The 141983-nt window shown below is 26.1% G+C and overlaps 6 protein-coding genes across 8 annotated transcripts; 1 reads left to right on the top strand and 5 right to left on the bottom strand.

The window, feature by feature from the left end:
• Nucleotides 1–11287: 11287 nt before the first annotated feature.
• LOC145842941 (cocaine esterase-like) lies at nucleotides 11288–17782 on the bottom strand. The gene is made up of 9 exons (XM_082950415.1): nucleotides 17625–17782; nucleotides 16292–16487; nucleotides 15814–16013; nucleotides 15105–15268; nucleotides 14658–14809; nucleotides 13608–13823; nucleotides 13205–13370; nucleotides 11862–12111; nucleotides 11288–11453 (listed from the first exon to the last, which is right to left on the bottom strand). The coding sequence occupies exons 1-9, from the start codon at nucleotides 17780–17782 to the stop codon at nucleotides 11288–11290; spliced, it is 1668 nt and encodes a 555-aa protein (XP_082806541.1).
• Nucleotides 17783–24063: 6281 nt separating this feature from the next.
• LOC145842942 (claudin-4-like) lies at nucleotides 24064–25796 on the bottom strand. Its single transcript, XM_082950416.1, has 3 exons — nucleotides 25577–25796; nucleotides 25267–25413; nucleotides 24064–24335 (listed from the first exon to the last, which is right to left on the bottom strand). Exons 1-3 carry the CDS (start codon nucleotides 25794–25796, stop codon nucleotides 24064–24066), a joined length of 639 nt encoding a protein of 212 aa, XP_082806542.1.
• Nucleotides 25797–29140: 3344 nt separating this feature from the next.
• Nucleotides 29141–52414, bottom strand: LOC145842759 (cytoplasmic FMR1-interacting protein 1-like). Of its 3 annotated transcripts, none has more exons than XM_082950237.1 (25): nucleotides 52201–52414; nucleotides 51632–51811; nucleotides 48982–49163; nucleotides 48204–48322; nucleotides 47633–47739; nucleotides 46492–46602; nucleotides 46090–46299; nucleotides 45348–45423; nucleotides 44082–44251; nucleotides 43379–43545; nucleotides 42772–42919; nucleotides 40604–40757; nucleotides 38956–39112; nucleotides 37093–37252; nucleotides 36343–36456; nucleotides 35815–35934; nucleotides 33755–33954; nucleotides 32776–32894; nucleotides 32160–32272; nucleotides 31718–31939; nucleotides 31266–31433; nucleotides 30906–31025; nucleotides 30560–30678; nucleotides 29987–30134; nucleotides 29141–29811 (listed from the first exon to the last, which is right to left on the bottom strand). In XM_082950237.1, exons 1-25 carry the CDS (start codon nucleotides 52408–52410, stop codon nucleotides 29638–29640), a joined length of 3768 nt encoding a protein of 1255 aa, XP_082806363.1. In that variant the 5' UTR covers nucleotides 52411–52414; the 3' UTR covers nucleotides 29141–29637. The 3 variants fall into 3 exon arrangements, with proteins under 3 accessions (XP_082806363.1, XP_082806362.1, XP_082806364.1); XM_082950236.1 differs by lacking the exon at nucleotides 48982–49163 and adding an exon at nucleotides 49460–49647; XM_082950238.1 differs by lacking the exons at nucleotides 40604–40757; nucleotides 48982–49163 and adding exons at nucleotides 42182–42320; nucleotides 49460–49647.
• Nucleotides 52415–72117: 19703 nt separating this feature from the next.
• On the bottom strand, nucleotides 72118–91153 carry LOC145842943 (uncharacterized). Its single transcript, XM_082950417.1, has 15 exons — nucleotides 90376–91153; nucleotides 88279–88459; nucleotides 87365–87461; nucleotides 83881–84037; nucleotides 82133–82301; nucleotides 81295–81496; nucleotides 80329–80512; nucleotides 78453–78508; nucleotides 78141–78294; nucleotides 77607–77758; nucleotides 76871–76987; nucleotides 76522–76605; nucleotides 75663–75763; nucleotides 73343–73507; nucleotides 72118–72864 (listed from the first exon to the last, which is right to left on the bottom strand). Exons 1-15 carry the CDS (start codon nucleotides 91151–91153, stop codon nucleotides 72495–72497), a joined length of 2967 nt encoding a protein of 988 aa, XP_082806543.1. The 3' UTR covers nucleotides 72118–72494.
• An 8529-nt stretch (nucleotides 91154–99682) lies between these two features.
• LOC145842670 (cysteine--tRNA ligase, cytoplasmic-like) lies at nucleotides 99683–110514 on the bottom strand. Its single transcript, XM_082950144.1, has 9 exons — nucleotides 110367–110514; nucleotides 104199–105250; nucleotides 102916–103086; nucleotides 102605–102738; nucleotides 101776–101947; nucleotides 101216–101416; nucleotides 100863–101069; nucleotides 100447–100587; nucleotides 99683–100096 (listed from the first exon to the last, which is right to left on the bottom strand). The coding sequence occupies exons 1-9, from the start codon at nucleotides 110512–110514 to the stop codon at nucleotides 99977–99979; spliced, it is 2346 nt and encodes a 781-aa protein (XP_082806270.1). The 3' UTR covers nucleotides 99683–99976.
• Nucleotides 110515–128616: 18102 nt separating this feature from the next.
• LOC145842945 (uncharacterized) lies at nucleotides 128617–131072 on the top strand. Its single transcript, XM_082950418.1, has 4 exons — nucleotides 128617–128696; nucleotides 128983–129029; nucleotides 129329–130932; nucleotides 130974–131072. The coding sequence occupies exons 1-4, from the start codon at nucleotides 128620–128622 to the stop codon at nucleotides 131070–131072; spliced, it is 1827 nt and encodes a 608-aa protein (XP_082806544.1). The 5' UTR covers nucleotides 128617–128619.
• Nucleotides 131073–141983: the final 10911 nt, after the last annotated feature.

Here is a 141983-nt window from a genome sequence, read left to right on the forward strand (position 1 = left end):
GAAAACCTACATACTTTTCAAAAAAATATTTGTCTTAAATTCTCAATGATACATAATATACGGGTGGACAAACAAGTTTGAAAACCATGGGCAATGAAAATTAGTCGAAAATTTCAAAACAATACTTTTTCTTGCAACTCTGGTTAACACTGTTGAAGACCAAAATCGTCGTAAAGAACTTTCCCGCAAATTTTAAATGCGCTTCAGCGCCAAGGAACTCATTTCTAGCATATTTTTTAAGCTATTAATCAGTAATAAGTAAATCAAACATTTTAAATTGTATACAGTTGAACTATCGTTTCTTTAAAACATAGGTTTTTTTGTAAGTGAAGTTTGAAATAATTTAAAAACATATATACTATGGTAGTAAACGATTTTTTTGTAATCTATTTAACCTATATAATTTTCATAATTAAATAAACTAAAAAAGAAAATCAAAATATTTCAATAAATATTTAGTTATTTAAAACAAGAATTTTATACAGTTATTGAAAATAATTTAAAATATTATAAAATAACAAGGAGTTACTAGTTTATCCATAACTTTGTAAAAGTTATCGTTTTATATAATCTTTTTTACTAGTTCTAGACACCTTAAAAGTTTCACTTTATCATAATAGTTCACCTTAATCTAAATTTTAAATATATTTTAATTTAAAAAAAATATTTTGACTTACGAAACCTAATAATTCATCTACGTGAAACTATAATCTATTTTATTACATTTAAAAATATCTTAACTGTTATAACTTTTGACGAGAAATATACTAAATGTTTTTTTATATATTAATAAAGTTTTTAAAATTTTTTATATTTACAGAACAGAAAAATGAAACATACCTTTGGACAGTTCACAAGTTCAAAATAGTTTAAAATTATGATTAACTTCACTTCATTTACTAAGTAAGGAATGTTTTTTTTTATAAAATTTAAATTTTTTGTTTATATTAATTAGAAATTAATACTGAACACTAACAAAAGAATTTAAAGCTTTTTTAATGTAAAAATAGAAAATTAAAATTATACTAATAAATAAATTTCTTACATCAACATCATAAACACTAGTATTCTTAAAATCTTATCATCTACTAGGTCCTTTAGTATTTATATACTCAAATCATAAACAAAAGTAATACTGTCAACAAAAACAAAAATAAATAAAAGTTTTTTTATTCAAAGAATGATGACGAAAAAAAGCGAACATGACTAAAAATTTAATCTTATAACTTATATATATATAATAGAATAACAATGCGTTACTTTTTATAAGAAAATGAAACAAAAGTTTTCTTATTAAAACTTCAGGAACTTTTAACAAGAATTTTTGACATGTTGTTTGTTCAAAATTAACAGTTAATTTTAGTTTTTAATTATTTAATGAGCCATTAACTTAAAAATATAAATTATGATAAAAAGATAAAACAATCGCATTTAAAACATTGACTTTATTAAACAAAAAGTTTATACAAAATACTTAGTTCTATTGTGCAAGATAAAAAAATAGTATAAAAAATATTGTTTAAAAAATACAATAATCACAATTAAAAAAAGCTTATGGCTATTTTTTGAGAACACTTAACGTATTTTTGTAGTATTCAATGGGTAAACTTTGCGTTTAAAGTATTAAAAACATAAAATAGTTGTTGGAAACTTTTTGCCGAGATTTAAAAAAATATCCGCCTTAAATAATAAAGCTTAACTAAAAACAATTAAAATAGCGAAAGTTCTAAAACAGACAACGACCGAATTCGTCGTGCTCTTTTGCGCATCAAGTGACAAGAAATAGATTTAATAATTAGAAAAGGAAACGAGTGATAATGATGTTGTTATGTCGGCATGTGTTTCCATCTGCACCACGCTACTTGGTATAATCACCATTTTTCTCCTCTACACAACTCTTACGTCTTCGCAATGGCTAACTGTGAGTTGTGCTCAGTTTTGTTTGTTACTGATTTTTTACTATTGGCTCAAGTACTTTACAATATCTAATTAAGTTCAAGATTTTTTTGATTTAAGAGACACAGGTACTTAAATGAATTATATAAATTGCGATTCTTTTATTGAAAACAAATAAAAATGTTATGAAAACTATTTTTATATAGTGTTAACTACTATAAAAACTATTTTATTTTTGTGTATTGTTAAGGAAAAAAACACGTTGTTTATGCTTAAAGGCTGTTGAATATAAAAAAAAAACATTGTTTATTGAACTACTGACTCATTAAAAAAGTATAAGTTATTAAAACAAAATAAATATTTGAAATTAAAAACAAATATAAAATATATTTTTAAACTTTTTAAATAAAAAGTTTTACGTAAAAAGATATCAAACTTTAACTGTTTATACTTAAAGTACTTATATGTTTTAACATTAATTAAACAAACTTCTAGACTATCGTTGTTTTTTTTCTGTTTGTACAGAAAAAAATTGCGAGAATTAAAATAAAGTAATAAAAAAGTTATTTTTAGTTGTAAAAGAGCAAAATTTATCAAACGTACATTTTTTTATTTAAACTTAGTGAACAACGCATGTGTACTTTAAAAAACTTAGTTTTTGAAAAAGGAAACAAACTTATAACTTAATTGCTTATTTTCATAAACGATTTTTTAATGTAGTTGAACATCATGTATAAATCTATAGCGGTTGAATGTTTACTTTTTTTTCAACTAATATAAAACAAGGATAAACTTTAAACATAGTATTCTAAAATCGGTATTTGTTTTACAAAAATTTTTTGAGTTTTTGGTAGTTGCTTTAAAAATTTGATCATTTACTTCAAAGAAAATTGTTTACAACTATTTTGTTCAGAAAAATATAATTATTAATTTAAAACTGAAAAATACTTAGTCTTAAATGTTTTTATGTGCTCAAGTTATTGTGTTATAAAATAGCGCTTTAATAATAAAAAATGTTTTGCATTATGAGTTTTTGTATAGAAATTAAGGTAAGCATAAACATTATAGATTGATAGTTAATATTAGATCAACCTATGTTATATAAACCGACTGTTATAAATTAAGAAAAAGGAGTAAAAAAAGTATAAACTCCTAATTTAGAAAGCTTTAAACACCTTTAAACGCAATTAAATGATAATGTATAATAATTTGCAATAGTGCAATTTATAAATTAATATAATATGTTTAAACTTAATTATATATTTAATTATATTTATATGTTTATAAATAGATACTTATTGATATACTCCTTTTTTTCTAACGTTATAGCAGCTGAGGTATATTTCATATATTGTATCTAATATTAACTATACTTATTATTCTTATATTTAGTAAATACACATATTCACTTACTTTATCTTCTATTCTTTTCTTGCAGCACTCATTACTTTTTACAGAGAACCGTTAAGGTCTGCTAAGTCGTTTAACACACAGAAACGTATTTCACTCAGATAAAGAAAAAATGTGCAAATTGTTTTTATCATATGTTCCAGCAAACTTGCTTCGCTTGAATCTTTATTTACAAACGATTAGCTTGAAATTTTAAATTTATTCATATATAAAAATTCATACCTACCGTATGCTCAAAGCTCATTGTACACACGTGTTTAATACAAAATCTAATTATAGAACTGATAACTATCAGTTGTAACTAAAATTTTGTTTTCTAAAAAAACTAAGAAAATACAAGTTAAATACAATAAAAATATAAATAGTGAAATTTACATAACCTCTACTTAAAAGTCAGAAGTTTTTTAACATAGAAAAAAACCTAAACTTTACGTGTCTCATAAAGTTTTGACACTTAAAATGATAAAACTTATTATACAACATGTAAACCAAGTTAAAAAATTACTGAAAGTTGGTTTTTAGCTTTAATTATAAAATAAATATGACTAGATAAATAATATTAGGACTATCTTTGTACTGAAAAAGTTCAAGATAAAGGTAAAAAAAAAACAGATTAAAATGGACCCGAATTTTTTGGATAGCATGATTTCGGTTTATCTACCCTCACACGACGTCACCACGTTTTATGACGTAACAAAATACGGCATGTCGATAAATTACGGAATGCAAACTATGACAGTGTCGTTGGCACTAACTTCACACAAATATCACAATGTAGGTTAGTGGTTAAAATGTTTATATAAGAAAAAGTAAAATTCTAAATAAGTTATGTTTTTGTCAATGAAATAATGCTATTAAAGTTTCCATGATGTCAAAAAGAATTAAAGAAATCGTGAAAAAGATATGTAACATAAGTTATATTAATAAATTCTTTACTAGTATTTATAATTTTTTTAGAATTTTTGCTAGCTGCCTGTAAGATAAAATCGTTTATGATAAATTAAAAAAATTCAAATGAAAATATTTAAACTAGAAAAAAAAAATTAAACAATAAATTTTAAGATTAATATAAAACATTGTTTAATGGTATTATTATTAGTTTTTATTTTTATATAATAAAAAGAGTAGAGTAATAAATTATAAGACAAGCATGTCAAATAAGTTAAGACAAAATAGCTAATGTGTTAAACTAAACACAAGTTAAAGTTTTAAATGAATAAGAAAGAAATTAACCTACTAAATCAATTAAATATTTAATTACTTGGCATGACTGTACATGATCCTTTTGAATAAATTTTCAACCTGTGTTAAAAAACAAACTTCCTGTATCAAAACGGTTTAGTAGATTTGCAATTAAAAATGTGGTTGAAAATGATATTATTGACTTTCTTTTGTAGGTTAAAAAGCCAAAGCATTACAGTTTGCTAACTTTTCATTTTTTCTCAATTAGAAAGACTTTTTCAGCAGCAGTCTTTAATAAACATAAATGTAAATAAAACACGACTTCACTAGAAAAATCATTAAACAAAGGTTAATCAGATACTTAATTATACTCTAAAAAATTCTTGTCAAGTTTTAAAATTAGATTGGTGTAGGCTTGAATAAATTTATTTCATTAAAAAAGTATACAGAAGTATACAAAAATATAAAAGTAAGATTCAGGTTTTATATAAAACAGTTATAGTATTCAAAAAAATTTAAGAGATAATATTCGAGATATTGTGTTTTATAATTTGTAGCAACATTTTTATCACCAAAATAGATAATCATTTACAAAACACCTTGTATTATAACTAAGAAAAAAACTTTTTTTTAATAAAATGTTAAATTAGAAGCTGTATTAACGTATAAAAAGTAAAACATATATATGGTATCTTTAAAGTTATAGATTAATAGTTTTATGTAGAAATAGTTTTCATATATTTCAAAATATATTAGTACTTAAAATTTGAACTAACATATTTTGGTCAAACTTTTGAATACATTTTGTTTTAGCTAAAACTTATCTGTAAATATAACAAAGTCTTAAACTTAAAACAGCTGATTTTTTTTTTACAACTAATAAAATGTTGGTAAACTTTAAAATTTATTAAACGACAAAAATGATTAAAAAAACGTTCAAAATATTTGGTCCTAAGACCTGGTGCACGAAGAAGTTTACGGTTTAACAGGTTATTACAACTGAACACTATTTATTAGAAATATTTTTTTGAAGTACAAAAAGAAACTTTTTTAGTTAATTAGGAAAATGTCTTAATCGTTTACTATTTTAATTAATAACTTATCTTAATACTATGCGAACATATATGATCAAATAAATAAATTATGATTCGCTAAAATTTGATACGTCCGTAAAAACTTGACTAGAAAAGTATTAACCTGAAATAAATAATAACTAATTTAATCGTCATTACTAGATTTTTTCCACCATTAGCTAGTCTAGTAAACTATATGTAGACTACTTTATTTATTGTTGTTTCATGTTCGACGATGACAATAATTACTTAAGTTACAGAATATAAAATCTAAACAGTAGCTATACTTGTGCTATTGTTTATAATAAAAAATATTTATAAAAAATTCTAATACAAAAAGTTAGTTTTTCCAATAGTATATTGCTTTTGCAGTGCTTAAACTAATAAGTAGCTGAAATACTTCACTTTTTTTTATAACAACATCTATAAAGAAAAGTTTAAAAAAAGTAGTACGCAACTAAACTTTTTATAAATAAAAATACCTTCAAAGTAAACTTAAAATTTTTATGCTGAACGTACAACTAACTATTTTTTATGAGTACAGGTTTTACTAAAACAAATTATAAAAAAAGTACAAGTTGTAATCAAATATGTTGTCTGACAAAAACTTGGATTAATAGCATCATTTATAACATATAGGTTAAATATGGCTTTCAATGGTTCAAGTAAATTTTTATTAATGATTTTTTTTTTGACTAATAATCATTTACATAGTTGTTGAAATTGTTTTTTGTACTTTCTTGTTTGAATATAATGTAATACTACAGTTTTATTTTATTGTGCATAAAATTAAATGCTCAACGACTTTATTTCTGTTATTAGTGACACTGGAAGGTGCATTTTTAATTGGCGGTGTTTCTATTTTCATCATTGGAGAACTTCTTATGATGACGTCGAATATTATGACCAATGGTGAAGACATAACATTGAGCAGTCCCGTATGCAAATTTATGGCCAGTTCAAGTTCAATCTTTTTGAGGGTCGGAGGTAAGCTTAGAATTTTTAAATCAATTTGTGTAAGTAGTACTACTTTATAAAGTTTACCATTTGAAGGCTTAAATTTACTTGAGTTGAAGTACATAAAATTGCAACATAAAGTTTTTTACTAGAAATTAATTTTTAACTGTGTTAATTTCGGAAAATAAAGTAAAGTTATATTGGTAACTTATAAAATAAAATGCAAACAAGAAAATCTAACACTTATCTTTACTCATGCAGCAAAAAAGATTAATTATTAAGTAGATTTCAACCGTTTTAAAGCCATATATCCACTTTAATTATTTTCTGTGTGTTTATGAGTTTTATTTATAGTAAAATGTTGTTTATGAATAAAATATATTTGTTTTCATTTTTACAAAAGTTGTAAGCTTGAAAAAAATTGATTATTAAATATTTTTAAATTTTCAAAAAAAGTTACAATCAGTTTGTAGCAATAAAATTTTAAATTTTTTCTTCAAATTTTTCAAATGTACTAATGTATTTAAATAAATATCTCTATAAAATTTTTTGTTTTTATTCTAGTTATTGAAAATAGTATTAAATTTTTAGGGAAAACAGCAAGTTATAAAAAAATTTCACGTACAAAACAATAAACTTTAATTTACAACTTTACAAAAATACATAATAATACGCTGATAAAACGAAAATTTCTTTTTAATTTAGTTTGCAGACGAAACAAAATTAAACATTGTTATAAAATTATATAACTTAGTAAATAAGATAGCTAATTTAAAAGCCTTAGTGGACAGTCTATAAAACGGTTGATTTCCATTATACTTAGTTCAAAGGTGATGAACCTTTTATTTAGTGTGACGCCAATATAGCAAGATTACTCAGCGGCAGTATAAATAGATTTGTAACTAACAAAGTTATTCTTACTCGTTTATTTTCAGATTAAAAATAAAACAATGACACACTAATTAAATATAATGAATTCGTCATAAAAAGGATAAGTTTAGAATTAAAAACAAGTTAATTTTCTGACAAATAAGTATAAAGTTAAACTACACATAATATATAATAGTTAGATTATACACTTTGATGTTTTAATGAATCAAAAATAATACATACTTATAGTATACTAATAATTTTGATATTACAATGTTTTAAAAACTCTGATAATAACTTTATAAGTTCAAGTTTCAAATACGTTTTTTAATAAAAAATATGATACTTAGAAATATTTACCAGTATAAGTATATGCGGATTTTTATAAGAAGTACTCTTAAAAAAAACCAAAAAAAATATTTTTTTATTTTTTAAATCTTACGTTTTGTTTAATATTTTCTTAACATTTCAACCTATAGCAGGAATTTTGTTGGCTGGAATCGTGACCTTTACAATAAACAATGTTAAAAAGTTGGACTTAAATCGTAATCACAATCAGTTCATGCTGGAAACCGTAGAAAAAATACAAAGAGTGCTCCACCTTCCAAACTTCAAGCAAACAGTTGTGAAAAATGACGCTGTTGTTGCTAAATTTCTTCTTTTGCCAGTTAATTTTGGTTGGTGCTTTTACTTAACATGGGCAGCTTCTTTACTAGCCCTGGTTACAAGTATTCTAAGCTGGGTAATGGCTGAGCAAATGGTCAGAATTGTAACTGAATGAGCTTTTGTTTTAAGATGTTTAAACATTTGGTGAAATAAATGAGTTGTTTATTGTAAAAACAACTTTAGCTAATTGTTGTGGTTATTATTATTTTTAATAAAATTTTATTACAAACATTTCTGAGCTTTAGATTATTAAACATAATTTGAGCATAAAAAAAAGTACAAACTATAATGTCTATTGCTAAATCATAACTATATGAATTGTAAAAAGAAGTTATTATTAATAGTTGAGTACTTAATTACAATAAAAAATTATATGTTACATTTTACATTTATAAAACCAACTATCGAGCATTATAAGATATAAAAAACAAACATTTTGCTTTTATAGCCAAAAAAAAGTTATTTTCTTAGATAAAATAATTTTAAATTCAAGAGTATAAAGCTTTGATATCTTTAAATTATTTGAATATTTGTGCATTATTATATAATACTTGGTGCAAAAATTTTATATAAAGTTATGTTAAAATTAGAGCTGAAATATAAACGCTACTTTACACGGTAGAAGCGATATAAACTAGTTTTTTAGCAGTGTAGAAATTTTAGCCATTATATTCTTATAATTAGGGTGTTTGAATGACATTTTTTCCAAAAAAAAAATATATAAATATATAAAAACAAACTATACAGCAATCTTCCTTTATTGTACCAACATTTGTTTCTGTGTGTTAACGAATGTTTATTTGTTGGTACAATAAAGGAAGATTGCTGTATAATTTGTTTTTATTTATATTCCAATGAACTTGTTTCACTAAGATCTTTAGCAAACGATTAAATCCATATTATGAACAGTTAAAATAAAAATATATATTTTCAAAGACAAACTATATTCTACATTTATAAGAAGTAATCTGAAAAATTATATTGTTAGCTAATTACATTTACAACTTTTACCCATTAGTTCTTAATATTTTGTAGTTTTCTTTGTTATTATATTTATAATTACTGGTAGTAACAAAATAATATCAGACTAATCTGTACAAAAAAGTTGTTGTGTTTTATACATTCATAATATATTGTAATTTAATAGAATACATTTTTCATTTAGTTATATTACAAAAGAAGTATAATTAAGTATGATTAGGTTTTGCTGAAGAATATAATTGTTACATTTGATAGTTAAAGTAAAAAGTTATATTTCAAGTTTAACCGTCGAAATATATATACGTAGGCTGTAAGTAAAAATGCTTTACAAAATATCATCCTGTTAACAACTTTAACTTTGCTTTTATATACTAGTAGTCCAACTCAGGGGCGTGTTTTGACTGGTTTCCTGTGAACCCCCTGAAAAAAGAAAGAAAAAAAGAAGAAAAAGATTCTTAGAATATCACCAAAAACGTTGTTTATTGACTTTGTTTTGGTTATTTGATAAACTTTGAATAATAAATGTTCAATTTATAACACTGATAGATTATAAGTTTCCGTAACAAAAATGCTCATTTTTGCCCAGCTGAAATAGATTTCAAATAAAATTTAAGTTGTGACGTGATAATAGGTGAAAGTTTTAAAGTTGCATTTTTTTTCTGGGAAACTTTTTACTAAGATGCCCTTAGTTCCCATTATAATTTGTTACTTAGTGTAAATAACTTTCGATTATGTATTGTTTTTCAACTAGTAAGTAGAACTTTACTGTCCAATGTAATCTAAAAGTCCAATATAATCCAATAAAGTTTTATTTTACTTAGTTGGTTGTATTTAAGAATGTTTTGTAAAGCTTTTGTAATTTAAAATCTATATTTTTTGTTTATGTGTCAACCAAACCAACTGGGTTTAACCCTTGAAAAGTTCAATTCAGAGAGTTTTCAAAATTATCTTTAGACCACTACAGAACCTGGAAATTTATTCTTCTATCATTTAATGGTATTTTAATATTTTTATTTATATTTATTTTTGTATATCTGTTGGCCACAAAGTTGATTCTTGCTTTTTTGAAATTTTCAACTCAATCATTAGAGATTTCAAAATCATCATTAGAATCCCTGTACCATCAGGCAAACATTTATTACAATTTAAAGATATTTTAATTTAATTGTATAAGTCTAAACATTTTTTTTAGTGAAATTTCAATTTTTATAGATTAGGTTACATAAAAAAATATTTTAATTATATTTATATTTATAAATTTTAAGCGTTTAAAATTTAAAAGAAAAAAAAATTAAATAAACTGTATGTAATATGTTTGCTTTAAAAAACGGATTTAAATTTTGATATACAATTACAACATAACTTTTTTCTGGTTCTTTTAGTTTCAAGTTATCTAAATTTAATACAGTAATATAAATAAAAAATATAATATTTTTCTTTTACTACTTATATGTTTTTTTATTTCTAAGCAGAAAAAAACATTTTAAGCACAGAGTTTTTTGGCTAATTATTGCGTACTTAACTGGCAGTGCATACCTAAGAAATGCGTACTTAAGCGGCAAATTAAGAACAAAAAAAAAAGTAAACTCCTTTGAAAAATGTCTAGACACGCCCCTGGTCCACCTAAACATCTTTACGGCAATAATGTGATAAAAAAATTTCAACCGGCAAAGTTTTTATAGTTTTTAAGACTAAACGTAGTTTTCTAAAACTTTATATAGTTAGTCATTACACATTTGTAATAAAATTTTCTTTTAAAAGAGCTGATTGAAATACACAAAGTATGTTTAAATTGAGACCTATCTACATTAAAAAAAAAATATTAATTAATAAATTTTTTCTTTTATAGTTTAATTAAAATTTTGTCAGTTTTATTTAAAAACTTTTTTTGTATATGTAGTTTATTTAATTTAGATTGAAAAAAACATTTACGTCAAAAGAGTTTTTTATTAAACAAGTTTTGAAATGACTTGTTAGTCTCTTTTATAGTTGAACTAATTAAGTTTTCTTTTTCTAATAAAACTACGAAAACAACTATAAAGCTTTATTTGAAAACATATTTCAATTATGTTTACGAAAAAAGTAAAAGAATATAAAAAAAATACTTGTTTTTCTTTTAAATATAAAACTAGACGTTTGTAAACAACTAAAACAAAACTAAACATGAAAAAGGGTAGCTTTAAGTTAAATATATCATTATTTTGCTTTGATGAGATTTAAAAAAGATATATGTTTTGAACCGATGAAATACTTTAGTTGTTAAGCAAAGAAGGAAACGTTTTAGTCCAAAACTCAAGTCGATCTGCATAAACATTTTGTTTCACTTGTGGGTTGCAGTGAGCTTCTAGATAGTTTCTATTTGTACCTTCCCAAGCAGGCCATTGAACATCAATTTTGTACGGTCCTTCATTCGGATTTCTGTTTTTTTTTAGTTCATTACTTGCAAATGTAAATGGTATTTTTTAAATTCGTAGCTCATTTTGTTAAAATTTTGAGTTTTGTTGTGAACTTTAATGATTTTAAAACATTTTAAGGTATAAATGTTGTAGCAATCAGAAAAAAAAAATCAGCAGAAAAATTTTATGTACTGCATTTATTTATTTTTTAAGTTAAATTCATAAAAAATATAAGATAACAATCAAAGTTTAACCTTACAATTAAAAAAAAAAAAACTATTAATATGCTGGAAGATGCACTTAAACATGTTAATATAAAGCTAGAAATTTTTAAATGTAAATTGAAAATTAGTGAAAAATAATTTGATCCAAAAAAACATAACAAAAAGAACTTACAGAACTTAAAAAATATTTAAAGCAATTGTCATACCCCGAAGTGGCAAAGTTAACCAAAAACTTCATCCACTGCTCGCTAAACAGTTTTTCTTCCTGTGTGAAGGAGGCATCAATGATAAGTTTTGCAGAAGTTAGTGGAACTCCGAACGTAAAAATCAGGTCGTCTCCGTGGTCACATTCGCACAGTGAAGACTTTATATGAGGCTTTTCTTCTTTGTTGTACTCCTTTGAGTGGTTGTACTTCAAGTCTTGGGTCATCATGTAGAAATACGCAGGCGCTTTAGCTGTTAAAAAACGTTTTGATTCAAAATGTAAATGCTGTAGAGAGCTTGAAGATACTTTATACTTACATTTTTCATACATTTACTATAATTGTGCTATTGATTTTAATTCTAAAAGTTTACTAGAATTATAAAACTTACAAAAATACTTTATGAAGTATACTAAAGCGTTTGGATTTTTCTAAAATTGAAAACACAAATTTATTTACTTAACTTCAAAATTAGTTGTCAATAATTAAGAACAGTTAAGACTTTATTGCAGGGTAGAGGAAAAGTTCTACTTAAAATCTATCATTAAAAGGAGCTTAGAAAAAGAATATGGGTACTACTTAAGTTTTATTTTTTATCTTTTAAGTTTTTTACGACATATACTAGTACAAGTTTGTATTTAAACTTGTTAATAAGTATACCACAAAATAATTTAATCTAGAATTATAGTACTTTGATAAAAGTGTAAGTATATAATATGTGTTTATATTTTTATTAAAAAGAGTAACCTTTTTTTTCTATTTTATCATTAATCGTATTTGCTAAATCGTAATAACTAAAAACTTTATTGATAGTTTTCAAGTTTGCATCTCTTGTTCATTCATCAAGTACGTTATTAATTATTAAAATATACTAGTATTAACAGTTTTAAGTACTCTTGTAAGTTTTATAACTGTGCTAATCTTCTTTAGGCTTAATCAATTTATCTCGAGCACTAAATTTGGTTGTGGGTTGAATAAACTAAACTACATCTAAAAAAATTGAGTTAAAGTGATCAATTTAGAAAGTTAAAAAAAATGTTTGTAACTAATCATATGTAAAATTTTATCGTCTTTTACAAGCTTTCTTCAATAGTTAAATATATAAAACAAATGTAACCACAAACTATTTAAATAAAACTTTACTGAATATGAAATAATGCTCCAAAATATAAATATGTTTTAGTTGTTTAAGTTTATAAGTTTTATTTATGGTTTAATTATCGTCGCTCCAGAAAACTTTAATTTTTTTATTGTATAAGTATAATTGAAAAAAAAAACTTTAAAACTTGCTGTTCGATAAATCTTGTGTATTTTTTTTCAACTAAGACAATGGTTATAACAAAAACCTGCGTGAGAAGTTGCTCTCATAATACTTGGCACAACAAAAGTTGAGTCACCATTCAAATGTCCCAACATTTTGGTCCAAAACATCGGGTCTTTTTTTATGTCAAAATGTTTGCTGTACTCATCAATAAGCGCTTTTTCTAAGGTAGCATGCTTATCTGGCTTCGTCTGGATATTTTTTATTCAAAATGAAAAAAAAAAGTTCTTTAATGTATTAATGCTACATAACACCATAAGTTTAAAATCTTAAAATACAGTCCACTTAGAAATATTTGAAAACAAGTTTCAAAAATGTAACGCCTTTGTTTATACCATATGAAAGCTAACACTCATTTTCATTAATTTTGTAACTTGAGTTATTGAATAACACTTTTGAACAAGTTAAAAGTTAAAAAAAAAACGAACCGGAGCAGCCATTTGTACAAATTGTTTGAGAAAAAGTTTTCCGTCTTCCTCACTCAACCCATCGTTAAAGCCCTTGGTTTGGTACAAAGTAGAAAGAATACCGAAACTTTCAGTGTTGTTCGCTCCGAATATTTGCGGTACTTTATCAAATGAATTTTCTAGACCTGATGGAAAAAAGGAAGGATCCTGGTTTACTGGAGTGAAGTATCCGAACGCCTGTATTTACGGTTAACAAAAGTAAAAATAATTGGTTCCCTTGACACAGTATGAACTATAACATAGATACTTTCACAAAGGTTTTCTTAAGTTTTTATTATCTATATACTTTGATAAGAATGCTTAACTTCTATAACAGTTATTTAAATTTTAACTGTTTAAGAACTTAAAGTAAAATCCCAACTTATTGTATCAATAACTCTAATCGCTCGTAGGGTTTTGCTTACTAAAAAGATTATCAAAAAAAGAGTTTGTGATTGAAATAATAATATTTTGTAAATAAAAAAACATCTAAACTTTGAGACTTTTATAAATTTTTAAACATTTGATAACTTTTTGTTAGTTATGTAATGAAACAGACGTATATATAACAAAACTATTTTGAATTTTTATAAGATAAATAATAATTTGTTGGTAAATCTAAAAAATATTTTGAACAATAAAATAGTTACCATAAGATATCAAAATAAAAAAACAGGTAATGATAGTGATATATTTGTAAAATAAAAAAAGTAATTGTAGCATATTAGTTAATTCTAGTTTCCTTTATTTAAATGCTTTTATAGCCATCATTACTTTTAAAATACTTTAGTAAGCTTTAAAAGTATTTTTGAATCAACACTTTAAACAGTTTAGTGGGTAAAAATAAACAGCTATTAGTAAATTACATCTCTAAATATTGTTTTTGATATTTGAGTTTTGTAAAAAGTATATAGTTTACTAATAGTTTTACAAAAAAAAGCCTATAAAAAGTCAGCTTTACAATCAAAAGGAAAAAACAATTTTTTTTTAAACTTGTTCAGATTTTTTCAAAACTAATAGTTTAAAACTAACTTTAGTCATTTTGAAAGCAAAATCTGCAAGCTCTTTTGCAGGAACTTTCTTTAATTTAGCAAGCTGATCCTTTGGATCCTTATCTTCGATATTAAAGTTTTTCAACAACTGTTCTGTCGCTGTTTGGTTATCAGCTGCACTTCTTAGTAACACTGGCAATGTTGAAATAAATTAAGAACTAGTACTTTTAATTATATAACAACTTTCTTTTCTTTTAAAAGAAGTGTATAGTACTTTTTTTTGATTGATATTTTACGTTTACAATGTAAAAAACTTTATTTCACTGTACAATTACAGGATTATTTTTAATGATTCAAAAAAAACTAAAAAAAGCTTATTTAAAAAAAAACTTTAATTTGTTCTTAAAAATATAATTAGTAGCTCTTATACAGTTGTATTAATTTTAAGAATAACTTTTTTATTTAAACACATTGATGAAATACTTACTTGGGAAAATGCTGACCCCACTGTGGCAGATAGCTTTGTGGTAAAGTCCACTAGATAAGGGTGAATGAACATGCAAGTCTACTGAAATTGAACCAGCACTCTCGCCAAATAAGGTTATATTGTCTGGATTTCCGCCAAAACTAGCTACATTTTCCTTGCACCATCTTAAAAATATGTTATCTCAGAACTTATTTTTCAAAAGCATATGAAGTACTTATATTTACTTTTTGATAAAGTTTTACAACGAACAAAGATGAATAAACTATAGATTGTTACTCGCTTCATTTATTCAAACTTACCTAGGTTTTATTTTCAAAGCGTAAAAATAACTAAATTATAAAATTTTTGATGAACTTCGTACAGTAATACAAATACGAGTAACTTATTTATAAATATTATCTTTTTTTATCTTTTGAGAGTTTTTATTCAAAACAAAAAACTTAAAAAGTTTAAACACAATTTTGAAAATTGCAACTACATGCTAGTTTATAAAACAAATTTCCAAATTATAGAGTAAAATTAAATTTTTGAACTTTAAAAACTTCACTAAGTTTTATGGTTGAAACTAAACTCAAACTAACCAAACTAACACAAAACTAAAATTTCAGACCTAAAACTTTAAGTTTAATTGTTTTAGATGTTTATACTATATTTTTTATTATCAAATAAAAAATAGATCTGAACTTAAGTTGTAAATTATAATACTAACTGTAGCGCCATATTTTGATCCAAGAGTCCCATGTTACCAGTGCAAGGAGAATTTTCACCTGTAAAGCTCAAAAATCCGAAACAAGAAACTCTGTAATTGGGAATAACAACAACAACGTCATGCAAGGAAGCTAGAACGTTACCATCGTAACTAATTTGTCCCCCAATCTGAAATCCTCCTCCATATATCCAGAACAAAACCTAAACAAAAATAAACAGTTCAGTAAATAATCAAAAGTTGAAATTAATTCAAAGTATTAAATTATTTTTGTTAGTTTCTTCATATAAATCGTTTGTTATATAGTGTTTGTTATTAAAGCTTGTACGTGTTAAGCTATAAGAATTATGTAAAAGAATAAAAAGTTCAGTCCAAAAATTAGTAAGAAGGACAACTAGGTAACTTATAATCAAACCGTTTCCTGCACTTTTGTGCTTAAAGTAAAACCTATATTTTAGTATAGCAAATAGTAAAGACTCACCGGTAACTTGTCACTAGATGTCGTAGATGGTGTGTAAACGTTCAAATACAAACAGTCTTCACTAAGATCCTCGATTTGTTCTTCAAACTCATTGGGTAAAGCCATCACATTCATCAAAGGAACGGCCATTTCAAGCGGCTGCATCGGTCCTGGTGCCTGCTTAGTTCCGTCTAAAACGCCGTCCCATGGTCCCGATCTTAAGATTTATTTTTTATTCAATATTTTTTAAACTTTGAAAATATTTATAATCCATGTTTTATTTCAAATTGGACATACGTAGCTTTAAGATTACACTACTTTTTATTATTTCTCCTAAAACAACCTTTGAATCTTCTAAGGTACGTATATAAAGTTAAACTAAATTTAGATATTCTGAAGTTTACATGGTTTGCTCATACTAATTCGATCATCAAACCACAAGCTTACGGTAGGCTGAGACCGGTTTCGTCCTGATAAAGACTTGTTAGTCAGTCACAAGCGAAAAGCGCGCGAACTCCAATATACAAAAGATTTATAAATGCAAGCAATAAGCAACCATTTGCCGGCAATGATCAAAGACGTCAGCATTGTCTTTTCCCGTGCAACGTTCAATACATTGTCCACTAGGCAAGACATCTGGTATGCTCGTTTTGAATACGATCAAAAAATCATTGGCGAAAGTCTACAGAGTCGTAGGTCTACAGAATTACTTGAACTTTCATGTATCGTGAGACAAGCTCAAGTTTACAAGGTTTGATCATACCAATTCGATTATCAGACTACATGTTGTAAATACATCTTAACACGGTAAATACGTTATTCAAAAATAAAACTAAAGTCTAGTTTAACTTCCAAAACGCTTTTTGTGTTATCCTTTGTAATATTACTTTTTAAACATTTCATTAAACTACTAATAAAAATGTTGTGCATTGAATAACAACATTGTACCGAAAAAAATAAACTGAGAATACCAATTTCGAATCTTTTTTTAATATTTTTAATTTATTTGTTATAATGTTTTAATGTTTTGAAAAAAATGTAGTAACTTTTATTTTTTAAAGAGTTTTAAATAAAAATAAAGTAGTTTATTAAATTAAGTTAAACAATTAAAGTTTGTATTTTTTAACGTATTTATAATTTTTACTAATAGTTAAGTGCCAATACACATTTAAACTTTTTGTTTGTTACGTTTAAAAAGGACAACGCATATTATTTGAAAATAGTCTTTAATTAAACTGTTGTTTATAGCAGTTAGCTTAAAAAATTAAAGTTATTAAACTGAATGACAATAAAAAGATAACTCTAACTGAGACTACACACTTAAATTAAAAAAAAAGTATATATAAAAACAAACTTTTGTGGAGGTTCAAATCTTAGTTCTCCAACTGGCGGCTGGGCAAATGGAATTTTAGCAAATCTGTACACCTGTTTTGCATTTTCAACTTTCGGCTTTGCACACTTACGCCCTTTTACACTACCCATGGGAGTATTTACTACAGGATACTCACTCATATTTCATTTACTGTATAATTACCAACAAGTACTACCTAAGTAACTTAATAATTGTAACACTTTAATAATTTTAATTAAAAAATATAAATTTTTTAGAATCATGTTCATGCTAAAAAGCATACATTATTGCTTATTTTTACTTACCAGTATCATTTTATTACTTTAAGTTCGAAATAATTAAAAAAAATTTTTTTAGTTATTCAAAAATTATAAGTCGTTTATTGAATTATTATAAAGTTGATTAAAAAAAAAAACTTAAGCTACAAACTTCAGTTTATTTTATATTGCATTGTAGTTTAATTATATTGAAAAATTAAATAACTGGTATATATTTTCAGTTTAACAAAAATGTAAGATAAATAGTTTGTTGGAAACTTTCAATTAAAAATTAAAGTAGTACTAACAATTGTTTAGAAAAAAAAATTGAATAATTTAATAAAACTTATAGTTTAGCACCTACATTATCTTTATACATACATGTGAAAAATATTGTACAAAAACATTTTAAATATAAACTTTTAACATCAAGGTCAGTAAGTTAACTTTCTAGAAGCTTGGTTTAAGCTATAGCGAAAAGTTGACTGAAATTAAAACTTAATATTGTACTTGTTGAATAAGAAAACTAGTGTTAAATAGATACTTTTACGTTCATGAAACTAAAACGGATAGTTTTTACACCTTAAAAAAATTTCTTAAAAAAACTAGTTATTTTTATTTGCATATACTTAAAAAAAATTATAAACAAAATGCTGCTGAAAAACATAAACCCAAAGTTACTAAAAAATCATAAAAACACTCAAAATAGACAGAAAACTCATAGAATCAAACAATGATACTTTATGAATCATGTGTTTATATGAAAATGATTAATTTTACTCTTAATCATATATAAAAACATTAACACATCATTTCCTTTTAATAAACAGTGACAGTTTAAAAAAAAAAATTTACCAAAAAAGGGATATTATCAATAATTAGATGTTATTAAAAGATTTAAGTTTAAAAAAAAATAATTTATGATAAATTAATGTACTTAAATACTAAATTTTTAGTTTATAATATAAATTAAATATATAAAACTCTAGTCTACTCTCAAATGCTTTTTATAGCGTTTTAAATATTCTTAACACTCCTTCGTAATTTTGTTTTTATGTAATTTAATATATAGTAGTTAAAAAGTTAATGTTTAACTATCTAAAATAAATAAAGCAAAAATATTTTGATTAATTAGGTGACATTTAAAACTTAAGCGTTGAAATTTAAGTTTGAACAAACCTTATTTTGTTCCTAACAATAAAAATTTAAACCTTTAGTAAAATCTAGTACAAATATATTAACCTAGTGGTTTCAAATAGTTTACTTGTACTTATAATGAAGTATTAGTATTAGTCACTCACTACAAAAAAAAAGACGAATAAATCACTTTAACCTAAAACGATTAACAACTTAATTTTTAATATGAATATTGCCTCGCAGGTATAAAAAATAAATTTATTTATTTTTCAAATTTTGATTTAAAAATAACAAACATTCAAACTTATAACTAAGTTTTAGTAAGTCACAAAAAAATATTCAAATGCTTAAAATCTCTTTTTTTTTTCAACAAATAAAAGGTTTTTTAATTGTTATAAAACAATTGAATAGTTTTACGGAAATGGTTACTTAATTAAAGTGAAGACATAAAAAACTAATACTGAACTGCATAACTTTTTTTTCTCTGTAATCAAAAAATACAGGTTATTAATGATAAGCAATGACATTTCAAATAAGTGTTACGTATAACACTCTACTAAGCTATCTCAAAAACCAGGTAAAGCTAGATTGCTAGAAGGTAATACATAAAGTGACTGTTCTAAAATCGAAATGTCCTTTAAAAAAATACTTTTTAAAAAATATATAATACTGTTATATGATAACGATGCTGTAAAAATAGAACTATGATTTTTTGTTAAATATAGGCAAATAACTTAGAAGAAGCTTATATTTTGTTTGTAAAGTTTTTTGTTTAATACTAAAAGAGCGTTTTTTAATTATTGCCTAATGTAATTGATTACAACAAAAAACATATATAAAAGTTTTATAATAAAAGTAAAAGGTATTTTTCTATTTATAGCTGCTTCAACTATTTTATGTATTAAATAATATTTTTTAGCCTGGAAATGTTTTTTCATTTTATAGGCTATAATAAAATATTTCAAATCAACAATTAAAGCTGTTAGTTTTTTATAATTCTTTTTGCTTTGAATTTTTGTTTTGTGTTTCTAGTTTAACTTAATAACAATTTTGATTTTTTAATTGACATTTAATTGACGATCAAAAACTGCAAAAAAAGAAACTTACTGAAACAGCTTATTCATGAGAAACATTTAATACAATTTTAAAGCTATTTTTTTATTACTATCAATTTAAAAAAACATTTTTCTTGTATAACAAGTGTTTAAAATATTTGAAGCTTACAAAAGTTTATTTTAAAGTCCTAAATAAAAGTCTTCCTAAAAATATTTGAATAAAAATTACAAATTGCCATGTATTTCGTTTTACTTTTTATATTTATTCTTAAATTTTTAAGTTAGTAAATATAAACTGAAATAGAAATAAATAAGTACGTAAAAACTAGGTGGTCGGCAAACTGCAGCTTCCAAAGCGAAAATGTGGTCAGCGATGTATTTTTCAGGTTAAAACATTCAATTAATAAATTTCAAATAATAAAAACTAGTTGGTATTAAAAACTAAATTTTAATAAAAACTTACAGTTATGCTTTTAATTTTTAATTAAAAAGTTTAAACATAACTGACTCATTTTCGAAAAAAAGTTTATTGATTAATTTCGTTTAGCTCTCTTCGGAATAACATTGCTAAAAACTATGAATATTGTAGAGTAATTTTAGTTATATATAATGAATTTGAAAAGTCTAAGAAAAAATAGTTACGTCATAAAGTATAAAAGTCTGTTTTAAAAAAGTTTAAAAATAGAATAGAGCTGTACTGAACTAACTTGAAGTAATTTATAAGACAAAATTGCTAAAACAAAAACATTTGAAATAGTAGAAATTTTTACCTTAAACTAAATTAAATAAAAAGCACATTAAAAATACGACAATAACGACAACAAAAATAATACTACTAAAGACCCTATTTGTAAAGTTTTAAATTGTAAAAATCTCTTTGTTTGCAAATTTTTGGCTCGCGAGGTCTAATAAACAAAGATTCTAGAACTGAAAGAATTTTATATTATTATTTATATTTATATACTACTTTAATTTTATAGTTAGTAATTATTAGTGCATTTTTGTTTCAAATCATTTTTTTTATTGATTACTCTAATTGTTTTGAATAACTGCAGCCTGTTGGAAGACTTTTTTAATACAGTATTACCTGCAAACAACTTACGAAATTGTCCCGTTTCTTATAAAAAACTGCAGAATCCTAGTTTACAGTAGGATGCTTTTTACGAAATAAATAGTTATGTAAACTAATTCAATAGTAAGTGATATGAAATATTGTACAATAATACAGTATGTATAAAACGATCATTGTTAGTACATAATTTTTTCTCATTCTTATAAAACTTTTTTCTTCTTAAGTTATTTTCAGTTTAAGTGTTAAGCTAAATAAGACCAGCTTTAGAATGAGTTTGACACATTACAAGACGAGTAGTATAATTATTTCAACATTATAGTAAAATATTAACTTAAAAAAAAAACTATTAATAGCTTATGAATGATGCTTAATCACTTAACTGTGAAAAATTTACTATAAAAAACACGTTAGATAATAAAAATAACAAACATTTAATATAAAAGCATAACTTAAATAAATAAATTTGGTAATGCTTTTTGACAACATATTTGTTTATTGTATTGCAAAAATAAGCACATAGTTATGTAATGCTTATAAACAAAATCTATAAATAAAAATTTCTCATGTTTAAGATGTTTTTATTTTACTTTAAGCTAACAAGTTTTTAAAAGATTTTTTTTGCTGTCGTTTATAACAGTCAATTCCTTAATTCTTTTAAAGATACGTATCTACCCATTATACTTTAATAAAACAATTTGCACCAAAAAAGAATATTTTAAAAATTAAACTGCTTTTAAATATTTAAAAAACAAAAAAAGTAGACTTTTGTTGAATTTAACACTTTTTGAATTATAAAGTGATAAAATTTGTTTTTAAAAATTTGTTAAAAATTTTTAGATTAAATTTTCTAAATGTGTAACCACCACTTTATAATATCAAAGTTTTTATTTTTTCTTACTTTTAAGATAAGCTGTTTTATATATTTAGTCGTCTACTAATAAAAAAACTATACACTTAAACACTATTAAAAAGTTTAAACATAACTGACTCATTTTCGAAAAAAGTTTATTTATTAATTTCGTTTAGCTCTCTTCAGAATAACATTGCTAAAAACTATGAATATTGTAGAGTAATTTTAGTTATATATAATGAATTTGAAAAGTCTAACAAAAAATAGTTACGTCATAAAGTATAAAAGTCTGTTTAGAAAAAGTTTGAAAAATAGAATAGAGCTGTACTGAACTAACTTAAAGTAATTTATAAGACAAAATTGCTAAAACAAAAACATTTAAAATAGTAGAAATTTTTACCTTAAACTAAATTAAATAAAAAGCACATTAAAAATACGACAATAACGACAACAAAAAATAATACTACTAAAGACCCTATTTGTAAAGTTTTAAATTGTAAAAATCTCTTTGTTTGCAAATTTTTGGCTCGCGAGATCTAATAAATAGAGATTCTAGAACTGAAAGATGGTAGGTGTTTCTAGCTCGGGATAGGATTTCGAACCTATTATCCAGGTAGTTCTCGGCACAAACAGGGTTGTTGAGGAGGTGCTGATGAATAGATGACTGTTCACCTTTAGGCTTCACGTCGTCATTAAAAATAAACCTTTTAAGCTTTTTCGTGACATGCTGCTCTCGCCTGACGTGGAAACGTTGAGATGTACGACCTACGTAGTCATTTCCGCAATGACATTTAAATATGTAAACTACATTACTCAAATCATGGGTAGGTGTGGCATCTTTTACGATTCCGTTAAGTGGGCGGTTGGTGTTGTACACGACGTGAAGCCTAAAGGTGAACAGTCATCTATTCATCAGCACCTCCTCAACAACCCTGTTTGTGCCGAGAACTACCTGGATAATAGGTTCGAAATCCTATCCCGAGCTAGAAACACCTACCATCTTTCAGTTCTAGAATCTCTATTTATTAGATCTCGCGAGCCAAAAATTTGCAAACAAAGAGATTTTTACAATTTAAAACTTTACAAATAGGGTCTTTAGTAGTATTATTTTTTGTTGTCGTTATTGTCGTATTTTTAATGTGCTTTTTATTTAATTTAGTTTAAGGTAAAAATTTCTACTATTTTAAATGTTTTTGTTTTAGCAATTTTGTCTTATAAATTACTTTAAGTTAGTTCAGTACAGCTCTATTCTATTTTTCAAACTTTTTCTAAACAGACTTTTATACTTCATGACGTAACTATTTTTTGTTAGACTTTTCAAATTCATTATATATAACTAAAATTACTCTACAATATTCATAGTTTTTAGCAATGTTATTCTGAAGAGAGCTAAACGAAATTAATAAATAAACTTTTTTCGAAAATGAGTCAGTTATGTTTAAACTTTTTAATTAAAACCAGTACCAAAACCAAACTATTTAAACACTATTAAAAAAACTATGGATGATGGTTTTGTTTAATATAATTTAAAATGAATATTTAGACATAAAAAATTTACAAGTACTGTATTAGGCGAATTTTAGTAAATTTACATATAAGTCTAAAACTTAGTTCTATAACAAAATCTAAAAAGTTTTATACAAGCTTTTAAAAGTTTTTTTTCATTAAAACTTTTAGACTTTTTAACACAAGTTTTTTAAACAAATCTATATTTCAGAAAAAAGTTTGTGTACTGTTGGATTTACTTTTGTAACAAAAATTTTCTTATTTCATTAAATTATGTTCAAAAATATTATTATTATTATAAATAATAATATTAAAGTTTTAAAGTTTAACAATTACAATTATAAAAAAAAATTCGTTATCAATTTAGTTTATATTTAGTCTTTTACCTTGTTACTGAGAAAACTTTATTTGATGATATAAAAAAAAATATTCATAAAGTATTAATTTTCAAGAAAAATATAATGGTGTTGTACAAAATATTATTTATAACGTTATTGTTCGACTCAAAGGTTAATTTGTATCACTAACACTAAAAGCTATCAATTTCAAAAGTAAAAATTACAAATTAAACATATTCCTGCTTAACAAAGTTTGACCTCCTTCTATCATTTTCTACCTGGTACTGGTAATGATGCTGGAATCTATCAACATTTTCACTCTGAGGCGGAAAGCAGCAGCAAGTAAACGACGACACCCAGAGGATAAATGAAGTGACGAATCCGAGGTAAACTGCAGCACCGATTTCGTAACGAAGGACATCATTGTAGTTTGATGGATCATTATAGCGAGCTATTGAGGAGCAAGTTGACCAAATACAAGAGGCTAGAACCAGACAACCTTATAAAAGCAATTATTTTATTGAACAAGTTATCTATTTTTTTAAGATTTAGGTTTCAAGTAAAAATAAACTTTTTATATAAATAGCATATAAAATAACATATTTTTCACAAAGGTAAGTATGTTACATTTTAAATAGGTAGTATATAAAAAAAATTTAAGTTTAAATGAAAATTGTTTTTATGCCTTAACTTTAAGAAAAATAATCTTATAGTCGTTTTGTCAGTACGGATGAGCTTAAAACAAATTTTTCATTTAATAAAAATTTATAAATAATCTGTTATAAGTGTAACTAATAAAAAAGAATTTATACTTTGGAGGGATTTAATTATAAAGTTTTTTAGAATTATAGTTTACGTGATGAACTAAATTAACTTACGCTTTTCAAATATTAGACTTCAAGGTTTAATTTAATTGAAAAGCATAGTAATTTGTATCAACTTATGGTTTAATTAAAAAACATCCATAAAAACAAACTAGTTGAAAATAAAAGTTTTTTTATGTGTAATGAAACAAAATAAAAAAGGTAAAAAAACTTTTTAGTTTTAAATTCTTAAATTTTTATAAATTTAAATTCAAATTAATTCAAAATATTTTTGTACTTTATTTTATTTTTTATCTAATAACACGATACTCATGGTTAAATAAAAAATATATTGTATATAGTTTAAAAAATCACTAAAAAGAGTAACTTTAAAATACATTTAAAACTTACATTAATAAGTTTAGAAAATATTAAAACGACTTTTATCCGAATAAGATATAAGCAAGTACTAAAATCAAAAATAAAAATTTCAACACAAACAATTTTTTACTGTAAATCGTTTTAAAGACTTTAACTATTACACATATTTCGTAAAAAAACGTTAAAACTGTATTTGAATAAACAATTAAAGGCTTTTTGTAAATACGGCATATTAAAATAACTAACCTGAAGTAGCAATCAAGCAGGCAGCAATGTTGTTTAATGTTTTGTTGTGATGCGAGTTGTTTGATGCAGTGAAGATGAGGAGTGCGATACTTGCTACGGAACACACTATTGCTGTGCACATCAGGCACCTCAGTGCCAAAATAATCGCTGTTTTTATTATTAAACATTAGTAATATAAGCATAGAAATTAAATAAAGAATAAAGACATTCAGTCTTATTGAAATGATTATCATATAAAAAAAGACATATGGAAAAAAATCTACAACCTAATAACTTTTTACAAAAATCAACATTATTATCAGCAACCAACGGTAAATTGACATTGTTTCCATTCCCATTGCGTTGCACTGGTACTGCCCACTAGAAAGCTGCATACAGTCCTCCCAAAGACCCCTGAACGCCCAAGTAGATCCCAATAAATTGCTACTTGAGTTGCCAGATACTTCCCACTGGTTCCAGATGCAAGCGGCAAATGTAAGTACACAGGAAACAGCAGAAATAGAAATAGGAATTATTTGGTGTTTAGCCATATTTAAGCTTTGGGCAAAAACTAAAAACAATGAACATTAATAAATTTATACGATTTGTATTCAAAAAAAGTTACATAGCATCGTTGCAAAATAAAGTTTAAAAGAATTAAGAACTTAGTGTTTGATTAGGTAGAAACTAAAAACTTATATATGTGGAATGTTTAGACTAACATGTAAGGATTACTTTTTTTAACCTTTTAAAAACCAAAAACATATTATTATTGTTTAATTCATTTAATTATACAAGCATAGGAAATAAAAATATTTCACCTTATATTTTAAAAATTCTGAAAATTAAAACAATTTTTTCTATAAACTACTTAGTATTTTATTTAAAATAAAAAAATCAATAATCTTAAAACTTTATTTACTTGTTATAAAGATAAACAAAGTGCTAAATTTATATATATATATATATATATATATATATATCGGGGTATATTTTTTTTCACTTTTACTATGATTTATTAAATTATATTATTCGTTCAGATTGTTGTAATTAAATTTAATTAAATTGAAAATTATGAAGTCAAAATATTTGAATTTAAAACAAAATAAAAAACATTAAAGGTTAGATATAAGTTAAAAATTATAAAAAAAAAGGTTTTAAAACATAAACTTTGTTGTTTTAAAGTAAGTTAGTTACTGAAATCTAATTAAAAAAAGTTTACATCAACAATTAAGTTTAAAAAAATTAATGCAATGTTATTATGATTAGTAGATATTTTTTTTTTTAGTAGACTTATTTAGATCAATGGTAACAATAATGAATAAATATGTAGTAAATAAAAACAGCGTATTTTATCAAAACCTGTTTTATTGAATTAACAATTCATTAATATAGTCAACAGGAAAATAAAATTAGTTATTATTATTTTTAACAGTTTTAAATCATAACACTAGTAAGTTTTATAAGTAAAAAATTGTACAAATGTTTGTAGCAAACAAAGTGTACATTAAAAATAACTTATTTATGCTGCTGTTACTACTAAAATTTATTTATTTAAAGATTTAAATCGCATGTATATAGTACCCTGTGTTAGATTATTCAAGTATTTATTGTCAGAGAACATTGGTTGTGCTATATATTTATTACATTAATTCAAAAATTCTTTAAAAAGGTTCAAAAAAATTCACATTATTTATAAATTAAAGTATTTTTTACATCTTTTTTTTTATAAAATTAAACTTCTTTATACTAAAATTTTATATAACCTTTTTACAATACTTAATAAAAAGTATAAATCTAATTATACTTTAAAAAGTAGGTTTTGAAACTTTAACTACAATTCTTTTTAATATTATGAACAAAAACTGAAGTTTTTTAGGTATAAAGTATGATTTGAAAATTTAATTATTTGAAGAGCAAAAATCTAACTAATGATAAAAATAAATTTTTGCAACAATAAAAATTAATTTATTTAGTTTTTAAGTAAATTACATTATTTTAGTTTTAAAGAATTCAATTGCTGAAACTTTGAATTGTTTCAATGTTAGTTGCAACAATAATCCACTATTTGAAGAAAGCATCAAAAAAGTTTGAGTATTACATATTAACTTAATTTCATTGTTACAACTATTTTTCAAAGCTTTACAATAAAACTACCTTTATAATTAAATCAATATAAAAAGACCAATAAAATATTTTTTTAAATAACTACTTAGAACTTTTTGATGGGAATCGTAATTAAAGTATTGAAACTAATTTTTAAACTGTTGAAAGTTAGTGTACCTGAAATCTTATATTTACTCTAAAATTAAGATTTTGTAAACTGAAGGTTTTTTAAACAAGTAAAGAAATATTTAAAAACTATTTATATATGTTGAAATACTTTTATTTAAAAAAAAAAAAAAATTAATTGTAATAAATGTTATAAAAGCAAAATATTACTTTAGGATCATGTACGTTACAACTTCATAACAGTAATTTTAAATTGTTTCATAAGAAATGTATTTGTTTCTAGCGCTTAAAACCATATGTATTTTGTAAACAGAAAAACAATAATTGATTTTAAACATTTATAAGAAAACTAGGCTGATACGTTTTAATTATCTGTTTTGTTAAACTTAATTTGTATTTTCAGAAAATTATTGTGTTTGTATAAGTTAATAGCAGTACTTTTTACATAGCTCTAAAGAAATAGACTATCTATATTTATTAAAAACTGTATTTCCTGCATCAACATTTTTTTAGACTATTAAGCTGTTTAAAAGGTTTCGAAAAAGAACATATTAAGTTTTGTACAGTAAATTATTATTATTCTACTGTAGATTCTAAACAGTTAAAAAAAAACTTGGTAGGTAAATGTACTAAACAAAACAAAAAAAGAATTACTCTTTTATAAATTATTATAAAGTCTACTAAAAAACGAACTAACTGATCATAACACACATCAAACTAATAAGAAAACTGTATATTTTACTTAAATAACTTAAAGTACCAATATTTTAGAATAAGCTTAATAGTATGTTATAGTATGATTAACTGAAGCAATAGTTTTTATTTAGTAAACATATTCTTCTTTGAATGTAAGACTTAGTGAACTAAATAAACTAAATTATTAATGTCGAATAACATTAAAGTTTTCATAAATAAGTTTCTCACAATTAAAAAAAATACTATATAGCTGTACTTATATTTCTCTCAAAAAGTATGTCATAAGATTTTATTTTTTAATATTATTCAAAAATTTCTTACTTTAGTTTACTGCTTATAACAAAAAACTACTTTTCAAAACGTGTACTTTATATATTGTAAGTTTTTTATGGAACATTTCTAAAAAATATTTGTATAATACCTCAAAGCAACAACTAAAACTTATGATTTAAAAAAGGCAAACAACATGTTTTTTTTCAAATACATGTTTTTATGTTTATTTATACAGTGTTAACATGTTAATGACTTTACATCTTCTCTCAACTTGGAAGAATTTCATTCGATCTATGTTGTTCGTTTTTGAAAATAATAAAAAATAACAAACATAATAAGTGCTTTATTTGTTGTTTTAGTTGAACAAGAATTATAAACTTGCAAACGTCTAATAATAACTTTAAAAATAATAGTTTTTCAAGAGGTTAAAAAAAACAATACTACTTAGTTTGTACCATTCAATAATTGTTTTGAGTAAAAAAAAAAAAAAACTTGTCAATGTAACATGTATTTTTTTTTATAAAACCGACTAAATTAAAAAAAAAATTGTGCTCTCTTAAAAAATAAACGAGTAACATCCAATGTGTTCAGTAATTTTGAAACAACAAGCAAAAAATTATACAATTTACAGCGGTTAAAACTTTAAATATGTATATATTTCAAACTTTAAAAGTTTATAATTAAAAAACTCATTTTATAATAATTATGAAGTAAAAATTTTTGTTAAAGTAGATTACAAAAATGCTTCTAAAAAAGTAGAATACAAACAATAAAAAATATTAAAAAGGAAGTGGAAATTGTAGTAGTAAGTATAAAACTAACTCAAAGTTTTTTTTACTTGAAAAAATTTAAAAAACAGTAAAAAACTAGAAGTAGTAAAAAAAAAAAATTAAACTCAGCCTTTATTTTGTTCTAATTTAAAAGATATTTAAGACTTTATAATGTAATTTTCTTGTGTATCAAAATTATAGATGAAGCTGCAACTGAGAAATGCCAACATTAGGCGCAAACAATTAAAATCAATAATTATTACACAAAATATTGCATGATATTCGTAATGGAAGCATATCAAAAAGATGAAAAAAAACTTTACGCACAATTAATGGGCAAGTAATTCTTTGGTGAAAAATTCAACTTGTCATAGTGAGAAATTTTACATGAAACGTTTCTTAAGAAATACTCAATGTCCAATCATCTGGGATTGTAAATGGGAGGTTGGAAGCAACGCACGTCTTCCATGGGTTTCGATTCGTCCTGCGGGTCGTTGTCACTGGACGGCGGGTTCAGGTATCTGGACAGAATGCTGAATATTTCGCTGTTCAGCACCTGGAACAGTCGCACCCTTTCCACAAACTTCTTTAGGGGCTGTTCACAAAAAAATGTTTATTACTTTTTTTTCTAATTAAATGAATTCACAAAAAAAAATCACTAATAAACATGAGTTGCAATCACTTGGTATAAAAAGCTATAAAAAGGTTTTGCTTAACAATTAAAATAAATCGCAACTTCTTTTTTAAATTAGTTTTTGAGTATGACTTACCACTTGTTTAATGACTTCATCTTTGTTGTCGTAACGTTGAACCTTCATGACGTGGTAACTGAAGTCGAAAGCTTCAAATCTGTTGTGCTGGCCGAGAAGCATCATGATTGAACAGGCCGCCCAGTGAAGACCGTCGCCAAAAAGTTGCCTATCAATGAAAAAATATTGTTCCGGTTTGCAGTTCTTGAAAACTGTTTACACCTTATCTTAAACCTTTTAATTAACTTTGATAAAAAGTATTATATAGTTATTTGCCTTAACTAAAAAAGAATGCTCAATTTACTAAGATGTAAAGAGCTTATTTAAATAGCTCTATGGAAATTTTATATTTTATTCGCGATCGGTTTCGGTGGCAAGAGATTGCGACCTTTTCAAGCAAAAAATAAAATATGAAACTAAAAGTATTAAAAAAAATAAATAAAAAAGTATTAAAAACTATAAGTAATGCAAGTTTTCTTAAGTAAGTATTACTTATTTTGAATAATTAAAATTTAAAACAAGTAACAATTTCAATTAAGCCTATTAACTTGATTCTTTATTTTGATGTTTCTAATAAAAAAAAATGATTCTAACTCAGTAGTGAATTCGTTCTGCCTAACGGGGATACAGTACACGAACTGGATGGCGCTCCACAAGCGATGAAATTCCAAACATTCGTCGACATGAATCACCCCATTGCTAGGTGCTGGACCCTGTTATATATTATTATATTCATTTTAAAGTTATAAAAGGTTTTCCATAGGCTAAATTTTATCAAAACCATTAAACCAATACCGATGGAAAAATAGCTTGAAACACACTTTTTAGTTATATACATCTATAATAAAACTATACTTTTAACTACATTATATCAAGCTACTTGGGAATAAGGCTTTATGCTACTTACTAATAAAATAGAATACAATTCAATTAAACAAACCGTCCATATAGGATCAGTGAGGAAGGATTTAATTTTTGATAACACAACATCGAACATGGACAGGCCACAACAAAGTCGCTCCCTTGTAAGTAGATCACCTTGCCTCACTATTTCTATTTGCTGTTTGAGTATTGAAAAAATTAAAGATTGAAAAGTAAGTATCAATATAATATAGTCTTACTTTCACTGTTTCTAGTGTAAAAGTAAATGATTAATCACTTTTAAATAATAGAACTGTATTTCGTAACAAAGCAAACTTATACTAGTCTAAAATTATTAAATGCTAATACTAAACTGAACTTAAAAAAAAAAAAAGTATAATTTTTTAAGATCAAATGATTATACTGAGTGCATTTTTACCTGAGGAGTGCCGAACTTTTCCACCATAGGAACGAGGTTCAGTGAAAAGTAACGATTTTTGAGCTTTTTCAACTTCGCTTCGTGTTTCTCACCTTCTTTTAAGAACGGGCGAGGAATGACGTTTTGAAATGGGGCAGCGTGCAACAGGTCGCATATTTCCTCCATTTGCTATCAAAATTTTTGAGTAAAATGTAGTAATAAATTCTACGACAAGAAGAAAAAAATTTCTTTTTTAAGGAGTAATATCTTCGTATGATTATTTTGTCTACACAGTGATATCAACTTGAAAACTTATACAGTTAAGAGGTCTAAATTTATATGTAACTAAAGTTAAAACAAAAATTAAATTCCTATATATTCATTTTACTTTGACACGAACAAGTCATATCAAAGCAAAAATTTAATTTTAAATACTAAACATACGACAAAACATCTTTTAAAACACAACTTACCACGTTCTGTTCGATCATGAGGCAGAACAGAATCGCGTTGCCCACCTCCTTGAAGTTCTGAAACACGAGAGTCTTCAGCTCGGCGTACTCGATGATGTCCTTCAGCTGGTGCTGGTAATACTCCAGAACTCCCGGCGATCCGTAATCGAACCTGGGCAGCTTGCAGATCTGCGGCATGACGTCGAGCAGTGTCTGCACGTACTGGAGAATCGTTCCTTGCAGCTGTTGAAAGTTTTTATGACGTCACAGAGATAACAACAAAAGACACATTTAAATTTGTTTCTTTTTTATGAGCAAGGTAGTATTTCAGTGAGGTAATAGTTGATACTTAAAAAATTGTGCTGAAATTATAAGAAAATGTTTATAATACGTCAGAAAAAGATTTTTTTAATTTACTAGTTGTTGAAAGCTGCTAGTTTTATATACTGTATAATTCGCTTACCAGACCCTTGACTACTTCAAGTAGTTCTGATATGATCACTGCGATTCCTTGGTATCCTACTAAACGCCCGATAGTTGCAAAATGTTGTGGTCCTACAAAACCACCTAACAAACCTAAAAATATTAAAAAATATATAAATGTTGGGCATTTTTTGTAAAATATTTAGTTAGGAACATTTAAATAAAATTCTACATATTTAGTGTACTATTTTATAACTATTTTAAATTTACATACTAAAACAAAAAATTGGATACCAAAAAATTAATGAATGCAATTTAAATACTCATACCTCGTATTCAAAACTAGAATATATGTCAGTTCATAACTGAAAAAACTATATACAAAAAGGGTATTCCATATGAAACTGTTCATTCATATCCAAGAATGAAGTATAAAATAAATTTAAAGACATAATAAGAGTGTTTATTATTTTTTTAAAGTTATTTTTTTTTGTTTATATTTATTAGAAATATTTCATTTTCACAAAAAGGTCTATATTTTACTACTTACTTTCAGATAAAATTTATTTAAAAGTTTTTTTTTTTAAAGTAGTCCCATAAATGCAAATTCAAGCGGCATGCTTTTGTACTTGACTAAACAAAAAAAATCATCAAACCAGTTATTTCTCTGAATGCAAGATTGAGATTTTTGCTGCCGAACATATAATAATGCTGCAGGTTAGGCGGTTTGTCTCGCTGCATTTCCTGGGTAAATGTCATCTCTGTTCTGACAAATCTGTTGTGTGACAGTTACTATTATGAAAAAACAAAATTAAATATGACTAAAATGTTGTCATGTAGTACAAACTAAATTTATCTTAAATAAGTCAACATCAAAGAGATTTGTGCATTAAGGGCATAGGGGGGTCCACCTTGATTTTTACAAGTTGATCTTATTTTATAGAGTTTTATCTGAGCTATTAGACATTTTCAACCGCTCTTAAAATTCAAAGTCATTTTTGAGATATAAGCGATCAAAGTCGGTGACCTCAATAGGTTCCTAATGAAAGGCGCAACTCAAAGACGCGAAAAAAGACTATTTAATTAAAAAATTAACTAAACCTTCATTTTTTAACCAACCTTTTTAAAAATCACAGAAAGTTCATTATTAAATTTAATAAAGATTAAAGGTAGGATTTTTTTAACTTTGAAAATGAGAATTTTTATTTAAAAAATCAACTATATTTTTGTTTTTTTATCTGAAAATTTTATTTAATAACATTTTAAAAATCGCAACATTAAAAATCGTTTAAACTATAAAAGGAACGTTTCCTGAAAGTTTGAGGTCTCTAGTTCAAAAAATGAAGGAGAAGATATATTTTTAGCGATTTTTAAATTTCCGAGAAAATTGACCCTGAAAAACTTGCGGTCCATACGTTTGTATCAGAAACTGTTTACAAAAATTGCAATATCACAAAAGTTAAATAAGATTTTAATTCTATAAAAACTAACTTGTAGTTTTTATTCAAGCTTTCATATAAGAGCCAATGTTATTTTTTCTAAAACTTTATTTAGTTTTTTAGGTACCTAATGAATTTTACAAACAGTCATTTTATCGAAACTCAACTACTTTAAATACATGCAATATATCTTAACCGGTTGGTGGAGCTGTTGTAGCAGTAGTTGGGGAGAAAATCGTGGTTGAGTTCCCAGAACGTGTGCAGGGTGATTCTTCCGTACGGAGCTGAAACATTGTGGTTGGCTTCCCTGAAAATCGACTCGAACGTGTCAAGTTGGAGCTGTTTGGACAGCAACTTGTGGGTTTGCTTGTTCACTTCAAGCAACATGTCCAATTCCTGCCGCGTTGTAAAATGTTTATATTTTACAATTTAAACGTTTATATAAAGTTAATTTTGAAATACATTTTGCACTTCTTCTAAAGTATTTAGCATACTTTCTTTTTTTTTTATGATATAAAAAAAAAGTTAAAACTTAATTAGCTCGCTAATTAAGTCTGAATTGAAAAAAAGCTGAATTTACAGAGCTAAAAATAAAAAAAAAATATGGTATTTTAAATAAAAAAACACTGTTATAGTATATAAATAAATCTGTGCAAAATTCTTAATTTAACTATTTTAAAGTCTTTCATATTTTTTGAAATTAAAAATAAATATGAAATAGTAAGTACTAATTATTACCGAAGTATAACAAAAGATCCGAACATACAAGTTCGTCAAAGTTAAATATTTAAATGATATATTTTACGAATTAAAAATACGTTATCAAGATTTATTATAAATAACAGTTTTAAATGTAACTTAAACATATTGGAAAACAAATAAATCACATAAAACTTATAACTCAAGTAGTCGCCGTGTGTTGTGGTATAACTAATGACGTTACTGTTCTAGTATTAACATAAAAGTATGAAAAGAGTTTTTAAAGGTATATATAAATACATTTAAGTGGGTACACACTATACAGCCTTTCAAGTTCTGATAATTTTTAGTGATTGTTAATTGTTATTTTGCTAAATTAACAATCATTAACGTATGTTAGTTGCAGCTAAAGAAAAAAAGTTACTTGATAAAAGAACTTAATATAAAACAATATTTGTCGAAGAAATGTGTACGCAACCGTAGGTTCTTCTTCGATAACACCTTTTTTGCCTATTCAGTTTATATATACACACCCATAATTCAAGTAAAATTATTTACTTATTTAAATGTACTTATTGTACATTATCTTACTTTAATGCATAGGTTTTCTATTTCCTTACTGACTCGTCTATCACTTTGTTCTTTTTTATTTGTTACGTTTTATAAATTTTAATTATACTCAAGCTTGTACTCATGCAACAGTTTTTCTTATCTATTTTTTGTTTTTCTCGCAGATAAAACAACATAACATTTTTTTTTGGCTTTACAAAACAAATAATAAATCTAGTTATATCACATTTACAAATAAGTAATAAACAACTATAATACAGTTTAACAAGTAAAAATATTTAGTTATAAAATTGCGTTAACCTCGAGTAATATAAAACTATAAGGTAATATTTGGTTTTAGAATAATTAGTTTCCATAAACTTTTAATTTAATCTAGTAACCATTTATTTAATAAATTATTACGAATACATGTAATTTTATTAGATTTTTTTTAATTATGACTATGTTATTATAGATTTTACTCACTTAAACTGTTTTATATATTTTAAATAATGATAAATATCTAAATGATGTATGTCCTTGTTTATAATATATGCATCTATGAAACTGCTTTTTTAGTTGTTTATAAAAAAAACATGTAAAAATAATTATAAGTTTTGATCTTTACATCTTAGTTTTTATGATTTCATACTTTATATGAGTGAAATATTAGTACTAAATAACATTATGTATATATAAATTGCATAAATTTGTTTTTATGGTTATAAAACACACATCTATACATAACTTCTTAAAGTCTTCTACTTGTTAAGATACTTATATTTTTCAGAAATCCGTTTAACTATGGTATCATTTTAACATAGAGAAGCATTGTCAATTTAATAACTAAGTACTTTCAAAACTATTGTGAAATAAAACATCATTAGTTTCAATTATTAAAATTTATTATTTCTACTATGGACAATACACAGTATAAATTTACGGAAGTATAAAATAAATTAAAAACTGAAATACAATCAACACATTTTTATAAATAACAATACTCACAATAATTCCGGTGATGTTTCCGCTTTCAAACTTTCCAATTGCAAATCCAACGCTCCTGTGGAGGTAGACCTGCACTCTTTGCGTTATCAGTCGGTTCAAATCTATTGTTCTTCCTAACAACTGTGAAACAAAAAGTTTTAAATGATCACTCCATAATTTATGCGTTTTTTTTGCTAAAATTTGTTTAGATTTTTGTAAAGATTTATAATAAAGTAATGGTATTAACTTTTTTTTCTTTTCTTTAAACTTAATAAAAGTATGTTTTAGAACTGTCACATTAAAAAACAAGTTGTCTATTTTTAGTAAGGCTTTGAATAATCAAACAAAATCTTTAGGTTTTGTGATGATTTGAAAAAAAAACATCATTTTTATTGTTATATTTAAATACTACTTTGAAATGGAAAGCTTGAAAACAAGTATTTAATGAAATAACCTCATACAATCTAAAGCAACGTAAAGTTTAATTATTTTAATAAAATATTTTTAGATTTGGCTAAAAACTTTTTATTTTAAAATTTTTCAACTAACTTGCACATGTCGTTGCTTGAGAAGTGTGTCGTACTTGTTAGCTGTCGGGTAGGGTATCTTCTCGCTCATTGATCCTCTGAATTGCTGATCAAGTAACATCGACGCGGCAAGATGCTATTTTATAATGTTATTTGGGTTATATAAGCTTTTATACATAGAAAAATTATATAAATTTAATATATTGATAGTTTTTTCAAAATTTTTGGTCAATAGTGCTTAACAAGTTAAATTGGAGCTAAATATTTACTTTTTTATATAATAAACAACAGTAAAATACAGCTGTTTCGTATATGAGATGTTCCAATCTCATATATTCTTCAGTAAAGCTTAAGTTTACTAAACATATTTTGCAGAAATTTATAATCTAAAATTTGTATAAATATTATGGTGTAGTACAGCACAAAAAGTTTCTTACTGCATAAAAACCTTTATTATTTTGACGTCATAACATTTATAAAACTTTTTAATTCTATATTTCTGCAAAACATGCTTTATAAACTAAAGCTTTACTGAGGAATATTTGAGATAAAAGTATCTCATATACGAAACAGCTGTATGAAACTGTTGTTTATTATATAACTAAATAATTTTAATATATGTACAAACTTTTGTACTGACGAAAACCAATATATCAGTGTCTAAACTTAAAAAAATTCATCTAGTTTAAAAAAAAACAATTAATATATTTTAATACGACAAAGTCAAGAAGAAAGAAATAATTTTATAAAATTTAACTTTTATATAACGAACCTTGTAATAAGAGAACACTTGTTCAGATAACTTGTAGACAAACTGATCAAAACACAAATTAACTTCTGCTTCAACTTCATCATACAAAAACTGTTTCTTGAACTTAGTAAGCGCGTAGTGAGCACTATCGCTGTACAAATCCAATGGGTACAAAACAAACCTGTTTTAATTTTAACTTTATTATTTTCTTGGTATGCATTTTTTAATATTTATTTCCAATAAAAAAATCAGAACAGTTTCAAAAATAAACTTAACATTTAAATACAAAATTCTGTTGCAGACATTAAACTTTTTTCATATAATTAAACACAATATCTACAGTTTTGTATTGCACAATTTAGATTTTCCAATTGTTAAAGGAGAATACACTTTAAACCACACTGTATTCAAATCCTATCTTAATAAGGCAGCAAATCCCTAAAGTGAGTATAAAAAGTTGTTTTATAATAGTTTTATAAGTTTTATGTAGTTTTCAGTGAGCATAAAATTATTTTAGGTTATAAATTAAAAACATGTTTTATTTAGTATAAAGTGTAAAACTTAAATATTTATTCTATTTTAGGTAAGAATAAAGGAATAACATGTTAATAAACTAACAAAAATATTGTTAACTAATTTAGATATTATAAACTAACTTAAAATATTTTATTAAGTACAATTAACGTACATCAACTTTAACTAAAAACAGGAAATTTGAAAAATTAGAGAGGCAAAAGAAACTTTGTATTGGTTATAAAATTTCTTTCATAGAAATATCTAAATATTTTATGATTGCTCTTATGATTGCATTAGGTTAAACACTCAATATACTGCTTCAGTAAATCATTTATTTTAAATTTCCTTAGCAATATTTATGGTAAGCTTTTTTAATGTACCTTTTATAATAAAAAAAACTAATAAAAAAGTCTAGTAAATGATGACAGAAATTATTTTATACTTCTTAAATCAAAATTTTAACAAATTTTAAATAGTCAGGGTTGCCACAGATTTTTGGAAAATTTTCTCTAGGTTTTTAAAATTTTTTCCAGGTTTTTGAAAAAACAAGTTTTTGGGTAAATTTTAAGTTTAAAATTAAGTGTAAGGTAAAAAACTGTGTTAAATAGTATAACAACATTAGTAAAAAATACTGTTAAGCTAATTCAAATATGTGTTTTAATAAAGAGAAAAACTGATGATGACAAAAATCTTTTATCTATATGATAGATTTTTTGTGTCGTATCGAAATTTCATTACTTAGTATGTGAAAAATATTTAAAACTCCAGATTTTTCAGTAACTTTTGTTCAAAACTACAGGTTTTTCCAGGTTTTATTTTTCAAAATTTCTCAAATTCCAGATTTTTCTAGGTTTTTTAGCCTAAATATTCAAACTCAAGTTTTTTCCAGGATTCAAGGTTTTGTGGCAACACTGAATAGTATACATTTCCTTACTTAAATTCAGTATGCTTCAAGTAAATATATTTATTAATTTGTTTAGAAACATAAAAATAGTTACTGGAATTGTTTCTAATATTGTTAACTAAGTTATAAACAAACATAGTTTATCAAGAACGAAAGAAGAATTTTACACCTATTTGAAATGTAGTTCCAAATTATGTTAACTAATTTATAGACAGTTCTTTAGACTTTTAGGTTTTAATTTCTTGGAAACTTAATATGTTTTCATAAATATTTATGTTGTAATAAATATCTCAAATAAATTAAACGCTTTTTGTTTTAAAAACACATTTTACTCTTTAAAAACAAAGGTATTATGTACTTAACTTTTTTAAACTTAAATTAATTTTAATCATATAAACCATTCATCGAATTAAATATATTTAAATTTAAAAGCAAAATAATTATAATTATTTTATGTTACTTACTCCATCATAGAAGGTTCCTTGGTAACAAGAATATGGTCAGTAAGTATCCATGGTAACGACATCTCGATGGGAAACTGAATTCTCTTACCCATTGTGAGTTCTAAATAAAACTCCCTATACCACAACTGCGATAAATCACAGCATTCTTGCAATGTTTCTGTTGAAATTGTAAGTAAGAAAATATTTAGTAGCGATATCTAATTACTTACACGGGTTTAATTAATAAATAAAACATTTCAAAAATTTATTCAGTATTACAATAAAAAAATGAATACGATTTTCTCTTAAGGTAAAGAATTGTATTAAAAAAAATAATAAATTGAAAAGTGAATAAAAAGTATTACAGCTTATAAAACCAAACAGTTTTAAAAATTGTGTTAAAAAAAAACTTATTCAGAAAAAGATTTAACTTTTATACATTTTTATTTCATAAACAAAATATTACAAAAATGACTTAATATCAAATAAAAAAGCACACTAATTAGTATACAGAATTCTACTTAAACCATGCAATCACTTTTGATTTGTAACATGCGACAAATACTTATTTATTCAAGAGTACAGCTTCACACAATTTATTATTACTATAATTTTCAGAAGTAAGTTGTTTTTACATATGTTTTTAATTATTCATGCTCTTTTAAATTTTTGAACAAAAAAAAATGTTTGTGTATATTTAACAAAATTATTAAATTAGTTCATTTGCAATCAATGTTTTTAAAAAGTGTATACAAATACTTTACTTTATATGAAATATGATCTTTGTACATTTCTAGTAACTATAATTTTTTTTCATTCTAGGCATGCTTTAAAAAACAAATAATATAAATATAAACTATTTTGAAGTATAAAATAAAGCTTAACATATTAATACTTTCAAATCAAGACAAATCATGATAATTTTTTCTATTAAAATATAAAGTTGATCTAAAACTATAAGGTTATTCTAATAATGTTTTTTTATTATGACCTAAAAACTAAACACGAGACGTTGAAATAAATATCAAATTAAATACGTTAGATGTAAACTTAGATGTAAATCGTATGAACTTTAGATAATTTTAAAATAAATTGTAATAAAAAAGTAGAAAAATTAGTTTGTGTACAAAAGTAAAGTATTTCCTAGAGTGCGCACAGTATTACAGGTTATAGAGATTTTTCTACTAAGCAAAGATGATTTTGACCTTTAGCAAAAACAAATAAATTCATTTCGTATTTTATTTTAAATGTGTAAACTTTGATATTTTTTATCTATTTCTAATACAACCCACTAACTAAGACAAACTAACTAATTATACAAAGTAGTTTTTATATAAGTAAGCATGTGATTACTAATCTAACATATTTTCTAAAAAGAAATTTGTTGTGCACAATTTATAAAGACTTTGGAAATTAGTGATACCTTTATACCCTTGGTATAATGCTTTCCTTTGAAAATATTACAAAACTTAAGCACTAGTTCTTTATGAAACTTAAAAAAAAACTAAACATAAGTCAAAAAAATAAAGAGAAACATAACATCAAATACGACTGTTAGTGACCAGCGTGCAAAAACTGAAAGAAATCACACTAAATGATGAAGAAAATAATCAAACGACACAGTTAAATGAATGGGTGAAAAATAAAGAAACAGCTGATTGTAAAGTACCGCAAAATTCAAGCATGGGTTCGTAAAAAAACGAGTCCTTGTGAAATCTCTCGATGTTTTCAACCGAAGTGCTGTCTATCGAGTTCCTCAGAGCTTTTTTCGACCCGCTCTTGTCTGCCACTAGCGACTCCAACATCGTTCTCACCATGTACAGCTATTATGACGTAATAAGGTAAGAAGAGTACAAAACAAGATAACAATTTTATTGAACAAACAGGTAAACTTTTAAACTCTGTACTTTCAATAAAAGCTGTTCTTGTATAATTTTCTATATTTTGTCGTGATAACTTTTATGGAACTCTTTATTAAAATTGAATATAAAGCTTTCAAAAACAAAACTCAATAAAAAACTGACAGACAAATTTTAATATTTTTGTCAGTGCGTCTCACCTAAAAAACTTGATTTAATACATTTTTTCTTTAATTACAGTTTATATTAGAGTTTCCAAAGTGGGTGATTTGGGCTATTAGTGGGTCACAACTAGAAATGAGAGAAAAAATAATTACGTCATTACTAGTAAATGGACATAGTCTAATAAAGATAGCAATTACTTTCTTTATTTTTGCTAAGTTCGCAAATATGAAAATGAGTTTGAGAAACCCTAGTTTAAACTTTTTTAAACAATTTAAAACTGAATCACAATTGTATGTAAATACGATTATGCTGAAATTAATTTCAGAAACAATTTTAAATACAAAAACCTAGTTTCATTTCAAAAAATGATTTTTTTTGTTAACAATAAATTGAGACTAATTTAAAATGTGAAATCAAAGAATACAAAAATCCAAGTCATTACCTTAATTTGTGCATATAAATACATTAGTACTAATAACATTCTTTAAATAATATGCACTGCACAAACTATAAAAATATCTATAAACAATTTCAATAAACAGTTTCACATATTTTAACACCAAACAATAAAAAAGACTCTGTTTATGATTATAAATGCAAAACAAAAGCTGACTTAGTAGTAAATATCGCAGCGTAGTAAAAACAATTTTTTTATAGGCAATATTCATTATTTTTCTTAATAACCTTAATAAGTCTTAATAGATTGTTAACTAAATACTATCCTAAAAATAAGAGCCTTACAAGGGCGTATCAAAAGTAACAAAAGTGTAAGAAAGAACAAACTATTAAGTGCCTAGAAAACTTACAACAGTATACGTAAAAAAGTAAACAATATAAAATACCGTTATAAGATAACAAAACATATTATTTTTAAAACTTAATAATTCAACTTCAGTTATCCATTTGAAAAACATGCACAAGAATATTCTGAATTAAATAAGCAGCATCATTTCAATATTCTAATTACTAACAATTATTTGCTGGAGCTGTAATTGTTAAGATAACTATCAATTTTCTAATTTCATAACCAGTGTGTTTAATCAGTTTTAACAATGAAAAACAGTTAGAACCATTGTAACAAACCCAACCTGGCGTTGATTTGTATCATCACAAATAAGATACAAAAAGCATACTACATACAATCTTATTAAAATTAAGCCGTGGCACCGCATTTATTTTCATGTGAAAATCAAAAAAGATGCGGAGTTTTTTATTTGGCTCACCCTCGAAATTTATCATGACAGAGAAGAGGTAGGATTGGTTGTGGAACTGCTTCAGCACCTCGACGTCGTTGTCCTTCAGTGTTTTCTTCATTTGGGGGGATTTGAACAGCTGCTCCGTCATGGATCGCACCAAGTATAACTACAACGCCGAGTTCGTGGAAATTTCAGAACATTATTTCAAGAAGAGTACAAAAAAATTATTTTAGTTTTTGATTAATTGTATATTTGCGTTGTAGATGTTTAAAGTCGCACTTATGTTTAATTAGTTTATATATAAAATCTAGTGATAATTAAAAGTTTGTAGTTCAATAAAAACTAAAACTTATTTTTTATCACAACTTCTTGTTTCTTTTTTGCTGTTATCTTAATTTTACAACTGATAATTATAAACAAATAAATTTTTTTTAAACAGGTTTAGTGATGCTTTTCCTTGCTTTTATGACTTCGCTTAAACTTTAATCGTTAATTGCGTCAAATTTAATTATACTTTAATGTATTGACAGACTAAAATGTTTAGATATAAAAAACAAGTTATTTTAGTAGATTCCAAAATAAAACTTTTATTTATTTTTTATTTTTAAACATATTACCTGAGTGCTAGAAGGTCCTACGTTTCGTCTAGGAACTTTTATGTGAAATCCAGTTTTAGGGTCTTTTTCTCCTTTCAATGCCGGATCATTTGGTGGTTCAAATCCTTGAATCCAATCAGCACACGTCTCACGCACCGATGCTATTATGCTGCATTATCAAACTTTTTAAAAATACTTTGTGCCAATACTGTGCATCAGTATATACATTTTGAGAAGCTTCAAAAATCATAAACCAATTTAAGCTTTTCAAAAATCTCAAACATATTTAAATTAGTCAAAAAAAGTGGTAAACCTGCAAATTGAGTTCTAAAAAAGTATTAAAATTTACCTGCATAAGTGCAAATTTATATTTCTAACTTAATACACACAATGTATTTCTTTAAATAAATCATTACATAGTTGAGTAACAAGCGAATATTAAAACTACACTTGAAAGTTTATTAACTTAAGAAGCTTATAATTTAATTTCATAATATTACAAAAGTACCAATAAATTTTTTGAGTTCAACCACTAGTGTATATCAACGAAAAACAAGTAATATATTAGTTGACTGTAAAAGCATTAAAAAAATTTAAGTTCAGATAAAATGCTTGAAGTTAAAGAAACCTTCTAATGTGATTTTTCTTCTTTTTTATTGATTGTCGAAGGGGATCTCTAACTTTGAGCTGAACAAAATCCTGCAGTTTAGCGTATATGTGGCACCTTATAGCCGTGTTAAATACAGACTCCATTCTTCCCATCAAAACTTGCAATCCCTTGATCATAGCAATGACCTACGTTGTAAAAAAATGTGTTTTTATTCACAAGCAGAATTCATACTTTATAACCTATATGTTAATTACACAATGTACACCGATTTTTGTGCTTTGTGCAAACTTTTTTTTTGTCAAATTAATCTTATGAAAAAAGAATAAAAATTAATTCAACCAAAATTTATTTCATAAACATGACATTTACTAAGTTTAAAATTTTAACATTACTTAATTGCATTGTTTGTAAATTAAACTTTTGCTCCTACTAAAAATGTTTTTAAAGTTAATGAAGACCAACTGACTACGACATAAACTTTATACTAAAACAAACAGAAAAAAAAAAAGTTCTCAAAACAGTCCAGGACACAGTCAATTTTTTACTTGTGATTTTTCTTCAAAATCAGTAATTATTTCTTCAAGATCAATAGTTAGAAAAAATCAAACGATGGTTTGAAAAATCTACAAACTTATTTAACACTAGTTTAGTTCAAAACACTTTCAGAGAAAAGGCCGTCTTCAGTGAACTTATGAAAAATGCTAAGACAAAAACATCATACCTCAACAAGGGCAAATTTTTCCTCACTGGAATAGTTGTACCTGGTGACTCGTTCATATTCTTCCGCTGTTGGAGGACATTCCGGATTCGAGTGCTTGTCCGTGGGGTGCATCAGTTTCCAGCTGTAAACTTCCATGACGTGTGAAGACCACAATGACAACAGTTGCAGACCTGTTTGTTAAAATGTTACCACTGACCAACTCAAGTTTTCATTATCTATTTCAAACTCCTTATATACCTAATGAAAAAAAAAAAAATTATTTACAAGTGAGTCATTAAGCTAAATTAGTTTGGCACTCATAAACTAACTAGATATACTGAAATATAGATATGATTAGATATAAACCACAGTAGTTTAAAATTAAGGAAAAAAAAAATATAATACTACTGATTTTTAGTACTTTAATTATATTCAGGGTTGCCACTGGCTTTTGAGAAATTTCTTTTAGGTTTTTGAAAGTAGACGTTTTTGGGTCTATTTTTAGTTTAAAATTAAATTTAAGTTTAAAACTGTGTTAAGTAGTATAACGACATTGAGAAGATACTGTAAAGCTACTTTAAATGTGTTTTTTAATAAAAAAAGTTTATGAAGACAATAAAAAAAATTATCTTTATGATAGATTTTTCGTGTCAAATCAAAAATTTACTACTTAAAATGTAAAAACTATTTAAAACTCCAGGTTTTTTAGTAATTTTTGTTCAAAGTTTTTCAAATTCCAAGTTTTTCCAAGATTCCAGGTTTTGTGGCAACAATGTATATATTAATTTAAAGCGTATAAAAATTTTGATATTTATAAGTAGTTAATTAAATACTTATTTGAAATTTTATACATATTATGCAACATATAACATTATTATGCAAGTATATTAGGTACTTCATAACCATAATAATGAACAAAAAAACAAAGATTTTAAATATAGTAAAACTTTAATTAAGTTAAAACAAAAACTTAAAGGTAATCTAGATGAAAATATTTAAAAACAGCTCATTAATAAACCCAATGTACAAGTTAAGCACTTTTTTTTCCTTAATCCTCATAATGTTTATACAAAAACAATTTTTTTTACAGTAGTCAATAAAATTGATTGTTAAACTTTGAAGTTAAGATAATTAAACAATACCCATACGTATAAATTAGTACTTTGTTTTTCTTAAATTTTATTATTTTACTACATGCATTGCTTTTTTTTAACTTATTGCTTTTTGTTTGTAACTTTCAAATCATATTAAGCTGTCTAAAATTCCAAATACGCAAAACTAATTAACCTTTAAGAGCAATATCGTAAAGTTCCTTGTTTTCTTCGTCGGTTCTCGGCTGATCCCTTTGTGCAGTGGTGACGACCTGATAAATTTAAAACTTGGAGATAAGATTTTATATAACTTATAAATAGGCCGTAACATTGAACCATATTGACCTCGAAAAATTTGCCGTCTATACGTTTGTATCGGAAACTTTTTATAAACATTACAATATCTCAAAAGTTATATAAAATTTTTAAATTCTACAAAAACTGACTTGTAGTTTGTACTTATAGCTTTCATATAAGAGACAATGTTCTATGTTTTGATTTTTCGAAAACTTACAAAAAGATCTCAACTTCTAGCGGAGAAATTATATTCATTAAATTCTTTCAAGATATTTTAAAGCAGACTCAGTTTCGGTCAAAAACCTCTTCAGTCTTATTTAAGTCATATATATTTCTAGATTTTTTTAAATAAGCACTGAAGAGGTCTTTGACCGAAACTGAGCCTGCTTTAAAATGTCTTGAAAGAATTTAATAAATATAGGAGTCAATGATAGTTTTGTAAAAAGAAATGTTGGACCCCCAAATGCCCTTAAATCAAAAAACAATTAAATTTAAAAAAAAGTAAGAACACATTTATAAATTAACATATTATTCAAGTACCAAAGTCACCCATTCAAACATCAAGCTGAATAGATACACTTTTACAATTTAACACAATATTAAACAGATTATGTTCAAAAACTTTTTCACTAAGTTTTTACCTCGTTGTTGGAATGCTTGGCCAGCTGACTGGTGTACCTGATGTGTTCCTCCCTGATTTGCACCAGTCTCTCCATCAAGTTGTACTGCGAGCTGTTTGTTGCCGAGCAGCACGACCACCTCCCCTTGTTCTCCTCGAAATCGCTCATGTTCTGAATGTAGCTTGCCAGCGGTATTTGCATGTCGCCGAACAGCGGCACCACTTGGAGGTGCTGTTCAGAAGTAAATAAATTAAAATAATAAGTGTTATGAAACATTAGTAATGACTATCAAACATTTAAAAATTAACTGCAAAAAAAAGTTAGTAGTTTATGAAGTATTCTATTTTTTCATTGGTTTATACAAATTTTTTAAAGTCTAAACTTTTATATATAAGTATAATATATGTTTAGAAACGAACATACTTTGAAAAACTTGTCAATTTTGTTGAGATTAAGTTTCTTTTTGTCATGCAACTTATAAATACTTAAAGATGATGAGCTATTGTCAAGAAGATAAAGTCCAAATCCCATTACCTGTATATATTAAATCTTATAACAAACTTTTATATACCTATACTATATATTTATACATCTAACTATATATCTAAAAGCAAGATGAATACGTTTATTAGCAAACATGAGATTAAATCAATTTATAGAAAATTTCAAAACGAAACTTATTTAATTTAAAGTCTTTATTAATTTTACGAATAAATATGATTAACACTTTGTGGTTGCAAATAACATAATTAGTTTATAACATTTTGTGAAAAATTGTGAAAAAAAAATAAATTTTCATACTAAATTAAAATACTTTAAATTTTTAGCAATTTTTGCATTATCCAAGTCTACTTTTTATAACTCGATGAATTTATATAATAAACTTTGTTGTAAAACTGTTAGTTGAAAACTATATTCGAAACGATCGTAAAAACATAGTTTGTTTTTAATTTATACTATATTTGTATACAGAATCATATACAAAAACAAACATTATTTTTTACATAGAAGTTGTAAAACTCCTAAAAAGTTCTAAAATTATACTAACTCCAATAAAAAATAATAAAATATTTAAGCCTACAATAAGTAACAGTCTAAAAGTTCTAAAATATAAATCTGAAATTACTTTTAAAACAGTTCTTACAAACACAATAAATTGATAAAAAGTAGCAAAAATATTCGATTTCAGTATTTTAAACCAGCTGCAAAATACACTTAAAGTTTTGATGCAAAAAAAGGGGTTTCAAAATAATTGAAACAGTTAAAGTCTAAATTGAAATTAAATTTTAGTGTGTTAGCATTTAAAAAATACTTTTACTGCATTCGATAAAAAATTTCATAGATAATTTTGTTTGTCATTTTCTATACGAAAAACACTAATCCAATCATTACTATAAACTTACAAGTAAAGTTCATAAAGTGTAAGCTATACCGACAAAAATATGATGATAGCATAACTTCCGTTAGTAAAAATTTACATCATATTAAAACTGTTTAGCTTTGATTTGAGCAAATAAAAGTAAAAACGTTTAAACGACTCGGTCGTAATACTACAAGAGCTTACTTTTAGCAGCATGTGTTTTTCTGACGGTAGGATGTACATTTTGTTTTCATAGTAGTTCATTGAAATGTTCACTATGTCGCATATAAGTTCTTCATATCCGTTGATGCCTGTCATATGTTTTGCATTTAAAAGTTTATCCAAACCGGTACAATTAAGCGGAAAACAAAAACAAACGTAATGCAGAGTGAACAACTTACTTTACTTTAATCTGTTATTTTTAACGTTTAAATGATTAGATAAACTTTTGGAAAATTGTTGAAATGCATGAACCAAATTTAAACTTTTTATCATACAAATCTAAAAATACTAAGACAATATTGTATATATACACACTTGAAAATAATTATTTTAGACTTACAACAGCTAAAAATGCCTACCATAAAAATGAAAATTAATACATTTTTAAACATTTTAATGCAATAGTTTCAACTAAACATACATAGAGAAGATTATATCATAAAGTAACTATTAAAAAAAAACTATGATTTAATTATTTTACGCAAAAAATCATATAAAGTTATAAAATAATTAAAAACAAAGCAAACTTAAAAACGTATATTTAATATATTACCCATAAGAGCCATTTTCAGTGAAGTGGTTATTTTGTCGTGGTTTGCTAGAAACATTGAGAGATTCTGTGACTCCTGCAGTGACTGAGAATCAGACATCTTTTTTAAAAACTGGGCAGCTCTGTATTAATTATTAGAACTTTTCCAGCTTTTTAAATAAATTTATTTAGAAATGTTGTAGATGTGATTATACTTTCGGGTGACAAAAATGCAACATAACAGTATTAAATTTAAATCTTGATAACTTTAACATTATAATAATTAGTCAAAAAACTTTAAACAAGCTCACTTTAATTTGAGGTATCTATATATGTATATATATATTCATTTATTTAAAGATTAGTTTTTATTACTAACATATTAAAACTTTAAATTGTTACAGTACGATAAATGAAATAAGTTGCAATTTTGATAACGAAATAAACAAAAAGAAACAAATAACATCGCAAAGCTTTTAAGCAGAACTAAATCAATTCAAAAAAAATAAAAATTACATTTAAAATTCTTAAATTATAATACAATCATGTATAAATTTTTGAAATGTTTTTAAAGTATAGTAAGGTTTTGTTTCTAACCGTAAATTAAACAGTATTTTAAACTATTCCCAAAAAATAATCATTAAATTTTGAATAAAGCATATCTTTATTTCAACTAAAATGATTAAATATTTTCTTAGAAAAAAATAGTTAGTACAGTCAATATAACTACTAGTATTGTTGTTATTTTTGACTACCTCCACGAAAAGGCAAGAACTAACTTATTAAGAAAATATAGCATTACCTCCTGTAAGCGGAATAGTCGTTTTTAACAGAACTTTTCATGTTTTTAAGGGCGTCGAGCACAGCGAACATGTTGATGAACTTGCCGAGTGTGAGCAGGTAGGCTTCCGACACGAAGTCCTTTCTCCTCTCCTGGTGCGACAACCGCTTCACTTCCGACACGAACCTCTCGACGGCCTTTTTCTAAAATCACGGCAAATATTCATCAAAATACGACCTTTGGTATCACATTGTCGCCGCAGCAAAATACTTAGCGCCGTAGTTCGAAAAGTGGATAAACTTAAACATGCTACCATAAAATAAAAGATGACAGCTCATAGTAAACAAAATATGTATATAAAAATCAATATGTTTTAAAACCAAAATAATAAGTTTAAAACAATAAGTTCACAGCTGAGTCAATTCTCAATTCTGATCAAATAAATAATTTTCAAACAAATCAGCATTCATATGGAAATAATAGGCATGATTATTGGCACCTTCTGTAGCAACTGAGGTCGTTGCTGCACGAAGACCTCATGTTTTTCAACGCGTCCAAAACCGCCATCATGTTGAGGAATTCCCCTATTTTGAGAAAATACTGCGCAGAAGGCTTGGAGTTGGGTTTGTTTCTGTTCGAGCTGCAGTACTTACGGGCCTCGTGATAAAACGCCTCCACTGCTTTTTTCTATTACGTCATAAAAAAACATGCGTATTTTTCAATTATTTTAATACAAATCACCAATATGCAAAAGTAAGCACCATAGTACAACACTAGCCCTACTAAAACTACCAGCTGTATAAAAACTTCATGATAAAATGCATACAAAGTTTTGCTGTTTAAAAAAATATTGAACATCCAACTTAACTATTTTTGGGTTGGTACTGTTTAAATCATAATAAAAATTGAGTTACTAAAAACTAGTCTGAGCATATTGGTTTTGAAGTAAATTTTTGTTTCTTTGCAATATTTATTTTTATCGTGTATCTTAAAACATTTTTTTATGTTATCACGTTAGACTAAATTTGCAAATAAGTAAAAAAACATTTTTCTAAAAAAATAAAACCTTTACTACATAAAAAATTTGGTTTTCGAATTTATGAAATTCCAGTGAGTGAAGAAAACATTCTATTGCTACCTTTTATAAAAAACAATTATTTTATTTTTATAATTAACTTTATGTTTCTTTGTTAACTAATTAAAAAAATTGAGCAAAAGACCACTTAAAACAACAAGCAAATTTTATTTAATATATCACTTTGAAATATTTAGTGAAATTAAATCTTAAAAACTTGGTACATTTTTACATAAGTAGTGGTAGTTGCAAAATTAAACTTTCAACTTATAATTTAGATAGAGTTGTATAAAATTAATAAATACTAATCGAAGGGACTAAAGATAAATTTAAAAAAATAAAATGTTTAATAAAAAATATACTCAATGAAACTGTGCTAAATGTAAAATTACTTACATTAAAACTCTTACAAAAAATAATAAATGTTGCTGTGAAAATAATCAGAACTATATCAAGATTTATATTATGTTTGTGTCTTTTAAAAGAGATAATAAAAATTAACACAAAAAAGTCTTGTAGAAAAATGCACCTGGTTTATAAACTGAACTTCAATTTCTAATAATTAAATAACTACAACTTTATATTTTTGTTTAGATAGAAATATAATTAAACACAAGTAAAAACTATGGCTAACATTTGGTATTAAAACAGTCATTATGTACATAGCTTTTATGAACTTTAATCTTATCTTTGATAAAATACTTAATTATATCATTTAAATTAACTTTTACATATTCAATATAAATAAAACATGTTGCTAAAGACTAGTCGACCATAGCTCACTATCGTCAATTATAACTATCTATACAACTTAGTAAAAACTCATTTTTTCTTTTATTTTCGGTTAAAACAAGAATTTTCTATCAAGAAAATAAAAACCTACAAACATGCAATTTTTATACCATTAAAAGTGTTTCATAAGAAATTTCAAAAATACAGAACTAATTTTCACCATTTTAAAACTATACACAACAGAAAGTTTTAGTAGCAAAAATAAGTTGATTTTGTTAAACCTGGTTTTAAAATTAAAAGTCTGCACTTATGCTTAGTCATTTTTTATTACAATTATATAGTATATTGTACAACAAACACTACAAATGTATAGTATAAAAACTGTATAATGACTCATTAATGCAGGTTCTTTAATTTAGTTATAGTTTAAAAAAAAAACTTTTGAAAATAGAAATACAATTTAGAATTTTCATAATCATACTTTTATTGTAATCACAACAAATTGTGTAGCTTAGTAATCCTTAAATACTTTATAGCTCATTAAAATTTACTGTTTACTATAAATAACTCGAAAATATTTTTCACAAATTAAGTAAGGCACACCATACAAATTAAGCACAAATAAGAGACAAGCTTTTAATAAATTATTCACTTTTGAAAGATAAGATTAACTTTCATATCATTACTTTTATTTAATAGACTGCGTAGAAACTGGTATACAATACAAAGTTTTAAAAAATAGATTAATAACTCTATAATTTTCAAATTCAATTGAAAAACGTTTTATACTTAGTTAATAGTTTTTTTTATTTTATTTTCAGGTCAGCAAAAATAATCTGTACTAAGATTTATTTTAAAAAATACCTGAAAATGCATAAAGCTCATCAGTTTTTGAACTTCAGGTTCTAACACTTGCACTGTGTTCTCGTAAATGTCCAACCTGTTGGCTTGTTCGTTTGATTTAACCTGAGGGATGGCGCGTGAACATGACCTCCAAGTGTACAGCATCACCGCGTATGTTTGACCCTCTTCAAGCATAGTGTTCTGTTCGTTTTGCAACTTTATCAAAGAAAATACATGTGCAATAGTTATCTTAACTACTAAAACTTTGCAATTTGTTTTAAAAATGTTAGTAGTAACAACCTTTGTGAAAAATTTGAGTATTTACTTTTTTTTTTAAGTTAGAAGTTGTAAAATAGAGTTCAATTTTATCATCAATGTTATTTATATTTCAATGGAAATAAACAATTAGCATATTTATTATAAAAAAAAAGTCTTTTAAAGCTTCTATAAGTAAAATTTACACTTTTATAAATTACTGATATCTCTTTTTTGAACCGTATAAAAAAAAACATTGTTAATATTTTTAAATAAAACATATTAAAACTAAATAAACTACATGTATAGTTTGAAATATTAGATCAAAATCAAACCATAGTAGAATGTACAGTGGCTTCTTCAATATACTTTGCAACACCCGTTACAAAAGCATTTCTATCTTCAAAATTTGTATTAAAATTAGCCTGATAAACAAGAGATGAGGGTAATGGTTCAATACATGGTTGTTGGTCTGGTAAGGGAAGCTCTTCCAACAAATCCACATTTGATAAAGCGTCTTCTAGCAATACTACATTACTTGCCATTATTTATTCTGCAAATATTTATAAGTTCACAGCTTTCCTTTTCAAAGTACAATTTATGTTAAAAAACAAATTTTACTCATGTCAACACTTAAGTTGATTCAGAAGAAACAAATAAAAATAATTTAAATTAGATACTTAATGACTTGAAATCTAACTGATAAGTGAGTTAATAAGAATTAAAAAAACTATAAGGTTTTTTTTTTAGAAATTAATTATTAGTTATACAACTACTTTAAAAAAGCTTGTTATTAATGCATTATTTAAGTAAACCACTCCAGTTTAAAGAAAACAGCCCAAAATATAATTACAAATGTTTACAATAAAAAATAATAATTTTTGAATACTGTTCTAAATTAAATTTATAAACTAAGTATAAAACACATCAAACTAAATGTTAATTATAGAACAATATAAGAAATAGATTTTTTTAACTAGAAAACACTTTTGTGTAAAACAATGTAGACTTTTATAACAAAATAGATTTTTTTCGAAAATATACAGACAACTGAAAATATAAGTTAGTTTAACAAAAGACAGTAATTAAAGTTAAAATTACTATAATCAAATATTAAAGTACTTTTATTAGACGGAATAGCTTTAACTATTTTAATAATAAATTACATTCAGGTTTTTAAAAAGACTTTACATGCTGATTCAATTGTTTTTAATAGATATATGTAAAAATGAGTTTACTTTTTTTAATTTCATCAATTTTAAAAAATCAGATTTCTTAATGTAAATAACAGACAAAGTTAAAAAATAACATTATTGTTTAAAATCCAAACTATAAGTAACTATTTACAAAATGTATAAAAAGGCCATAGGGGGGTTACAATGTTTTTTACAAGAAGATCTTATTTTATAGAGCTTTTTCTAAGCTTCAAGATGCTTTTTATTGTTTTAAAAAATTCGAATTATTTTTTGAGATATGACCAGTCAAAGTCAGGCTGCATTATAGGTTACCTATGGGAAGCAAAAACTAAAACAGCAAAAAAAAAAATTTTATTTAAAATCCATCTCTTACATTTTTCAAGCAATCTTCTTCAAACTTTCGCAGTCTAACCTTTATACAGTAACAAAAAATGTTACTTTGAACTTGAAAAAAAAACTGTAAAAATTGTTTTTTTTTTATTACTTTTTTTGAATATTTTTGAGATAAAATTTTTATTTTAATAAATTATTAAAATTCATAAGTAACGTTTTATTCTTTTAATATAAGGAACCTTTCCTGAAAATTTGAAGAATATTGCTTGAAAAATGAAGGAGGAGACAGATTTTTAGTGAATTTTAAAACTTCTGAGAAAATTGACTCCAAAAAATTTGTGGTCCATACGTTTATATCGAAAACTTTTCACAAAAAATATAATATTAAAAGTTAAGTGATTTTTTTGAATTCTAAGCTTTCATATAAAAGCCAAAGTTAATTTATGTAAATAAAAGTGTTTTAGAAAATAGCTGTTTATCACTAGAACCTTTTATATTCTTACAATTACAGATCAATTAAGGTGAAAGAAAAAACTATTAATCCAATATTTTTTTTTATTTATTTAATAAAAAGTTTAAACTTTAAAAAGTTTAGCTAGAGTTCCAACAACAAAGAGATCTGAATACAAAATAAATATGTCTTTATTTTATTTTAAACTTTCATGTTTAAGCAATTGTGTGAAGATTTATTAATAGTAATCTGGCAACTAAGCTTTTAATTATTTCTTTAGAACCTTGTAAACTAGAAAGCACAAACTCTTGTTTTTTGACTAAAACAGATTAAATCGTTTCATTTTGAACATATTTCATATTATATGAATTTTTAATTTTTTTATTTTCTTTTAAATGACAGCCTAAGATATTGAAATATTCAACGGTATAATATAGGGGTGGGCAACGTAAGGTTTGCGTAAGCATCCTGCCTACACAGTGAAAATTACAGGCTGCCATTAATTATAAAGTTTTAGTAGAATCTAAAAAAAAGTAACAACTTCTTCTACTTACCAATTAAATCTGGCCCACTAAACCAAATATTGAAATTTAAACTAGATATTCTGGGATTAGAAATGAAGAACAAACAAAAGTTCTTAGGTAGAAATTACTGAATATTTGAAACTAACACAAGAAAAAGTAAATGAAAGGTCACATAGAACTTGTATTATATGGATAAATGACTTATTTTTAGTGAACTAAATGAAATGCTTTGGCCTACCAAGGTCTAAATCAAGGTTTCCCAAACTCATTTATTAAATCGCCCCCTTTTCAGAAATTTGAAAAATAATCGCCCCCCAACCCCACGATTTTACAAAGTAGATTTTCTCTTGAGTACAAACTTTTGAGCCAAAAAAGTTGTGTTTGAAATGTAATTTAGTCTAGTATTTCTTATGCAAGCATTTTTGTGGCTGTTTTCAAAGTAGTTTACAGGGCTTGAGAAAATAAGTTACAGTTGTTTTCTTATACGCCCAGTAAAGTGTATTAAAATACTTGATTATTAAAAAGCCTTGTGTTATCTGTAATCAATCCTAATTAAATATGAATTGTTTTGAAACTAATTAAACGTTTAGGGTAGTGGTGGACAACTTTTGTAACCAGCAATTCATATTTCCTTAAAAATCTTTTCTAGTTTCAACTCGTTAAAAAAATGTTATTGCGGTTGAATAATTTAATAAAATAACATATAAGAAAATCAAAACATTCGATCAAAATTGTAATAAAATGATTTAGTATTATTGTGATCTAGGAAATACTATAATGATCTGAAAACCAAGTTGAAAGTGTATTTCAAAATGTTAAGTATCAAAAAAATTTTTTTTTTGCACAAGTAGTTTTCAAGTTGTTTAGCGGTACGAAATTTGACTTGATCTTAACCGTACGTTACCGATCTGAAATCTTAACTGAAACCTGAAATTTTCATAATCTCTCATATAAAGAATTTCGGACATTTAAAAGTTAATACTAAGTAACTTATTTAAGCCGTTAGTTATAAGCCTTTAATAATTTACCAGAAGTAGTGAAAAACCAAAAGCTAGTGTTGAACTATTAAAATAAACAACACATTCTAATTGTTAATATATTAAAAATTAAGATAAAACAAAAAACAGTTTTATTAACAGTTTAAAATTCCTTAATATATTGATTTTTTAACAATAATAAATCAAGTTAGAAAATAAAATTGAGTTTAAGAATCTTTTAAATGAAAAATTTGAAGTCATTTCAAATAGATACTTCAAATCTATACTCTTTTAAACTAAAAAAAAATTTGAAATAAAAATCTAATGATTATGAAGATTTTTTTATTTGTACAGATTAAACAAGTTATAACAAAAATATGTCAAATATATTTCTTTCAAACAAATACTTTTATCACTACGCTATAAAACCTTTTAGTGTAATATAAAACGACAAATATAAACTACAAAATTAACCAGGTCAAAATAAAACTATTAACAGATTTAAACCATCTGCCGTTTAATAAATACAGTAGACTTCCGCTTGAAATCGAACTTTGAACAAAATAAAAAAGTGCAAACTCAAAAATTATTAACATTTTTATTAACAAAATGATAAAATTAAATATGTTATATGCAAAAGATTTATGAATAAACATGAAATCAACTAAAACCTAAAAAGAACATTCATTAAAAAAAAAAACTATATAAGATATCAAATATTATGTATTTTTTGTTTTATCAATACTTAGTTAGTAAAATACTTTATTTAAATTAAATTTAATAAAATATAAATTTGCATTTTTTTTTTTGGGTAAAAAGTGCGAACTCAAGAGGAAGTCTACCGTAATTAACATTTATTAGGCATTATTCAAACCTGTTGTAGAATACTTAACTTGATATTTTTTTTTATTATAAAAAGACTTTTAAAATACATTACAAACCAGGTTAAATAAGAAGTATTTTAAAAGATCAAATAAAATAAATAAAATTTCATAAAATAATGTCTGCTACTTAAGTCTAATATAATGTAAAGGATGAGCTTCATGACTGCATGCAAGTTTTTTTAATCTAGTTCTTAATCAGTAAAAAAAAGCCTCCTTTACAAATATCTAGATTAGATCTTTTGCTTAAGATGTTGATAATGAACTGAAAGTTTTTTCAACAACATAGCTAGAAGGAAAAACTATAAACAACAGTCTAAATTCCTCTAAAATGATTGGATACTTTTGCCTTATTTTATGTTTATTCCAAAGGCTTTCATATCGTTCTTTGGAAAAATTTACTTTAAGTTCAAGGTTAGTTTGTAAGTCTGAGAAGGTTTCCTGTAAGTCGTTTACTTCAAAAAGATCTGTCTCAAAGGGATCCATATTTTAATCTGTATGATAGCTTTTTGTGTCAAATCAGAATTTTACTATATAATATGTTGAAATTAATAATAATTCCAGATTTTTTACGGTTTTTTTTTTGCCTAAATTGTCAAATTCCAGGTTTTTCCATGTTTCTAGGTAAATTGGTAACCCTGTATAGTTTTATTTCTCAGTCTAACTTAGTGACTTTTCAAAAAACAATTGAAAATATCATGAAGTGATAGATGATAATAGATAACATCGATTTTTACAAACCATTTATGATCTCAAATAACATATATGTCAGGTTATAAAGTGGTGAGAGGGATTCCGATCGTCCATGATCTATGTAATTGTCAAATAAGAAAACATATAAATGAAAATATGTAATTTACTTGAAAGTAGGAGTCATAAGTACTTTATTTTTTTCTCTATATTTTACATAAAAAAAATAAACTTTTTTGTTTAAGTTTTATCTCAGGGTCAAATATTTGATAGCAAGCTAAAACTAGTAACATAGCAAGAAAAAAAGTAAAAACTTTATGACAGCCCAAAATTTTAAAATCGCCCCCTTTTCGCCCCCTTACTAGTTATCGCCCACCCTTTCGCCCCCTTACTAATTATCGCCCCCCGACTTACTAAAATCGCCCCCAGGGGGGCGATATCGCCCACTTTGGGAAACCCTGGTCTAAATCTTTCACATCTGGCCTGCTGACCAAATAGTTGCCCATCCCTAGCATAAAAGCACCCTGTGTTGTACAATTACCACCTAAACCAAAATTTAACATCTAGTTTTTGAAAGCAGATATAAATCTGAAATGAGTTTAAAAAAGTATAATTGACATGGCATTATATAACACTGACATGGTGATCACAAGTATTTTTTTCTATCTTTACTAAGAAGTTAATATTTTAGTCAGATAGAAAAGTAATAAATTTAAAAACTTTTTTAGGTATGATACTACACTATTAGTTTTGTATTAGCTGTATAATAGTTTATTGAACAACAAAACAGACGCTCAAAATATTAGGTCCTACAACCTGGTGCACAAAAAAAACTTTTTGTTATCAAGTTGCACACCACAGATACCTTTTAATGTTTTGTCCAGAACTGTAGTGTACACGTTGTAACAACTAATTTTCATCACTACAAAATATTACAGGTTTGCCAAAATTTTTGGTAAATTTCTTCAAGGTTTTTAAAAAACAAGTTTTTTTTTTTAATTTGTGGTATAAAATCAAACTTAAGGTAATAAAACTGTCTTTTATAATATAACATCATTGAAAAGATACTTTAAAGCTACATAAAACATGTTTTTTTTTTTAATAATGACATCAAATAAAATTTTATTGTTATGATAGATTTTTCGTAACTTATTGAATTTTTTTAATTTTCAAGCAGAAAAAAAATTAAAATTCCATGGTTTTTCAGGTTTTTATGTAATTTAGTTCAAAATGCCAGGTTTTTTCAGATTTTCTCAAATTCCAAGTTTTATCAGTTTTTTTCTTGCCTAAATTGTCAAATTTCAAGTTTTTCCAAGATTCCAGGTTTATTGGCAACCCTGATATTATTAATGAAAAATTGAACATTTACAACCATGGTCAATGGACTAGACCTAGTGTGCAGAAAGGCCTTTTGGTCATTGAGCAACACATCACACAGTATGTCTATACAAAAAATAGATAATGTTTTAATCAGTGTAAAATATATTATAAAAAATTAGAATATGATTGTATAGCATAATATAGTTTTGTTTGGGTTTTTAAAAACCAATTAAATTTAAAAGCCTTTTTTAAAGGGTTGTTTCAAAAAACTACAACTATTAATCATTAAAACTAATAGTATTATGGGAAAAAAACTATTCCAGTAAAATAAACTGATGATGCTAAACAAAAACAATCTGAACTGAAAAACAACAATATATAACAAACAAAACTCATAAAACAATTTATATATACATAATTAGAGTAAAAGTTATTTAATAAATATACTTCAGTAATCATTCACTTACAAACACAAAATATGGGGCAATATTTAAGTCCAAAAACCCTAAGTCCTAGTTAACAAAAAAGTAACACTAACAAAACAAAAAAAATATTTAAAAAAAAAAAGTCAATACTTTCTATAAACATTATAAAATTTGCAGGAAAATTTTAATCTTAGAAAAACCATTACAAAACAACAGCTATGATACTTTGAATGTGAATTTATTCAATACTAGTTTTAATGAATAGAATTTATAATATTTTTTTCAAAACGCCCCTTGCCTGAAAATAGAAAGTATAAAACACTAAAACGTTTTAATTAGTGTAAGAGTAAAAGAAAACACTTGTCACATGCAGCGCTGCTGTCCTGTAACAATTTATTCAATTTTTAAATTCAGGACTTTTTTAGGCTTTTTTTTTGAGTTTGATATTAAATAAATTACTTTAAACCTAGCATAAACACATTTGTCTTTTTTATTTTATTTATTTTTACTTAAAAGGAAAGCACTTATATACTTAAAAAACTAAGATTTAAAATTTTACATTAGTTGTCAAAAAGATGGTTTCTTAACTTAAATTAGTTTAAAAAAAACTGATAAGTGTTTCAAATTTTTAGTAACTTTGTTATTGCTAAAAGATTTTTTTTTGATTTTACAAAAAAAAACATTTTTCACTAATTTTATGTAATATTTATCAGTAACATTCTTTTGTTAAAAAATTATGAGTTTTAAAAAGGAACTAAATATAAAAACTACAATTTTTTAAATTTTAACTTAAGTGAATACTAAATATTTTAAAAAGAGTTAACGCCTATTTATATATTTAAAGACTTTTTTTAATATCTGATTATCATTTTCGTAAACCTATTTAAAAGCATATATTTTTATTTGTCAATTCGATAGTCTTAAAACTATTTACAAGAAACATTCGTTCGTAGCAATTCAAAACAAACAAACGTAAGTATTATATTCTTTCACATAGCAAAATTAAAATATTGGTAACTCTGATATGCATTAAGATTACTAAATGGACGATTAGTATATACTAATGATTAGTCAAGTATCATTTATTAAGGATTACAAGGCAATAGTAAATACTGTACATAGAAGATTTAAAACTTAATTTCTATCTGCAGTTAAGATCTACGCTAAAAATCAAAAACATACGTCTTCGCAAATTTACGATGCTTAATATAACAAATAGTAGTTTGCACTTTTGTACCTTTTCACCTAACCTAAAAAAGACTTCATTAACTTTTATTTTAGTTTTAAACATATGTTAACTTCTAATTTTTTTCTACAAAAAGACGTTAAATTTTTATAAACTACTCAAAATGTTAGCACAATTTTTTTATAAACTTTGTAACAAAATAAAAAGTTTTATACAAGGTTATGAGGATTATTTGTGCAGTTAAATAAACTAATCTATATTAAGAATTTTAATAATTTTTTTTAGAATTTGTGTGATTAACTTTTATACTTCCTTAAAATAGATACAAGTTTAAACATTTTTTTTTTGAATAAAAACTGTTTGTAAAACTACTTGTAATTTCTTTAAATAAGATTTTGGTAATTATTATCGATAGATATTAAAGCATTTTTATAGTAGTAATAAGGTCATAAACTATATAGTTCAAAATAAATGATCTTATTAACTCCAGTAAGGGTTTGTACTGACTACACTTTAAAGTTAGCTTTTTTTTTTTATCTGTAAAAATTTTAAACATTGGAAAAACAACAGTTTTTTATTTTGGATTATTATTTTTTCTATTAATTTATAACTTGAAAGTTTTGTAATTTTTCGTAATATAGAAAGTGTTGTATTGTTTTAGTAATCATTGTCTTTTTTTATAAATTTCAATTGAACAGTTATAACTAATAGCAATATTTCGGCTATCTTCAGCAAAACTGAGATTGTAGATTATCTCGGAAGCTGTGGTTGTTGCAGTAGCTTTTTTTTAACTTTCTCTAGCTTTAATGTTTTATAAATATAGTTTTATGATTAAATATACACAATACTTTTTGCTCTGTTTATTTTTAAATTTCAGGAAAAAGTACAGTTCTGTAAAAAATAACAATGTGCGATTTATCTTCTTGTAGCTGCCGACTAACTTTTTGTAGACGTAATGCATAAAAAAATGGTTTATTATAGTTGAGTTTTATATTTTTGAAGAAGAGTATTTAAAGAGCCGAAGTTTGCCAATCAGTATAACAATAACATTTTTAATTGCCAAAAACTCGTTGTTCTAAATTAAAAAGTCTTAAGTATCTACTGTAAATATTGAATATGGTTTAAATACATAGTTTATAATTTTAATTTTACATTAAGTACAAGATTTAATAAATTATTTCGTCTTCACTTTTATTAAGATAATTTTTTTTAAAATAAACTTATCTTGTAAAATGATTGAAAAATTACTTTTACAAAATATTAGTTTTGTTTCGTTGGCAACAAGCCTAATTTTAGTATAATAGCCTTTTATGACGTTTCTTATTTTATCTACTCTAAACTTTTAATAATTTAATTTTGTATAAAAATTTATTTTACTGCTTGAATCAGTAAATCATTTCGCACCAAAAATTATTTTTGTAAGAAATATGAATTCTAGTATTAGCATTGTCATCGAATTGGAGAATAGAATTAAAGTTCTTGAGGTTTGTTAGCTAATTTATAAAATTGAAGAAAGCATTAAACAGTTATTTTACGAAATTGTCTATGAAAAACACTCTAACTGTTTTTTAAAGTTAAATATTATGAATAAGAATCAAAACAAGGCTAAAATGAAAACATATACTTGAGAATGAGTATCTTAAACATTAGATAAAGTTTTATCTCATAGAAATGTTATATAACACTTATAAATAAATACTATTTAGCTACAATTTTTAGATTGAATTTTATAAACTTCTTGTTGTTTAGAAGCGTCTGCAAAGCTAATAATAATAAAGACACAAGTCTTAAAACAAAATAAATGCTTGTTTATAAGTATGATTTTTGTGCGTCTATTAGTTAAATAATTTTTATACAAAACTTTCTTTGCGAAATAAATTCACGGTGACAAACATTTTAACTTAAAAAATATTATTTTTGTTCAACGTGATCAAGAACTTTATATTTTATAATTCATTTGACATAGTATTAAAATATTTTATTGGAATTTTTAAAGTTATAGAATAGCATGAAACACCAACTATCTTTTTTTAGAGCACAGTTGACAGCTAAAACTTTATGTGCACAACTGGTTACTAAGTTTAAACTTATACAAAAAACAAAAATCATGTAACATCTTAGTGTACAGGTGCTTGTTTTGATAAACACTGGCTCAAAGCATTTTAAAACCATTAGTTTGTATATATTTCATTTTGACAATTATTTTATAAAAAGTTTTTTATTTTTTATTTTTAGGCGAATGTTGTCAAAGTAAATCAAGAAAATAAAAGAAAAGAGAGCATCATAAATAAGCTCCATCTTGAAAAGAATGTACTGAAAAAAAAGCTAAGAAGTTATGGGGATAGAAAGAAAAGGGAAGGAAACAAATACAAAGAGCTGAAGATGGTAAATAAGAGATTAACAATGAAAGTTAGAAAGCTTGAAAAAAATGGAACCGAAAGGGATGTTGGTAAATGTAGAAATGCTACTTCGAAAGGTAAGGAAAAAGCGAACATGTCGATGGAAAAATTCGAGGTATTGATTAACGAGAAAGAAATATTGTTGAAAAAGTTTTGTGAAAGCAAAAAGGCATTTGAGGCAAGAGAAGAAAGATTGAAAACAGAAATCAGCCGCAAGGAAGCAATTATATCCAAGCTACATGCAGAAAAGAACTTGACTAGAAAAGAGGCACAAGTAGCAGAAGCAAGAAAAGAGAAGGAAGTAAGTATTGTGGAAGGTTTGAAAAAAGAAAACTCTGTCTTGAAGAAAGAGACTAAAGATTTAAAAAACGAAAACAATAAGCTTAAAGAAGAGATGAAAGGGTTGGAAATCGAATGTAAAAGATCAGAGAGTGAAAGAAAAGAAGTTAACGAAGAGATTAAAAGACTCAAAGACGAAAAGGCCGGGTTTAAAAAGCTTGCTTCAAAACAAAAAGATGAAACTGAAATTTTGAAGCAAAAGTTTGATGCTTATAAAAAGGATATGTCGAATGAAAATATTCTTTTAAAAAATGAAAAAGAGTTGCTAAGCTCTAAAGTTGAAAGTATGAAAACAAGTCGCAGCGAGCTGAACTTAACAGCTGAAATGCCTGTGAAAAAACTTAAAAAGAAAAGAAAAATTAAGTTTTTTTGTTTTTAAAAGTTTCCAGTTTTCTAAGAGACACAGGCCTATATACTTATTTATGTTGCAAAGTTAAAGAAAAAAATTGGAAGTTCTCCTAAATTCTAAAGCTAGTAGTTTTTTTATCAAAACTTGTACTTTTTTTTGTGTTACCTGTGGTCTCCAAAAGAATAAAAGAAATTTGTACTTTTAAACTTAAAATAATATCTTTTTTTAGGTGTGTTAAGGTTTTGTCAAAGTTAATGCAAAACATTTCAGTTGTAGAATTTAAACTTTACTTGGATTTTTTAAAGTAAGCATTTTTTTGTTTATCAGCTTGATGTATATATCGCTTATGTCTTTGAAGCTTTGGCTTTCTTTATTGTGTTCTGTATTTATTGAAAATATCTCTCTGTTCATTATTGATTTAAGTTTATGCACTTCTTTTTGATTAGAATTTTGTCTAAAGCTGTCACACTTAAAAAGGTACTTGTGTACATTAAAACTGTTTTAACCTCTTGCTACAGATGAATTGAAATTGCAGATAAACGAAAAAGAACTGGAAGCTAAACAAGAAACAATATTAAAAATTTTATTTACAAAAAATAAAGTAAACTAGATGTAAAAGTATTGTGTTGTTTTTTAACAAAACTACTTACAAATATATAAGACTTATTAAGCTTTCAATTAATTCAAAAAAAATCTTATATTAAAAAAAAAATTTAATACCAAACTAAATTAACAAAACTATAAAGCTTATATGACTATTCAAAATACAGATTTAAGTGTTTGTTAACAAAAGATCCTGGTGAAACAAGTTCACTGGAATATAAATAAAAACAAATTATACAGTAGTCTTTCTTTATTGTACCAACATATGTTTCTGTGTGTTAACGAATTAACACACTTCGACTGAATTTCTAAATTACTGCGATCGCTAAATTTTTTTTAACTATTTAGCCCCGAAATTATTTTTAACGAATCTGAGCCAGCAACTTGACCATTTGACCGTCCACACCTTTACTAGGCTTTGAAACTACTTTAATTTTAAAGTAAACATAATAGCTTGCTGATAATTATTAGATTATTAGTTTGTTCATAAAGTTTTAATAATATTTAAAACATTAGTATTGTTATCGTTTATTGTTCAAACGCATCTTGTATATAAAGCGAAAACAACATATTGTTATATATTTTTTACTTGTATCTTTATAAAATCATCATATCATATATATCAGCAGCTTCCATACGTAAAAAACACTTTAAATTTTTGCCAAAAAACTTTGTACAAAAAAAAAACTATTATGATTTAGAATCCAAGCGATTTTTATCAAAAAACTAACATTTGTTTATAAATAAATGCTTTATGCAAAAGTTATAAGTCTAAAACAGGGTTTCTTAAAGTGGTCCGTATAGGGCCGTGACTAGTAAAGTGACCACAGGGGGGTCATAAGGCCAATGTTTGAAACATATCCTTGATATTCTAGAGTTGATGATGAGAAACAAAAAAAAAACTCTTAAACGTATTTAAGTGTAGTTTTGAAACTTACACTAGATATTAAGCGAATATTTTAATTTTGTATTAGACCAGGGCTTCCCAAAGGGTGCCATTCAAAAAGTTAGGGTATCCATAAGGTCATAACTTGAAACTTACTAAGGAGCTTAAACTTCAACGGGGACCTTATCAAAAAAGTTTGGAAAACCATAATTTAGATAAATTCCTTAAAATCTTTAAAAATTCTAATAAGTATAAAATGAATTAAGAGTTCCTTTACAAACTGTTCTGAGTTATCCTGAGTATATTAAGTATGTGGAAACCCTATACTGTAGTGTTATATGAACTAACTAACATAGAATAAATAAACTTATTTTCGATAAAGTAATTTTTGCTAGGATACTTTCGTAGGTCCTTTTTAAAGAAACATTATTACCTCTACTCTTTAATGTTTTAATAAGTCAATAATAATAGTAAGTTTTGCTCTATATCGTTATTTAATAATTTTAACAAGGGGGTCTTTTTTTTTTGTTTTTTAAAGTTAGCTTTATTTTGTAGACTTAAATCCAAGCTAAAGGTTTCATTTTATAGCTATTTAAAAAGAAAGCTTAATCTTTAAAATATGAATAACCAAATTTTGTAATTATGAGCCATTTTGTTCAATTCGACATTCAACCAAATAAATTCACTTGCACTGCACGAAAGGAGGTTGCAACTCTTTACTTCAGAAAAATTAAAGTTTGTATATCTTCTAGGAGAAGATTGGTTTTTAGTAAAGTAGTCTTTTTTTATCTTTTAGTTTGCTTCTACTATAAGAAGCCAATGAAATTACAAATTTGGTTATGCATATTTTAAAGATTAAGCTTTTTTTAAATAACTATAAAATGAAACCTATAGCTTGGATTGAATTCTACAAAATAAAGCTAACTTTAAAAAACAAAAAAAAAGACCCCCTTGTTAAACTTATAAAATAACGATATAGAGCAAAACTTACGAAAGTGTTTTGCTCTAACAGTCTTATAGCTAGGAAGCTTTTTTTTGCTGTCTATTTATGTTATCTCCACGTAAAAAATGTGCTAAGCGAAATTCTAAGATCGGGCAACAAATACACTTAAACAGACATGGCAGTGATATAATATCAGGATCTCGAAATCTTTTTAAGGCTAAAATGTTTTCTAATACTTATTTTATGATTTAGTCATGTATAAGTTGTGATTATATTATATATTATATAGGTTTCCCAAAGTTGGCCATAAGCTGCAAAGGGGCCAAAAGGGCAGCCGTGAATAAAAAAAGGGTCATATTACCATAATTTTAAGTTTTCACTAGACATTCTGGAAGTGATAATGTAGAGAAAAAAAAGATCAAAGGCGTAATTAAGATTAGTTTTTTGAGAAATATTTTTGGAGGAGTAATAGCCTTTTTAGTTTCTTGAAAGAAGACCATATAAAAAAATCTTAGGGAGACCCTGGTTTAAACGGTATTTTACATTACTCACTAAACTCGTTTTTGGATCAGAAACTTTACATATATTAATTTATTTTTACTTGTTTTTTCTTTTTTTTTTTTTAAATAATGAATTTACAAAATGTAAACACCAGATAAGAAATAGAAAAATATAAAATGAAAACCTTGAAAACAGGTGTAACTAATTTTAAACTACAAACCAACTTTGATGTAACAATAAATTTAAGTTAATGAGAACGTATTTAAAAACGGAAACCCTTCATAAGTTTTCTAAACTTTATCAACCGAAAATACCAGTACATATAATCAAGACGATAAGTATAACAATCTTAGTCCTGCTATCAGCGAAATCGGCCATGCGTATTGTCCATATAATGAAAAAATTTACAGAATAAACTTATAAGAATCTATTTTAAAACAAATATAAACACAGTGATGCAAAAAATAATAAATAAAACAAAGATATATAGTAAATATTAAATTAATTTAGATTTTCATTTCTTTGTTTGCTTCGGTTTTATAACGTATTGTTTTTCGTTTTTTTCAGTTTTTTGTGTATAATAGATCGCTATTTGACGCGGTAATTTACAAGCAACTCCCACTCATCAGTTATTATGTTGAAGCTTTTTAGGTAGCGCTTGCATACGTCCTTAAAACTTAGTTTTAGACAATCTCGGTTGCTTTGCCGAAAACTAACTCCCTATACAACAGTGATTTAGGGGTTTGCTCTTCACCCGTTCCTTTGAACGATGAATTTCTTTCAAACTAGATATTGCAACTTTACTTAGAAATTTTCAATGCTATGTTATTAATGTTGTACTACACTTACTTCCTTGTTGTAGACATATTTACGTGCACTTATATAGTGTTAAACTTTTTTATAAATAAATTACACTTAAATTTGAAACATATAAATGAAAATTTATAACCAAAATTAATATGATTAATAGAATACTTTTAATATTATCGAAATTTAGTTATGCTGATATTATAGAAAACAAAGTCTATAAGTAAACAGTAACATTCGCTTTCTTTAATAAAAAGTCTTATTAAAAGCAACTAGGTGCTTTTTTCTTTAAAAAATTATACCTGTGCTACACCTGTTTACAAAACTTACTTAGAGCAACCCAGAGGCATGTTTTGACTGGTTTCTTGTATCCTGGGCGACCTCTAAAAAAAGTAAAAGTAAATAACATAATATTATTCACTTAAAATGTTAAATGTATATTTGGTTTTGCTTATTTGCTAAACTTTCAAATAATGAATGTTGAATTAAATACATAAAAAGGTTAGAGTTAGAATTTTTCTCTTTCAACTTGGGCATCTGCTCAAGTCAGCTGAATTAAGTTTTAGGTTGAAATTTAATGGTGATGTCATAAAGAATTAATACTCTAAAGCAGGGGTCGGCAAACTGCGGCCCGCGGGCCAAATGCGGCCCTCGAAGGGTAAATCTGCGGCCCGCGAGCACGTTTATTTTTTGAATTGAATGCGGCCCGCGGAAGAAAATTTTGTGGCCCGCGAGCATGTAAATGTGGCCCGCTGAGCAAAAAAAAAAAATAAGTTAAACTTATTTTGGTTTTTTGTTTAATTTTATTAAATATGTTTTAAGTCCCTGTTTAACATTTTAAAACAATTAAAAGCTTTACATTGCCAGCTTAAAAATGTAAAAAAGACAGATTAGCATTCCACCAGGTTTTTTCCCAGTTTCATCATAACTTTCTTTTTACAACAGCAAGTTTAGGTATTTTTTACATGTTTTTTAAAACTAAGTTTTTTTGTAGACGTTTTATACTAAAAGTTATACTTGATTGTGCACAAAAACATTTAAAATAACATATTTGTAAGAAAAAATGTTTATTTTGATTTTTACGCATTTTGATAATTTTATAAGTTTTTTTAGCACTTTAAACTAATCCCTATGCACACAAATGTACAAAGATGCTCATATTTTAATCGGCATACTTACAATTCCCACCCGCGCACAATCACCACTCAAAAATGTTTTTAGCTTTTATTATTTATTTCTTTATTTTTTTATATTTTGTTTTATTTTTATTTATTATTAATTTATGTTTTACCATCACTGTTACCCTTAACCCTTGGTTGGTAAGCGGTTCTCGGGTTTGATTGAGTGGGAAATGATCGCGGGTTGGAAATGAGCGGTTCCCATTTTAAACCACATTTTATTTAATACTTGAGTTAGATTAAGTTTAATTAATTCATAATTTTCTAAATTTAGTGTTTATACATGAAGTATCTAGGTGTGTAAAGATACATTTGAAACAATACATGATATAAATTAAAATATTTTTTGATAGGTATACATTTTCATTTTTCAAACAATGTTTTTTTGACAAACTAAGTTAATTTTTAAGCACTAATATACACAGTTACTGTTTTTTTGAACTATCTATTTAAACAAACTAAATTTAGGAATGGTTTGTATTATTGTTAATCAAAATAGCTCAAATTCAAGCAAATAAACAACTAAAAATTGCCACACACTTAAATTATGACTATCTGTAGATTTCAAATCTCAAGTCAATTTTGTAATTTTTTCAGTTTTTTGTTTGAATAAATATTTGTATAGTAAAATATTAGGTTATTTTTTGGTTATTAGGCAGGCTTTTTTGCTTTATGAATGGCAAATTGAATTTATGATGTATGTTTTGTTCAATTTACAGTGTTGGTTTGAATTATAATATATATTAAACTTCAAGTCTTGCAGCTGTTAAAATTTGAAATATTATTTATATAATGGTATACATATAGGTGTGAACAATTAGTGTTGCTAAGAAACTTGAATCCCGGAAAAGCTCGGAATTTGAAAATTTATGCTTAAAAATTCTAGAAATACCTTGAATTTGAGAATTTGTGAAAAATACTAGAAATTTAAACATCTTTTACGTGTAAAGTATGAAATTTCGATTTGACACAAAAAATTTAATATAGAGATAGTTTTTTAAACGCATTAAAAGTAGTTTAACAGTTTTTTTTTAGTATTGCTATATTACTAAAGACAGTTTTTTTATTAAATGTAATTTAATTTTATACCAAAAAAAAAGCTGAAAATTATACTTTCAAAAACTTTATGTAAGTGCATTGCATCTTTGCTTTTAAAACGCCTTTACCTATTGTTGTGCATTGCAACTAAACCTAGAAACTTTTCTAAAATATCAAAGTCAATAAAAACACCTCTAATAAAAACTCTCAGATGAGCAATATTAGTTGTACCAGTTCTCTCATCTTAATGATTGATTTAAGTTCTAATTTGATTTATGTTGCTTTATAATCTTTAGAGATTTACTAAACACGACTTCTTGTTGTCATTGAAGAAATAAACAAAATAAATTCTTAAAAAAGTTTTTAATTCTAAACGGTGTCTTCTTTTTAGTAATTATTTTTGATACTTTATAACTTGCCTTAACAGTTTTTTCTGATCAGTCTGTAGAAACTGAATATAATCATTTGCTTTATTGAATCTTATTATAGCTACTTTTTTGTTTCTCGCCATAACTCCTAACTAACGTTTTTTAGTTTTTATAGCTCGTCTTATATTTCACATTTACTCTTTATATACAGCATCTTTATTGCAGATAAAGAATCGTTATAATGTTTAATAAAAAGTTAAGTGTTTCTACTTTATTAATTGCTTAATAAATTTTTAAACTTTGTTAAAAATTTTTAAGAAACGTAAGTGTCCATTCAAGCTGACTTATGATATTATTTTTGCTATATATTTAATTCACTGTTAATAAACTTCGTTATTTCTTTATTTTGTGACTTTATTTTAGAAAGGGTTGCCAAACGTACAGTCTAGTTTAAAAATTAAAAAAATTCAAACTAGGTTAAACTTTTTTGAGACATTTAAAAGAAAATCAGGTATACTTTTATTTCAAACACTTTAAATAAATCTTTGAATTCTCAGAACAGTTTTTATGACTGTAGTGTAGTTAACTATTTGTAATTTTTTCTGGTCTACTTATACATTGTGTACTTTTTATACTGAAGATATTTTAGTTAGGTATCTGAGCTTGACCAGTTGCAAGTTTTTTCACTTTTCTAAAGTGGAAACCTTGTTAAAAGCTAACTAACTAATAATAAGTTACTATATTAGAGTATTCGAGCATTAATTATATTAAAAAAGTACACAGTTAATTAAGACTTAAGTATATATGTCAATGTAAATTTTACTCCAATGAATTATTTTAATTAATAAAGGCATTCTATGTGTAGCTAAATATCATTAAATTATTAAAGTGAACAAAAGTAAAACTTTTTTTAATGTGACTAAAACTAAAATCATAACTAAAACTAAAACTGTGGCCCCCGAAGATTTTGGAACCTTGAAATTTGGCCCGCGAGCACCAACTGCCTGCCGACCCCTGCTCTAAAGTTTCACTTTTGTTAAGGGAAACTTTTTACTAGTTGTTTAAAATTTTCATCTTAAATTGCTCAACAGTGTGAATAAATATTTATTATGCTTTGTTTATGAACTAGTAAATACAATTTTACATCAAAAATGTTCAATGTAATTACCAAAATATACTACAGTTAGTGCAGCAAACCAAATTATTTTTTAACTACATAGCAATTGAAAATCGGGTTAAATGTTGCATGGTCAGCACATATACAACAACTTTTTAAGTTTTGATGCTTATAGCTATCCAAAATAAAAACTGTCCATATAATTTTAACAACTTGACCACGACATTACATTAATGAAATTTCAATATTTTCTTCAAAACTATATTTAATATAGTTTATTTTGCATATAATTTTTTTGTATATATGTCTAGGACTTACACAATCAGATTAGGCTACACATTTGATAGTCATTTAAATGAATTATTATGATATTGTATAAGTTTAACTATATATTTTTTTAATGACATTTCAACTTTTATAAATTCAATTATGTAAAAAAAATATTTTAATAAAATAAATTTAAATGTAAAGGAAGTTAATGTCAAAATTTAAAAGAAAATTTTGAAAGTACATAATCTATAGTAACATTTTTAAGTTTTCAGTAGTTGAATATTTTTTTTTTATTTATTACAGTTTTAGTTATTCTATAAATTGTTTCTTAACTACAAGGCTAACTTGATTAAATTAAACAAACTGTAACATGTTTGTTTGAAATACTTGATTTGATATACAGTTATACTAGTATAATAGTTACTTCATACTTTTTTAGTGGTTCCTTTAGTTTAAACTTATTAGAACTTGCTACAGTACTATTTATTTTAAATTATAATACCTTTGTTTTCTAATTTTTAAGTTAAAGTTTTAATTTTTTAGTAGGAAAAAAAAGAATTTTTTATACATCATTTTTCGGCTAAAAAGTGCGTACTAAACCGGCAGTGCCTACCTGAGAAATGCGTAACTAAGAGGTACGTTACTGCAACCTATTTTAAAAAATAAAAACTGTGCTACCCCACTAAAAAAAGTCTAGATACGCCCCTGGAGCAACCTCTGTATGAAGCGACATCAATCAAATTGTACTAATCATCACAAGTCATAATTTATTTTTGTTTAATTCTATACGAACATTAATAAGTAAAAAATAAAAATAAAACGTATTAAAGTTTAAAATTTAGTTAAGAATACAAAACACAGAAAAGATAACGGGTCAAGAAAGATAAGAGCCTTAAAAAAACTTATTTCAACTTTTTTTAACTTAAATGGTGCAAAAACTAATGTGTATAAGGAAAAATTTTTGAAAAAACAGTAATTTTTATTTACATGAATTTGAAAAATAAAAATTAGATTAAGAAATGTCATTAGTAAAAAAATGTTGATTACATTTAACCTACAATTGATTATTTAAAATAATTCTCATATTTTACAGGTTATTGAAAAGCATCGCTAAAGATAAACTATTTTTTACGACTGAGAAATACATTTACGGATTTATTTCATAAAAGAAATAAAAATTCTAAAGTAAACTTTGTTGAAGATACATAAAGTTACATTAACTAAATACTTTAAAGTAAAAATAATTGTGTTTTTTAATATATTAAAGAAATCGAATTTTTCTAAATGCAAATATATTATAAAACTATTTTTTAAATCCAGTTTAACTCACTTCCTCAATACATATTGACTATTTGAAATTTTACACAATACTTTTTTTCATTATGTTTAGATTAAACTTTGCATTTAGTTACATAGATTTTGCTAAAAAAGTTTATAAAGTAAAAGTATTAAGAGCTAGAAGATCAGAAATTTATAAAAAACTCTATCTACAACTTATCCATAAGAGAAATAAAATCATAATGGACTATGATAGTAACTTGTTTACGAATGTGTGCATTTATCAAATTTCTAGAGATTTTGCTTATACTTTTAATGTCTCTTGCATAAATCAAAGAACACTTTAGAAATTTCAAACGATTAGAAAACTAAGATTATATTAAAACATTTAAAAATAACCATGAAGTTATAAAAAAAGAAAAAAAATTCATTTAAATCTGTTTTATGATGTAGTGAAGTCAAAAATATTTATATTTCACCGATACAAAATTTTATTTAAGTTATAAATGTCAGTTTATATTTTTTTTTTTTCGAAAACATTGTGTGACAAAAAAAATCTTTAAAAAATATCTACACTTCTGTTTCAGGGTAGGAATGTATTTTTTTGTGCTTGTTTGTTTCTTTGTTTGTCTCACGGCCGGCGACTTTATACGTACCCCGATGCTTCAGCGATATACTTGACAACCGGTCCTTGAAAAATTGCAAATCGCAATCGTACTTAACTTTTACAAGCAAAGAAGCAGTGTTGTCGTCAACACACGTCAGTTTTCTGGCTTGTGACTTACTGTCATCAACTAATGTGTTGGAGTTGTTGCTGTTGATGTTGAAATTGTTCTTATTGCTTACTGTGTCGTCCGACTTGTCGTATTGTCGTCTCGGTCTTCTCAGTGTCCTTTGCGGGTCAGATTTTCTATCCGTTTGGACTTTTTGATTGCTTTCACTATTAATGTATTACAAATAGTTAGCTAAACAAAATTAAATCTTTCTTAAAAGTTCACTCGTTAGTAATTAAAAAGAACAAACTCCTAACAACTAAAGCCGTTTTTTAGTTTTATTTCGTCAAATTCATGATAAGTATGCCATGATTTTAAAGTGGAACAATTTACAGATAAAGTATATTTAAAATAAAGACAGATACAAATTATATTAATTACTTGTATTTGCTTCGTATAAAGTTGTTAAACTAGTTTGTCTAGTTAATTTAAATAATTAATAGGTATATATAAAAATAACTACACAAAACGTGTTTCTTAGTTCAAAATTAAGTTTAAGCTAAACGGTTTTTATATTTTTGTACTCATTTTTACCAAAACCAAATTGAGTTACTAGTTTTTACAAAAATTTCTTTTCTAAACACGAGGACCAAACAAAATAACTTATTTTAACTTCTCAATGTGAACTGCAAACAAAATATTTACTCTGTGAAACCCTTGACTATGTTTTTCAAATTTTCCTCTCTTTTATTTGAGTAGCAGCTGGGGTTGCTTTTGTTGTCATTATCGTCATCATTAGAATCTAAAGACTTCTCAACAGAAGCCAACAACGCTTCTTCTAACTCAGTCGAAACGGAAGATGTAGGTGAACTGTTTTTAATTTATGATTAGTTTTTATATCTAGGATACTAAAACTATATTTGTGTAAGTATGAATGTTTGATAGAAGAAAATGTCTAAAGCATTTGATTATTAAGCTATAAAAAAGTTCTTATTCTATTGTTCTGTTAGAACTTAGTGAAAACAAAACATTAATTGTTTTAAACGGTTTGTGACTTAACTTACAAGTTTTTTTTTTTAAGAAAGTATTATAGAACAAAAAAAAATTGTAAAACTGTGTAAAATTCATAAATTCTACTTTTAAGAGGATAGCTACTAATTTTTCATTTGTTTGTTTAAGTATTCTTTTGAAGCTAGTGTTATTTTGCTACACATTTTGTACGTCAAACAAATATTTTTCCCTATAAATTTACACTATGTAACATGGCTAAATATGTTGAAGTAATAAACTTTTCAATTTTCTCTAAGTTCTTACTTTAGATTTTTAATTTTTCCAAGAAAGTTGATTTAAAAAAAAAAGTTAGTTATTTTACTATTGTAATGGTGCATAATTTTAAACAATAGCTCAATTAGATGTTTAAGCTGTGTTGTTTAATAATAAAAAATATTTGTTGAAATGCAGTGTTCGTTAACTACTTAGCATTTAGACTTTGTAACAATGATTTATCTATTTTAGTAGTTTAAAACAAACTCATGAAGCATCTCATTACACAAACAGTGGAAAATTTACGTCTTTGTGTACAAATTTACGTAGGTAGAACAAGCAATAGTTTTATAAATAGATTTAATCAACTTTAACAAAAAATTACTCAATAAGATCTGATTTGAAAACAGTAGTTTGGAAGTTAGTAGGGAACAGGAAACAATTAACAGTAATTCAGCAATAGGTCAACACTTAATAGACAGTTCAACTTGTTTTAACAACAATAGTTTGGGTAGCTTAAAAGTATTTTCAAAAGAGCAAAATACATTTCTTATAAAAACTTAAGAAGTGAATTACACTTTAGTCTCCTTTTATCGGAAAAGTTGTACAGTAGGTCATGTTCATTATTCTTCACTTTAATTTTACATCTTTTTAGCCCATTATTTTTGTATGGTTTACATTCTTTATTTTAAAAATTTCATTAAAATGATTGTTTCTACATTTTTAAGACACTATATGTTTTTAATTGTTTCTATTTAATATACTACCTGATCAAAAGATTACATCTATATTGACCACGATATAAGATTAAAAAGCTTGGGGAAAATTACAGTTTTTCCATACTTTGTTACAACAAATTGTGTAATTTAAATAACTACATAACTATGCTTTCATTTTATTTATGTACATCTTTTTTTACACATATTTAGAATAGAGCTTTATTCAGTTGTTGTATAAAGTTAAAATAACTGTGTAATATAAAAAATCAGATAATATGTGCACTGCATTTTAAAATCGATTATGTAATGAACAAAGCAAGCTTCATTTATACAAAAAATACTTTTTCTTAATTTACTAGCGTAGCGTGTTCAGCTCATACACTATTAAGTAATGTGAGCAATTGATTAGTAATAAATTCAGAACTTATTCAAGTCACACCTAATATTGATAAATTAAACGTACTATTTTTGAAAATATATAAAAAAACTAGAAAACCTTATTAAATACTGAATGAATTGTTTATAATACAAATTATTTAAAGCAATGACTCTTACACTCTGGATAAAGACTTTCTAAGTGTAAGTAGTAGATAAGTTTGGCAATCATACATACTGTCTATCTTGAAATTAAACGTTTTGTTTTAAAGTAGTTCTTATTGATAAAATACATACATATACATTTAGTTACTGTTATGATAACACATAAATATTACTTATAGTTACTAGTTTCTGACAAGATGAACTTGTTAATGTTTGTGTTATCATAACAGTAACTAAACATGATCGATTTTCTATAAGAATCTTTTTATTTACACCTGTATTACAACTGATTTAGTTTGCTTAAAATACTATTTTAAATCTTTTTTTTTTCCTAAAGCTGTTTAATAAGTCTAAAATGCACTTTCAATTGCAATTTTGACAATAAAACAAACAGCAGTCTTATAAGAAGTATAAGTTTCTAAAATCCAAAAATTCTCTTTCTAATTTTAAAAAGTCTGATTGTTTTTTTAGGAATTAAAAGTGTTATAATATAAAATGCTAACCCAAGCTGGGAAGCAGCTTTTCTTCGTAGGATGAAGTCTACTGCTTCTGGGTCTGTTTCTTTAAGTTGACTTAAAAGTTGATCGTGGTTTTCTTTTTGTACCTGGAAATGTACATTTAGGTTTCTAAATACTATACTCCTGAATTTTCTTATTTAAAAATGTTATGTTTTACCATATACAGTTTGGCATAACACTTTAGAAATGCATTTGTTTGATTTTCTTATTACAAAATTTTGTATACGGAACTAGTTGGTATGTTATGTGTTAAAATAAAAATAAGAACAACTTTGATACAAACAACACTTAGTTTGGTTTTTATAAGGGTTGAGCTACTTTTCTAGTGGCAGGGCATAGATTTACTAAAAAAATTAAATTTCTCGAGGATTTGTTAAAAAGTGTTCGTTAGCAGCGTGAATTTAAAACCAAAAGTATGAAAACAAAAAAAAATCTTTAAGACCAAAACTAAATAAAATTTACATTTAATAAACACTAATGTATACTTGTAAGCAAATTGAAAGTATATTTTTAAACATTTGCTACTAAAAATAAATTATATTTTCTTTTAAGTTAGTTTTTAAGTTAAAAAAAAATAGCTGGCTGTACGTTTCACACTTCTAGTTTAAATTAAATTAAAAGTACATAAAAGCTAAACTAATGAAATATACAAAACAATCGTTTTATTTTTTTTAATGATAAACAATTTAATTTTATTAGCTTAAATAAAATTAAGATGTAATTTTTTGGGGTAAGTATTAGTATTTTTTATAAATCTAGAAGCAAAAATGTGCTTAAAAAGTATATCGTTTAGAACTTGCAAAATAACAACAACATATAAATTTAAACAATAATGTATACTAACTTGAAACAACGACACGTGATTAATGATCATGTGCTGAATAGCTTTGATCACGTTTGAAGCGTCTTCCATACTACTGTCAGATCCCTTAAAATTAACAATTTTATTTTTTAATTTAACAGAAAAAAAAGATACTAATTAAATTAAAATTGAAAAAAAGTTGTAGTTGTTCAACTATTATTATGTGAAGATCTTACACTCTTAAATTTTAAACTTGTTTTTTCTAACATTAGTTGTTCTAATAAACTTTCTCTAATAAATAGTTTAGGCTAAAAATTTTACCATGATTTAATGAAATTACCGATACAATTTTTTTTCCTACCAAGTTTAAATCAAAGTAAATTTTACAAACTTTTCGAATCGTGATGTCAGCAACACTGTTGTTATTGGCTACGTTTTTGTGGTTATGTAACAAGTTAGGTCCAAATATTGTAGCTAAATTCGTAACACTCATTTTGTTTCCGACAACCTTTAGTTTTTTTTTATAATTTGCTAAAATACTTATATATGTAACGTCTTAAAAAAAAGTAAAAACTTTAACAAAAAAAAAAGTATCACTTGTTTTAAAAAGAAGGTATTTTTTCTAACTTAAAAATATTCTTAAAAAATTTTTTTTTTTTTACTTTAGAAAAGTGAAAAAAATAATTAGGACCTTGTTTTTAAGTTGATTGAACAATAAAAAAAAAACGCTTAAAAAGTTTGGTCTAAGGACCTGGTGTACAAAGAAACCTTTTGGTTATCGAGTCGAACACCACATTTTTATAAAATTTCTCACGAGCTATTAAATAACTACGCTAAGTTTACTACTATAGAGCTATTAAATACAATTTTTTTTATCATCTAAATATTTAAATATTTAGTTATAAAACAATCAATTAAATGAAATGAAATAAAAGAGTACTACTAAACGAAAATTCACTGAATTTGTGTTTAAAAAAATACTTAAAAGCTTGTCTAATAACATAAGAACTAGAAAAAAACATCTATATCTTTAAACCAACTTATAAAAGGAGATAAGCAACACTAATTGCAAACATGTGAATACTTGAATGGTAAACTCTACGAAAAACTTAAAAAAGTCTACTTACGACAGTTCCGTCTGCGTTTTCTTTGTCCTCAGAAAACTGGGACACACTAGATAGAAACTGTAGCAACGTGTGAAGGGAATCCCTGTTTGGTATTGGCAGCAACCACAGAAGATATCTGACTGCGCGTGTCCTCATCTCGCTATTGCAAGCAGCTGTTTTAAGTTTTTGTTGTTACTTACAAGGATTGGTTGATAACAAAAAAAATATTTTATATAGGTTTTTTCTTTACACAAAAACAATTTTTTAAACAGTAAAGTTGTGTATTATAAAAACCGTTTCACTTAAGGACTTCTTATTTTTTTAAGAAACATTTTTTAAGTTTATTTTTTCTAAAGAACGGTTTGCTTGGTTATTATTTAGCTAAAACACTGTTAGTTTTTAAACTTAGACAAAATTTAAACTTAATAAAAAGAGTTATGTTACTAATCATAAACATAAGCTGAGTATGTTCTACAATAATGTACTTAATCATATTCTCTTACAAAATAGCTGCAAAAAAACCTTACAATTAAGTACTACAGCAAAAAAACCTACCTGAGGCAGTTTTAACGAAAGCAGGGTAAAGATCTTTTGTGAGGAGAGCCTCTGGTAAGTCCCTAAAAAACTCTTTGAGAAGTGCAGCTACGTCATGAGGGTTGTACGTTTCAGCAATTGTGACGTCTATTCCTTGATCAAACTCCTCACGCAACTATGTTGATAACTTTTGTATACAACTTTATATTTATTTTTACTTTTAATGCATATGAAAAGCTCTTCGCTATAATTTCTAAAGACGTTCTTTTTAATAACAGTAATTTCTATCTAAAAGTTGTTACGTCATAAGTAACTAATAAAAAAAACTCTGACCTGCTTTACTCGTTTTTTCGAACCTGCTACACGGAAGATACCTTGAATGTCTAATCCTAAAACAAAAAGCAGTTTTAAAACTTTCATACTTAAAAAACTAATAAATCAATAGTATATAATATTTTAAATATATCGAAGTTTCGTTTAATTTATAAAACCAGTATTTACATACTTAATTAAGTAATATTGACGTTTGAGGATCATAATAAGCATTTAAAAAACCTTATAAAAAAATTATTTTTACTGTTGAATTGATTGTTCAAAAAAGTAGTTTCCATTTTAAAACTGAAGCTACTTGAGCTGTAAAAGATTAAACTAAGCTTAATATATATTTAGAAAATTCCAGAGATTGTTACATTCTAATTTAAAACTCGTTAATAATTTTTAAAACATGTTGTTATTATTACAGTTGTGTTGTGCAACATAACACTTGGAAACAAAAATAATAATTAAATTGTATGAGATCACTTATAGAACTTTTAATATTTTTCTGAAAAAAATGAATTGAAGTTCAAAACAATTTAAAAAGTTTAAGCAATTATCTTTACTATGTACACTTAGAGTCGCTAGTAATTTTGGTCTAAATGTCAAAAATGTTTACACAGTTTATAAACTCAGGTATGTACTTTCAAAAACTTGTTTTTTACTAAGTGTAGTTTAACATTGTAATTAAACACCAATTCATTATACATGACTAAACAAGCATACTTTATTTCTTATATATCTTAAATATTTTGAAAAATTGATTATCAAAGATTGAGTTTGCTGAAAAAAGTTTATTGAAAATTTTAAAGTTAAGAGTATACAAAATGTAAATAATTTTCAGTTTTTTATTAACGGCCTTAATAAACAGACTTGTATTGTTTTACAAATGAGTATAAAAAGTAGCTATAATGTAATTCATACATAATTTTTCTTAATACAAAAACGTAATTTAGTCCAAAAGTATAGGTGCTAATTTTGAAATTGAAAGTTTATTTTTGTAATAAACAACAAGCTAGAAGAAGAGGTTGTAGTTTATTGTATAGATGTAGTTCTAGCTAAGAAATTCTGTCTAGCTCAATTATACAAAACTTTAATGATCTATACTTTTAATACTACTGATAAAAGTAAAATACAATTCAGCGCATCTTTCATTGCTATAAATAGACTACTTTTACGCCTTATAGATAGAAACAAATTTTTAATACTTTTTTATGGTTTTTAAGTTACTTAAGTAATAAATGTTTCAGTTTTTTTTTTCAGTTTTGAAAATATTAAAGCAGCAAAACAAACCTATGCATATACAGTATTTAGTTGTAACAGATTTATTTTGAAACAAATAAACTGATGTTATTTGAAAATATAAAGGCTCATTAACATAAAGAAGATAAAATAATTTATCAAGAACTAAACAAAATATACCTTTTTCTACAAAGCTTATTCCTTAGGAATATCTTTAACTAAAAAAATATTATTTTAAAACGAGATAAGATGTTGCTTGTTGTTAGTCCAGAATAGTAAAATAGTTTTGTTTAATTTATTTACGTGTTTATATATTCAAAAGTGTTTCACTCAAAAGTATAAAAAGACTTGTTTACAAAAGATAACTTTTAAAACAAGAATATATACCTGTTTTATAGATAGCATTAAATGCTTTACGTACAACATTTAGAATTATCACTTTAAATGTATTATTTTTCTTTTAAAATTTTTCTAAAAAGATAGTTATAGTTTATTCAAGTAAAAAAGTGGGATTGAAAAACTATCTTGATTGGATAGCGTTCAATCAAAAATTAAAAACATGTAATGCAAATGTAGAATAAAAATTTTTGTATACGCATAGACATTAAAGGTTTAATAATGACTGTATATTAAATATAATAAAGCAACAAACCACACTTGGTAATGTAGTCACAGCATTTTTGAACTACATACGGGACTTGAGACATTGTTGGAGTGAGAAGGCTAGCTTTTTTCTGTTGATCTTGGCTACTGCTAGACACAGAAAGTGACAGCGCTTGCAAGAGTTGCGACTGGTTTGTATCAATTGCAGGCGTACACTCTGCTCCTATTGCACCCTATGAAAAAATAAACAAGTACTTAAAAGTACTTAAAAGTACTTAAAATTATTACTATTGGTATAGAATGTATCAATAACTTTGTATACCAAGTTCGATTTTATTATACTTTTAAATATTAATCTAAGTCCTTTCAAGATTTTCTTTGTTAAAAAATTAAGGTTATATTATAAAGCAATTACACGAAATCTTTAGAATAAAATACAGTAGAGTTTGTTAGAGTTTATTGATATAGTTTATATAAATTTTACAAATAAAAATTAATAACTAAGATTGTTTAATAAGAAACTATAGGAAAACACTCATTAATCATTTTTAACTTATCATAAATCTTAGCCTTATAATCTAGTTGTGTGAAAACAGTTAAGCCTTACTTAAATATTAGATTTAAAAACATCTGTGTTTTGTGCACTTTCAAGCTAACAAAACAAGTTTTTTTTTACTCTTTTTAGCGTTTTAAGTGTTTAAAAAAAATGTAGTTTACATTACGCATAGATAACAGCAAAAGTTCATTTAAGTTTTTTCGTAAGTAGATTAAAATAGAACTTTAACACAAGTTTTGCATTTTAGTTTGTAAGTTTAGTATTTAAATATCATTTATAGGGCGTAAAAAAAATGTTAACAAACCAGTAAATTTTAATATTGCTAAGCATAAAAATTAAGTTTTTCAGTTTAAGCCCTTTTTAGTGTTTTTAAGTTTATCAAAAATATTTATCTATTAATAATAGTAAAACTTTATTATTTTTCTATATCAAACGGTAGAAGTTTTAAAAATCACCGACCCTTCTTCTTAAAGGTCTAGCTGGCAGTTGCAGTGTTACTGTGGGAGACTGTGGCGTTGCACTGTTGCTTTTGTCAAACGAGTGTGACGTCATACAGCTTCTGATTGGTTGCGGGGTATGGGGCAGAGAAGAAGCTCTATTTGGATGTTCCGAAGATTTTTCATTGTCCGGTGTCTCGCAAACGTAATTTATTGAGGTTGATCTAAATTTTTGCCATTTTTAACATAACAAAATAATATAAATGCGTTTAAAAGCATTCAAAATAAGAAACACTAATTAGAGAAAATCAAAAAAGTAGAGTTTATTATATTAACAAAGTATATTTTCATAATTTTTTAGTTCAAGAAAATCATTTATTAGATTAATCGATGCAGATTTATTTATCTTTGTATACTATGTAATTTATATTAAAAAAGTATTATATAAAGATGAATACAAAGTATTATACAAAAAATAAAACGTTAACTTAAAAAGTACATAAATTATTAACAAAATAAAATAAATTTTCAAAATACCTAAGTACTACCTTAGTCTAATCAAACAAACAATTTTAACTTAAAATTTGTAATACAAGTTATGTGAATAAATGTTCATAGAAAATATAAAACACGTTTGTAGATGCACTTAAAAACTTTTTTTGAAATAAACATACTTATTAGTTAGTTCTACATTAAAAGGCTAATCGATTACTAGCTTGATGTTTTATTGGTAATTCTTTGAACTATAGAATTTTTTACTTACAATTATGTTTATCATAAAAAGCTTGATTTCTTAAGACTTTCTATTACAATTTAATTTAATTAAATTATTTTAATAGCGGTAATTGTTTTTTACATACTCATCGATTGAAGCGACGGAGTTATTATCTTTTTCATTGAAAACGGATGAGTTGAAAAGCTGTTCCTCGTTCAACTTGCTCATCGTTTGAGCAAAAGATTCAGATTTTTGAAGTCTGAGTAGCTGGTCATTCTCAACTACCTGAGTTAGCGGAATTCCAAAAACATGATCTGAAATTTCAATTGGCATTCAACATTTAGTTTTTTTTTTTGATTTGAAAAATAAAATATGCTCTTAATTTAGTTCAATCACTTTTTAAGCTTCTTTCTAAATTGAATAACAACTTTTACAAGTAACTCAAAACAATATTAAGTTTAATTTTGTTAATAATAGTTGAAACAAGTTAGTAAAACTTTTAAGAAAATTTTTGTATGGTTAATTTACAAGTAAATAAAATAGATTAAAAACTTTTTTATCTATAGTACTTTAAAAACCAATTTAGTATACCTTTATCTTTAGGTTTTTCTTTTGTTAATAACTGAAGATATCTTCTCTTAATTGAGTTTTTTTGTTTTTCACTATTGTATTCATCTAAAAACAATTAAACAATGTAAGTTTTCAAACTCTTTTCTGCTGTGTTTAACTTAAATATCTGTTTTGTTATGTAAATTTAGAAAGCATTTTCGATCTGTAATTACTTTAAAAAAAATTATAGCATATGGAACTTATACACATATATGACTTTAAACGGTTATTGTTAGTTTTACCTGGTTAATACGGTTATTACGGTAGCTACTACGTAGTACGTACTCATATGTATTAAGTGGTTTGATTTGCTACTTGATTACCTTGATTGATTGTTTAAGATTGTCGTAACTTTTATTGTGTAAGTAAAGTTTTCTTAATATTGAAGTATTTTTAAATCTTAAAATTATAGTTTTATAAAATAAAATTTTCAGATCAAAAAATTCGTTAGATTGTTTAAAAAACAGATAAAAAATACCTTTTGAAAATTCCTTATCAAAATAATTTTTTTTCTAAATGTTATATTTTAATTTATATTTTAAAATGCTTAAAATAATGTTTTTAGTTTTTTCTATAATTTTACTACTAAGAACATAAACTTTTTTGTTTATTTTATTACATAAAATTATTATGTGTTAAATATAAAATTACAAAGTTTTAGTTACTTTTTGAAAATAAATGTTAAGCTCATCAAATTGTACTGCTATATACTATTGTACTGTTCTTTGATTAAAAATGTTAAATTAAGATCGTTATCTATCTAGTTCTCTTAAATTAAAAAAAAAAAATTCAAACCTTTAATAATTTTTAAAAGCTGCAAATATAGGTCTTATCAAATATCGTCAAGACTTAAAAAATAGTATGATAAAATAAAATGTGTTTTGTTTTTCATTATCAACTTATTGTTTAAATATTTTTTAATACTTTCTAAACTCTTTTAAACTTATAAACATTTGCACAGTAGTAAATAATGATAAAAATCAATACTAATAGAGAAAAACCTAGTATAAGTTAAAATGTTTTGAAGTTTTAAACTATAACAATTGCGGTCAAACTTTAACACTTTATAAAACTTAACTAATCGTTTATAAAACAATATGGCTATAAATTGCTCAAAGTAAAATAAAAGATTATTTTTTAAAGTTATTGTCAACAAAATCTTTTATTATATTTGCCCTTTATAATAGAAAAGTATAAAACTCCAAACGTGGTTACATAAAGTTGCTTTGATAGCTACGTGTGAGTATAACAAAAAACACTAATTGGTTTATACACACAACAAACTTTTTGGCAAGACTACGTTGACTCCTAACAGCATTTCGTTGAAGTTGGTGACCGCGATCCTTTTCAAAGCTTCACATTCCAATTCAGACAGTTTAAACAGCTGCGTACTGACAAGCTCCACTTGCTTTCCGCTCATATTCGCCCACACAAACTCACCCTAAAACAATTGTCGTGTCAAAAGTTTATAACTTCCAAATACAACTTTGAAGACTATCAATTCGAAGTATACTGTACTTTAAATTAAGTTTGTCTGATAAGCGTTGAATTATTTTGTTTTTGTAAATATATCTTGTTAATATTTAAGCTTAAAGTTTTTAAGTTCTGAAACTGTTTATTAAAAAGCTGAGGTAAAAAGAAATAATAAATTGTTTACCACAATATCTATATTATCTTAAACTTAAATTAATTACAAAATATGCGCAAAAACGTCACTAATCGTTTGTGGATATAAACTTTTATAACAGTTTTAAGATAAGCTTACTTTTGAGTTTTTGATTCGATGAAAACTTTTTAGAAAAAACACATCGAAACTTTGGATTAGTAGTTCAGAAGTCATTTTAAGTTAAATGAAAATAAATTAAGCTGTATAATAATGACTAATTAAACTTTTCTAGTATTGGAACTGCTTCAAGCTAGTAAAACTTTAAGCTAGTAACTTTTCAAATATTTTGAAAAGCATTTAACACATTTAGCTAATATTTTTTTGGTTTTGCCGTAACAAAATATTTGATAACCTTGTTAACTTTATTTCTAGGCTACGCTTATAATCTATTTAGAACTTTTTTTATACATGTATAAAAGAAGAACTCAAAACGAAAAATATATTGTTTAAAAAAACTTATAAAAGTAAATTTGTCCTGTTCTGTTAGTTTCAAATAAAATTTAAGTTGTTTCAAGTTAAAAGCGCTGACAGCCAATATAAAGCAGAGCATTAGCAAAAAAAGCTGCTCTAAATGTGACAATCGATCACCGTGTAATGAAAAAAACAAGTTGTAGAAATGCCAAAAACTTCCTCTGATAAAATGCTTACAAAGCATCTCTCTTAATATAAAAATTAATTTTATCAAAAGTAAATTTTGCGCCTTTCATCGGTCAATGCCCGTAATCAACCCGGTTTATTAGTGCTCTACGTTTATTTAAGCAAAATTAAGCTTGTTTCTGTTTTTTTATAATCGATACTGCTTGTAATGCTGTATAAAGTTTTTTTTTGGTAGCTACAGAATTTATTTCAATTTAAAAAAACAACGTTCAAAAACATTTTGAGATTCTGTTATAGAGATTTTTCGAAATCTTAAAACCACCGACTAATAAAAAGAAAATTATATTCATTATTAATAACAGAACAAGTCCTTTTTTTTCAAAGACAATAAATTTGTAGTGAATTTAATTTTTGTTATGTAACTTGAAATGTTAAGTAATAAATATGATAATTTATTTTACACACAGAACATTACTGGTATTAAAATTGAAATAAAATCGAAACTCCCATTAATTTCAGCTTCGTTATTCAAAGTCGTGACTTTATTCCGTCTGTGTTTTTGTCTTTGCTTTTAACAAAATGTCAAACATCAATTTTCCTGGTAAAAGTAAGTTAAAAAACATTATAAATGTTTCAAGCGTCGTTTGTCAATGTTTGCTCGACATAATTATTTTATATAGAGAAAAGGTACAAGAAATTATAAAAGTTTACAGCATAAATTAGCTATTTAGTCGATTTTGTCATTAAAGTAAGTTCTTGTGCATCCTATCATTTTAATTCCCAAGAAAACTGTTTTTTTTGAGGTTCTAAACTTGTGAAGTAATTAAAAGTTAATACACACTAAAGTGTCTATGTAAACTTTTAAAAACCGACTAATTAGTTTTAAAAATTTAATGACAATTTTAGGTCTTGGACTCAGCGTAAATAATTTAGTTTAAAAAAACATAAAACATAATAGGTGTGCTCGAACAGAACACCGTTACTAAAATATTAATGTTGTATCATGACTTAATCATATATTTCTGATCACATAAATTCTATTATTAATATTTTTTTAATGAATGTGCAAAAGCTAAGAGTTATTCTGATCATAAAATTTTAGAATTATTTAATAAATATAACTGTTTTAGATTTAGAGCTCTTCCTCTGCTAAAAAAATACATCTCAATTGCTTAAACTGTTCATTTTATATACAATTACTAAAAAGTACTATTATTTATTTACTGTATTATAATAAGCTTCTAGGGCAACGAAGGACATATGTAATGTTGAAAACTACTAAACTGCAAGTACTAAGAATTTTCAAAGTGATATTACTAACTAACTTTTGTTCTAGGTTATCAATATAACTATGAAGTGTCATATATACGACGAAATATAAAAACATGACTATACTTTTAAACTTAAAGTTATTTACAGTTTAAATGTTGTTGTAAACTTTATAAAATTTTGAAAAGTAAATTTAATCTTTTCAGGAATTAAAAAAAATGTGTTGTTCATAAAAATCAAAAAGAATATGTTAACTAAAATTCAATAAAGACTGTTGTAATTTAATTGGAAACTTAACGGTAACATTTATAATCAAAAGCCTAATTACGTCATATGTACAACATTAAAAGTAAGATATTTCTAAACAATATTTTTAAAAATTTATGGATTTGTTTGCGAAAACTTTTAGTTAGAAGTGTATATTTTTACAGCTTTTACGTAAATTTTTTAATATTAAGTTTTCTTTGTTTGTGATCTTGAAGTTTTACGTGGTTTGAGTTTAGTGTGGTGTTATTAAGCAAGGCAACGAAAAAGTAAATGGATAAATAACTAGTATAGAGGCGATATCTTAAAAATATAGCGATTATTTATAAATTTCCGCCAAGGGGAAGTTTATGAAAATGAGTATGGGAAACCCTGTTCTTCACTAACAATTTATTCTGATTTTACTTGAGCAAAATGGGTTTTTCTCGTTTAAATGTTACCTACAGGTAAAATATCAATAAATTTACTAAAACTAGTAAAGCATCAAGCTAGATAGAAAAAAATATATGACCGCAAAAAATTTCAAAATCGACCTTTTTCGTCCCCTAACTAGTTATTGTCCTCCGGTTTACTAAAATCGCCCAAAAGGGTGAACCCTGTTCCATACCAATGAAGTATGTTATAATGTTAAAATAATAACTAGCATTTATAAATTTACAGAAATCTGTTAAAGCTACGTATTTTACTTTAAATGCCAATCTTTTACAGGCAAAAATCGAGTAAAATAACAGCTTAACAGTCTTGAATCTCGTACAGTTGAATTTAAACAAATATAAAACTGCAACACTTCTACTGATACACAGTTATAATAGAACTTATTTTAAAAGTACGTTTTGCATTAAAAACTAGTTATTTCTACAATTCTATATTTGTCTAGTTAAAAGGCCTAAAAAAATTAATTATACTTATTTTTTTAAATCATAAAGTACAAAAATATTGAAAATTGTATTCAAATTTTTTATTTATGCTTACCTCTTTGCTCCATATTCTATCAATTTTTCTATCGTTGGATTTGAAAGAATTTGGAGCACTATTATTTTGCTTTAGTTTGCTCTTTTTTTTCAACAGCCTTAAAAGTATATACATTGTTTATGATTGTATTTGAAATGGTAAAACAAATATTAAGAGTTTTTTGAGCAATTGGACTATTTATCAGCTGCCTTTTAAAACTGTTACGCATTTATTTTGTTATAAATAATTTAAACTTGTTATCATTGGTATATAAAAAACTTCTAAAACAATTTAGTAAAAATAAGCGCTTAAAGATTAAAATAGTTGACGTTTTTATTTTATTAACATAATTTTTAGTACATTTTTTTAAGTATTAAGTGTGTTCAATTGTTTTTTATTGAAATAGTTTAGATATTTTTTTCAGTGTGTTAGTTTTTTTTTAGTATCATAAACTTTTTATGTCACTTTTATAACTTACTTTTAAATATAATCTCATTAATAATAGTATTCTAAACGAACAAAAACTACACTTTTTCTAAAACTATATTTAAAGCATTAAGTTTAGGACTACAGCAAGTTTATTAACAGGTTTCCGATCGATTATCTTATACGTAATCATGTTTACATGCTTGCAGGAATTTAATGTGCTGTGACATAATTCATTTTCAATGAAAAAAAAGTGCATAAAAATATATAAAAAAATTATCACTATTTTTCTAAATCATATTTTTTACTATATCTCCTAAAACAAACTAGAATAAATAAGTTTACTACGACCTACCTATTTAACAATACAAGTCTCAGTTAAGCAAATATTTACAAAATATAGTGTGGAATTTACTTTGTATTTTACTAAATCAATATTAATTTTAAACCAAAAAAGTCTTTAGTGATCATCTTTTATTGATAATTTTTAATAGTAAAAAGTTTTATACTTGGTAGATGCTTTTTTTGAAGCTTTTTCATCCTTGTGAGATTTTTGTTTGTTGAAACGTTGGAAAATACTTTCTTTACTTTCTCTGCTAGCGTAAAATGAACTCTTATGTTTGTTGTTTAGTTCATAAGTCAGAGATAATGCAGGTCCTTTTATACTATCCTCCTTTGCTTCTTTTTTCCCTATTAACAAAACTAAGTTTGACGTTTTGTTCGCTTATTTATAATTTAGGCCGTTTTTTAAAGTATATTCAATCTCTATGATATTTATAACTATTTATTTTTTTTAACTAAGATTAAATTGAAAACACATAGGACACAGTTTTTTTTATAACGTAATTGATTATTATGTTTTTTGTCAAATACTGTGTTTTTGTAGTTTATTGTTCTACGCATACACTTTTTAATAAAAAATTTCAATAAAAAATTAAAATTTTGAAGAAAATTTAAAATACTTTTTGTTACAAAAATGTAATTCTGAAACTCACAAATTAAAGTAACATAGTCTTTAATACAATTTTTATACTTTTACTTTTTTAACATATTTGTAGAAATAAGTGTATTTTTATCAATTTATGAACGAAAATAACTTAATATAAACCATTCTTTAACCAGTTTATCTTCTAAAGAATGTTATAAAAATTAGACTATCAAAGAAAAGTTTGTTTCATAAAAAATACTTGATTGTTTTTTGTTAACCAAAACTGTTATTTATGTTTAATTTATAATACTTAACTATAAATTTACTTTTTAAGTTTATAAACTTGTTTAATTTAGTTTGCGGATACTTTATACCTATCGTCTTTTTTAAAACAGATTAAATAAAAGTATTACTTGTAACAATTTTATAATATTTATTTTTATTTTTTGTTTTCTTATAAAAATAATAGTCTAATAGTTTATTAAAAAAGAGTTTTGAACCTAAAAGCGTTTTAAACTTACATGTGCATTAAAAATTTGTAGATTTTTCTAAATAAACTTTTATGTTTTATTTACTTGTAGCCGTAGAAAAATCACGAATAAACATTGACTGTGTCCTGGACAGATTTAAGTTATAAATTCAATATATAAATCTTGTCTTTATTACTTAATAAACTAATGTTTCAAACTTATAAAATAAGTAATTAATGATTTTTAATCGCATTTAAGACTATTTTTACAAGTACAAGTATTTCATTAGTACTAATTATTTTAAATTAAAATTAGAACTAACTAAAAAAGTTTAAAGACTTAATTTTTGTTGCAAATGTGAGATATGTTTTCATATTTCTAGAGAATTTTTGGTAAGAAAGATCTCGTCGCTGAATTTAAAAATAAAATTAAAACTTTGTAGTTTTAAACTAAATAATCGCTTTTTTAAATCACATATTTAAAAAAAAGAATCTCAAAAAACTACTATAGTTTAAAACTTACAACGAAAATCAACATTTCATTGTGAGAAAGATGTTTATAAAGTTGAAAAATATATTACTCAAAAAGTACATATTTCTACATTTATACTTCTTCATGACTGACACAACAAAGCATAAATAAAAACAGTGTTTTTGTTTTACTACAATATTTTTAGTTTACGCAGTACAAGAACAAAATCAATAAATTTTCATAACAGCCTTAATATTTCACAGAATTAGCTATAATTTTCGTTTTGTTTTTCTATTGCTTAGTAGTGAAAAATTACTATGTTAAAGTACATTTTTGAAAATTAAATTAATTTAATTTTTGAAAAGTTATTGCCTAATAAGCTGTAAATAAGGCATTAGTTTTTCTTATATCTAAAATGCTTTAAATAAATACAAAACATAAGTATATTTGTTGATGTACCTTAACAAGTTTAGTATTTTAAAATAAGCTAAAAGTTTTTCAACTAATAATTTATAATCAATCAAGTGCACCATAGATCTTTAATCCTTTGTGCTTTATTTTCAAAACAGAAGTTATTTTAAACTTGTGTTATGTTTGACTTCATGAAACATTTTATTACAAACTTTGTTCAAGATTTGATATTAAATAAATTTTATTACTTAGTATATATTTTATTAAAAAACGGCTTAAAAAAAAATTTAATTGCATTAAATTTTACCAAAAAAAAAACAACTAACCTTGGTAAGCGCTTCGAAAAAACTCTGCTGGTTGACTCAATATGTTTGATGACGAAACGATGAAGCCAGCCTCTTCAGGCGCAAAGTTTTTCTTGACCTTGCTTTTACCCTTGGCGTACTTCGGCGTTCTTGGAAAGCAGCCTTGAGGGTTTTCCACGCTGACTGATCTTAAATACCCGTTGCATTCAGACTTTTGACTTTTTTTCGTTTCGTGCTTATGCTTGTCACTCGAACACCTGAGCAGCGGTTTTTCGTTGTTTTTTATTGCGAGAAAAGCTGAGACTGCGTGGACGTGCTTCTGCCACTTTAGCAAAGCACCAGACTTTCTTTCTTTGCCGCTTTTGCGCACATTTTCAAAAGACTGAGTAAAAGAGTTGCGTTCGAGGTTACTTAAGGTCGCTTTCAGTGTTGCTGTCTTCACGAGACTCGAAGTCGAGGAAACACTTTCGCGGGCTTCTGCTTGCGACCGATGGCCATCAACTAAACCTTCGTACCCATAATCCTCCGACGAAGCGGAGTTTCGGTTCGAGTGAGGCACGCTTTTTATTTCCCTCGAAACCGCCGCCGCCTCCTTGCAAGCGCGCAAAATTTCCGACAGGGATACCTCCTCGGTGATGCTGCAAGACTCCCTCTTCCCGAACACGTTCCTGCTGAGGAGCTCCTCCGGGACGCTGGTGTTGGTGAAGACAAGATCGTCCAGCGCCCTCTCGTGGTCTTTCATATCGTTTTTTATTTTGTTCCAGTTGCAATCTCCGTCGTCGTGTTCAACTCGTCTCATTGCGATGATGATGGCATGTTTAGATCGCGCAAATTTTTCTTCAATTACTAATAGCAGCTGATTTTTAGTAAAGCTCGCTGTTCATAAAATTAAACACTTTATATTTCAGTTTACTTGAAAAAGACTGCATTTACTTTTAATTGAATCTTAAAATATATATTTTTTAATACTTGTTTTATTTTACTTAGACTATTATTAACTTCAATAGTACTTTTTTTAAAGTTTTTAAAAATTTTCGCTTAACAAAAGTTCTGATATAAAATAAATTTTAAGTTAAGTTCAAAATATTTTCTGCTATGTAACAAAAAATTACTGAAAACACAATACTTTATTTCAAAACTAATATCTACCCAGAATTTTTTTTTTTGGTTTTAATGACTATAATATAAATCATTATCGTGCTTTCCTTTTTAAGTTTAACAATGTTATATAATTTAAACTGTGCATTTACCAAGTACAAAACACGACAAATATTTATGGTACAAATCGATCTTTATGCCACTGTGAAGCATATATGTCTTTTCAAAGAACGTTCTACAGCAAACAATAAGACAGATTATTGCTATTTTTTTCTTTTTTTTTCGCTCATTCGTTAAGAATAATGCCTCAGAAGCAATTTTATGTTTGTTTCAAATAATTTATAAAACACAAACGCAAGTACTTTTGAGTTTCTTGTTGTGCCTTCAGCAAAGCCTACGTGCGAAATGTACCGAAATTTTTTGGTGAAGTTTCTACGGACATCTCTCGTTCGTCTTTTTTTACAAATTAATTTACTTATTTTTTCCTTAATTAACTCCAGAAGCTTAAACAATAGTACATAACGATGAAGAGCTAATTAAAAGATATGATATGCACTATAATTTAAGTAATTTAAAGCGGCTTTACTATTTGTCTACAACATACAATATTATATTTTAAAATTTTAAGTTTTAAGCTTAAAAATTTATTAGTAAAAAAAATTAAACCCCTATGAAAAATTTTCTATAATATTCTCCTAAATAGTATAACATAAAAAAATTGCAAAATGAAGACTCGACAAATCTTAAAGTTAACTAATTAAGCAGAGAAACAACAAATTTCCGTCAAACAAAATTTTCTCATTGAAAATGTAGACTTGAGTTACTTTTTTTACTCATGTAATCTCATAAATTACGAGTTTTAGTCATAAATAAAACTTAAAACCAGATGTAACTTTAAGTACACACCAAAGTATTTAAATACGTAATTTAAACAATTTAAATAAAAAGTAAACTATGTTTTTTTTTGCTATGAATAATATAAACTAATAAACAGGCTTTACTAAGAAAATATTATTAAAAAAAGATTTTACTATTGTATACAACTTTTAAACTGTTGATATTTTTTAATTAAAACAAACTAGTTAATTGAAGGTGCAGCTTTAAACGCATAGTAAACTATAACTTAATTTTGATTATCTAAAAGTCAAATAAAAAGTTTACTGACATTTAGTTCGTAGCCAATCAAAAAATATAAACTCATTTTTTTTGTTTATAGTTTTAGTTCTTATTTTTCTGAATAAGTAAAACAGTATGATAATCTCATAAGAAGTATTTGTCTATGAACTAATGCTTCTAAACAACATATTCATTAAAGTTTCTATCAAGATTAGATTTTAATCATGGTTTTATTTATTGTACTGTTGAAACTAAATTCATATTTATTTTTTCTGATAAAAAACTAAAAAAACATTGGATTTACTTGATAGTTATTTTTGTTATTAATTTTCTGTTTACAAACTTATTAACATTTTGTGCAGTCGCCATCATTTTAATTAGATATTAATGGTTTAATCAAATTAGTTTCTAGAAACCTAAACGGATTCGTGTTACTGACCTTAATTTTTGGAAAATTTTCAAGTTTTACAAGCTTATTAATTAAAACTAAATCTCTGAGTTTGTTAAATACATTTTTTTGTTATTCTTACATAAAATGTACGTATTAGTACTTAATTACAATTTTATAACAAATGTTTTTACTACTTATCTTAAAGTGTTTTGATTTATTAAAAAAAAATTCTTGTTTTTTTTTTTAATTTTAAATTTTACCATTTTAACCTTTTTTTTGAGTCTTAGTCGCATTTAAATGAGTAGAATTTTTTTTTCAAAAGTATTTTTATTGTTTTTAATACATCTAAATACGTAATGATTGTGTCACGATCTAATAACTTATTTAAATTATATGTCTTAATAGCCTAATGAAGCAGTGTTTTTGAAATTGATTTTTTTTAAGTAGGTTAAATTAAATTGAATCAAAGTTTTGTAAAACTCTTCTTTTGAGTAAATGATTTTTTCAAAGTTTTGAAACAAAAATGAGCTTAAAATATTTTTGTCAAACCTTCTAAATCTAAATAACTGTATTCTGTTTACTTTTAATTCTATTTAAATTAAACTTATACTGTAATTATTTACTTCCATACTCATAACAAAATTAAACTAAGATTGTTACTTATTAAAAAACAAACAAACAGACAAAAAACTGTATTTAAGATGTGCTTATGCTGTTACATATATTACCATAATCTTTTATATTGTCCTGAACAAGATGTTAAAAGGTATCCGTGGTGTGCGACCCGATAACCAAAAGGTTCTTAGTGCACCAGGTCCTAGGACCAAAGGTTTTGAGCATCTATTTTTATCGTTCAATGAGCTATAATTTTCAATTATATAAGATTACACAACTTCATGTGATAACGTCTAAAAGGAGCGAAAAAATAACTTAGAAAATTTTAAATTAATTGAACTAACTTAAAAATTGTTTTGATTTTAATTCCTGCAGTACAATAAGAACCTTTCTTAGAAAAAATATCACGGTCTGAATCTAATCTTTATTGATCATCTAAGTACGTATTTTTTAACGACCATATATAATAGTTCTTCACGGAAAATTACTGTATTTTAAAATGATGCTACTTAGGTATTTCAACTTTTATGAAAAAAAGTTTTATTATAAATTCTTTGTATATGCTTTAAAACCAACTTGTTGTATTGATTTAACTAAACGCTAGAAACATTAAAAAGAAAAATATAGTACTAATACTTTATAAATATATAATTTTAAACTAAAAACTTCGACAAAAGTTTGATAATACTAAGCTATTACGTAATTTGTCGTTTATTTTTTTTAAGTAACAACGAAATTTGTCTTTATTTTACGTTAATGCACAGATTTTATATCTTTAGTTAATACAATAACTGTTCATTAAATATAACTTATATCTCTTGAATCTTTTTTGTATCCTTTTACTTTAAATTGAATCTAGTAAACCAAATAAAATAACTAACTACAACTAAAATCTAAAAAAACTTTATTCTAAAACTTCATAAAACCAACGTCATCGTTTCGGTATTCTTTAAAATGAGATTATTTGCTTTGAAAACAGAAGCTTGTAATGCGAAGAATAAATACATACCGAGTAACAAGCTTTTACAAGATAACTTCTATACATTTCTTTTTTATTTACAGACCTAACAGCTCTTCAAAATATTCTTGTTTTGTCTAAATCATACCACCATTATGTGAAATACTAGTCAATTGTTATGGTAATTCTTCACGACATAAAAAACCAGCAAAATGTACTTTTTCACAGCTGAACTTGAATTTTCGCGCATAACTTTAAGCAAATAAGCTCTTTTTTTTCTTTTGAGAAAATGAAAAATAGCGAAGTTTTGCCTAGTGTTCTCTTCGTAAAACTTTAATAAATTAATTGAACGTTAAACGCTTCTTCTGAAATGCAAAGTTGAAAATATTTACTTTGTCAACAGTTAAAAAATGTTTGATTAATGATAATAGTTTATAATATAAAAATTCAACCAAAGTTGTAATGATTTTGCAGTATGGTTTTTTGTTTTTCAGTTTCTAGGCATACTAATATTGCTTCTGAAAAACTTTGTTGCAAAACTTGATGATAATACAAAAGTAAATTAATTTACTATTTTTAATACAAAATTTAATTCTAATAGTTAATCTGTATTAAATATCAAATTGTGATAAAATAATAAAATTTTATTTTTTGTCTTAATTCTTGAAGCTTATTGAAAAGTAAAATTATTTTTTTAACATACATACATGTAAGGTTTTGAGGCTAAACAGTATAAATAAACACTCTACAGTAATTTCAAAAAAAAACATATACTGTCACATACATCATACTGAAAAACTTAAGAGTTAACAATTAATCTTTTTTTTATAAGTTTCTATAGTTTGTTAAGAAGGATTGACGTTTTAAAATTAAACCTTATTAAACTTTAGAAAACAAAAACGAAAACGCTTAATAGCACACTAATTAAATTTCTATTGTTTTATAAACAAAACAAAAATTATGTTATTATTAGAACACTACAAAAGTCAAAACAGTACTAATAATTTCAGTACACTTATATTTAAAAAAAAGTTATCAAAAAATTACATCGACTTGTGCCATTATTTTATGTCTACAAAAAGTTAGTAAAATTTATTATGATAGTTTATAAAAGTTTACAGTACTAAGTTAAATAAATTGTAAATTGCTCAAAACTACAACAACAATTTTGTTAACGATAATATGTTGAATAGTAAATAATTTTACTAATATAATTATAATAAATTCCAAAAAATTGTTTTAAGTGTTACGAAAAGAGCTTAAATCGAGTTTACTTATTTTAGTTTAAACTACTTGACTTTTTTCTTATTTATTAAAAGGATGTAATCAAGGTCAATTGTATACCGCAGACTAATTTTAAGCTTAAGTTTAGTTTAGTTTATATGAATCGCTATTATTATTTGGGCAAATCAGAACTATGTTTTTTCGTCTAATAGTTTAAATAAGTACATAAAACATTAAAGTATATTTTAAAGTAGAAACAAAAATTTTGCTGTTGTCTAAAGATTATAACTTTTATTTTCTTTTTGAAGGTACTAGTCACCTTAAGCAGTTTTCTTACATTTTATTAAGTTCAAATAACTTATATAGCTATTATATTGATTATATTTGTTTTTGCTTACTGCAAATAATCTTTTTTTATAAACATTATTATATCTATCTAATATAGTATCTCCATATTGAAAAGTTTTTAAAACTGGTGAAAATAGTATATATAGTTAGTCCACCAACAAAAGTATTCATTAAAAATTACTATCTATACTTAAAATCAACAATCATAACAAACTAAAAAAAGATAAAAAATTATTATAAACTAAATGCTATAAAGTCTTATTATTTAATGTTTTAAAAAAGTTTAAAATAACAACATTAGTACAACAACATCAGTTAAGAATACATAAGTGCTAAGTTACTAGTAGTATATAGAATTAAAACGATTGGAGTTACCATTTTTTATTAACAAAAAAATAAATAAACTTAACAGTTTCACAATTGAACTTTGTTTAAAAACTTAACTTAACAGCTCTACAAATTAGTAACTGTAACTAGGAAAGTTATAGAGAAGAGAACTTTACAATTAACAAATAGTAAGACCTAGTGTTATTATCATTTAAATTGAAATAGTATATGTTTTAAATAAATTGTACGCTATTAAAAAATTGCTAAAAGAAAGCTAAGAAAAAATAAAAGAGATAAAACAAAACAAAATTTATTTTTAATTGTTAAACAAAGTAAAACAGTAGGGGGCTGTAGACTTTTCAAGTATTGGTCATGGAACAAAGTCCGTAATTTAAAAAAAAATTCTAAAAATACATTTTGAACACTAAAATCATTGCTGCTAGTTTTTAAATTGGATTTAAACGATTACTTAGTACAACTACTACTATACATTTTTTATTTTGTAAACTATTTTTTAAATCTATTTGGTTTAAAAGAAGTTAATTATATTAAGCAGCAATGAATAGACTAATTTATAAGCAAAAATTTCAAGACTAAAAAACAAATATTAAATTGAAATTTGTTTGGTAGTAAAAGTTCAGAAACTATTATTTTAGTATAAATAGTTTTCAATAATCTATTTAGTGCTTAGACTAGAAGGAGATGCTACTAATGAATAAATCGATATTTATCTTTGTTAAAATCTAACACCAATAGATTAATAAATAAAAATCGATGTTAAGAAATGTAAAAATATATTATAAAGTTTCCTTCCTTTAGTAAAAACTTCAAATGAAAAACGTAGATGGTCATAACTGTATTTAACTTTTATAAACTAACTAAATTTAATCTGAGCGAAGTACTTTGACTGCAATTAAATATTCCTAAAACCCTAAAACTATGAGCTTTTAGGTTTAAATTTACTGATCGTGAGCAAAAGTCTGCCACCAAGAACCTAAGAAAAAGAAATTTAGTGACACTTAACAAAATTATTTGCTTTACTTTTAATAACTTAGAAATGCTTTATTTAAAACTTAACGTAAAGTACACTATCAAGCCTTTTTTTTTTATCAACAAGAAGAACTTTTATTGTTATTAAAAACTTTAAATAACTATTATTTGACTAAAATAAAATATTTTTACACATTCTTAGCAAAAGTATTATCTAACTCAACCCCAAACATAAGTTTGTACCTTCTACTAGGTATATCAATCCCTTGAAATTTGGTAGTTTACAAAATTTCTAATAAAAATTCAGATATCTTATAGTTTATAATAAACTCTATGATTTTAACTAGGTAAACAAGTTATATAAAATAATAATAATTTGTTAGGGCTAGGCAACGTATGACCCGCCAAAAAATCTCTGGCCCATGTCATTCTTATTAGCTTGAAAAAAGTTGTAAAATTCTAATAAAATTTGCTTTATTGATAATTTTTTCTAAATGCTCCTTTAGTTTAAATTACCTATTCAGTATGTAGTGATTACTGGAATTTTTCGTTAAGTTTTTTTAAGGAGTTATTTTTCATAACACACTTTAATTAATTCTGTCTTATATAGTACAAACTTATGAAACTACGCTATCCGTTTAGTCTTTCTTCGGTGTATCTGGTCTGACGAACATAAAATGTGACAACTCTAGATAGTTTGAGTAGCAAAAAGTATAAATAATGAACTTTAAGCAATAAAAATTGTTTAAAGATCCAATTTTGTAGTACTTTAACAGTCTTTGATTTAGATAAAACTAGTTGTAAAGTAGGAAAAACTTTTAGATGACCTAATTGTCAATTATTAAAATGTATTCTACAATTTTTTTTTTAATAATTGAAATAATAATAGTAGTTTTTTTTTGATCTAATAAAATAGTATTAGTAATTAAATAGAAAAAATATTACTAATACAAACCAAAAATTAGCTCTTTTGTTTTAAACTATATAATACTTCCATAAAAAGGGCTTCAAAAGGTTTGCTGAAAGTTTTTTCCACGTTTTTAAAAGTACAAGTATTTTTTGTCAAATTTTAGTATTTTTGTATGAGGTAATAACTATGTTTACTAGGATAAAAATATTGAAAGTATACTGCAATTCTACATTAAATGTTTTATAAAATAAATAAAATTGCAAAAAGTGCTTAATATGATACTTTTTTCATATGTAATCTAAACTTCATATACTAGATATAAAATTTTTCAATTTTAAGGTTTCTTTTTTTTTTTTTTTTACCAATTTCCAGGTTATTTAATTTTTTGGCATCCTGCATAATGAAATTATGTTTAAAGTTGTTGATAAGAATAGTATTGATAAACAAATAAATTTTTAACATATTTATGACTTAAACAGTTTGGATGTTTTTTGTTATATAACAAACTGTAAAACAGATTGGCCACTGGTTTTGGCAAATTTTTTCCAGGTTTTCAAAATTTCTTCCATTGTTAGAAAGTACTATTTTTATTTTGGTCATTAATTTTAACGTAAAAAACTGATTAAATAGCATAACACTAAAAATACTGTAAAGCTACTTTAAATCTGTTTTCAAAAAAAAAATGATGATGACAAATCGTTATGATAGATTTTTTGTTTTTCGAAACTTCACTACTTAACATGTTAAGCTTGTTCGAAATTCCTCAAATTCCAGGTTTAGTGGCCACCCTGCTTAACTATGAACTGTTATGAATAAGTTTTATGTTGCATAGTGTATTCAAAAAATTTAAATCTATAAGTTAGTTGAAACTTTTCTTAATTAACTTTACTCTTATATCCTTTTAAATTTACACATACTATTTTTTAACGTTGAATACATTAATCATTTTGGTTTTTAATTAAAGAGTTACAGTTAATTATATTTTATAAAAAAACCTTAAGATAATAAAAATTCTTTTAAAGTTTATCTAAACAAGTGTATTTATACTATCATTTTATGAACTTATTTAAAAGTTATTATTTTAAATTGTCATCTTTTTAACACTTCAATTTTAAAGCAACTTTTAGTTTTATGATTGGTTAATAGTTTAAGTATTTCATTTTTTTATAAAATGTAATATATAAATTATTATTATAACTGCTTGGGTTTCTAAGGAAAGTATGATAATAAATAATTTAAGACTAATTAGTTCATTTAACTTTAAAGTGTGTTTACATTCTACTTAAATTTTTGGTTGAAAAACTTTATGAAAACATTTTGAAATTCTAAACTTAACGAAAATAGTTAATTAATTTTTATTTAGCACGTTTAAACACCGAGACAATATTTGTTAAAAGTCACCTATTAGCAGTCACCTAAGGAACATAAAGTAACGAATGTCAAGTGTGCAATTAAAGGTAATACTGCCAAAATGTTATAAAAGCAAAAAATAACTAATCTTATACTGACGAATAGACAATTTAGATAAATATGTGAACCTAGTGTTATTTTTAGTACTATAGGTAGAACATAAATTTATCTAAAAGCATTGTTTAACGAAAAGCGATATAAGTTATAAAAAGTAAAATAGATAAATATTAAAAGATCATTTGAGTGATTTTAAGTATTTTTCGTGGTCTTTCTTTTGTTTGTCCCACATCTTTTTTAACTTTTTTCCAAGCCCCTTGGATATTTGCTTTCCTTCTTTGTCATGAGTCGGCAGACCCTGTTTTTTTATATTAAATTTAAATCGGAACATTTTAGAGAAGTCTAAATACAGCATGCACTAGTCGAGTCCTTCACAAATACATTTTTACATTAATAAAGTCCATTAAATTGCAAAACTATAATTTACGACAAATTTTCATTTTTTCCAACTTCTTGGCCTGTATAATTTCAATAAAAGCATCTAATGAATGAATAACTCAACTATTTTAATGTTAAAATCACGTTAATATTTCAATGTTTCCGCATACTTGTTTAAAAATGGAAATTTATTTCATTACATGATTGCAGTCGATAAAAAAATCTAAAAGTAAAAAAATAAAATTTTCTATTTTACATAATATTACAGACGTTATCATCCCACTGGGAATACTTTTCATCTTTACGGAACATTTCATTCGGAGGCATTTTTGCTTTCTCTAGTTTCTCCTTGGCTTCTTTTTCTTTCTTTTCTTTCTGCAAGCGCTTCTCCTCCTTTTTCCTTTCTTCTTCCTTTTAGTTTATTTCAAATTTGGTTTAGACTTTTTTTTAAGAAGAGTAGTTAAAGCTGCAATTCTTGGACTAACAAAAATCTAAAGCTTACAAACTATAAACAAACTATTTAAATTGAAAGCTTTAGATATTTTTAAGTTTTACTTATACTTTTTCCTTATTAAAATTTCAGTTGAGATTTATATACCTGTAGAACATTTTTGATTTATTGAAATTTGGTATTCACTAAATGATTTTTAATGCAACTTAAATAAAATTTTCTTTAATCAAACAACCTTTCTCTTGTCCTCCCTTTCTTTCAACAAAACATCAGGATGATCCAGGCTGACAGCGAAACCCGCCTCTTTGTCCTCCAGTCTTACGCCAACTAGCGGCAGTTTTGCGTCGCGCAAATCGTCACAAATTTGCAACAATTTGCTCAACTTCTGCTGCCTGGCAGTCTTGCGAACTTTCTCCCTAATCTCAGCACACTGCTTTGCAAGCTGCAATGACCAATACAACTTATTTTTTTCAAGTTAAGAAAATATTAATTTTTGCATAATTTTTTTTTTGTTATTTAGAAAAAAATAGACAAGTACTAAAACGTAATGAAAAAGTAATTTGTAGGTATTTTTCTGTTAAGAATAACCTTGTAGAGCCTTTCTTTACTTCCTGCCTGTGAGCACTCATCACATATGATTTGCGACCAATCGCACGCTGGAGCAGCTTGTTTGACTTCAGTGACGAATTCACGAGTTATTCGGCTCACTTCTTCTCCTTTCATCTTCAGGTCTCCGCCGAGATTCAGCGGAAATCCGATACCCGAGTCACACATGGGGATTCCGAACACCTGAGTAAAACATCAGTAAGAACGACCTTTTTTACAATAATAAAAGTGTGTTTCTAATATACTAAAAGCTAATTATATATGTCCAACAAATTTAAGACCAACAATAAGATATGCCAGTTTATAGATAAAGTTTTTTTTTCACGATCTTAATAAACGATGAAAACAATAACTTTCAAAATTAAAAAGAAATCAGCCGTCTTCTGAGCATATAAAACTGAATTATTTCACATATATCCAAAATAATTCAGTCAAAACAAACATTTTCAAAGTAACTTTTTTTTTGACTTGTTTTCAAAAACTATTTAAGTTTCTATTCTTTTTTAAAGCACATTTTTTATTCTAAAAAAACGTTAAAAAACCTTTAGCGTGGCAGTGATGTAGCTTGCTATTTCTTTCAACAATGATGCGTTACCGCTGGTTTCCATAAACTTGTTGCAGTCGGACACTAGTTGGCGCACGTGACTCAACACGGCTTTGGTGTCGATGTTGTCGCAGAAGGCAGCGTGGATGCTGGACTTGCTCTGCTCGAACCTGCATGAAAATTTCCGTGTAATATTGTGTAAGAATGGTTATTGTTTATTACAATGTTTTCTATTAATATAAGCATAATAAAAAGTTTTTTTAATGTAAAAAACTATCAAATTAAAATCAAGGTTCTTTAATATCTACTTTTTAACTTTATTAGCATATTTCTGTAATTCTTAATAACTCGCTTTTTCAAAAATGTTTAGGAACCATTTCAGGTAAATTTAAGTACCCTAGCATAAAAAACTGATAAGAAGATACTATTTAATAACACTTTTTAAGTTTTGAATAACTTTACACTGGATAAACTACCCAGTTTTAAATAAATAAACAGCTTACAAAACTGTCTATATATATAAAAAAAATTAAATGATCTTAAGTTCATACCTTTTTTCCTTTAATCAAAGTAATAACTACATGTAAAAGTATCTTTCTAAAATCGCCTTTAAAATTAAATAAATAATACTGAAGATGTTTGTATAAAATAAACTTAATAAACATTTCTTACAAATTACAATAATATTTTTTATTCTGATACTTTTTACCAATATCTTTGAACTACTTTAAATGTTGTTAAAAAGCATTAGTGCAACAAAATTTAGTTTCGAACTGTTGGTGTAGTATATATATCCTTTGCTTTTACATTTTAAAACAAAAGCTAACAGTTGCATGTAGTCTTCATTTGCTTCACCATTTGAGTCCTCATTTAAATTGAGAACATTTCTAAAAAAATTGCTTAAATACTCCTCAAACTGAACTGCCATCTTCATAGTGTTCTTTGAGTAGTCCAAAGTGTCCTGTAATCGAAATTTATATTTAACTTTTTTTTTTTCATAATAATGTAATGGTTGTTTTACCGACCTTTGAATAAAACAAAATTACTTTTGTTAGTAATAAAAATTTTCCAAACTATAAATAAAAACTATGACTAGTCCACCTAAATAATTTAAATACAAAAAAAATTATTCGTTAACCTTCCACGAATGCAACAAAAAGGCCAGTCTGAGCTGTCTTGCAGAGTTTTCTTTCAAAGCATCTTGTATAGTGATGAAATTCTTCAGTGATTTAGACATTTTGCATCCTTCTATGGTCAAATGACCACTGTGAAGAAAGTAGCGGACCCAGCAATGACATCCAAAGTAAGCCTGTAAAACACAATATATTTTTATTTAGGCTTGTAAATACTCAATAGATTTTAGTGTCTGAACAGCTTGTAGCTATTTATTTTTATGTTTCGTCCTTTCTAAACTTATTTGGGTATATGCAATTAAAATTATTATTTAATTAGTTCGTTTTAATAAGTTTGAAACAAAATAAACTTATAATAATGTGTATTATTCAACTTGAATACATAATACTAGATTGAAGTAATTTTTGTAAGTTAAAATTAAGTTTCATTATTTGTACTTCTAACCATTTGTTAATGATTTAAACATACAGCTAAAGTATAAATAGGTGTACCTTTTTTTTCTTATAAAAAATATTTTGAAAATAAAATAAACTTTCTTTAGAAACAATCTTATCTGATATGTTATATTGTGTTGTGTTAAATGAAATTCACACTTTTTATATTTCAAAACACCTTGCTTTACCTTCTCAGATTCAGTTATTTTATTAAACTTAAATACAAGTAGATGCACAAAGAATACTGGCAGATAGTTAGTAAATATAATTTTCTCATTTAAAACTTAAAAAAAAGTTAATGTAGACCATCATACACATTTTCACCCAAGAAGCAATAGATAAATAATGAATTAGTCTTAACTGGATTTGGTTTAAAAAACATATTTAATTGTACTCAAAGACTACCAACTATGTTCATGCGACAGTAGTATGTTAGTATATTAGTAGGAGTATAGTAGATTACAAGGTTTAAAAGATCATTTTGTATAAAAAACTTAGTAAAAACTACGAATTACTAAAAAGTTATTTTAACAATTTCTCAACCAGACAAATTAAGTATGTTGCATAAAATTTTTACTATTTTTATTTCCAGCTTTCTACAAAAATAAAATATTCATTAATAATAAAATAAGTTTGTATACAGAAGGGGCCTTAAATTTTAAGGAACATTTTAATTAATTTAAATATTAATTCTATTTTAAGTAGATCTACAAACTAAGCATAAGATTTAAAATTAATTCGTCTTATTAGTTAGCTTTAAAACCATTTTTTTTATGTTTTTATTAAAGTGTTCATTTAAAGTTGTATTAAATAAAAAACTTGTCAAGCAAAACTAACAATAAATTAAACTAACTTCAGATTGGGCTAGCTCGTTGTCATGGTGAGGAAACTTGAGGTCCACTCCGCCCGTGTGTATGTCCATTTGATCTTTGAGCACTGAGCTAGCCATCGCACTACATTCAATATGCCAACCAGGCCTTCCCATCCCCCACACACTTTCCCAAGAAGGCTCCCCTTCCTTTGATTTTTTCCAAAGAGCAAAGTCGTATGGATGTCGCTTTTCAGAAGCAACGGAGTTACTGAGACCACCCTCACCGTCCATAGCAAGTGCAAGGTCCTCTTCACCAGCCGGAGGAACCAATTTTCTGTAAACGTGGTCCTTTTTGAAGTCAGAAACAGAAAAATACACAGAACCATTTGATTCATACGCATAGCCGTTTTCTATGATTTTTTGAACAAATTCAACAATCTGAGGTACATACTCAGAAACTCTTGTTAGTGTATCTGGGTCAAGAATGTTAAGAGCGTGCATGTCTTTAAAATATTCATTTTCCCAGAACTTTGGTAGCTTAGTGAAAATTGAGTTATCTGTCACAGTATGACCTAGTTGTTTATCTAGCATTGAGCACATTGGATCTTTGCATACCCTGAGAACTTGTTCTATGTCTTGATTTGACCAAGGTTTATTGGCAAGACTGTCTGTGACTTTTTTAGCTGTATCGTATTGCCCCTGTAACATCTTTATTTTGTCTTTGTCTACCTCTTTGTCAAGTTTAGCTATTTTTGATTTTAACAATTCTAAAGCATCTACAACATCTTTTTGAAGCTTGTTTACATCAATATTTTCCTTGTAATTTTCAAAAAGATAGTTTTGTCTTGCTCTCATTATAATCTTGTCATCAATGTCAGTAATATTCATTACAAAATCAATTTTGTAGTTGAAATAATCTTGCAATACTCTTCTTAGAATGTCAAAGGAAATATAACTTCTGGCATGACCCATATGACTGGCATCATATACTGTAGGACCACAGGAATACCAGCTGATATGACCTTCTTTGATTGGTTTGAATTCTTCCTTGCTTTTTGAAAGAGAGTTGTACAGCTTTAAAACTGGCCCGTCTTCTGCAAATACTTGAACATAATAAAAATTTCACAGATACAGTTATACTTTTATATAACTAAACAAAATAGGTGATAATTAGAAATAACAAAAAAACAAAATAAGAAAATATGCTTAGTATCTGTAAAAAATGTAAAGCAGTTCTTTATCTTTTAAAATCTATCTTGTAGTATCATGATTATTTTATACTAGGAATATGTTTTCATTTTTTGAGAAAAATAAAAGAAAAACATTAAGTAGGTACTGACTTTATATAATATTATCAGTACAAAAACCTGAGTATGTTGAGAAGAAAAAATAATTTTCTTGTTAAGAGTAATTTTGTATAAACTTATAATTATGAAATTAAGAACTATGTTGTTTGTTGTATTCATTTTGTTATATATATACATATATATATAACATATATATATGTATATAATTTATTGAAATGGCAACTTTAAAAATTCTGGAACATATGTTTCATAAAGCTTTAATTTTTCATAAAGCTTTAATCATCAGCCAGTTAAATTCAAAATAAAAAGCACTGTACTAAACAAAGATACAAAAGTTATGCAAAAAAACAAAAAACAGTATGACGTAATATTGTACATTACAAATATTCAGTACAAAAATCGATCTACCTTCTAACTAATCAAACAACTAAAATTAACGAAAACAACAGTTAATTGACTATAAAATGCTTCAAAATTTGTTGTGTTTTAAGAGAAGCTTTTTTATATGTCGACAAGACGATATAAATTCGCTCCTCTTATTTAAACAACCTTCCTTTTTTAACGCATACATAACGGCTGTTGATTCTTTTAAGCACAGCCTACAAACAGGGTTGTTACCATCTGTTATTGGCTGTGCTCTTTTTATCACCTCCCAAGTTAATTTAAAATCAATGTTTTTGCGCTTAAGGCCGCAAACATACTTCGAAAGCTCAGTTTCATTTTCGTATACACCACATTTAAAGGATTTTTTATGGTTGGCATACCGAAATCTGAATTGAGTGGAGCATAAGCCGATGTAGAACTTCTTTTCAAGGTCAGAGTTAACTGTTGCCTTGTAAATAATGTTCTCTGACCGGCAATTGCCCCCCTTCAAATTGTATTTACAGCCACCGGCGCAATTACACTGATTTTTGATTGAATTACTTTTGTTTAAAATCCTTTGATTATGTGACTTAATTAATCTCTCCAAATTTGCCATACATGAATAACTGATTCGCATATTATGTTTGTTAAATATCTTTGATAATGGGTTATTTTTGTTGAAATGTTTTTTTACTAGATTTATAAATTCTCTGCCGATGTTTGTTTTAACTGAAGTACAGAATGGGGGATTATACCAAATTATATTTCGCTTTCTTTTACTTTTATTGGTCGTTTTGTTTTTTTGCTCCGTTGTTTCAAAATTAAGTTTATCATTGTAACCGCATTTTTTCATTATTAGTTCGTAATCTTGTTTTGTCTTTAAAAAGTTTTCTTCGTTGCTTGATCTTTTATTTAAACGTTTATTAATTATTTTTGGTATTTGGTTTATAATATTTTTTGGGTGGCTAGAATATTTATTTATATACATAATTTTTGCGTTTTGCTTTTTATAAGGCATATAGGAGAGATCATGCAAGTTGAGCTTCACATCCAGGTAGTCAGTCGTCAACATTGGTGATTCAATAGTGACTCTTAACCCCATAGACTTGAAGAAGGCGTGCGTTTGTTTTTTTAGCCTTTCAACTATAAAGCCAGAAGAATTGGGCAGTACAGCTAGACCATCGTCCCTGTACAACCCAACTCTTTCTAAACCAAAGATATTCTTCAACCCATCTAACAAAAAAGACCTACTAATTAACATAACTCTGCACCCATGAACGAGCCCTGCGCTACATCAAAAAGAGAGCTGGTGTTATTTGCTCTCTTCTTTTGCCACAGGTTTCCTTGTTCATAAAGTACTGATTTACATGCGTTTTTTATTAGACTTAAGTCTTCAGTAGGTACGCTAGTATAAATACCAGCAAATTTTAGTGATTTTATTACCAATTCTTCGCTGATAGAAGGATAAAAATCGACTACATCAAACTTAAAAAAGCTGTACGTTTGTTTTTCCAAACCAGTGAACCAATTTAAGACTTGGTCTGTATCAGTCCACTGCATAAGTTTAGATTTTAAACGCACAGCCTTATTAATGCAGTCAATCTTAAGCTTAACTATACGACCTACATCGGACTTAGAAGTATTAATCAATCTACATTTGGGATGTGTCAAAAAGTTATCTTTATGGTCTTTGACCGTTATGTATGCGTTATATATGTATATATATATTATATGTGTATATAGATACATATTAAGAAATTTATTGTACCAGCAAAATAAACTATACTCAAAAAGTTTACTTTTTTAAGCTATTGAAAAATTATGAATTTTTATAAAGCAGTTTATAAAGTTTTATAGTTCTTGATTGTTGTTTATTCTTAAATTAAGATGTTTGTCAAAACTAATTCACAATTTATTGTATAAACTTCTTACGGTTTGTAAAGCTTTTACATGTTTACTTTTCATTGATTTACAAGGTAGATATAATTCAATAAACAATGTTTTAGTAAACTTTGCTTGTTTTTCTTATATTTACTAACTAAGTCACACTACATTGAATCATCTTATCAAACTTTTATCTATAGAAATGTTTTTATAGGCTACAATTTAAAATATTTTTATCTCAGATAAATTAATAAATATTCATGCTCCGAAAAGACAAAAATTGAAGAAATATATGAAGGCTTTATATATCCATTAAGTGATGCAAAAATCCTGGTTTTCTAATTGCCATTTTATCTGGTTGTAGATAAAAATTAGCCAGTCTAATATTAAAACTAATCTGCATAAAAATTAAAAAGTTACTTTTCCGTGCACAAAATGTAATTGAAAAAAAAAGCTTTGTTTCTACTTATATTTGTTTTTAAACTCTTTTCTTCTTGTAGTTTTAAGTGTATTATAAAAGTTTTCCAAAGAAAACTATTGTAAACTTCCCATTTTTTTAAACTAGTTTTTTTTTAATATAATTTAGTTTTTTAGTTTTTTACTTTTAAGTTTTATAAAAACTGTACAATAAAGTTGTGTCTTATACATTAAAGTACAATTGAAAAAAGATAATTTTTACTATTCAGCTTTAAAAGGCGATTTAGTCAATGAGTTTGAAAAATCTTGATATAATGGATTAATCAAATTGGATTTCAAATTTTGTGAATCTATATAACTTATATTGAGTTATTTATTTTCATCAAAATCCAACTAAGTTAAGTGATAACTTTTAAGTTTTATAAAAACTGTACAATAAAGTTGTGTCTAATCTAATACATTCAAGTACAATTGAAAAAAGGCAATTTTTACTATTTAGTTTTATAAGGGCGATTTAGTCAATGAGTTTGGAAAATCTTGATATAATGGATTAATCAAGATGGATTTCAAATTTTGTGAATTTATATTACTTATATTGAATCATTTATTTTTATCAAAATCCAACTAAGTTATGTGATAATTTTTACAGGAACAACTACTAAATAGTATCTGAATAGTTTACTACATAACTGTATGCTTCTCTTCAAAAACACTATAATTAATTATTATACATTATAATATTATAATTAATTAAAACACAGAGTTAAGAATTTTTAATGCTTGTGAACAATCTTAAAATTTAAATAATAATGCTAAATTGATGTTAAGTTAAACTTCGGTGCTTCTGGCACAATGCATCATTAACTTAGTTTTCAAAATAGTTATTTTATTTTTAAGTTACAAAATATATATAAGAACAGCAAAAACTTTTTTTTTGTAAATTAAAAGTTAAAATAAAACACTTTTACAAGTTTAAATTTGTACAGTTTGTTGTAGTAGAAATGATATTTGTTACTTTACTAAAAAAAACTTTACTCTCTTAACAAGTACTTCTTTACATGTATATTTATGTAAAGGCTTTATAAATATTTGTTCTAAAAATAATCAATTACTGTAGAATACTTACACATAAAAGCATTAAAATTAAGAGGGATCACTAGAATAAAAAAAGTAAATTATCTTATTCATGAAACATCTAAGTATTAGCTGTTATGTCACTGTTTTAGATATCAAAAAAATATACATTTAGTCAGTTTTGTAAGTTTTTCAAACACTAATATATACAAAAATTTTTGCATTATATTTTTTTTATGTGTATTGAAAGTTAATAAAGGTCTACACTACCCCACGTTTTTTTAAGCTGTGCCTAATATTTTCTTGAAGAACTCGTTTGAAATCTTAAAAACTATTGGAAATGTTAATTTTTTAACTTAAAATAAGCATTTTATAAATTTAAATCATAGAAATTAATAGGATAACTTGCAAAGGTTTAAATTAGATCAAACATAAGTTGTAAAGTTTTCTTTTTAGTTTATTTTGGTTGTTTAGTTTGAAAATGCCATAAGTTGTTTCTTTAACCAGCATTAGCATTCTTTGAAATGTAAAGACTAGATTTGGAGATATAATTTATCTAGAGTTTTCAAACTAAAATTTATAATAACTATATATTCACTTAGTTAGTAGTGTAAAAAATAGTATATTTTTAAGTCACAATAATTCAAAATGAACAAAAATAATTGTATTTAATATACCTTAAAATACACAAAATATATTACTATTTGTAGAAAATTATATTAAATTTAAAATAAATAAATTATAAACATTAAAAACGCTAAGTTAAAAAAATTTGCATAAATTATTATAAAAAAAATCAAACTGGCGTGATTCAGCCTTAGCTTTTCAGAAAGCTTAAAAATGTTCAAACTAGCCTCAGTTAACCTAATTTTTTTAAATATTAAGCTAGTTTTCTGTAAATATTTTAAGCTGCAGCATGGGCGCCCATTAGACAAAAACTCAAGAAACAAAATAATCTTAGAAAAAAAAAGTTTATAATTTGACCAAATAAATATATTTCAATTAAAATTATTGTAGTTTTGACCAAGCTATTGTAGAAATCAATAATATAGATGCTTATAATCATATATTTATATTAACCTGTTATTTTTTAAAAACAAAATATTTTTATTTATTAATGATAATTAAGTAGAACATGTACTTTTTTAAAACTATTAAAACTTACTTTTCTTTTCAGAATTTTTACACATAGTTTCCACAATATCTAATCTTTTAGAAAAATTGATTTCATCCACTTTTAAAGAGTTTATTTTTTTATTAAGATCATTTGTACTTATATTTAAAGTTTTTAATTTTGCTCTAATCGTTGTCATTTTGTCTGAAAATTAAATAAAACAGATTGAACTGTACACTTAACTGTACAAATATCTAAATTGTAAAGTTATAACATATTAATTATAGCTTTAACTACATTAAAATAACTTTTAAAATTAAAAAAACAGCTGTATTTTTATGCTTATGATACTAATTTATTAGTTTTAGTAACAACATTTGCACATAAATATATTACTTCGTTATATTTACATAAAAACCATTAAAATCAAAATCATTCACCACAATAACAAAAGAAATCAAAAAAAAAAACGAAACGTTGTAAAGGACCTATTGGTGTTTGTTATGGCAGACCAGCAACTCTGCTAGATGCAGCTAACTATGTTAAAGAGGTAGATAGGAGAACTACTAATGAAACTATCAATAATACCTTTTTAAAAACATTCTTGAGAATAAGTTTAATAATGCTCTCACAGAGAACTTGGACGAATTTTTATTTTAAGAGACCTTTAAGAATTTAAAAACTAATGCAACACATCCAGTCAAATGTCTTAAAAAGAAATGTGAGAAGAAGCAAAGAATCTGTTTTTTTTTTTTTGAAGAATAGTAAGCAGTAAACAAAAGGAGAATGTTAGATTAGAGGAGGTTAAGCCAATAAACGCTGGTAACAACAGTCCTAGTTTACAAGCTACCAATACTCTTGATAGTATTTACACAAAGTATTTTTAGAAGGGAGCTACCTTCAGCAAAAACATAAGTAACAACTTCTGGTAACAAAAACTACTAAAAGTTACAACCAGCTTTCAAAAACTTTCAAGTATTTTGAAAAGAACTTGCAAACAACAAAATGTGTCTGCTAGACCAAAACTACAAGGAACAATGAAGGAAATGTTTTTAAGAGCATCTAGTTTTATATGAAAAATATCAATTGTTTTTATCATTATTTTTGTTAAATTTCTAGATTTTGTATAACTTTTTTCATACGCTTTATACACTTATATTTCAATCATGGTGTATGTTAATGCCAATTACACTGTTTATTGTTTTCTTTTAATTAAACTTTAATGACTTTTTAAATACTTTTTATTCCTATGTTTCAGTCATGTAGTAAGCAAATGTCAATGGCCTTGTTTGTTATTACATTCAATAAATAAACTGTAATATGTTTGTTTTCAATATTGTGTTTAATATATAACTTGTGAGAACATAACTTTTTTTTCTGATTCCTTAAGTTTTAGCTTTATTTAAATTTAGTAGTAAAAACTTTAGTTTTTAAAAATTATTATTTTCACATCACTTCCCTTGGGTAACTCTTTAATTAATTTTAGGATAAAAAACTTATTTTGGACACTATGTTTATGGCTAATAAATTGGGTACTCAACCAGCAGTATGTATTCTAGCAGCAGGTTACTGTACCTAAACAATAAGGTTACTGTCTGTACTTTAAGAATTGATTAATGATTCTTTAAATGTATTTCATAAAATAAAACTATAACATATTATTTTTTTCTTGCATATACAAGTTACTTCTAATAAAAATGCTTCTTTTTACATATAAAATTCTTCATAGTTAAAGATTTATTTTTAACAGGGTTACCACTTTTGAGTCAAATAATTGTCACAAGTAACCTTAAATTGTCTTAAGCTATGCTTAGTTTTTTTCAAGGTAAAATAAAAACCATATGGATTTTAAAATCAATAAAAAACCAAGCTCCTCAACAAAATAGTCATTAGGGTGCATCTATTGCCCCTCAAAAATGAAAGTTTTGCTTAAAAAAAATTTTTAACATTGGGAAATAACATAAATAGACAGCACAAAAAAGTTAGCTTCCTAGCTTTAAAACCTGATGGAGCAAAATACTTTTAAAAATTTTGCTTCATACAGGTATATTTAATTAAGAGAAAAAAGACTATTTCACTAAAAGTGTATTATCTTCTACGTTTTTTGAGATAATTACCTGAAACGGTCCAGAAATGTTCCTTGCCATATATAAAAAATTATGTATAAACAAATTAAAAAAAAAAATTGTGCAAAAATAACGAAAAAAAACTGTTTTTTTTTTAATAATTCATATAAAGCATATATTAAATATTCATATAAAGCAAAATTTTCAAAAATAATTTGCTCCAACAGGCTTAAAGCTAGGAAGCTAATGTTTTTTTGTGCTTTCTACTCATGTTATTTCCCAACGTTACAAAGTTTTATTAAGTGAAAATTTTAAGGCTGGGGCAACAGATGCACCCTATTGGTCATACAATAAAAAAAATGCTTAAACTAAAATTCAATGGAAATCTAGAAGAAAAAACTGGGTTAAGATTTTCAGAAATCTTAAAACTAACATGAGTTGAAAAATATATATCTTGAATTAAAAAATATTTATCATGAGTTAACCTCATATTATAATACAAACTCAAAATATAAACAATATTCTGAGGAGTGTGTGGCAACCATGTAATAAATTTATAAATAGTATACAATACAAGTGTTTTTTTTATAAGAGTTGTTTCTCATATAATGTAAATTTCATTATTTTACATGTTAAAGTATTTTATAATTGTAATTTTTTTTATTGTTCAAAACTACAGGTTTTTTAAAGTATCAGACTTCAAATAATTTTAGCATCACTCTCAAATTTCAGGTTTTACCAAATTTTTCCAGGATTCCAGGTAAAACCCTGATGAGTAAAACAAAGTTCTTGTTTTAACTTGAAATAAGCTTACCTTGAGTTACATCAAGCTAGCCAAATTTATGAAAAATTTTAATAAAAAAAGATCAAATTCCTCAAAAACTGGATGGCCAATTGAGGTAATAAACCTACCAAAAGTACTTTGGCAATTGGAGATCACTGAATGCTCCAAACACTATAATGACAACAATTTTACCTAAAGGACGTAACATATATCATTTAAGTGTTTTAGAATCTCTTTTTATATAAAGCTATGAGCCAAAGCTTTGTAAACAAATTTTTATACTAACTTGTATAAACTGTTCTAGTTCTTTTTTAGATTAATTTCATTTTAATATTTTTTATTTAGTTTACTTTAAGTACTGTTTTATAATTGTGTAAGTATATTGTGGTGTAATTTTTTAGTATTATAGCTTTATTCCTTTTCAAAAAGTACATTAACTAAGTTCTGATAACTATGTTTTACTTTAAATGTTTTTATGGCCTTTTTATTTTTACTACTTTTATTATTTACATTTATATAATATTGAAATTTGTATATACTTACTTTATTGTAATATCCTATTACCATCTTAAGTTTATATTTACTAATTTATGCTTAAAAGTTTTGTTTACTTAATTTTACTAAATTCGTATCTAAACAGTATTTATTTCATATTTTTATTTAAACTCATTATGATGTATCTATTACCAAGCTTTAATGCATGTTAATATTATATTCAATAGCTTAGCTAAACACAATAGTAGTTAAAAAGTGTGTTTTGTAAGTTTCCTACTTCCATATAAAAGTAATGTATATGTAGATATTTTTTATTTAAATTTTGTACCTCAAAATAAAAAGTAATTCAAAAAAAGATCAATATGAACCAAAAACTTTTTTACTTTTGAAAAACATCAGTTTTACTCTTCCTTTTACGAAGATAAATTAAAAAAAAATACATTAAACTAACATAAAAGTTATCTATTATATATAACTTTAAAAATTACTTGATGATATGTAATTAAGATACATTGTTAAAACCTAGATACTAAAACCACAGAGTATGGGAAAATCCTGATGCTTAGAAAACAACTACTGTTAAGGGCATAGGGGGGGGTAAACACCCTTTTTTGGTTTTTGATCTTATTTTATATAGTTTTTACTAAGCTACAAGATGCTTTTTACAGATTTAAAAAGTTCAAAATAATTTTTAAGATATAGCCGGTCAAAGTCGGAGTCAACAATAGGTTCCTTATGGGAGGCGCAAACTAAAACTGCAAAAATAGACTATTTTACTAAAAATCTATCTTCTCCTACGTTTTTTGAGATAACTACCTCAAACTTTCAGGAAATGTTCCTTGATATATTTAGAAAATTCTGTCGGAAGGAATTTTGAAAAAAATAAAATATAAAAATTTTATATAAAAAATAAACAAAAAAAACAGTTTTTTTTTTTGTTTTTTTGTTATAAAATTTTTATTTTTTAATTTTTTTAAATTCTGTTCCGACAGAATTTTCTAAATACTGCAAGGAACATTTCCTGAAAAATTGAGGTAGTTATCTAAAAAAATGTAGGAGGAGATAGATTTTTAGTGATTTCTAGTTATTTGCCGTTTTAGTTTGCGCCTCCCATAAGGATCCTATTGTTGCCTCTGACTTTGACCGGCTACATCACAAAAAATATTTTGAATTTTTTAAATCTGTAAAAAGCATCTTGTAGCTTAGTAAAAACTATATAAAATAAGATCAAAAACCAAAAAAGGGTGTTTACCCCCCCCTATGCCCTTAATAAACTTAAATACCTAATAATACTAAAATTATGGTAGTAGGACTAATTAAAAACAACTCTTAAGAAAAAATAACTAAAAAAAAACTAACCTGAAGTTTATGATTAAAAACCTTTGTAAGCCTGAATTTAAAAAAAAAATTATGAGTTATCCTTAATGGCCAGAGTTTGAAGAAACACTGATTTATATACAAGTTTTTAATCATGTGGTTTAAACAAATACAAACTGTTGTTTGCTCTAAAATTGCATCAGTATGTTTTTAAAGTAGTTTAACTGAAAAGTTTTACAGCTTAAATGTTTATAAAAATGTATTTTGTCATTCTATAGAATTATTTTAACGACCTGACATTTCTCTGATTAAACAAATAAAATGTAAAGTTTTATAGCTTAAATGTTTATAAAAATATACTTTGTCATTCTTTAGAATTATTTTAACAACCTGACATTTCTCTGATTAAACAAATAAAATGTACAGATTTTTTACTTTTAATTTTTAAGTTGCATCAGTATGCATTATAGAGAAATTAGGAAGAAATAAAGTCACAAAAATTCGAAACATTTTTATTACGCATGTTTGTTATTAATTAAAGTATGAAAACAGCATGTTATTGTACTGTGTTTACAATAAAATTAATAGCTATTTTATTATAGACATTCAAAATTGCATCAGCATGCTTTGTAGAAGACAATGTGGACGGTGATTTCCCCTAAAGAATAATAAATTCTTAGATTCATTGTTCAGCAGTCGATATAAACGCAACGCATTTCAAAAGATACACACAGTACGCATCTGCTTAAGCTACCCTTTTAATCTCAAAAAAAGTTTAATCAAAACATATTTATTCAATCATGGTATTTTATAACACTATAAATTTAAACAACAGAACATGATGTTAAATAATTAATACCAAAATAACCAAACTAGAACTAAATGTATATAAATTATTCTTAATAAAATCTACAAACTTTTAGTTTAACTTTTATTTTGAAGTACTTTAAAATCTTTCTTAGTAAGCAAGTAAAGTAATATAATTTTCGAAAAACATTAATATGCATTAAAATTATAAACATAGTCTAACTGACGTAAGAATTAAAATGTACCTTATTAATTTAGTTTTAGGTATATAGTAAATAAGTATTTTATTTTTGTTTAAATTGAAAATCAAGCTTTTGGTTTAAAAACTGCTTTTATATCTAAAATCTCATAACTAGGTACAGAAATTTTTAAGCAATAACTTTAACAATTAAATATTAGCTATAAAAACTTAAAAATCTTCAAAATCAATAAAATTAATAAAAATTTTTGTTGGCTTTAGCTTTAAGCTTTAAAAATAAAAACAAAAAAATAAAAAAACTTAAATTTTAAAAGTTTAACTTTAACGCTTTACGTTATTTTCAAGTGTATAACCAAAACCTTTTACATATATTAAAAATTCTTTTACAAATTTACATTAACTATTTATCTCTTAAGTGTCAGTTTTGTTTCGTTTATTTTTATTGTTACTAGTATTTACTTTCAAAAATTACACTTCTGATCAGAGATGTTAAAATGCTAAAAGTTACTATGGTAATTCAGCAATGAAGTGTTTTATTTTTGGTTTGTTTTAAGTTAGTAATTTCACGCTTGAGTAAACAAAGCAGAGCTTTTTAACATGTCTGCTTCTGATTAAACAGTTGAATTCAATCGTTTAAATTTTTTAACCGTGGCTTATTTGTTTCTATAATTTACGTACTTGACATATGTTTATTAAAAGTAAAACGTACTCAAAAATTTTTAAACAGTTTGTATTTATCTTTTAAGTCATAATAAAGAAAAACAATGATTTTAAAAAGTAAAAATTTAGTAAATTTTAAATTTAACAAATTTTTTTATACCACATAGTTGCTAAATTTATAAAAAAATCACTACAAGTTTTCTTAAGCATTAAAAAATAAAACAAACTCAGTTTTATTTAGTATTCAGATCTTTAATATGTAATTTTTTACTTTTTAGCAATTCTGCTGCACGGTTTTAACGTATCTTTTGTACTAATATAAGAAAATAATTTATTTTAAAACCATTGAACAAGTACTGTATGGAACATATTATTTAATTCATAAGAAAACAAAAAAAAATTATTGTTCTAAGTATCAAGGGAAAATACCTGAAAAAATAAGTTATGATATAAGTTATGTTTTCAAAACCTTTAAGAATGAACTAATTTTTCTAACTTTTGTGAAACAAACATGTACAAACAGCTTGTGACGAGACTAAGATTTATACAATTTTATAAGTAATATCAGGGCTTTAATATTAAATAAGGTTGAATTACTTTTTGTAAACAGACTCCAACAGGTTTAAGTTTTGTGAATCACTTTTAGCTTAAAGCAAACATTAGCTAGTTATATATTTTTTAATTAATTATATTTGTATAAGTTCTTATAGTTATATTATGTTGAAGCTCAAATTTAGATTTACATTATAACCTTACGGTACCAACTATCAAGTAATTAAAAATAATTTATATTACTGAATTTTTCAAAGTAAACTATGTAATAAAGATACAACGAAACAAGTTATCATTAACTCTAAATTTTGTATATAGTTAAATTAAATCCATAGTGTAAACTGGTCAAAAGTTTATGTTTATTAACTTTACTTATTATTAAAAACTAAACTAGTATTAGCAAGTTCATCAATTTTAAATTTCATAAACTAAATTAGTTTTTAGAAGCATTTTTAAGAACGTTTTAGAAATTTTATATGCGAAATTTAAAGTGTTTTATGTTTAGTAGATCCACGATCAGCTGTATTGCGGTTAAAATGATCAAATATGTACATGGTTCATTGAAAATGTAGCACTGTGTTTATGTTTGGTTCTGTTATAATTTATTGAACGATAAAAAATACACTCAAGATATTTGGTCCTAGAACCTGGTGCACGAAGAACCTTTTGATTATTGGGTCGCACTTCACGGATATCTATCAACGTCTTGTCCAGGGCTTTTTAATGTTGTGTTTTATGTACATAACTACTATTTATATTTTATGCCCAATACGCATAGCCGATTTCGGCGGATATTAGACCTGTTATCATTGTTGTTGTTGTTCTTCTTCTTATTATTATTATTATTATTATTGTTATTATTATTATTATTATTATTATTATTATTATTATTATTATTATTATTATTATTATTATTATTATTATTATTATTATTATTATTATTATTATTATTATTATTATTATTATTATTATTATTATTATTATTATTATTATTATTATTATTATTATTATTATTATTATTATTATTATTATTATTGTTATTGTTATTGTTATTGTTATTGTTATTGTTATTGTTATTATTATTATTATTGTTATTGTTATTGTTATTGTTATTGTTATTGTTATTGTTATTATTATTATTATTATTATTATTATTATTATTATTATTATTATTAATATTATTATTATTATTATTATTATTATTATTATTATTATTATTATTATTATTATTATTATTATTATTATTATTATTATTATTATTATTATTATTATTATTATTATTATTATTATTATTATTATTATTATTATTATAATTATTATTATTATAATTATTATTATTATTATTATTATTATTATTATTATTATTATTATTATTATTATTATTATTATTATTATTATTATTATTATTATTATTATTATTATTATTATTATTTGAAAATAAAAATTTATTTAGATTATTTCAAAAATCAACACTACAAAAAAATACGAACTTTAATTAATTTATTAGTTATTTACTCTTCTACGCATAATAAAATAATGTATTGTTATCAATTTTAAAAAATTATTGCAAACACAACCTAATGCCCTTCAAGTTTAAATTTTAGAAGAGTTTGATAAAATTTAAACATGAATTGTTAGTTGAATGAAACAATAGGACCATTCCAGTTTTCATGTTTATTTTTACATTAAAAAATAAAAGTAAAGTCAGCAATATTTACTGAACAGAAATTTTAGCAAAGACTTTAAAATAAACAAAATTTTGATTCAAATTTTCAATACACAAGTTCAAAATCTAGAAACAATCAGGAGGTTTTTGTGCTATATAAGAAGCTAAAGTTAAATATAGTGAACAGACAGAAGTTTAATTAAAACGTAAACTATAACTAAAAAAATGCAAATGTATTGCTTCTTCCATTAAAACGACAAATCCACGGAAATTACCCTCGTCTACGAGCGGAAGCACTGCAGCAGGATCAGACAGTGACAGCAGTCCTTCTCTAACGATCAACTCAACGAACCTACGGGTATTCCCCTCGTTAACGAACAGCATCACAGAAGCGACGTCAAAAACTGACGAAACTAAAATAAATGTTAAGCCCGATCGCAAAATCTCGGCAGAAACCCAACTTCTTATTTAAAACGCAAAACGATTGCAAATAACCAAAAACTTGACTTTAAGCACAGGGCTTTCGCTAAATTATCTAGTCTAAAAAGTGTTCCCTTTTATAAAAAACGCTTAAGTTGGTTTATCTTTCATAGGTGGCCATACAAAACAAAAAAACTTTTTAAGTAGCGTAGAACGCGTTTTTAACACAAGCAACGAGTTAATTTGATGGGTGGGTGTCAGAATGACACAGCGACAAAATGACACGGTGCGTCACTTTGGCACGGTGCGTCACTTCGACACGGAGGGTCACTTTGGCACGGCGACAAAATGACACGGTGCGTCACTTTGGCACAGCGACAAAATGACACGGTGCGTCACCTTGGCACGGTGCGTCACTTTGGCACGGAGGGTCACTTTGGCACGGAGACTAAATGACACGGTGCGTCAGAATGGCACAGCGACAAAGTGACACGGTGCGTCACTTTGGCACAGAGGGTCATTTTGACACAGCGACAAAATGACACGGTGCGTCACTTTGGCACAGAGGGTCACTTTGTCACAGCGACAAAACGACACGGTGCGTCACTTTGGCACGGAGGGTCACTTTGGCACAGCGACAAAATGACACGGTGCGTCACTTTGGCACGGAGGGTCATTTTGGCACAGCGACAAAATGACACGATACGTCACTTTGACACAGCGACTAAATGACACGGTGCGTCACTAACATGGATTGCATAAGTTTAACAAACTTACGAGCAAAACTAAACTTCTTCAGTAATATAACTTTAAATTGTAAAATTTTGATAGTAATTAGTTAAACAAAAGATTTATTATACTTTTTCCAAACTATAGTAGCTTGATACATTTGAAACTATATATGATACATTGTTTTTAAATTTAAGTCATAGTATAAAAACAAAAATATTCTTAAGTTTTATTTTTTAATTTTCACGACTTTTCATATTTATGTAATGAATAAAATTTAGTATTTTTTGTTAAACGTTTAATTAGTTATTATCAGGAATTGTTATAAAAAATAACTAAGATTTAGTTTAATACAGAGTTATTTCGTAGTAAGAATAAGTCATGCGTGTTTTAACTCTAATTTTTAAAAATACAGAGTTAAGCTGCTTTTGTAGTAACTAGCCATTTATATTAAATATGTATATATATTTATATTCAACAAAAGATAATAAGTTAGGATGTTTACTTAAAACTCTTTATTGAAAATATATAATAAACTTGTCTAAAAGCAAATAATTAAAATGAACGGACCTGGAGATTAAATTTATGAAAAAGTTAAAAATAGTATTATGAACAGTTGAGAGAAAATTAAGAGTCTGATGCAACCATTCATGCGCATTTATGTATTTATCACTTCAAAAAAATAATCACTAGAAGAGGTTATACATACAACATTGCTGCTGCAGCCTTCTAATTAAAGCTGCAGCCATTCTATTAGAGTTAATACTTTAAGTCTTTTTAATTTTTACAAAATTTTTAGTCTAAAATATAAAAAATTAAACTTAGAGTATGATAGATATTATAGTATTTAATTGCATTTATATTTAATACAAAATCAGTATACAAATTTCATAATAATACAGTAAAAGCAGATTTTAATTTGCTTGTAAAACATTTCTTCTACTTTATATTCTTGAGTTTTATTACAAAGTTTTAAAAAACTCGGTTTTGTCTTAACTCAGTTATGAAAATAATACTTAATTTTCTATTTTTAATCTTGCGAATAAAAAAAGGAGTTTTTTGAAAAAATAAATACATTTTCTGGGATTTCTAAAAACTTTTTTCTAAAATTTTAAATATTGTTTATTAATTAGGAGTTAATTTCTTTCTGATGAAAAAGAAAAAAAAAAATTATTATTATATTTTCGTCAGGGAATGCAGTATTTTAGTTCAAAATTGCAACCTATTAAATCGACAAAAGAGCGCAAGTATTAATTTTTTTAAGCATAAAAACGTAAAATAAGAACCGCATTAGAATTTAGAATTACAACAGCAGAAAAGTTGCTTTCGATAACGTCTGAGTTTTAGTTTATAAAAAAAAAATTTCTCTGTATTTACATCTACTAGTTTATTGTTTTGATGTACTGAATGATTGATCTAAAATGAAGAGTGTATTTTTTAAATCAGAATATTGCTGAAGTTTAAAAAATATGTTTATATGAGTTTTTATCTTTTCAGTCGTAAAATGGCGAGCCATTTTCTAATTTTTATTACTCGTTTTATGTTCTAGTACTAAACTGAGTTTAAGCTTTTCCATTCGAAAGAAATCAAAAATAAATTCCCTTTAATTTTGGCAGTCGTATTTTGTTAAAAAAGTTGCTGCTTTTGCATCTTTGTGAACGTTGTTTGATACAAACAACTAGTTGTTGTTTATTAAGCACAGCTTTTAAGCACACCTAACACCTTGCCTTGCTACTGCTTAAAAATGAGCATGTTGTTTATAAGTACGACGATGAGAATAGAAGGTATAAACATTACGTGTTTCACTTTATTTTATGAAGTCACCATTAAAAATTCCTGCGGTCTTTGTTTTTAAAGTTAATCAATGTGATTGTAGCTGATTCTACAAAAAAGGTTAGAAGACAGGAAACCGAAAGTTTTCCTAGAAAAATAAGATCGTTGTCCATACCAATGAAGATTGAAGTTTCACAAAAAATCGTTCCCTCCCTTAATAACCACAGTGTCATTTTGTCGCTGTGCTAAAGTGACCCTCCGTGTCATTTTGTCGCTGCGCCAAAGTGACCCTCCGTGCCAAAGTGACGCACCGTGTCATTTTGTCGCTGTGCCAAAGTGACCCTCCGTGCCAAAGTGACGCACCGTGTCGTTTTGTCGCTGTGCCAAAGTGACCCTCTGTGCCAAAGTGACGCATCGTGTCATTTTGTCGCCGTATCAAATTGACCCTGCGTGCCAAAGTGACGCACCGTGCCAAGGTGACGCACCGTGTCATTTTGTCGCTGTGTCAAAGTGACGCACCGTGTCAATTTGTCGCCGTGTCAAAGTGACCCTCTGTGCCAAAGTGACGCAACGTGTCATTTCGTCGCCGTGCCAAAGTGACCCTCCGTGCCAAACTGACGCACCGTGCCAAGGTGACGCACCGTGTCATTTTGTCGCTGTGCCAAAGTGACGCACCGTGTCTATTTGACGACCGTGTCATTTTGTCGCTGTGTCATTCTGACCCGCTCCCTAATTTGATACATTTGTTATAGATGGCCCCTCAAAAAACTTGTTGAAATGATTATAAACGTCATAAAATAAACCGCTGTGGAACTTCCGGTAATTTTTCAAACGCAATTTATCACCGCTGGAAGTTCAAATTAAGATATTGTTGTAGCAGACAACTAGTCTAAGAAATTTTCCAAACAAAACTTTCTAATTATCAAGAAATCGAGTCGTAAGAAATTAGAAGTTTATTTTTAGAGTGTTAAACTTTAACTTGAGTTTTATGTCAGCTTTTGCTAATATCGAAACTATTGTCTTAAAATGTAAAACTTAACTTCATTTTACTTTTAGCAACAATGTTATGTTTAATCTTTAAACATTAATAACCTTTGTACTTGCTTGTAACAAACATTAGTTGCATGTTGTTGTTGTCGTAAAGAAGTAATTACTTTATCTTGTTTATAAACAACATGTTTTTATAAGATAATTGAAGCTATTAAGGGATTTTATCTGATATTTAAACTCCAAAAAGTAACTTTCTTAAAAATTCTTTTAGAATATTAAAGTTTTCAAAATAAAATACAAAGTTTACCAGCAATAAAATATTACAAATAAATTTGAACTTTTGAAATGCATGTAAGTGCTTATTTTGTCAACTAACTCGTGACAAATATAAAATGTTTTTTGATATGCTTAAAATCTTAAATAAAATATTTTTATTTTAGCTCACGATTATAGTTTTTTAAGATTCTTAAACATAACTATATTTTGAAACTTAAAACAATAATTTAACTAATTAACAAATAAAATGTTGTTGCTAACTAATAGCACATACCTTTGTAAACTTTTTTTTATTTTTACTTGAATCAAGTAATATTACGAGTTAATTGCACTTTCGCACGAACGGCCCGGAAACGAAAAGCAGAAATAAGACTGCAAAGGAGAGGTAAGAACCTGACCGTACCAATCAGCGGGGTTAACGTAGGGGAGAACGAAGTGGAGAACATATGAGGCGACCGAGGTCTATCTAAGATGTAATTTTTTGGATGTCATTTACTTTGTAAAGTACAGTATTCAGCTCAAAGTGATTTTTATATTATTATAAGGAGATTTCTAAATGTGAATCACCACTCTACAAACAGTATAAAAATAGGTGTCACACTTTGATAGGTGTTCAATTTGAAGCGATACCTTTGCTATGCAAGTTCTAATTTTAACTATTTATCTTAATTAGTAATATACCAATCCGGTCGGGTTTTGATTTTAACAAAAAATGCAGAACAAAATCCATTTAATTTGAATAAGTTTGTCCAGAAAAAAATATTTTTTCAAAATTCAATTAAGATTTAAAAACGTGTTTAAACGGTATTTATAAATAAAATTTGAGAAAAATAAAGCTCTAACAAAACAATAAAGCACTAAAAATTTAACTTAGTAGATTAATATCTTCGTCTTGAGTATTGAGGTTTGAAAATAACTCAAAAAAGCGTAACTAATATAAATTGTATACTTACGAAGAACCAGTCTAAATTAAAATTGTATATTTAACACAAAATGTTTTGGTAAAAATTGCGTACTCTACAAAAGGTTACTGTATCTTATACTTTAAATTTATTTGATCTTGATCGTTTAATTAAAGATTTTATTATTTCAAGACTTTTAGTCCTCAAAACACCAAAAAGTTAAAAAATTGGTAAAAACATCAAGTAAATTGAGAAGTACTGCTGTCAGTGAAATTTGTTTACATCACAAAATATAAAATTAAAAAACCTTTTTGATGACATCAATTATTTTTACTATACCTTTAAAAAACTTTAAAATTTTCATTCTCGTATCTTAACAGTTTCCGTTTTATTTTTTTGTGACTTAACTCGGAGATTGTTTTTTTGGACTCCAACTTAATGCATCTTTTCTCCGTGGTTTCTAATTATTTCCGGTATCTTTTCAACAATAGTCTAGTTTGGAGGTTCTTAATCTTTTTTCATGTTTTACCCCTTTTTAGAAAGTTATTACTAAATTTACCGCTTTTTGGAAAATAATTGACAAATTTACTCCCAAGATACAAAACAGTATTTAAATTAGAGGAAAAATCTATATTTTTTGAACTTTAAGCTTGTTAAATATAAAAAAGGCGTAAAGTTTAAAGAGTCTGTTTAACTTTAAAATATAACAGTTAAGTAATAACTTAGAAACTTAATAGACTATTAATAAACAAATAATTTACATAACTTACAATGAAAAAATTATCCCAAAAAGAAACGGAATTTACCCCAAGAAACCGCTGCTCTAGTCTCTAATCAAACCTTATTCTTTTTGAACGTAGTTATTTGTATTTTGAGTTTTCTTTTTTCTTCTTCAAGCTTAATGTTTTTTTTCTTCTAGCTTTATTTTGTCCTTTTCAACATTAATAATTCAATTTTTCAACCAAGTCTTTCTTGTAATTTTCTCATAATTTTCAACATCTTCAAGGGTTTTTACAGTTTCAGAAGAAGATCCATTGTAAACAAGCCCTTCATACAACTTTTTTACAATACCATTACTGATGTTTGTTCTGCAGATAGGACACTTAGGTTTCAGTTGAAACGCAATTTCTATGCAATTATGATAAAATTAGCGATCACATGAATAACAAAAACATTATCATTTTATAGTTTAATGAACGATAAAAAACACGCTCAAAATATTTGGTCCTAGGACCTGGTGAACGAAAAACCTTTCGGTTAATGGGTCGCACACCACGGATACCTTTTAACTTCTTGTTCTGGACAGTTATTATTACTTCTAAAATCAGTTTTTAATACCTTAGTTTGTTGATTTTTTTGAAATAAATCAATTTAGATAGTTAGTTTAAATATACTTAGTTTGCTAAAATGGTTCACTTTCATAAAACTAGATACCGTAATTTTACTTAGAAATGTATAATGATATGTTATTACTTTAGACTTGATATTTTTTTGTTATATTAGATGTTTTAAAAAACTATGTGAAGTTAAACTTATATTTGTTTCGAGATAAAAGATTTCAAAGTTCGTTTAATTCAAAAAAAAACCTCTATCTTTTATAGCATTACAACTCTCTTTTAGTGTTCGACAAGTTTTTAACTTAAAAGTTGTAGTTTTTATAGTGCAGTACAGTGTACATAAAAATTTTTGTGAAAATAAACTCACTTTTTCTTGTTATTTAACAGTTCGCTATATTTTAAACCTAGAGACTTCTGCTCGAAAAGAACGATCCGCCTCACATGCCCTACATAACTTATCCATTATTTAAATTTAGATGATACAGACTTACTTCAGATTTAAGTGTTTAATGGTTAAATTTGAGCTTAGATGTTTAGTTTAGATGCAAAAAAAGGTTATGGATAATGTAATCAGATACTATTTTTATCAGGCAAAACAGTTTTATGAAAATTAAAAACAGTAATTAATATAGAAGACTTTTGATTTTTTTAAATAAGTTATCTTTTTCCCACTTTAAATAAAGTTTATAATTTTTTTGACCTAAACCCAAAATCTTAATACTTAGTTTTAATTTTCAGGATAAATGTCTTTTTTCGAAATAATAAACATTGCGGTAAAAATAAAAAATTCATGAAAATGTTATGTAGCAACTTCATACTTTTTAAACAAAAATATCTAACTGACTGAACTAACTATATATCTTCTCTAACATATGACTTAAAAATTTTTACTGTACTAATTTTTTTAAAACTTATAAACTTGGGAGAACAGCTTCATCGTGGTTAATAAAGACTTTTACAGATTTATCTTTAATTTTTTTTCGTCTAATGAATACTAGATTTGCATTATATTCAAAAATTAGAAGTTGTATAGCCTCTTTAAAATGTATAAGTATAATAGTTTATTGTTAAGCAGAGTTGCCAGAATTTAATAAAAAAAATCGCTAAAAAACTACTTAATCACGACATTTTAATATAAAACATACATATCTTTATTAGGTGTTTAGTATGAGTTTATAATAAGTTGTATACTAGTTCATTTTATAATAAATAACAAAAATTGTTTACTTATTGTGATCGATAAATTAGTTTCACTCTTAATAAACTCGTAAAAGAATTCATCTTTTAAGATAAAAATAAACTAAAATCTAAAAATTATTTTGAAAAAAATTGTTTTACCTATGAGTATACTTGTAAAAAATTGCTTTTTTTTTTGTGTATAACAGCAAACTCGAATCTAAATATTTTTGCATAATAAGTTTGTATCATACAACAACTTTAATTTGTACCAGAACACTTAACTACACATACTCACAAAATGAACACTTCAAAAGCGTGTTACAACTTGTTTTCGGGAGTCAGTGCGACCCCTCAAAAAAAAACTAAAGAAAAATAATAACAACTTTAACTATTCAGCTAAAACGTTGTTTTGTCATATATTTTTACTTTTTTAAGTAGATTCGGTAATGATTTCTAAAAAATTATGAAAGTTTTAAATGTTGATAAAAATTGAATATTAATAAAATGCTTTAACAACGAAAGCTAAAACGACGTGCAAACATTTCATTCAAACTTTAAAAATTTAATTTAAAAACATTTTGTGCAGTGCGCTTTTTAGAAGCAGCTGATACTAGTTTCAAATATATTTTTTTTTCAATATCATAAAAAGCTATTAAATTTGAGAGCCTGTCTGTTAAAGGAAACTATCAAGTAATTTATGCTTACTTTTGAAGTAAATACTGCAGTTTTACTACTAAATACATATTTATTAAAGTTATAGTACATTTATTTACTTTTAGACATTATATTTATTAGAATTAACAACTTCTATTTTTTAATACATAGTAAATAATACAAAGTGAGTTATATAAAAGCAGATTTAGATACTATTAATTTATTCATTTAATTTCGACAATTTGTAAGAATTAAATAAATTACAACACAGTAAAAAATAAGTCAAAGTTTAAAATAAATTGAACAACTTTAAATAGCATCGTTTTTAATTTCGTAAAAATCGAAAATCTTGGTTAACAAGTAACATAGACGTTGTAACTAAAGTCGCATATGTATTGTTTAAATTATGTTTTAGTTTTAAAAAAACTTTTTAATCTTTCTTGATCTATTTATGTCAAAAAATTTAAACCTTTAAAATTTTAATTATATATAAATAGATTTTCGTACATGAATTGTTAAAGTAAACTATATATACTTTTACATAACACTTAATCAATGATTATTTTGAATATTTTTTACAGAAAATGGATGTCAATAAGTTAATTTCTGACTTTAAACTGTACAAGCTTCTAGTTCACGAAAAGCAAGAAAGTGCGATAAATAAATACAATTTCAGCAAACATGATATTCATTATATTTAAAATGTTTTGAAACCATCTTTGACTATATTTTTTTAAGTTACAAAATCAAAACATTGAATAAAACTCACTATAGTGTAAAATAAAATATTTTTTTATCTAAAACCTAAAAATAAATGTTAAACATCTTGATTTTTAAACTTTTAATATTTAAAATCAGAAGTAAACGATATTTAAACAATTATAGGTAAACTGAAAAATTAAATATAAAACATTTACTACGAGTCTTGAAACCTAATCACAAATGTTTAATCAATGTTTTGTACTTATACTTACAATATTGTTTTGAAAGAAAAAATAGATAGTTAAAAAAGCTTTGAGTAGTGTTTAAAAAATTTATCAGTTAAATCATAATATATATATATATATATTATGTATGTGTTCTTTCTCAGCACAAAATTATCAACTTTAAAAAAAGCTTTTAATAAAATTAAAAACCAAACAAATTTTAATTACAATTTGCTTTCAGATATATTTCATTTTCATACAAAATTAACAATAAAAGTAACAAATTTGAATTTTTTAAGTTACTATTTATCCTTTTATCTAATTTTGAAAACTATAAATACACTCAAAACTAAAACTGTTAGTTTTCAAAAATAGTTTTTGGTTAAAAACTAAAATGATCAAATTAATTTAGAATTAAATTGTTTATATTTATTTGTTATTGTTTTTAAACTTAATATACCAACGCTTTTTCTAAGGAAGTGACCCCGCAAAAAAAAAAAGTAATAACAAAGTATTACGGTATATAAGCGTTAATTGAAGCAACAAATATACCATACCTTAATTAAATTAAGATGAGGTTAATACTTTTGCTCGTATTTTTACTCCTTTATGTTGGAGTTTTAAATGCAGATCAAACATTGGAAAACAAGTTAGTTTGTTGTATATATATAAAAGTGATTAGAATTATAAAATCAGTTTATCGCAAATACTTAATCTAGGCATTTTACTAATTAAACTTTTTTTAACGTGTACTAAAATTTTTTGAGTTTTTATAAGAATATACTATTAGTATCAAGACTTATTAAACACAAATTACAAGCATAAAACTTTCAAATTTACGTAACTAGTGAAATAATTTCTATTCAAACTACACTGTGTAGAAAATTTGTGTTAGAAAATATAACTGATTTGAAAGGTATAATTAAAATTTACAGAGATGCGGAATTAGCAAATTCTGCAGCAGATGAAAAAAATGTCAAGTGTAAGTTGCAATAAGTACATTTTTGAGATAGTTTTTAAACAAACAACGAAAAGGTAGTTATATTACTAAAATTATATTAAGTTCATTAGCTTATATAATTTACTTTTTATAAAAAAGTTACTACTAAACACCAGATGCTCTGACCAAAATATTTGAACGTTGATTTGTTATTGTGTGATTATTACTACTATTTTAACTTCAACAAAGTATGTACTTATTATAGACTTATAAAAATAAACAACATTTTTATCTTAATACGTTACAAGTATACATAAACAGACTGTCAAATTATTTTGCAGCAAATGATTTCTTTTGGATATTTCATCGCCGCCGTAGGCACCATCGTCGTCGTAGGCACCATCACCGAAGGCGACGTCACAACAATCCTTGCAGAGGATGGATTAACAACTACAACAGGTGCAACGGAAACTACAGAAGGTCTATTTCAACGTGCAATAGAGGCTACGCATCAAAAGTAGTATATCGCAACAAACTTCGACTTCAGCTCATCAAGCTAAAGATAACACTAAAAGCTTGGCAAGCAAAAGCGAAACTTTGCAAGCGTCGCTGTCATGGAGGCTGGTGTGGAGTAAGAAGACGCAGATGGGTCAGGAGACGCAGATTTGTCAGAAGACGTAGATGGGTCAGGAGACGTAGATTTGTGAGGAGACGCAGATGGGTTAGGAGACGCCGTTGGGTGAGAAGACGTAGATTTGTGAGAAGACGCAGATGGGTCAGGAGACGTAGATTTGTAAGAAGACGCCGTTGGGTGAGAAGACGTAGATTTGTCAGGAGACGCAGATGGGTCAGAAGACGCAGATGGGTCAGGAGACGCAGATTTGTAAGAAGACGCAGATGGGTCAGGAGACGCAGATGGGTCAGAAGACGCCGTTGGGTGAGAAGACGTAGATTTGTCAGGAGACGCAGATGGGTCAGAAGACGCAGATGGGTAAGAAGACGCCGTTGGGTGAGAAGACGTAGATTTGTAAGAAGACGCAGATGGGTCAGGAGACGCAGATGGGTCAGAAGACGTAGATTTGTGAGGAGACGCAGATGGGTCAGAAGACGCCGTTGGGTGAGAAGACGTAGATTTGTCAGGAGACGCAGATGGGTCAGGAGACGCAGATGGGTCAGGAGACGCAGATGGGTCAGAAGACGCCGTTGGGTCAGAAGACGCAGATGGGTCAGAAGACGCCGTTGGGTCAGAAGACGTAGATTTGTGAGGAGACGCAGATGGGTCAGGAGACGCAGATTTGTCAGAAGACGCAGATGGGTCAGGAGACGTAGATTTGTAAGAAGACGCAGATGGGTCAGGAGACGCAGATGGGTCAGAAGACGTAGATTTGTGAGGAGACGCAGATGGGTCAGGAGACGCCGTTGGGTGAGAAGACGTAGATTTGTCAGGAGACGCAGATGGGTCAGGAGACGCAGATTTGTCAGAAGACGCAGATGGGTCAGGAGACGCAGATGGGTCAGAAGACGCCGTTGGGTGAGAAGACGTAGATTTGTCAGGAGACGCAGATGGGTCAGAAGACGCAGATGGGTAAGAAGACGCCGTTGGGTGAGAAGACGTAGATTTGTAAGAAGACGCAGATGGGTCAGGAGACGCAGATGGGTCAGAAGACGTAGATTTGTGAGGAGACGCAGATGGGTCAGGAGACGCCGTTGGGTGAGAAGACGTAGATTTGTCAGGAGACGCAGATGGGTCAGGAGACGCAGATTTGTAAGAAGACGCAGATGGGTCAGGAGACGTAGATTTGTTAGAAGACGCAGATGGGTCAGGAGACGCAGATGGGTCAGAAGACGCCGTTGGGTGAGAAGACGTAGATTTGTCAGGAGACGCAGATGGGTCAGAAGACGCAGATGGGTCAGAAGACGCCGTTGGGTGAGAAGACGCAGATGGGTCAGGAGACGTAGATTTGTAAGAAGACGCAGATGGGTCAGGAGACGCAGATGGGTCAGAAGACGCCGTTGGGTGAGAAGACGCCGTTGGGTCAGAAGACGCAGATGGGTCAGAAGACGCCGTTGGGTCAGAAGACGTAGATTTGTGAGGAGACGCAGATGGGTCAGGAGACGCAGATTTGTCAGAAGACGCAGATGGGTCAGGAGACGCAGATGGGTCAGGAGACGCAGATGGGTCAGGAGACGCAGATGGGTCAGAAGACGCCGTTGGGTCAGAAGACGCAGATGGGTCAGAAGACGCCGTTGGGTCAGAAGACGCAGATTTGTGAGGAGACGCAGATGGGTCAGGAGACGCAGATTTGTCAGAAGACGCAGATGGGTCAGGAGACGCAGATGGGTCAGGAGACGCAGATGGGTCAGGAGACGCAGATGGGTCAGAAGACGCCGATGGGTCAGGAGACGCAGATGGGTCAGAAGACGTAGATGGGTCAGAAGACGCCGTTGGGTGAGAAGACGTAGATTTGTGAGGAGACGCAGATGGGTCAGGAGACGCAGATGGGTCAGGAGACGCAGTTGGGTCAGAAGACGCCGTTGGGTCAGAAGACGCCGTTGGGTGAGAAGACGCAGATGGGTCAGGAGACGCAGATGGGTCAGGAGACGCCGTTGGGTCAGAAGACGTAGATTTGTGAGGAGACGCAGATGGGTCAGGAGACGCAGATTTGTCAGAAGACGCAGATGGGTCAGGAGACGCAGATGGGTCAGAAGACGCCGTTGGGTCAGAAGACGTAGATTTGTGAGGAGACGCAGATGGGTCAGGAGACGCAGATTTGTCAGAAGACGCAGATGGGTCAGGAGACGTAGATTTGTAAGAAGACGCAGATGGGTCAGAAGACGTAGATTTGTGAGGAGACGCAGATGGGTCAGGAGACGCAGATTTGTGAGGAGACGTAGATTTGTAAGAAGACGCAGATGGGTCAGGAGACGCAGATGGGTCAGAAGACATAGATTTGTGAGGAGACGCAGATGGGTCAGGAGACGCCGTTGGGTCAGAAGACGCAGATTTGTAAGAAGACGCAGATGGGTCAGGAGACGTAGATTTGTCAGAAGACGCAGATGGGTCAGGAGACGCAGATTTGTAAGAAGACGCAGATGGGTCAGGAGACGCAGATGGGTCAGAAGACGTAGATTTGTGAGGAGACGCAGATGGGTCAGGAGACGTAGATTTGTCAGAAGACGCAGATGGGTCAGGAGACGCAGATGGGTCAGAAGACGCCGTTGGGTCAGGAGACGCCGTTGGGTGAGAAGACGTAGATTTGTCAGGAGACGCAGATGGGTCAGGAGACGTAGATTTGTGAGAAGACGCAGATGGGTGAGAAGACGTAGATTTGTGAGGAGACGCAGATGGGTCAGAAGACGCCGTTGGGTCAGAAGACGCCGTTGGGTCAGAAGACGTAGATTTGTGAGGAGACGCAGATGGGTCAGGAGACGCAGATGGGTCAGAAGACGTAGATTTGTGAGGAGACGCAGATGGGTCAGGAGACGCCGTTGGGTGAGAAGACGTAGATTTGTCAGGAGACGCAGATGGGTCAGGAGACGCAGATTTGTAAGAAGACGTAGATTTGTCAGAAGACGCAGATGGGTCAGGAGACGCAGATTTGTAAGAAGACGCAGATGGGTCAGGAGACGTAGATTTGTGAGGAGACGCAGATGGGTCAGAAGACGCCGTTGGGTGAGAAGACGTAGATTTGTGAGGAGACGCAGATGGGTGAGAAGACGTAGATTTGTCAGGAGACGCAGATGGGTCAGAAGACGCCGTTGGGTGAGAAGACGTAGATTTGTCAGGAGACGCAGATGGGTCAGAAGACGCAGATGGGTCAGGAGACGCCGTTGGGTCAGAAGACGCAGATGGGTCAGAAGACGTCGTTGGGTCAGAAGACGCAGATGGGTCAGAAGACGCCGTTGGGTCAGGAGACGTAGATTTGTGAGAAGACGCAGATGGGTAAGAAGACGCAGATTTGTCAGAAGACGCAGATGGGTCAGGAGACGTAGATTTGTAAGAAGACGCAGATGGGTCAGGAGACGCAGATGGGTCAGAAGACGTAGATTTGTGAGGAGACGCAGATGGGTGAGAAGACGTAGATTTGTGAGGAGACGCAGGTGGGTCAGGAGACGCAGATTTGTGAGAAGACGCCGTTGGGTAAGAAGACGCAGATTTGTGAGAAGACGCAGATGGGTCAGTAGACGCAGATTTGTAAGAAGACGCAGATGGGTCAGGAGACGCAGATGGGTCAGGAGACGCAGATTTGTGAGAAGACGCAGATTTGTCAGAAGACGTAGATTTGTGAGGAGACGCAGGTTTGTGAGAAGACGTAGATTTGTGAGAAGACGCAGATGGGTCAGAAGACGCAGGTTTGTGAGGAGACGCAGATTTGTGAGAAGACGCAGATGGGTCAGAAGACGCAGGTTTGTGAGGGTACGCAGAAGCCAAGTTGTTATAACTCAGAGGACGGGATTTGGACAAGTTATTACTAAAGGAGATGAAGAAAATTAGTTGTCGTTACGTAGATTTCCTAAATAACTACTATTACTGCTTCTTAGTCGCTCTGAGAAAATAAACTTATATTTGTTAACAACTATGTTATATTATGAAAAACTCTTTATGTTTAGTTTGAAATTTTTTTTTAATTAATTTATTATGAAAATAGGTTTAAACTGCATTTACCTATTAAAAATATATTAAGATGTTTACCGTTTCAGAAACAGAGAGGTTTTGAAGTTTTTAAACATTTTACAAGTACTTGTCGTTAAACATCTCAACACTCACTAATTTTGTTTAATTACAAAGTTTTAACAGTGTATTGTTTTAAAAAATAATAATATTGGCTTGCCTAATGGCATGGGGTGTAACTTATAGGGTGCTGTGGAAAGTTTTGAAAACTCTCCAAGTAGACGTTTTAAGATCAAAAACCTTGTTGTGAAGCATATAAAAAAATATCTAATTACTAAATTTGTTATAATTGATTGAAGATACTAACTTTTTGGTTTAAATATTTTATATCTCCTTTGTTTCACTTAAAAATTAAAATTTAAACACTTTTCTTATTTTTAAATTGGCTAAACATTTTATAGATACTCATATAGTTTAATTTTAACGATCGACAAGCAACAGTTTTTTTAATTGAAAAACAATTGTATTAAAAGTTTTTAGTTTCCTAACATTTAAACTAAAGCATACTTATAAATAGTTTCGTTGTATTTTTAAGTCTCTTAAAAAATATTAGCATAAATCAAATCCTCAAGGCGAATTTAAACATAACATTGCACACCACGGATACCTTTTAACGTTTTTGCCATGACAAAATACACGTGCTTTCTGTCGAATACGCACTTTCTGTTTAGTACGCAGCTTTTAACTGTTTTTAAAGTGTTTACTCAAAAGAAAAGTTACTCTTATTCAAAACAACTGTCTGCAACATCTTCAAAAAAAAAATTAGAAATTTAATAGCTAAGACTTATTAATTAAATTAAAAGGATAAAAGTTAAATATTTATTTTGTAGTGAATTAAGTCAAGGCTTACATAAAAACTTATTATGTTTAGTATTAATAATAATTAGTTAATAATATTTTTATTCAAGTTAGTTACAATTCAACTCCCCTTAAATACATATTTTGATCGATAAACAAATAAAAAATTAAGAACTTAATTTTTAATTGTAGAATTAAATATTTATTCTTTTTGTTTCAAATTGAAAATTTTAATTATGTTAAAAGGTTTGAAATACAGATAAATATACCAATTCAAAATAAACCAAGTATAATAGTTAAATATTTACTAATTACTTAATTTATAAAATACTTCAACGTTATCAAAAATATATGTGTTATCAAAAATTCTGAGTTAAAATGAATATTTATCTGGCTTTTGTAAAGTTTAAAGTAATTCGAATGCAATTAAGAAAATATATTTGTATTTCATTATGAAACGCCAAGAGAAAAACACTTGAATATCAAACTAATTTGTTACCCGTTAACGTAAAAACTGTCTTTTTAGTTTGAATAGAAGTAGACATAATATTTTAATTTTAGGTCAATATAAATGCGTTTCAGCTTTGTATTGATAAGTCTAATATACAATAGCTTGTCACTTAAGTACGCACTTTTTTGGTACGAACCCCTCCTTAAGTACGCACTATTCCAGAGAGGCAAAAAAACTTATAATTTCATTCTATTCAAAAACTTTTAGAATATTTGCAAAAGAAAAGCTAATACAAATGTGACATAATATAAAACATATAACCATGATTTTTTTTTATAATTATTGACAAAATAGCGCTCTCTTTGATAAACAATCTTCACACATCTTTTAAAGAGTTATCTACTTGTTTTTATTAAACTCAACAAGCATAAAATTTTTATTGAAAATTGTAACTAGTTTTTGTGGTTTTCACCAGACAGTTAGTACCATGATAAAGTTGAAAGTACAATAAACTCGTAACTGGTTGCCCCAGGCCCACCATCTTCTGTTAAGGCACTTGATATGATCTCCTGCCCTCACCTCGATCTGGTTGTCCCGGGTCCACTAGTTAGAATAGTGGCAGTTGACTTGCGCACTTAAATTGTATGTTTTAATTTAGTTAGGTGTTAACTGAATGATAAAAACCACAGAAACTAGTTAGAAATCTTATAAATTCAAAATAAACATATAAAAAGAAACAACAACAAAAAACTAAAGTTAAAAAAAGTTAATGAGCATCTTGTCATTATGCACTTGTAACGCTATCTGCCCTGCGTTGTGATAATAGTTAATAAATTTACAAAATAACTAGTTGTAAACACTGACAAGTTTAAATTTATTAAAGCACTATGACGTTTGCTTAACGACGAATTTTTAGTACAAAATGCTATTCTTGTTGTAGCAACGGTCAGTTTTTATTGTGATCTCTGGCTGATGACATATCTTTGGATTGGAACTCTGAGTGGATTGCAGTTGAGTGTTTAAACTTTTGTAAATTTGTTGCTTTAAAAGAAGTACCAAATTATAGATTAAACTTTGTTGCTTATTAAAGAAATTATTGAATTATTCTTTAGCTTTATCAACTTTTTATATAATTTTACTTGAGTTAATACGTATTTTTTAAATCACATTTGTTATAAAATATTGTTAATTAAACTGTGCTGTGTAATTTATAACCGGTTGTTTTTAATCTAAGCTACTATTTAAGTAATTACTATACCATTAGAATGATTAAGACTAAGAAGGGCTTAAGACAAAAAAATAAGTTAACGGGTCATGCAGATACTGAGCCATCAGTATCTGCTGACTTCACACTTATACTATAAATGTTTCCACTGATATAAACTTTCTTACAAAAACAGTCCTCAAACTTTTTTCTATCAAATAAATATAAAATTAAACACTATACAGCTAATGGAAAGTAATAATAAATTAAATAAATATGACTTAATATTCTTTTTTATACCATTGACTGACATTGACTTTTTACAGTTAGTTATGTGTTAATTATATAGAAACTTTTTATAGAAAAATTAATCACTTTAAAATCTATTAAAAGTACTCTGCAAATTAGAATTATGTATCAAATGTTATTTAAAGTAAAAAGACTTGTTTATTTGGCTAAATTATTTGGTCGCTAGTTGTAAGAAAGAAAAGAAACAACTAAATTTAATTTTATACTATGTCGTCAAAAAGTACGCACTACCCGTGTTAAGTACGCATTTTTTAGTCGGGTTCAATTTGCGTACTTAAGCAGCAGTCTACTGTACATTGTTCTATTGACTGGTTAAAAAATAGTTACCTTTTTATATGTGTTTCAAGTATATTGTATTAATTTAACTATGTAGATTTACTGTTAGAATATACTACTGTAAATCACAATTAAAAGTTTGTTTCAAATTGTTGTTTTGAACTTATTCGTTTAGTTATTAGTACTACATTTTGTCTAAATCAGGGTTTCCCAAAGTAGGCCATTAGAGAAACTTAAGGAGAAGGGGTATGAGAAGTAAAGGGGCCACGGGGGCCATAAGATCACAATTTGAAACTTACATTATATGTTGTGGAGTTGATGATGAAGAGCAAAAAATAAGTTCTAGGCGCTTTAAATGGTTCTTAAAAATTATACTAGAAATGGAAAAAAATTAGGAAATTTAGGGAACCATAAGCTATGTTAGGGGGAGCCACATGACCATAATTTGAAACTTACGCTAGATATTCTGGCTTTAACTTGGCTTGAACGGCTTTTTCTGTATTTTTTTAAGCAAACTTCAAAACCAATTATTTTCAATTTCTTTAATTCTAGTTTGGAACTTTTTTTTATTCTAAAGAACGTTCTTTTGCTTTGCATTTCACAATAAATTCCATCAAATTGGGGTTTTAATTTTGTAGTGGGCCCCTTTAAAAATTTATCGTTTTTTTGCAGTTTTTTACTTAACACCTATATTCTCAAAAAGTAATTTTTGTTTTTTATTTTTTAACATACTTATTTAATTGAGTTTAAAGACGTTATTAATTTTTGTTAATTTTTTTTTATAACATGTGCCTGAATAATTTTCAGAAAAACTTCAAATTTGCACGATTTTCGTTTTTTTGGTTAATGGTTTTATTGCGAAAATATAATATTTTTAAAATAATTTTTAGTTTTAACGGACTTATATATATAATTTTTATGACTTTATTATAATTTTTTCCTAATTTATTATCATTTTTTGAATATATGACCCATAAAAGCTTGACCCAAATTCTTAGCACTTGAGCACTTTATTTACGTAATTTGATGGAATTCTTGCTCAAGAGCTAAGAATTTAGGTAAAACTTGTAATGTTCCAATTAAAACGTTGTTAGACCAGAAGTTTTACTTATTTTAGCACATTTTCTTGTGCTTTCTTATTAAACTTTTAAATGTTGAAATAAGAGTATAAAAAATTATATTTCATAACAATATGCAATAACTACGTTTGGTCATGCTTTGCCTACTTAAAAACATGTGATACTAGTTTAAGTTTAGATATGTTTATGATGTTAAATGTTATGTTAAATATTTAAGATATTGCAGTTTTACTTAAAGCTGCATAACTATTGAAGTTAAGCTACACCTTTTTTACTTTTAGAAATTAAGTTTATGTGTAATTTACTTTTCATATATAGCAAGTGGAAATTAGGTTATATTAATCAGGGTTGCCACATTACCTGGAAACCTGGAAAAATCTTGAACTTGACAACTTAGGCAAAAATAAACTGAAAATACCTGGAATTTTGAACAAAAAACACTAAAAAAAACCTGGAAACACCTGGAATTTTTAACAATTTAAACATGTTCAGTAGTAAAATTTCGATTTGACATTAAAAATCTATCATATAAATAAAAAAAATTGTCGTCATCAATTTTTTTTTTATTGGAAAACATTTTTTTAGTAGCTCTACAGTATCTTTTCAACGTTTAAATACTGTTTAACACATTTTTATACCTCAAACTTAAATTTAAATTAAAAATAGACCCAAAAGGTGTACTTTTAAAACCTGTAAAAAAATTTGAAAAAACGAGTGGCAACTTTGTGTTAATGCACATGTCAGCATATCTTAAACATGATTTTTTTACTATTATTATTTTTAGTTTAGGTTTTGATTCTTACAGATTAATAAAACTGATCAGGTCATTTCAACTACTCGACCGCAACATCAACTTAAAGATATTTTAATGTTTTTTTTTAAATGACATTTATTTATAAACGTTTTATGTTGTTTTATCTTTGAGAGAAAATTTAAAAATACTAATTCTAAAAGCAGTAAATTCTCCATGATGATTTATAAATTTTATCTGTTAAATTATATATTTTTTTAAAACTCTGCTCTTTTTTAATTTTTAGTTTTGTAGAGTTAATAGTTCTTTTTTAAACTTATAGTTTAGATTTATTATCAGAAAAAATCAGTAATAGTTTTCAAAAATCTTCAAAATTTTATTGCACATTACATAAGTTTAAAACTAAAAAAATTAAACTTAAGTGACTCAATTTAAAAAACTTTATTTATTAATTTTATTTAGCATATCGTCAGAATAAATTTGCTTAAATTAAAGCAAACTGATAAGAATATGGTGTAAATTTAGTTGTATTATATAATATATAATGATTTTTTAATGTCTATCTTAAAATAGTTACGTCATAAAGAGTTAGTTGTAAAAATATGTTTAAAAGGTTTTAATTAGACTTAAGTTTTTTTTAAGACTAACATTTTAAAATAAAACCATTTAAGATTGCAAAAATTTTAATTTAAACTAAGAACGACAACGGGGTTACCACGGGTCAGGTTTTAGTAAACAGGAAAAAGTCAGGTTAAGTCAGTTTTTTGGGGTCAAAATTAACAAAAGTAAGTATTTAGGTTTTAATGGCAAAAAGTTAGATTTTTTAGGTCAAAATTGCAAAGTTTCAGAATTTGACAGTTCTAATTTACAAAATTCTTAAGTTTCAAAGCCTTAAAATAGTAAAAAATAAATAAAAAATCCTTTAAAGTCAGACTAAAATTTCAAAGTTTTCTTAGAAATTTGCTAACAAAATCATTAAACTCCAAAGCCTTCAAATGGTAAAATTAAATTAAAAAAACTTTATAAAGTCAGACTAAATTGCAAAATTTTCCTTGAAATATTTTGAACTATCACCCTATTTGGAACAAGTAATTGTTGCATGTAACTTTTTAGTATCGATAAGCTGTGGCCAGGAGAAGAGCACTTCCATACTGAAACTTTTATATATACACAAAAGTCTATTTTTAAAATTCTAGAATCATACTACCTTTGTTTAAGTAAGTTACTAGGGTTTTTATAATTAAGCACTTAGTTTAGTTTTTTTTGTAACAAGTTTATGATCATTTTTTATACATTATACGATTTTTTCAGATTTATTCAAATTTTAAAAATAAACAAAAGCAGATTATGTTATAAATTTTTGTGATTTAAAGTTTTCATAACAAGTAATAGGAGGATTTGTTTTTTAAAACAGTTGAATTGTTATTTTATTATTTATTAAATTATTAAGTTTGTAAAGCAAGTAAGAATAGAAAACTTTTTGTTTATTTTAATATTCAACGGTTTTGTTTTTAATAACATGAGAAGTTATTTAGTTTATATAACAGAACATGGTTAAGTTTACTAAATTGTAATATTTGGTGAAGTTACTTAATTTTTTTAAACAAAAAATTGTTGATTTAACTTGTTTTTTAGGACATTTACACACGAAACTGCTTCTTAGTTAGAGATTTCTTTTATGCATCATGATTTAATTAATAGTACATTAAGATAAAGTTTTAAAAAAGAGCCTGACGATTGTTTATTAACTATAAATACTATTTCATTACATGCGTTGTTTTCTTTATTTTCGATTGTTTCTGTTAGACTAATTTAAATATATATTTTATACAAGATCATGGATAATTTTTTCAGGATAGAATCTATATTGATAAATACTCACAAATTAATGTTAAGATTTTTTTGGTTAAAATTTTAATTTCAATAATACATTTTGTAAGTAAAAAACTTTGTTTAGCTGGCCAGATTTGCATGCTCGCGGGCTGCGGTTTCAACTATTGCGGGACAAAGATCATTCCAATTCTGAAAACTTAGCTAGCATGAAAATAAAATATTGTTTTTAAATTGTTATTAATGAAACAAAATCGCCTAATAGAAGTTTATAAAGGTAATCACTTGGCCTAAGGTTTTTAATTACAAATAAGCTAAGGTAAATTTTCAATGTGCAGCAAAATTTTCCTTTTAAAAACGATTAAAGTTATTTATATGTTTCTTACCACTAGTGGCGCATGTATCACAACTAAGGGTGCACAGAAGTTATTTTTTGCAGTTTAGTGTGAATAAATTTTCATCAGCTAGACGACCATTATTATAGGTCATGATACAATTTCTTATAAAAGTTTTGACAAATGTAATTACAAATGTAATTAAAATTTAATACCATTTTTCGTTTTGCAGAATAAATTATGGTTTAGTTTGAGTATTTTTATTACAAATTCTTTGCCAGTAGTTTACTTCACATTTGTGACACTTAGAGATTATTTGCAAAGAGGTAAGCAATGAGAAAAAGTATACCTTTTTTAATGCAAAGTTTTTTATAATTAAGTATTTATTATTTAGTTTTACATTACAACTATTGTATAACACCAACCGCCCGCTTAACGGAGTTGTGAAAGATGCCAAACCTACCCATGATTTAAGTAATGTGGTATACATGTTTAAATTTAAGGGATCAATCTTTTTATGGGTACTATTTTACGGGTAGAATTGCTGCAATCAAACCTTCCCATAATTTTATAATTCGTCATTTAGTTGTTTCTGCAACTAAGTTGCTGCAATTAAATGAATTTTCTATACTTTTAATTCCTAAATAAAATACAAAAAATGTCTAGGCCTCTAAAATGTTGAACTTAAGTTTATGTTTATGCAATGTTATGAATACTGGCTTAAAAAAAACATTGAAAACACTACATTAGTTAATTTTAAGTGTTAAAAATTTACTTTAAGTTAAGTTTATGAGTGCTTGTATTTTTACAATAGCCAGATCACTTGAAAATTTAGTGTGTCACATTTTTATAAGTTTAACTTTTTCATAATAATTGATTAACATTTTTTCTGTATTTTTTTGTTAATATTGCCAATTTTATCTCTAATATTAAAATAAATAATAATATTTTTTTAATACTTTTTTAATACATAAAATATAATTTTATAATTTATATATTTAGTTTGATCATTTGGTTTTTTGTTCTTGAGTTTTTTAGCTTTTATTAAGCTTAGTTGCTTAATGATTTGAGATTTTTAATTTTACCATACTTTTTGGTTTCTACCCTTGACCTCTATATATCAAAAACTAATTTGAGCTTTGTAAAACAGTAAAAAGTAACTTATACCTTAGCTTAAACCCTACAAAACATGATCACTTACTTATCTTGTTCTATTTATTTTTGTAACAGGCTTGTTTTTTAAAAGCTATGACACAAGAAGTTTTTTCATTTATTAGTAAACGGAATCATT

Source organism: Thalia democratica, chromosome 8 (assembly GCF_965202585.1).
Source record: "Thalia democratica chromosome 8, ktThaDemo2.hap1.1, whole genome shotgun sequence".
Taxonomy (NCBI): Eukaryota; Metazoa; Chordata; class Thaliacea; order Salpida; family Salpidae; genus Thalia; species Thalia democratica.

Excerpts from the sequence above, each read along its gene's own strand:
- LOC145842941 (XM_082950415.1), bottom strand. The coding sequence starts at position 17,782 with ATGAGTGAGTATCCTGTAGTAAATACTCCCATGGGTAGTGTAAAAGGG. Across the intron at positions 16,488-17,624 it reads AGATTTGAACCTCCACAAAA|ATCGGGACCATGGGACGGCG; the intron begins GTTTGTTTTTAT and ends ATAAATCTTAAG. Across the intron at positions 15,269-15,813 it reads GATCAAAATATGGCGCTACA|ATGGTGCAAGGAAAATGTAG; the intron begins GTTAGTATTATA and ends CATATTTTTAAG.
- LOC145842942 (XM_082950416.1), bottom strand. The coding sequence starts at position 25,796 with ATGGCTAAACACCAAATAATTCCTATTTCTATTTCTGCTGTTTCCTGT. Across the intron at positions 25,414-25,576 it reads GGAAACAATGTCAATTTACC|CGATTATTTTGGCACTGAGG; the intron begins GTTGGTTGCTGA and ends TAATAAAAACAG. Across the intron at positions 24,336-25,266 it reads CTGCTTGATTGCTACTTCAG|GTTGTCTGGTTCTAGCCTCT; the intron begins GTTAGTTATTTT and ends TGCTTTTATAAG.
- LOC145842759 (XM_082950236.1), bottom strand. The coding sequence starts at position 52,410 with ATGGCAAGTAATGTAGTATTGCTAGAAGACGCTTTATCAAATGTGGAT. Across the intron at positions 48,323-49,459 it reads GACCTCAGTTGCTACAGAAG|AGCTGCCCAGTTTTTAAAAA; the intron begins GTGCCAATAATC and ends TAATTAATACAG. Across the intron at positions 36,457-37,092 it reads AAGTGTTCTCTTATTACAAG|CATCTTGCCGCGTCGATGTT; the intron begins GTTCGTTATATA and ends ATTATAAAATAG.
- LOC145842943 (XM_082950417.1), bottom strand. The coding sequence starts at position 91,153 with ATGAGACGAGTTGAACACGACGACGGAGATTGCAACTGGAACAAAATA. Across the intron at positions 82,302-83,880 it reads CAACGTAGTCTTGCCAAAAA|ATCATGTTTTTGGAATTCCG; the intron begins GTTTGTTGTGTG and ends TTGAAATTTCAG. Across the intron at positions 81,497-82,132 it reads TCCGTCGCTTCAATCGATGA|ATCAACCTCAATAAATTACG; the intron begins GTATGTAAAAAA and ends GCAAAAATTTAG.
- LOC145842670 (XM_082950144.1), bottom strand. The coding sequence starts at position 110,514 with ATGACAACGATTAGAGCAAAATTAAAAACTTTAAATATAAGTACAAAT. Across the intron at positions 103,087-104,198 it reads ACGAGCTAGCCCAATCTGAA|GCTTACTTTGGATGTCATTG; the intron begins GTTAGTTTAATT and ends TGTGTTTTACAG. Across the intron at positions 102,739-102,915 it reads TTTTGTTGCATTCGTGGAAG|GACACTTTGGACTACTCAAA; the intron begins GTTAACGAATAA and ends TTTCGATTACAG.
- LOC145842945 (XM_082950418.1), top strand. The coding sequence starts at position 128,620 with ATGAGGTTAATACTTTTGCTCGTATTTTTACTCCTTTATGTTGGAGTT. Across the intron at positions 128,697-128,982 it reads GATCAAACATTGGAAAACAA|AGATGCGGAATTAGCAAATT; the intron begins GTTAGTTTGTTG and ends TAAAATTTACAG. Across the intron at positions 129,030-129,328 it reads AGATGAAAAAAATGTCAAGT|CAAATGATTTCTTTTGGATA; the intron begins GTAAGTTGCAAT and ends ATTATTTTGCAG.